The sequence below is a fragment of the Azolla caroliniana genome, unplaced genomic scaffold (assembly GCF_043228905.1).
Source record: "Azolla caroliniana isolate FFs.n. ecotype wild unplaced genomic scaffold, voAzoCaro1.0.p SCAF_22, whole genome shotgun sequence".
NCBI lineage: Eukaryota > Viridiplantae > Streptophyta > Polypodiopsida > Salviniales > Salviniaceae > Azolla > Azolla caroliniana.
In genome coordinates this window covers 2,830,513-2,974,691 of record NW_028230457.1, presented here as the reverse complement: position 1 = coordinate 2,974,691, position 144,179 = coordinate 2,830,513, and the positions used below count along the sequence as shown (strand labels likewise).

Here is a 144,179-nt window from a genome sequence, read left to right as displayed (position 1 = left end):
GGCTTCGCGCTTGCCGATTGCTAAACGTGTTGCCGTCTCTTCCGACTTACCAGTGTCTGGTTCTGTGTCGGCCTTTACTTGTTCAAATGGGTTGCTTGGCATGGGTCCATTGTATGGTTTGAGTCGGAACCCATTGACCCATTTACCCAAAACCTCGCCGGCAAGTGTCCCTAACTGGTAGGAACCGTTGAACTCACACGTGATCTAGTATGGTCCGGTCCACTAAAACCGTAGCTTCCCCGACATCTTACCCATCCGGGTCTGGAATACTAGTATCGGCTTACCGATTCCGAACATCTTTTCGTTTGCTTTCGGTGACGATCCACTAACGCTTTCCTTCACCGCTGCTCAAGTTCTAGGTGCATGATGCTGGCTAGCCGGTGTTCTTCCAATTCGCACAACGCGGCTAACCGGATCGCTTCCGATTCCTTCTCATTTAGGTGTTCCTGAATCTGTATTCGTAAGCTCGGTACCTGGAACTTGACCGGCATCACTGCCTCCAATCCGAATGCTAGGCGAAATGGTGTTGTGCGGATACTTGTCTTATATGTTGTTCGATAGGCCCAGAGTGCACTGTGTAGCTTTGTATCCCAATCCGTCTGGTTCTCATTGACGATTTTTCGGAGGATGTTCTGTAGTGTTTTATTTGTTGACTCGGCTAATGCATTGGCTTGCGGATAATAGGGAGTGCTCCGTTTGTGCACCACCGCATAGAATGTTGTCAAACTGTCCACTACTTGCCCTAAGAAGTGCCCACCTTGGTCACTTATTAGCTCTATCGGACATCCATACCGGCACCAAATGGATTCATATAAAAATTTTGTCGTGGATGCCGCGGTGTTGTCGCATAGTGCTTTGGCTTTTTGTGCAATAATCCGTAACGACAATCCCGTACCGGTTGTCGGTTCTCATTGTTGGTGGTTTGAATGGACCGACAAAGTCCAGCCCCCATTTCTGAAATGGTTCTAATGGTAGCACGGGTTGGTGAGGCATCCTGGCTTGTTCGGTTGGTTGGCCCATTCGCTGACATAGGTCGCATTCTTTAGCGTACCAGACTGCATCTTTCAATGTTGTTGGCCACCATAGTCTACTCTGCCATATTTTCCTTGTCATAGTGTCTCCGGCATAATGTCCTCCAGCTACTCCGCAGTGTGCTTCGCGCAATATATTGTCCTTTTCGTCGCTGTGCACTGCACACCGCCATATGCCATTTGCGCCTTGGTGGTACAGTGTGTCCTGTAATAGACAGAAGTGCCGGCTTTGAACAACTAAGCGTTTCCTCTCGTCTCTGTTCATCTCCTCCGGAGGTAAGCCGGTGCTCAAAAATTGGTGCATGTTGGTGAGCCACTTGTCTTCCTCTATGACCGTACCATCCGTTGCCATTTCTGCTATGACTCTAAACAGCTCTGCATCCGGGAAATAATCTAGGACGCCGTCATCGATTTCGCTGGAATCTAGCAAGCTCAAATAGTCTGCTACCACATGTTGTATGCCGGATCGGTGGAATATCTCGAACTCAAATTCTTGTAATAGTAACGTCCACCGGGCCAACTTACCGGTGAGTGATGCTTTGGACACCAAGTAGAGGCGCGCCGAATGATCTACGTGAAAGGAAAATTTCCTTCCCAACAGATAGTGTCTAAACTTGGTGACATTGTAGATCATGCCCAAGGACTCTCTTTCCGTTGTGGAATAATTATGTTCTGCTTGGGACAGCTTCCGGTAGGCATAATACACTGGCCGGTACCACTTCGGTTCTGCAAGTTGCATAAGTGTGCTCCCGATTGCGATGTCAGACGCTTCAATGAACACATGGAACTCTTTAGACCAATCCGGAGGTTGCATCAACGGCACTTGTGACAATAGTACTTTTATTGCCCGGTAAGCCTTGTCTTCTGTGTTTGTCCATTGGAACGGTGTCCGATGTACCGCGGCATGCAATGGTGTAGCCAGGTCTGCTAGATACCAGAGCATTCGGCTATGCCGCCGAATTTGTCCTAAGAACCGGCTTAATGCCTAATAGCTTTGACCTTGTCCGGATCCACTGCAATACCATCCTTGCTCACGATGTGGCCAAGTAACGCTGCGCTGGACACTCCAAACACGCATTTTGTCGGGTTCAGGCTTAGTCGGTAAACCCTACATTTCTCTAGACATAGTCGGAGGTGATGAAGGTGATCCCCTTCCCGGCTATAAACAACGAAGTCTTCTAGGAACACCTGCATGAATGCCGGAATGAATTCTCCAAAAATCTCCATGATGATCCACTGGAAGGTTGCCGACGCCGTTTTCAGTCTGAACATCATAACTACAGCAACAAAGACTCCCCATTCGGTGACAAAAGCGGTTTTCTCCTGGTTGTCGGGGTGCATCCGGATCTGATTATAGTCGTTGAAACCGTCCAGAAAACTGTACACCTCATGACCGGCGACTGCATCCAAGACTCCATTCGAGAATGGCAGTGGGAAGGCGTCCATTATCGTAGCCGCATTCAATTTCTGGTAGTCGACACAAACTCTTATCTTACCGTTCTTTTCAGTACTACGACTATCGGACTGAGCCATGTGGCTTTCTTTACCGGTCGGATGAAGCCAACCCTTAGCAACTTGTCGATTTCTTCTTTGACTTTTGCTGCGTAATTCAGGTTCATCCGGTAACGCCGTTGCGCTACTGGTTTGGCGTCTTTACTTAGATGTATCTGGTGTTGATACAACTGAGGATCGAGTCCCCGCATGTCCTCATAGGACCAGGCGAACACATCGCGAAATTCTTTTAGGAGTGTGATCATTGTCGTTTTGTTCTCCGGGGTCATTTCCTTGGCGATGTGAACCAGTCTTGTGTCCTCTGTGGTACCTAGGTTTACCTCTTCTAGTTGGGATGCTTTTACGTGTTGCGACACCGCCATTTCTCTTTCCAGTGCCTCTTGTGCTTGCCGTAACTCCCGGATCGCTTCTTTATCCGGTTCCTCGTCGGTTCCGTCTGGTTGCAGTATGTACGGTGATACTGCTTCGGCTACATCAATTTCAAACAACGGTACGATCTTCGGATTTTCTTGTAAGTATTGATCGACCTCTTCGTCCGCCAATCCTTCCAACATGTTGACACATTCCTCATATAGCGGCGTCAATTCCTTGCTAGTACTCGACCGTGGTTGAGTCGGTACTCGCACTTTCGCTTTTCCACGCCGGATCGTAATTATATTCTTCCTCCAGTTTTGCTTGATGTGTGTTGTTTTTAACCAAGGGCATCCCAACAATAGTGGGTAAGCTCCCTGAGCCTGTAGCTGGAGAACTACTGCCGAAATGCGAAATGTGTGACCCCCGATGGTCACTTCCAGATCCCATATTAATCCGGTCGGCCGTACTGAGGTTGAGTCCGCCATCTGAAGCCAAAACGAGCATGGTTCCCAATCATGGATTCCTAGAGTGTTACACGTTCGGAGGCTGATCACGTTCACGCCGGATCCTCCATCGATAATCATGCCGGGTAGCTCTTTTCCTTTCACGATGGCTGTGATTGAGGGACTACTCGTGTCTACTACCGTCGGTCCTTCCTCCGGATTTGAAAAGAAAGCCGGAGCCGGTGGTGTGTCAGTTGCCGTCCTTCCGTGAAGCGTGGTACCAGTTGCAATAGCCAGCCTAACGGCAGCATTATTTGGCATTCTTGTAACACTTGCCATGTTTGCCATGTTGGGTTTTCGGGCTGGCCTATGCCGGTGAGCTCTTCGGCATTCTCCTTTTGTTGTTCGAGCTCTACCACATTCCGCTTGTTTGCCTTTTCCACCCATTCGGTTGCCTGCTTCTGGATGGCTTCTTGAGTTTCCCACTCCGTGGCTTTGCCTTTTGATCTTGTAGCGACTTGTTGTAAGTCCGCAACTTCCGTGTCTACCATGTCCATCGTTGGTCTCTTGTCGTAGCTCTTCGCCAGACATTGGTTATTATAGTGGCCTTCTTGCCGGCAATAATAGCAATACACCTTCCGGGTGTTACTGGATTCGGCGTTTGTGCTCGGCCCCGGTTGAGGTCCTGTGGTAAGTGCCCTTTTTCGGTTGCTGTTGGCTGCTTGGAGCGCCCTTTTCCGGTTCCTGTGGATGACCCCCCTTTTTGTTGAAATGATGTTTCTTGTTGAAGTTCTTTTTGTTTCGGTGACCTTGACGGGGCTGGTCGTCATACTTGCCATAGTCGTCCCGTCGTTGGTTGTAACCAGGGGAGTGATCCCGGTTGTACCGTCCACTATAGTCCTGATATCTATCCTGTCTGTCATACCGGTCATAAGTGTCTCTTCGATCGATGTACTAGACATCTTATGCCGGCCGGTAGCACTCCTCTCGCCGCCAACGTTCTTCTTCTTCCTCCCGGTTGCTTCGTGGTTCAATTTGCCGGACTGGTGGTGCTTGCTGATTTAACAAGTTATACTCACACCGTTCCATTGTGTGACTTCTGGAGTGGCAGAGCAAGCATTGGCAACGCATGGTGCATTCCAACACCGAATGTCCGGCATTCATGCATGTCGTACATTGAATTGCTTGCCGGAAGCGGAGGTCCTCATGTGTCGGTAGTGCACGTTGAAGTGTGCCCATGGTTAGCCATGAACTTGATTTTTCCATTTCCCGAACTCGGTCGATCACTTTATCTATGCTGCTACTGCAGAAATCAATGACGGTGCACATCGTTCGTAAGGGTTCCCGGAGTGCTGCTAAGAATATGGCCTTTGTTTCTTCCTTCGGTGGTGCCCGGCTGAGTTGACTGTGTATCCGCTGGAACCAGATGCTGAACTGTTGAATGTTCTCCGTTGGTTCCTGCCAGATAATGTAAAATAGGCCTACCATTTCCCGTTGGTCCATCTCCTTGTGAAAGAAATGCAAGAATTTGGTTTTTAATGCTTCAAACGTGGGGATGGTGCTGGGATCTTGTGTTCGGTGCCATCTGGCGGCCGGTCCCTCCAGGGTCATGCCGAACTCTGCCATTTTTTAGCGTTCCTCTTCGGCCGCATTTAAGCGTTGGGACACATGGTTTGCCTCCCAGGTCTGCTGAAACACATGAACGTGGGCTTCCGCGTCCAGATCATCCCGGCATCTGGGATATTGGAACAACATATCGTCGACTGGTGTCGATACGCGGGCTGGTGGTGTCGGTGGGCTTTCCTCCTCTGTGGGCGTCGGAGGTCTTTCCCGCTCCTCTGTCAGTGTCAGAGGTCTTTCCTGCTCCTCTTTCGGTATAGGAGGCCTCTCCTCCTCGACCGAGTCGTTTTGTGGTAACCGAAGTGACTCCTTGACCACTCTCTGGATCACCTTGGAAAATGAGTGATCCACTCTGATTTCATCCGCCGCTTGCTGGAAAGCCTCTCACTTCCTCAGCCGTTTAGCAAGTCTCCTTGCTCACTCCCTAACCGGGTCGTTCGTTGGTCTAGTCATCCATTCCCGCCGTTGTTCGTTGCGATTGTGCAGGAATCGTGGTCGCCAAAAATTGTGTTATTCCTTAGGGCTGGACAATGGCCTAACACAGGGTGTCTACGGAAGACACTTCACCAAAGGGGTGCTACGGCGAGATAACTTAGACACAACGATTGATCAGACTTAATTGGTTACTTAGCAATATGGCATTAGACTTGATACACGCGTATGATAGAACAATTAGCACAGAACAGTAATCAACACTTAAAGATAAAACAAGAAGGTCTATTAATGATTTGTCAAAGTTTTACATTGTAACCAGGCCTTTATATAGGTCACCAGTGCTGAGTACAAAACGGTGCCAACCGGCACCTGTTCGGAACTGGTCTGGATCCGGATCGGCATACCGATTCCGGTCCGTCCGTTCACATTTCATAAACTACTTAATTATAATCTATTCTGAATAAACAATCCCTTTCACATTCTGGTCTTTAACTCCTTTGCCGGCCGGGTAACAACAACCAACCTAACCCAAAATCCCGGCAAAAACAACGATGATGGTGGAGGAGAGAGCTCAGTTCCCAGCCCGACAACACTTCGTCCTTTTATAGCACAAGGAGAGAGAGTCGTTTATAAACGGCTAAATCACTGTTATTCTCTGTCCTTTTAGACAGAGATCCTCTTTGATTCCCTACTTAATGAATTCGTGCAACCTAGGATAATTACATCGCCGACCTGTACTTAACTATGTATGTAAATATATCAAACATGTGCCCGTGTGTAAGGGCTGATTCACGCACACCATCCACCGTTCCTCCTTGGGAAGGTTTTCTCCACGACAACGTGTTACAATCAGGAAAACCAATATCGTATTGAGCCCTGTTGCTACCCCAATCAACCACACCACACGAATGAGCACTGGCACTGTCATCAGGACCACCACCACTCCTCCAGGGATTACGGCCACGATGCCCCACGAAATTATCGTGGCTTCTGAAATAATCGCGGTTTCCATAATTTCGGCAACCGTCGACACTTTAACAATCGTCACCGTGATAATCAACGTGACAATAACTAGCGCAACCCCCCAATGGAAGCTCGGGTAAACCCTCCACAAAGATATCCACCGCAGGGCCAGGAAGATCAACCACAACATCCACCACAAACCCACTTCGAGCACGGCGACCCTAGTACCTCGACACCCACCATCTGTTTTAACTGGAATCAACCAGGCAAATACGCTAACGAGTGCCCCACCAACAATAGGGGCAAAGCACCAGCCGTAAACATGATCACGATCGACGTGCAACAGGTGACCACACGCAGTAAGACCACGCAACAATCACAGTGGGACATCCAGGACTCTGTTCGGCAACAGGCTAAGGACTGGGTAGATACAGCCAATAATGCCAACATAGACCGTATGAAAGATCAATGGTGGGTCATGCATCAATGTGATTAGTGAAGGGACATGCAACAAGATCAACATCACTCAATGTGATTCGTGTCCATTCTGGTTACGAATGGTGGATACACGGCCAATACGCCCGATAGGCCTCATCACGAATATGCCTCAAGAGATGTCGACACGCACGACTCAACCTCAATCCGGCCAATGTGTTTTCCAAGTGACAAGTGGAGCTTTATTAGGTCACATTGTTTTAAAGAGGGTATCACTATGGACCCAAACAAAGTGCAAGCCATCTTTAATGCCCCAGCCCCCCCTACGGCCAAAGCACTCAGCCGATTTCTGAGCCAAATATGATGGCATAGTCATATGCTCCAATACCTTGCCGATTCCGCAACCCCTTTACATGCAGCAGACCATACAGTGCCTTTTCAATGGACAGAACGAGAAGGCACGACATACCAATCATTGAAAGTCCTGTTGTCACAAGCCCCAGTAGTCCAACCCCCGGATTGGACGGAGCCCTTTCACATATTCGTGGATGCATCCAATATCGCGATCGGTAGTGCTTTAATGCAGAAAACCCAACCCAATTGGTATCGTCAGTCTACTACGCCAACCGCCGACTCTCGACAGCAGAAAGGAATTACTCCACCACGGAACGAGAAGCACTCGGCATGGTATATAGCGTTACGAAATTTCGGCATTATCTGTTCGGCCAAAAGTTCACGTTCCACGTACATCATTCGGCACTACTTTACCTTGTAAATAAGCAAGCTTTGACTAGTTGGTTAGCGCGATGGATGCTCCTCCTTCAGGAGTTTGATTACAAGATTCAACACCGAACAGGAGTTCAACACGCTGTCGTGAAGATTTTCGTCCACAAGCGGAAACCCGAGCAACGAGAGGCAAAGAGCGATGTGCAACGTTGCACACGTGCATAATGTATTTGTAATAGTAATAAGGGTAAAGGGTATGGTGCTAGAAATGCCCCATAAGATCCCTAAGGTATAAAGGTGATGTGGTCTTGTGCGCACATCCACGCGAGAGAGAGAGAGAGGCACTATGCGGTACATACGTACCTAGTTGTTTGTGTGGAGGTGGGAGTTAAGGGGGCCATCAATCTCACCCTCCCCAAATCAAGGCAAATATCCCCTTTGAATGAAAGGGGATATTTTAGTCTCACTTTTGTAAACAGTCTTCCCTCCTTGTGCTATAAAAGGAGAGGGAAGGCACCATTGTGGGGGTTGCCTATTTTGAGTGTGTGAGGTATACCACATAGGTCGAGCGTTAGGGTTAGGGTTAGGGTTTCTTCATCTTTATCTTCATCTTCGTCGGTTAGGGTTTCGAGTAGTCGTTCGGTGCAGCCTATGCGGCCACCATTTTTGTAATCGTTCATTTCGTTTTAATATATCTTGTTGATCATCTTGTCTCCATCTTCCTCTTGTTCGATCTAATCTCTTGTTCATTCTTCTTCTTCTTGAGCAAAGCTTCCATTCCATGTCCGATTCCTTCTCCTCTACTCCTTAGTCCAAGACCCCCGTGGTCCCGCCCTTCTCCACGCACGCGCGTAGCAACGCGACAATGCGATAGAAGATTACCTTAGCCACTTGGAAATAGGAGAACCGTTGGACCAAGAATGCGGTGACTTGCCAGACGCCGCCCTATTCTCCATCAACACAACACCCATCCAGTCCGATCCTAATGATGCCTAGATCACTGAAATGACCCAATTCTTAAGTACGGAACTTCCCCCGGACCACCTCCCACTTGACGCTTGAAAACGGTTAGCAGTCCGAAGCCGTAATTTTTGTGTATTCATGAATACACTATATCACAAGGCCTCAGATGGCATCTGGAGGCCTGCGGTTCGACAATTCAAGAAAGACACCATACTTCGGGAATCTCACCACGGAATCGTGGGCGGGCATTATGTAGGCAAAGCCACAACCCGAAAAAACTAGCAGAGTGGACTCTGGTGGCCGACCATGAAAAAGGATGCTCACGATTTTTGTAAACAGTGTGATCTTTGTCAACGAATGGGACAACCAAATGAGCGCGACCGCATGCCTCAGCAGCCGATCCTTCCCCTAGAACCATTCCAAAAATGGGGCTTGGATTTCGTAGGCCCTTTTAAACCTCCCGCCACACCCACCGGAAACAAATATGTACTAGTAGCAACCGATTACTGTACGAAATGGGTCAAAGCAAAAGGGCTTCGAGAAAACACAGCAGCATCAACCGCAAAATTCATTTACGAAAATTTATGGTGTTGTTTCAGTTGTCCAATCGAGCTAGTAAGTGATCACGGAGGACACGTCGTCAATCGAATAATCCGTGAATTAACCTCCCACTAAGCCGTCGTACACAAGAAAAGCACCCCATACTACCCCCAAGCTAATGGTCATGCCGAATCCACAAATAAAACCCTTCAAACCATTCTTAAGAAAATCGTCAATGAGAATCGCACGGATTGGGACGATAAATTACACAATGCTTTATGGGCTTATCGCACGACCTTTAAAACCAGTATCGGCTCAACACCTTTTCGGCTAGCTTTTAGATTAGAAGCCGTAATGCCCATTGAATTCCAGGTACACAGCCTGCAAGTACAAATAGCCGAACAATTACCGGAATCAGAATCCGAACACCAACGTCTGGTCCAATTACTCGAACTCGGAGAACAACGAATTGCCAGTCTGGCTCAATTGGAGCACGGAGACAGATGAAGGAAAGCCTTTGTTGATAGACATTGTCGAATACCGGACAAAACTTGTGAAACCGGGCAGCCGGTCCTGGTTTTCCAAACAAAACTCGGGGCTATGCCCGGCAAGCTTCGATTCTGGTGGACAGGGCCTTTCTGGATCATCGAAACGTACAACGGCACCTTTCAACTTGGCACACTAGCCGACAAAGCATTGCCGCATTGGGTCAACGGGTTTCGCTTGAAACTGTACTGTGGAATGACACCACCTAAACCATTTACCAACCAATGGTAGGTGTAATAAGATCTTCCGAGGGCATCACGCCTCGATTACGGTAACAACCCTACCTATTGTGTACACGTACAATATTATTAGAAAAAGAAGAAGAGAGAGACCCACTCACTATTTAAAGACGAGGTACGATGTTCAAGAAAACCAAGTACAAACAGTTCACACGACGCGTGGCCCTCAACTCCCCGCATGGTAGGAAATATTCTGAGTCTAGGGTACAAGGGCAGGTCACAAGAACCGAGGCACCCACACAAAAACATCACCAATAGCAAAAGCCACCACACTTGCAAGAATTCCCAAGCTTTCTCTCCTTCAACACAGAACTACTCTCACTCACCTACTCTCTCTAACCAAGCTTTCTCTTGTTCTCCATCTCCACAGCCTTCTCCCTATCTACCTAACTCTCTACCTCTCGCCAAGCAGCTCGAAGTATCTAGAGAACTCCGCACCTGGATGTCCAGACACGGCCTCTCAGGATGTCCACACCTCCCCACCTCTCTTGAGGCATAATCGTAATTGCGCAAGGTGTTCCAAGTGTTGTCCATAAACAACGAAATCATCAAGGAAGAGTTGCATAAAGGCTAGAATGAAGTTCCTCGAAGATTTCGGAGATTATGCGTTGAAATGTGGCGGGGGCTGTTTTCAAGCCGAACATCATTAGCACGACTACAAATACACCCCATTCTGTTACAAAGGTTGTTTTCTCCTGATCATCCGGGTGCATGCGAATTTGGTTATAGCCACTGAAACCGTCGAGGAAGCTATAACAATCGTAGCCGGCCACCGTATCGAGGATGTTGTCGGTGAAGGGAAGTGGAAAGGCATCCGTGATCGTGACAACGTTAAGTTTCCGGTAATTCACACAAACCAGGATTTGTCCATTCTTTTTTGTGACGACCACAATAGGACTTAGCCATGTGGCCCTTTTTACCGGTCGGAGGAATCCTACACGTAGTAATTTATCTATTTCGTCTTTTACTTTCGCCACATAGTTGGGATTCATACGGTATCGTCGTTGATGAATTGGTCATGCGTCCATTTGAAGGTGTATCTAGTGTTGGTAGTACTAAGGATCTAGGCCTTTCATGTTGTTGTAGGACCATGTGAACATGTCCTGATACTCTGTAAGTAATCCTATTAAGGCGGATCTGTTGCTAGTTGCCAGGTCTTTGGCAATTTTAACGATGCGTGGCTCGGAAGGTGAGCCGAGGTTGACCTCTTCTAAGGTGGAGGCTTTTACACGCTGTCGTAGTGTAGGTTGCACACTATGTGGAAATTATAATTTTGTCCCTCCGGATAGAGAATGGAGTGCTCGGTGAGAACCGGAAGAAAACGGCATACCGGCAAGGAGGAAAACGGCATACCGGCAAGGAAGAAAACGGCATACCGGCAAGGAAGAGCCGGATAAAGAGACATAAATGTAAAAAGAAAAGGAAATACTCACTACTGCGCAGGGCGTGATTCGAACTCTGCACCTCCACGTTGACAAACCCCAACCTTACCATTACATTAACTTATCTTAAGTGTTTTAAATATAGATTTAATACGTATAAGACCTTTATTTATGCATACCTTTATTAAAAAGTAAATCGTGTATTTTTTTAATATATGAAAAAGAAAAAAAAAAAAAAAAAAAAAACACGAGACACTAAAAATAACTCATGCACATCTAGCGTGCATGAGCCCTATACTTAGGAAATAAAAAAGCATCACATGCACATTTAGTGGACATGAAAAAAAGCATGAAGCCATGCTTAGCTCTTCCTTCCTTATATAAGGAGGAGAGAAATATATAAAGGGTTGTTGATTATTTGGATTAAGTATTAATCAATACAAAAATTATTCGTGGGATTCACGATTTATACATCTACTTCTCTCTTAACACCCTAAGTACCAATTAATATAGTATACTCGTGTGATTCACGAGTTTCTTATCTTTCTCTTTGCTATTTACTCATAATTAATCTCTATCTCACGAACTTCTTTCTCCTAGTCCAAGACCTCTGTGGTTCCCACCCGACTCACGCAACGATCCGGAGCCGAAAGGCACGACACAGTTGGTGAACCCGACGTGAAGACGGGTGGCAAGGAGATGGAGGCTCAACAAGCTAACAATATGATGGCGATGTTCGAACGGATGCTTCAAGAACAACGCACGATGTCGGAGATTTCGGCATCAGTAGAGCGGCTCGTGCAACGCAACGGGCAATTTAATGGTAAGGATGTGTCGCGATATTTGCAGGACTACAAGGCGGAGATGCTCCGGTGCCGGGCTTCGGAAGGACTGCAAGTGACATCCTTTAACCAGGTGGCGACCGACGGGCTTCAAGGGAGTATCCACGGGTTGCAACAACAAAATCCGACGTGGGAAGCATTCGAAGAGGCGTTAAAGACCACGTTTGCCATCGAGGACTCCTCCAAGGCAACGCGGAGGGGATTCGAGGATTGGGTGGAAACGTCAGGTAAGGGGCTGAAGGTCCTCGAAGTGTTTTCGACATTCGAAAGTCGGTTCGGGAGGTTGTCCGCGAGAGATCAAACTATTCTTGCACCGGACAAAGTCATCATGTTTTTGCGAGCTGTGGACGTCCGGGACCGGAAAGATCTCGGAGTGCTTCTTGAGGACACGACCACCGAAAGCGGCCTCACCGAAACATGGGAAAGCGTGCGGGATATCGTCGCGCGGTACACGAAGAGGGGGCAATGGCTTGCCAACGAAGAAAAGAGGGTTTCGGAACCGATTCCGAAACCGAGAACGGGACTGGAAGACCATCAACCGAGGGCTCGGGAGATTACGGCCGAGAAGGGAGTCGACGCGTCTACGGTGGAGCAGCTGCTGAAGGAGATGGAGAATCTAAAGATTGCGATGGTGAAGAAGTCGGATGACCGCCCCACAAGCTCCAAATATACGGATCGACGGTGCATATGGTGCGATAGCGCCGAACACGATCGGAGGGATTGCGACGACCATAAGGAGGCGCTACGACGGGATCTCATCTACTACGAGGGAAACCGGATTCATTCGATGGACTCTCGGAAGCCACTCCGACCGAACTTCCGGAAAGACGGCATGAAGAAGGTGCTCGAGGAGGAGTTAGCGGCAAGAAGCAACTATGCGATAACCGCGGGAATATGTGTCGGGGAGTCATCGGGAGCGAAGGCGTCTTTCTGGCCGGAGGTGCTAGGAAACACCGAGAAAACCGACTCCAACGATATCCGAAACACCGCGGAAGGCGTCCGGGAAGCTACGGGATGGGAGTGCCCTGTCGACAAGAATAGCATATACGCCCTGTGTCAATTACATGAGGTGTATGTGGACGAGAAACGACGGCGCACGGAGGATGCGGCCGGACCATCGAAGATACCGGAAAGCTAGAACTCCGGAGGTAAGGGAAAAGAAAAGGCGACTCCGGCATTCAAGCTCGCCTCGGACATAGAACAACAAACCGACTTGAAAAGAGTGTTCGAGGAAAGAATTTTGGATAGCCGGGTAGATTTTTCGCTGCGGGAACTACTCGGAATAGCGAAGAAGGAGTTTCACGATCTTCTCGTGGATCTCGTGAAAAGGAAGAGACAAAGTACGGAGGAAAATGCTCCAAGGGTGAATGCAAATACCGTTTCAATGAACGACACCGAAGTGGAAGGCGAAATTCCGAACTCCCACTATACAAGGCCACACTGGGCACGTGCGACTACGGAGACTCCGGTCCGAATCGGCAACATCAAAGAACCCGTGCTAGCATTGATTGATCACGGATCGGAGATCAACTTGATGTCCAAGGAGTTCTACCGAAAGGGGAAGTGGCCTATAAACACCAACCATGGATGGAAGATTCGGGCAGCCACGAAAACGACAGAAGACCTATTTGCGGCTTGTCCGGATGTGACGGTAAAGATCGGGGATGTCGAAATTGACCAAAATTTCTTTGTGCAGGATGAGGTTTCACATTCTGTCATCCTCGGCCAACCCTTTATCACGGCTTCATGGATGGAGACGAAGGTGCTCGATAGTGGTGCGGCTTTTGCGCGAATTCGGAGCCAAAACGGAGGGAAATCCGTCCAATTCCTAACGGTGCCGGCAAATCACGAAAGGAACAAGAGGGAACTCTTGTCCCAAGTGAGAATGGATTTTTAAAGCGGACTGTTGCGGAGTGGGGAAGTGATAGTCCGAGAAGCCCTGATACCCCACACAGGAAGAAAACTCTCGGAGCAAAACAAGTACGAATCGGCCCGGATGGGGCATCTACGTACACGGCCGTAACCGGAGGAATGAAGAAACAATACCGACAAGTGGAGGATAAGTTACGGTCGGCATCAATAATAAAAGAAGACGAAGAAATCGTGGGAGTGATCGAGGAAGTGTTCTATGGGAATACACTACAACGGCTTGAAGAGCTTGCGGAAGATAAAAGCCAAGGGAACCGGGTAGTCCCGGTGGAATCGGTCGAGATGTACGAGATCGTTGCGAAAATGGGGCCGGATGCGCTCCGCAAAGAAGAAGCAATGGTAAGTACGAAATACAAGACCGTGGAGAAGAAGGTGAAACCGGCCGCAGGACCACTACCCGCCGATAGCGAACAAAAGAAGAAAGAAGTCTCGGGAGATCCGACACTTCGGAAGTCCGTGGATATCGGACATGCCTTCACAGATGAGACCCGGAAGAAACTTCGGATCGGTGGAGGTGGGTTCCTCTTACAAGAAGAAGAAAAACGGTTTCGAGAGATGTTGGAGCAACATGGCAAAGCATTCGCGTTCACATCGAGGGAGATCGGATGCATTGATCCAAAGATAGTGGAGCCGATGGTGATTTTCACGATTGATCATGTACCGTGGAACCTGAAGCCGATTCCGGTGCCACGGGCGCATATTCCGAAAGTCATCGACTTGCTCAAGGAGAAGGTGGCGATGGGGATTCTAGAGCCATCAAGTGCTCCGTACTCAAATCGATGGTTTACGGTTCCGAAGAAGAATGGGTCACTCCGATTCATCCAAGACTTGCAACCGGTGAACAAGGTCACGATCCGGAACTCGGGAGTCGGTCCGATAGTGGACGAATTCGCGGAAGCTTTTTCCGGACGTGCGATATACTCCATCGGGGACCTATACTCGGGGTATGACCAATTCCAACTAGCCGTGGAGAGCCGAGACATCACTACCATGCGGACACCGATAGGACTAGTTCGAATGTGCACACTACCACAAGGAGCGACAAACTCGGTTGCACATATGATGAACGCGATGAACAAGGTGCTTCGAGATTGCATCCCGGAGATAACGATGCCGTTTCTAGATGACATTCCGATGAAAGGATGCGCGGTGGAAGAAAAAGATGAGACTATGGATGATTGGGGATGCCGAAAGTTCGTGGTCGACCATATTCATGATTGCGAGAAAGTGTTGCGAAAGCTAGAAGATGTGCACCTAACACTTTCCGGGGAGAAATCGGCATTCGGGCAAGAAGAAATATTGGTGGTCGGACATCTATGTGGACCCTACGGCCGAAGACCGTCACCAACAAAGATCGATGCGATTCAAGCTATGAAGGAAGTATGTGAGTCAACATCGGAAGTCCGAAGGTTTCTGGGTGCGTGTGCATTCTATCACATATGGATTCCGCACTATGCACATATAGCGGACCCGCTCTATCACTTGTTGCGGAAAGGTAAGAAATTCGAGTGGAAACCGGAACACACTAAAGCCATGAGGAAGCTCAAGAAGACACTATGGAGGGCGGAATCACTTAAGAAGCCAAGCTACGAGCGGCCAATCATAGTAACGGTTGATACAAGTCCAACCGGTATCGGGTGGGTCATCAATCAAGCCGACTCGGATGGTTCGCGGTATCCGATCCGATTTGGAGCAAAGGTCCTCAACGAAAGGCAACGCGGATATGCACAAGTCAAAAGAGAATTGTGGGGAGTCGTGTCGGCGATAAAATCGGATCGGGATTATTTGATCGGAGCTGAAGTGGTGATCGAGACGGATTGTCTTCCGATACTCGGGATGATGCGGTGTTGTACGATACCGGATGTGGCTATGCTAAGGTGGATTGCATATGTCAAGTCACTTAATCCGGAGGTTCGACACATCTCGGGGAAGGACAACGCGGTAGCGGACATGTTATCGAGGGCGCGGTTTGAAGACGACATAACCGAATCAGATAATGAAGAAGTTTCCGAAGACTACTTCACGTCAGAACACATATGCCGAGTGAACGTGATCCGAGAATTCCGGGAAGAAGAATACGAGGGGGAAACCTTGATGATCGGGAAGATGCTACAAGAGGTCGAGGATTCAACCAATGATAAAGAAAGGAGAGCCGAGATCCGAAGGAAGAAGCTTCGGATGAAGACGGATACGAAGAATCAAGAACTTCGGCACATACCGGAGGATGTGCGGGTTTGGAGGGGGCGAGTGTCGTAGTGTAGGTTGCACACTATGTGGAAATTATATTTTTGTCCCTCCGGATAGAGAATGGAGTGCTCGGTGAGAACCGGAAGAAAACGGCATACCGGCAAGGAGGAAAACGGCATACCGGCAAGGAAGAAAACGGCATACCGGCAAGGAAGAGCCGGATAAAGAGACATAAATGTAAAAAGAAAAGGAAATACTCACTACTGCGCAGGGCGTGATTCAAACTCTGCACCTCCACATTGACAAACCCCAACCTTACCATTACATTAACTTATCTTAAGTGTTTTAAATATAGATTTAATACGTATAAGACCTTTATTTATGCATACCTTTATTAAAAGGTAAATCGTGTATTTTTTTAATATATGAAAAAGAAAAAAAAAAAAAAACACGAGACACTAAAAATAACTCATGCACATCTAGCGTGCATGAGCCCTATACTTAGGAAATAAAAAAGCATCACATGCACATTTAGTGGACATGAAAAAAAGCATGAAGCCATGCTTAGCTCTTCCTTCCTTATATAAGGAGGAGAGAAATATATAAAGGGTTGTTGATTATTTGGATTAAGTATTAATCAATACAAAAATTATTCGTGGGATTCACGATTTATACATCTACTTCTCTCTTAACACCCTAAGTACCAATTAATATAGTATACTCGTGTGATTCACGAGTTTCTTATCTTTCTCTTTGCTATTTACTCATAATTAATCTCTATCTCACGAACTTCTTTCTCCTAGTCCAAGACCTCTGTGGTTCCCACCCGACTCACGCAACGATCCGGAGCCGAAAGGCACGACAACGCTGCGATATTGCTAGTTCGCGGTCAAGTGCGTCACGGGCTTGTAGAAGTTCTTTTATTGACGCCTGGTCGGGTTCGTGGGGAACTTCGTGAAACTATCGTAGGGAGCTCATCCAGGAACGAGTTGATCTCGTCTTTTGCGAGACCATCTAACATATGGACTCCTTCGGCGTATAATGGGTTGTTGTAAGGAGGAGTCACGGTTGTCGAACCCTACATAGCCAACGCCATCGATCACGAAGTTCCCCACGAACCCGACCAGGCATCAATAAAAGAATTTCTACAAACCCGTGACGCACTTGACCGCGAATTAGCAATATCGCAGCGTGTAAAAGCCTCCACCTTAGAAGAGGTCAACCTCGGCTCACCTTCCGAGCCACGCATCGTTAAAATTGCCAAAGACCTGGCAACTAGCAACAGATCCGCCTTAATAGGATTACTTACAGAGTATCAGGACATGTTCACATGGTCCTACGACAACATGAAAGGCCTAGATCCTTAGTACTACCAACACTAGATACACCTTCAAATGGACGCACGACCAATTCATCAACGACGATACCGTATGAATCCCAACTATGTGGCAAAAGTAAAAGACGAAATAGATAAATTACTACGTGTAGGATTCCTCCGACCGGTAAAAAGGGCCACATGGCTAAGTCCTATTGTGGTCGTCACAAAAAAGAATGGACAAATCCTGGTTTGTGTGGATTACCGGAAACTTAACGTCATCACGATCACGGATGCCTTCCCACTTCCCTTCACTGACAACATCCTCGATATGGTGGCCGGCCACGATTGTTATAGCTTCCTTGACGGTTTCAGTGGCTATAACCAAATTCGCATGCACCCGGATGATCATGAGAAAACAACCTTTGTAACAGAATGGGGTGTATTTGTAGCTGTGCTAATGATGTTCGGCTTGAAAACAACCCCCGCCACATTTCAACACATAATCTCCGAAATCTTCGAGGACTTCATTCTAGCCTTTATGCAACTCTTCCTTGATGATTTCGTTGTTTATGGACAACACTTGGAACACCTTGCGCAATTACGATTATGCCTCAAGAGATGTCGGCATGCACGGCTCAGCCTCAATCCGGCCAAATGTTCTTTCCAAGTGACGAGCGAAGCTTTGTTAGGTCACATTGTTAATAAAGAGGGTATCGCTATGGACGCAGACAAAGTGCAAGCCATCTTGAATGCCCCAGCCCCCACTACGGCCAAACCACTCAGCCGATTTCTGGGCCAAATACGGTGGCATAGTCGTATGCTCTGATACCTTGCCGATTCCGCGACCCCTTTACATGCAGCAGTCCATACAGTGCCTTTTCAATGGATAGAACGAGAAGGCACGACATACCAATCACTGAAAGTCACAATGTCCCAAGCCCCAGTAGTCCAACCCCCAGATTGGACGGAGCCCTTTCACACATTCGTGGACGCATCCGATATCGCGATCGGTAGTGCTTTAATGCAGAAAACCCCACCCAATTGGTATCACCCAGTCTACTACGCCAGTAGAAAGGAATTACTCCACCACGGAATGAGAAGCACTCGGCATGATATATAGCATTACAAAATTTCGGCATTATCTGCTCAGCCGAAAATTCACGTTCCACATAGATCATTCGGCACTACTTTACCTTGTAAATAAGCAAGATCTAACTGGTTGGTTAGCACGATGGATGTTGCTCCTTCAGAAGTTCGATTTTGAGATTCAACACCGACCAAGAGTTCAACACGCGATTGTCTACTACCTTAGCCACTTGGAAACAGGAGAACCACCGGACCAGGAATGCGGTGACTTGTCAAACACCGCCCTATTCTTCATCGACACAACACTCATCGAGTCTGATCCTAATGACGCCTGGATCACCGAAATGTCCCAATTCCTAAGTACGGGACTTCCCCCATACCACCTCCCACTTGACGCTCGAAAACGGTTAGCAGAGCCGAAGCCATAATTTTTGTTTATTCACAAATACACTGTATTACAATGCCTCGGATGGCATCTGGAGGTGCACGGTTCAACAATTCGAGAAAGATGCCATACTTCGGGAATATCACCATGGAATCGCGGGCGAGCATTATGCAGGTAACACCATAACCCGGAAAAACTGGCAGAGTGGGCTCTGGTGGCCAACCACGAAAAAGGATGCTCACGATTTTTGTACTTGTAGGCCCTTTTAAACCTGCCGCCACACGCACCAGAAACAAATATATACTAGTAGCAACTGATTACTGTACGAAATGGGTCGAAGCAAAAGGTCTTCGAGATAACACGGCAGCATCAACCGAAAAATTCATTTACGAAAAATTATGGTGCCATTTCAGTTGTCTAATCGAGCTAGTAAGTGATCACGGAGGACACGTCGTCAATCGAAGAGTCCGCGAATTAACCTCTCACTACACCGTCGTACGCAAGAAAAGCACCCCGTACTACCCCCAAGCTAATGGTCATGCCAAATCCACAAATAAAACCCTTGAGACCATTCTTAAGAAAACTATCAGTGAGAATTGCACGGATTGGGACGATAAATTACACAGTGCTTTATGGGCTTATTGCACGACCTTTAAAACCAGTATCGGTTCAACGCCTTTTCGGCTAGCTTTCAGATTAGAAGCCGTAATGCCCATTGAATTCTAGGTACCCAACTTGAGAGTACAAATAGCCGAATGATTACCGGAATCAGAATCCGAACACCAGCTTCTGGTCCAATTACTCGAACTCGGAGAGCAAGGAATTGTCAGTCTGGCTCAATTGGAGCATGGACAGAAACGAAGGAAATCCTTCGTCGATAGACATTGTCGGATACCAGACAAAACTTTTGAAATCGGGCAGCCGGTCCTAGTTTTCCTAACAAAACTCGGGTCTATGACCAACAATCTTCGATTCCAGTGGATAGGGCTTTTCTGGATCATTGACACGTACAACGGCATCTTTCAACGCGGCACACTAGCTGGCGAAGCACTACTGCATTGGGTCAACGGGTTTCTCTTGAAACCGTACCGTGGAACGGCACCACCTAACCCATTTGCTATTCCGCTGCTTGAGCCGACCATTGCTTCCAACCTACAGCTAGTATTTCATCGACCTTCCTGTTTAATATCTGTCGTTGCCTCATAACTAACGCATTGATGCGTTCCTCCCGTATGTCGTACATTGTTTGAAGAACCAACATCTCGTGCTTGGCTTTTCTATGTCGAGCCATAATTTCGGCGTAAGAATTTCGCAAGATGTATTGACTGCCTTGACCCTTGCCGTTGCTTCCTCCGTTACTGTGTCGATTCGTTGGCTAAACTGTGTTTTAACCTCCTCCAGTTCTTTTATGTGTTGTTTGTGCGTCTATTCGTGTTTGTCGAGCTTGTTAAATAACCAGATGCACTCGTTTTCGGCGTCTTCGTATTTTTGCAAAAATTGACTTGAGCTTACCTACATTTCCACGAGTTCTTTGTTTAGTGAGGCGATTTGTGTGGTCGCAATGTCCTATAAGGACGTAATAGAGTCGACCGCTTTTTATTTTGTCTCCGTGACGTTAGTCATTTTTTCTTGTAGCTCCTTCGTAAGTTCGGCTTCCTTCTGCATGGCTCTCTCCTTGCTTTTGACGGCCTCCATTTGTGCGTCCTCGTAGCATTCTTTCGCTTTTTCTACAATGGCTTTGTGCAAGGCAATCTCTTCTTTGTATTGGCGAATAGTTTCACCAATATCTTCATCGGTTTGCACGGTCGTAGTCGCTAGATTGACAGGGCAAAGGAGGCATGGTCTCATCGGCCGTGTTGGTTCTTTCGCACGCATCGGGCTGGTCCGTCTATATTGTCGTGATGGTCTGTTCAGGCCAGTGTGGTAAGTTCATTTGTGTTGATTGGTCCTTGGAGGTAGAAGGGGGATGCGGTAGAGGGAGGGGGGGTGGCTGATCCCGTTTTTGAAGCTGTTGCTCTAATTCTACCCGTTGTGCTTTAGAGGTCTGCCATAGGTCTGTGACAACTTTTGCTTGTTTTCTTGCCTCCTTGTTACGGTTAGCCTTGTCTTTGGCGGCACGCGTCGCTCTGTCCAATTGCTGGTAAACTTTGACCAACGTCGTGTTGAGTTGTGGAAGCTCAATGCGTGTTCGGCGTTTCTTTGTGGCCCGTTTGCGACCAACCTTTTGAAGTCGGCTCCTCATTTGAAGCCGGCTCATTGTCTAAGGCCCTCTCTATGACTTGTTGTTCGGCGTTTTCTTGGGCCATGCGGGCCGCGACAGCTACTTGGAGATGAGCCAAAAAGTCGATGAGTTTGTATGTCGTGCCATGTTGCAAAAGTGCTCCGAGTCCAAATGCTTCCCCTGGCAGATCGCGGAAGGTTAATACTTCATCCTCCGAAAATCGTGATTGTTGACCTTGCACAATAGGTCTATTGGGATCCAGCGTGGTGGTTGTCATGATCGTGGTAGCTTCCTTCGGGATGATGACCAATTGTTTGGTGGCATCCATCGTTCCATCCTTAGTCTGTGTGGTGCTGTTAATGTTGGTGCAGCGGTGTTTTGCGGCCTGATCAGGTTCTGGGGATGCTTGTTTTTCATGCTCCTGTTGTCGTTTGGTCTCCACAAACCGTGGGACCTCTAGAACAGACATTGGTTGTTCGGCCTGTTTGGTTGGTTTCGAGGGTGGCGTCGGCCGGCGTGAGGGTATTGCCCGTGTCGTTTTATCACGACCGCGTATGGTGATGTTGTCCCCGTCTTCGGTGTTTTGCTCAGCTGGGGTTGTGGAAAGGGCCTGGTTATCTTCATCTTGCCACTCTTCATGCGACAACTGCAACGTTCGTTGTCGTTTAGCCCTAGGGGTTGGAGCAGGGAGCGCCAATGTCTGTCATGGAGGTTGTGCTTGGGGAAGGTACAACACAACAGTGTATTGTGCTAGCATGGGTCAAAATCATTTCCCCGATTAAAAAGAAGCGATGGCCGCTCGAACACCTTCCCTGCTGATGATTCCCCAATCAATTGCTCTGTCGCGGTAAGCCGTAATAAATAATCTTGCTTTTTTATCCGGCATGCCATAGGGGTTTGCGTGGATGCAGGTGTACTCGAGGAGGAAATGGGCTAGGTTCCAAAAGAACTCATTGGGACCTCCATGCATGCGATGAGCTTTTCCCGTAAGTGAATATTCTCCGAAATGTTGTTCCAAGTTTTGTCCGGTATTCGACAATGTCTATCAACAAAGGCTTTCCTTCGTCTCTCTCCGTGCTCCAATTGACCCAAACTGGCAATTCGTTGTTCTCCGAGTTCGAGTAATTGGACCAGACATTGGTGTTTAGATTCCGATTCCGGCAATCGTTCAGCTATTTGTACTCGCAAGCTGGGTACTTGGATTTCAATGGGCATTACGTCTTCTAATCCAAAACCTAGTCGAAAAGGCGTTGAGCCGATACTGGTTTTAAAGGTCGTGCGATAAGCCCATAAAGCATTGTGTAATTTATCGTCCCAATCCGTGCGATTCTCATTGATGATTTTCTTAAGAATGGTCTGAAGGGTTTTATTTGTGGATTCCGCAAGACCATTAGCTTGGGGGTAGTACGAGGTGCTTTTCTTGTGTACAACGGCGTAGTGGGAGGTTAATTCACTAATTCTTCGATTGACGACGTGTCCTTTGTGATCACTTACTAGCTCGATTGGACAACCGAAACGGCACCATAAATTTCCTTTTACGTGGTCGGCCACCAGAGCCCACTCTACCAGTTTTTTCGGGTTGTGGCTTCGCCTGCATAATGCCCGCACGCGATTCCGTGGTGAGATTCACGAAGTATGGTGTCTTTCTCAAATTGTCGAACCGTGCGCCTCGAGATGCCAACTGAGGCCTTGCGATACAGTGTATTCGTGAATACACAAAAATTACGGCTTCAGATTGTTAACCGTTTTCGAGCGTCAAGTGGGAGGTGATCCGGGGGAAGTCTCGTACTTAAGAATTGGGTCATTTCGGTGATCCAGGCGTCGTTAGGATCAGACTGGATGGGTGTTGTGTTGATGGAGAATAGGGCGGCGTCTAGCAAGTCACCACAATCTTGGTCCGGCGGTTCTCCTATTTCCAAGCGGCTAAGGTAATCGTCTATCGCGTGTTGAACTCCTATTCGGTGTTGAATCTTGTAATCAAACTCCTGAAGGAGCGGCATCCATCGCGCTAACCAACTAGTCAAAGCTTGCTTATTTACAAGGTAAAGTAGTGCCGAATGATGTACGTGGAACGTGAACTTTTGGCCGAGCAGATAATGCCGAAATTTCATAACGTTATATATCATGCCAAGTGCTTCTCGTTCCATGGTGGAGTAATTCCTTTCTGCTGTCGAGAGTCGGCGGTTGGCGTAGTAGACTGGGTGATCCCAATTGGGTGGGGTTTTCTGCATTAAAGCACTACCGATCGCGATATCGGATGCGTCCACGAATACGTGAAACGGCTCCGTCCAATCTGGGGGTTGGACTACTGGGGCTTGTGACAACATGACTTTCAATGATTGGTATGTCGTGCCTTCTTGTTCTGTCCATCGAGAAGGCATCGTATGGACTGCTGCATGTAAAGGGGTCGCAGAATCAGCAAGGTATCGGAGCATACGACTATGCCACTGTATTTGGCTCAGAAATTGGCTGAGTGCTTTGGCCGTAGGGGGCGTTGGGGCATTCAAGATGGCTTGCACTTTGTTTGGGTCCATAGCGATACCCTCTTTAAAACAATGTGACCTAATAAAGCTCCACTTGTCACTTGGAAAACACATTTGGCCGGATTGAGGCTGAGCCATGCGTGTCGACATTTCTTGAGGCATAATCGTGATGAGGCCTATTGGGCGTATCGACCGTGTATCTTGAGTGATGTCGATCTTGTTGCATGTCGCTTCACTAATCACATTGACACCTGACCCACCATCGATAATGCATCCAGGAACTTCGTGACCTCGTAAGATGAGTTGTACGGCTGTATTTTGTGAATCGATCAGAGAAGGTCCTGGTGTCGGGGCCATGAGGTTTACGGATGGATGCAACGAATCCCGATTTGTGAGTGAATGGACCGTCTCCTTGAAGCGAGGTAACACGTGGAGCAGTTTATGCAGCGGCATTGAGATTTGGGAGTCCGCAAGTGCCTGCCACCCGGGATCATTAGAGCTAGGTTGATCCGAATGTGCGGTCTGTAGTTGGCCGTGTTTCCGTTCATTGGATTCCGCTATGTCGGCTTTCATACGGTTTATGTTGGCATTATTGGTTGTATCTACCCAATCCTTAGCTTGTTGTCGGCGACGATTGTCACGTTGATTATCGCGGCGACGATTTTCAAAGTGTCGACGGTTGCCGAAATTATGGAAACCACGATTATTTCGGAAGCCACGATAATTCCGTGGGGCATCGTGGCCGTAATCCCTGGAGGAGTGGTGGTGATCCTGATGACAGTGCCAGTGCTCGTTTGTGTGGTGTGTCTGATTGGGGTAGCAACATGGCTCAGTATGATATTGGTTTCCCTTATTGTAACACATTGTCGTGGAGAAAACCGTCCCTGGGAGGAATCGGTGGATGGTGTGCGTGAACCAGACCTTACACACGGGCACATGTTTGATATATTTACATACATAGTTAAGTACAGGTCGGCGATGTAATTATCCTAGGTTGCACGAATTCATTAAGAAGGGAATCGAAGAGGATCTCTATCTGAAAGGACAAAGAATAACATTGATTTAACTGTCTGTAAACGGCTCTCTCTCCTTGTGCTATAAAATGAGAGGAAAAGGGCTTAAGTGGGGATCGCATTCTTTTTTAGGAAGAAGTGTTGTCGGACTGGGAACCGAGCTCTCTCCTCCACCATCATTGTTGTTTCTGCCGGGATTTTGGGTTAGGTTGGTTGCCTGTGTGCTTCCGATAGAGGCCCCACTGCATATTTCAGTGCGTGTGTTCGTCTGTGTTGAGTCTGTAACCGGCTTGCCGGTTGTACCATTGCAAGCTCTGTAATCTATATTGTTATTGGAATTGATTCTTTCGTTTCTATCTCTCTGTGCTTCTGCGAATCTCTATCCCTCTCGTCTCTCACGCTCCTCGGTTCAGGGCCCCCGCGGTCCCGCCTTATTTCATACGCGAGAGCATAACAACACGACATTTATTTGGTGAACCCGACGTGAAGCAAGGCGGCAGAGGAATCGAAAATGAGGGGATCGGAGCTTGTTGAAGCCATGGCAGCAGCAGTCGATCGGATAGTAAGTGCTCGCGAGGGCACTGGCGCCCTCGACAGGGCCATTGAAGTGATTGTCGGTACAATAGGCCGGTTCGATGGAAAGGACGCCACGATTTATTTGGTGGCCTACCGGGCCAAAATGGTGATAAGGGATTCCCCGGAGGAGAGGCGTCTGGCTGGGTTCCCTCAGGTAGCGACACCGGGCATCCACGCAAAGGTCCTCGAGCTGTAGGTTGGATGCCAGACCTAGTGGAATTCAAATCGCAGTTCCTCGAACAATACGGGCTTGATGACACGCTTCGGTTATCGAAGCGGGACTTTATGGATTGGGTGGAGACCCCAGGGAAGGAGAGGAATGCGCCAGCGCTCCTCCGGGATTTTGAAGAACGCTTCGCACGTCTTTCAACACTAGACAGGACTGTACTGGACACGAGCCATGTTCTCTTATTTGTCAAAGTTGTGGACGTGCGGGATCGGGAGCAAGTGGGTCTCTTGCTGGAGACGGACGATGGGCTGACGACCGACTAGGCCGTGGTAAAAGGGGTTTGCGGCCATTTCGACAAACAGCGTGAGTGGGTCGACAAGGGCTCGTTAAGGGCACAAGCGGTTGCGGCGAGAAACCTCGAGGAACCCCCACCAACGCGCAAGGAGGAAAGCTGAGATTGGCTTGATACAGGCTCGTCCAGCGTGGTCAAGGGCCCGTCCGACGGAGCGGCTCTGGAAGAACTGACGCAGTTGGTACGAGACCCCCAGATTGCACAAGCGAGGAGGGACGGCGGCGAGCAGCCTCGCGACTGAAGCCCTCCGGGTGGGCATCGGTGCTTGTGATGTGACGCAGTTGGTCACATCTAGAAGGACTGTGTGGACTTCGCAGAAGCAATTAGGGCTAATGTGGTGTACCTATGGAACAGGAGGGTGCACGCTAGCGAGACCCGAAGAGCCCTGGAGCTGAATATTGGACGGGGAGGAATGAAGAGGCTGATGGAAGAAGCGGCGGCGCGCCACGCGGAGACCATCCACTACTCGGCGTCGGCAGGGATCCGGGTCGGGAGTGACGAAGGCCGGAAGACGAAAGACTCCGAGTTCTGGCCAGTGGTGCTAGAAGGCCTCGTCGGCGTGTGATTGAGAAGGGAGGAAGCAGACTGCGTGGAGAGACGGGTCCGGGAGGTCACCAGGTGGAGCGACCCGGTCGAAGAAAAGACTAGCTTTGTGGAAGTCGTGTGCCAGAATTACGAGGTTTTGGTAGAATATAAGCATGTGGGGAAAACCGGAGGGGCCGGACCCTCATAGCGGTACAAGACCCGATCCGGGCGAAAGCAGAATGACGTTGGTGTTGCCGACACACCGGACAAAGCAAAGAAAGCCGGTTACCGGTTGAGCACTGAGATAGAAAGAATGACAGACCTGTGGAAGGTCCTTGAGGAAATAATCTTGGACAGCAAGGTGGAGTTGTCGTTGGGGGAAGTGCTCGGGATCGCCAAGAAAGAATTCCATGACTCCATCGTGGACCTAGTGAAGAGAAAAAGGCTTTCGACGGAGCCGGAGCCGGAGAAGCCAGTTGAGGTGCGAACGACGCACCTAGAAGACATGGCCCTGGAAGATGAGTTGGCGGAAAGCCACTATTCAAAGCTACACTGGGCAAGAGCCACTACGGAGACCCCGGTTAGGATCGGGGACGTTCAGGAGCCGGTGGTGGCATTGGTAGACCACGGTTCGGAGATCAACCTGATGTCTATGGACTTCTACAAGAAGGGCAAGTGGCCAATCAACACCAAGCACAGGTGGAAAATACGAGTGGCGACGCGCACCACGGAAGAGCTACATGGGGCCTGCCCGAATGTGTGGGTGAAAATCGGTGATGTCGAGATCGATCAGCACTTCTCTATGCAGGAGACATCCTCGCATCCGATGATACTCGGAGAACCGTACATTACGGCAGCACGTATGGAGACGAAAGTGCTGGATAACGGTTCAGCGTACGCACACGTGGCGTATCGAGCTCCTGTAAAAAGTGAGGGTTTTATACAGGAACTCGATACGCTGTACCGAGTTCCCCATGATAATAGACACATCTAGAAAGGAACTCGATACCCTGTATCGAGTTCTAGTGATTGAAAAACATATATTTTTTAAAAGTGTCTGTACAGTTAGGCGCTTACCTAGTATCTTGGCGCTCACTCTTCTTAGAATACATGATTGTCATGGTAAATGCTAACGGGGAGATGACAATTGGTGTTGTGTGCTCTGGGCTTTGCGTTTCAAGCAAAAATATTGGTGGAAGAATATGTATAAAGATGTAGCAAAATTCACTGAAAGTTGCGAGAAATGTCAAATTGTTGAGAGATCAAGCTCAACTTAGTTTAGTTAGTTAGTCAACCATGTAAGTTCGTAGTTACCTAGATAGAATCTAGTTAGAAGTGTTGACTATAACGCCTTAAATAGGACCTTGTACTTAAGTGGGATATTCTAGATCCTCCATCCCTAAGTACATTTAATATAGGACTTACACGGTTGTACCTATATTCTCCTCACACATGTGCACCCTTGCACATGAGATCTATATATACCTCATTGATGGTATTTTTGAATTTGATGATGATGATGATAATGCTAATTTAATATACTTACTCATCCCCCATCTTGTGTTGTTCATAAGTGTATCTCTCTCTCTCACACACACACACACACATATACACACGCATATCACGTAATCTTCCGCTTATCAACTAATCACATAATTGAGTACTAATTAATCCTTGTTTAATTACTTACCTAATTCTTAACATGGTATTAGAGCGTGTGGTTTAGAAAGACCACTAAGCCCACCCGACTCCATGATTGTGTGTTCGAGATGCCGACGACAAAATCCGGCTATCGGTTACCGTAGTGCCGCCACGTAGCACGTGTACGTGATCGAAGGAAGAAAAGCAAAAGAAGAGAAGACACTACAATCAACATGAACACACAAATGGGTAGCTCGCTCCCTAGTGAAAAGCTAGACCGGAGTAATTATTCATCTTGGGAGTACAAGATAACCCAAAACCTCGTCTGCCAAGGGTATTGGAGGTACATCAACGGCGCTCAAGAAAATCAACCCGACTCAAAGAACGCCGACTACGCAACATGGGAGCAAGCGGCTAGTCGAGTCACGTATTGCTTGGCAACATGTGTCCACGACCACATGCTTAGCCACATTCGAGACGCCAAGATGCCCAAAGAGGCATGGGCGAACTTAAAGAAAATGTTCGCCGCCAACACAACCGCCCGAAAGCTTCAACTCCGACAAGAGTTGAATAACATTCGACAAAAAGACATGTCCGTGTCGAACTACACCGCCAAGATCAAGAGCATTTGCGACTCACTTGGCTCCATCAACATAAATGTTTGTGTCCGTGTCGAACGCCTCACACTTGATCTTGAGGGGGTGTGTTGAGAGATCAAGCTCAACTTAGTTTAGTTAGTTAGTTAACCATGTAAGTTCGTAGTTACCTAGATAGAATCTAGTTAGAAGTGTTGACTATAACGCCTAAAATAGGACCTTGTACTTAAGTGGGATATTCTAGATCCTCCATCCCTAAGTACATTTAATATAGGACTTACACGGTTGTACCTATATTCTCCTCACACATGTGCACCCTTGCACATGAGATCTATATATACCTCATTGATGGTATTTTTGAATTTGATGATGATGATGATAATGCTAATTTAATATACTTACTCATCCCCCATCTTGTGTTGTTCATAAGTGTATCTCTCTCTCTCTCTCTCTCTCTCTCTCTCTCTCTCTCTCTCTCTCTCTCTCTCTCTCTCTCTCACACACACACACATATCACATAATCTTCAACTTATCAACTAATCACATAATTACGTACCAATTAATCATTGCTTAATTACTTACCTAATTTTTAACACAAATCTACTCCGGAGTTCAACATTGGCACAAATTACATCTGACATTCTCACCAACAATCAAATTTAAATGGATGGTCAACATCGTGACCCATGCCAACGGGGATTAGACAAAAGAAGTACTTGGTGCTAGCTCAGGAGGATATGTCGAACCATGTAGAAGGTCGGGCACTACGGAGGAAAACATGTTCTACAGTATGCCAATTCCTTTTGGAAGAAGTGTTCTACAGGTACAGGTGTGTAGGACAAGTGATTGCGGATCGGGGAGAACTTGACTCCAGGGAATTCTTCGCCAAACATGGAGTTCAGTTGACACTAACCACGACATACAATGCAGAAGCAAATGGGAAGATCAAACGAGGACATGGTCCAAGCGTAAAAGCACTTGCAAAAGCGTGTGATGGAAAGGTGAAGACTTGGTCATAGATGCTTCCATATGCACTATGGGCGGATCGCACAATGCATAGTTCCATAACCTGATATATGCCAACGGAACTTATGATCGGACAAGCTCCAGTAAGGCCTACGGAAACCGCAAATGCGACATGGACAGTGCTACCGTGGAAGGAAGAGATGAGCTGGGAAGAACTATTAGCGATCTGGATACAACAGCTAGAAGGAAGACCGGAAGACATAGCGGAAGCGGTGCACCGACAACAAGAAGCACAATTTCGGAACAAACGTTGATTCGATAAAAAAGCACCGACTACGACCACGGAAGATTGAAGAAGGAGATTGTGTGATAGTCTATGACAGTTGTTTTGTTCATCAACACACAACGATACGGAAATTCACTTGAAGGTGGTTCGGACCATATGAAGTTCGAAAGGTATTCAACAACGGAACTTACCGACTAAGTGAGCTAGATGGAACAATACTTCGATTGCCTATAGTGGGGAAGCGGGTGAAGATTTTCAAGAAGCAAAGTGATGACGAACCCTAAGTAATCTTAGACAAAACCGACACAGAGGAGCAATCGGACAAGGATCACGGAAGAGAGGAAAGCGAAGAAAGTGGGCCGAAATTAATAGTCGACATAGTGGGAGAATCGAATAGTGCAACGGATGAAGAAGGATAACAAGTACCCGCAATTTCGGTACATACCAGAGGATGTGCAGGTTCGGACGGGGTGAATGTTATAGTATACTTCGTATAATACGTGAAATATATACAGAGTACTTGATTAACTAAGTTTAAAGAAATAGGAGAAAATACTAAAATAATTATTTTACATGCATAGGGTAAGATTTGAACCCTTTACCTCTCTGTTAACGATTTCAAGCGTTATCATTGTACTAGCACATTATGAGTATTAAAGGTACACTAAACTTTATCCCATGTTAATATTCTAGATAAGCATGATAGAAAAAGTTATCCATGCATACACACTCGAGTTAAATGAAAAAGTATGATAGAAAAGTTAATCATGCACATGTAGTGTGCATGAACACTTTAGTTAAAGGAAAAGCATGATGGGAAAAGTTAATCATGGACATGTAGTGTGCATGAACACTAGAGTTAGAAAAAGGCATGATGCTTGCATGTGGTAAACTTAGACTCTCCCATCACTATATAAGGATGGGGGAGCAAATTGTAAAGGGGTTGTTGAAAATTTTGGGTGAATATTATACTCTAAACATTGATTAATATAATACTTGTGGGAATTCATGTGTATTCGATCTCTCTTCCAGTCTATTCCAATAAAACTAAAAAACTATACTTGTGGGATTCACAAGTTTCTATATCTCTTCCTTACAATTAACACATATTCTCATTTAGCCTTAAAACTCTCCTCTTCCTAGTCCATAACCTCAGCGGTTTCCACCCGACTCACGCAACGATTCGGCGTTGAAAAGGCCGACATCGTAAAAGGAAGGCTCGATGTAAGGTTAAACATGTGCATGTATGATGAGCGCTCAAACATTTATAAATATAAAAATAAGATTAAAAGCATCGTAACATTTGAGTGCATACAAAGGGGTGCAAGAAAGGTATGAACCTTGGACCTCCAAGATAGGAGGCAAATTAACTTACCACTAAAGCTACTACTAAGTGCTTTAGATTTTGTACATTTTCTTTGTATATTCAGTATTCCATAGGAAACAAACATATTTTAGCCCATGGTTTTTGCATGGACAGACCTATAAAAGCCTCTAGTTGGGCTTGTGTAATGGGGGAGGCAACCTATGTATTGATGAAAGAAACATTTAGTAAAAGATCTAGTTATCTTATTAGTGATGTACCTTGTCTCTCAAAATTGAAGTCAAGGGTTCAATCTCAATCTCTCTCTTTCTCTCTCTCTCTCCATCCATCTATCTATCTTAAATACTTTCTTTCTTACGCTAGTGCAAACTTCAAATCCTTCTTGTCTAGGACCCCGGTGCTCTCGCTTCATTTCACGAATACACAAGGATTTCCTCAACAACGGATGGAGTTTTGGATGCAGTAGTTGGCCACGAAATTTATAGCTTTCTGGACGGATTTAGTGGCTATAATCAAGTTCGGACGCACTCTCTCCATCCATCTATCTATCTTAAATACTTTCTCTCTTACGCTAGTCCAAACTTCAAATCCTTCTTGTCTAGGACCCCGGTGCTCTCGCTTCATTTCACGAATACACAAGGATTTCCTCAACAACGGATGGAGTTTTGGATGCAGTAGTCGGCCACGAAATTTATAGCTTTCTGGACGGATTTAGTGGCTATAATCAAGTTTGGACGCACTCTCTCCATCCATCTATCTATCTTAAATACTTTCTCTCTTACGCTAGTCCAAACTTCAAATCCTTCTTGTCTAGGACCCCGGTGCTCTCGCTTCATTTCACGAATACACAAGGATTTCCTCAACAACGGATGGAGTTTTGGATGCAGTAGTCGGCCACGAAATTTATAGCTTTCTGGACGGATTTAGTGGCTATAATCAAGTTCGGACGCACTCAGAGGATCAGGAAAAGACAACATTTGTCACTGAATGGGGAGTATTCGTAGCAGGCGTCATGATGTTCGATTTAAAAACAGCTCCGGCAATGTTTCATCGGGTGATACATGAAATTTTTATTGATTATATACTTGAATTTATGCAGGTATTCCTAGATGATTTTGCAGTCTATAGCAGAAAAGCCGATCATCTAGAACATCTTTGACTCTGTCTGGAAAGGTGTCAACAAGGACGCTTGAGTCTCAATCCTGTTAAATGTGCATTCGGGGTAACGAGTGGTACGTACCTCAGCCATATTGTCAGTTGAGAAGGCATTGCAGTCGATCCCGACAAAGTAAGAGCAATTATGGAAGCACCGGCGCCGGCTAATGCCAAAGCTCTGAGAAGATTTTTGGGCCAAATAAGATGGCATAGCCGAATGATTCGGTATTTAGCCAATGTGGCAACACCCTTACATGCGGCAGTGCATAAATTACATTTTCAATGGAAAACAATCGAGCAAGATGTGTACAACTGTCTTAAGAAGATGCTCACTTGTTGGGAATTCGGTCCCTCCGGATGGGATCCAGATGAATATCGGACAAGCCGGATCGGATGAGCCGAAGGAAGGAACCGAACAATATGGGATCCGAAAGATATCCGAAAACCGGATCGGATGGATCTGGTTGGTATCCGGCCAGACATTAGTATATGTATATGTTCAAACGTCATCGTTGAGGTCATATTTGTAAATAGTCCCAAAGTTATATAAGTATAAATATAACCAGTGTGGCTTTTGTTTGTATCGGTCGGAGAAGAGCGAAAGCGCTGCTCTGGTTGTCAGTTACGAAAGGACGAACCTTGAGAATGTTGTTTGATTGCTCCGAAGTAACAAAAGATGGAAATATGCCGATTCCTGTATCCGACCGACTTCGCTAATGGTTGCAAACCAAAGGTCTGCAAGGCTACCTCAGGATCGTAGATGTCGAGCCCCATCCCCAAGCTTCGGGAATCGTTGATCACGAATAAACAGGTACATCGATAGGATCTGCAAGGCTATCATCAAACACGTGAAGGGTTTGATGGCATGGATCCTCTCAAACCTGAGGTGCTAAAGTCATACTTCGGAGATCATTCACCATCAGCGAAAGCATATAAAACTCAGGGCGGCGATGACTAATTATTTCGAGAAGTCGCTAAGTTTTTGTTGGAAGTGGCATTCGTAAGTCCCCGGTTTTACTATATGCCCAAGCAACGGGCAGGATTCATCATCGCCACGTATGTATGAAGGGGAGACGATCGAATTGGGCGAAAGACCCCAACAATAGAGCAGGGGCAGCCACCACAACCACGGCCGACACCAATGGCCCGGAGAGAAGTACCACGAGAAGAGTGGCAAGAACCCGAGCCAACACCAACTAACAACCAATAATCCGAATCAAATCGACACCCGAGTGAGGTGCTTGGTTTACCTGAGTTACCACCGGCAGCACATGAGCTAGCGGCAATTTTTGCATTTCAGCATGTCTTATGAACTTGTGGAATGGCTTGCTCATCGATTACAATACAATACGCGTCCGACATACTGGCTTAGGAACATAAAGATTGCATAATGATTCAAAAGCCCATGTTCGGCGTAGTCCAGAGTCAAATGAACAATAGGAATTAGACGGAATCGGCCGACAATGAAGTGCTAAAAACAAGGGTGAAGCAATTCAGATGCCGCCACTTCACACGGTCTTAGTCGAAGTGCATAGAGAATACACCAGAACAAAACTGGCAGCAAAAGACATGGAAGAGGCATGCAGAAGGGCCACGGCAGCAGCGGGCGGGCCGATTACGTGAACAATATTCAAACGCTGAGAAGGACAACGTCGAAAGCCGAAGACTGCATGCAGCATTGTGACTTCGCGCGCATTCCACAAGCAATTGACCCGAGGGCCGAGGACACACACCAGGACGCAACGCGACAAACGCAGGAGCAGGGCGCGCCTAGCACCGACACCAGGACTGAGGAGGAGCCCATTTTGTTGGACATCCTCAATGAGGATGAAAGTGACGATGTCGTCGATGATGAACCTAAAGAAAACCAGGAGTGAAGAAGCACTGTCCCACGAGCATGCCAAGTGTTAGCCGGTCATAGTCGGACAAATGTGAAAGGAAGTCAGAAGGAGTAGAACAAGTATGAAAGTGTCGGAGTCGGATCCAAGGGTCGGATCGATGAGTTAGAAATTAGTAATTTTGCCAAGTAGAAAAATATATTAGAATTAGTTAGGACAGTTTTGTAATAGTTCTTGTTGAACAAGGGCAAGTGTAATCTTGAAAAGATACTCTCGGTTCACCTATAAAAGAAGGACCGAAAGCATTGTAAGTCTATCGTTCTATTTCGGAATTAATATAAATTAGTGGTTAGAGTATCTCTATGTCGACAATATCTCTGTTCATTACTGTTTTCAGTGTCGATCTCTGATTATCTGTGCTTACTAAGTAATTATATTAAGACTAGTAGTCGATCACGGTTACTTAGTACAATTTGTAATTACCCACTAGTTTGTCTATTCATTTCCTACCACAATTCTCTTGATAGAACGTTCGACCTATTGTGCGTGCCGGTTACAACTATCGGTTATCGGTAGATCAACAAGTCTCTTCGTAATCGATCCCGTGGATCTGTGCATTCCCTTTGGCAACAAACCGAGCTTTATACCTATTGACGATGTCTTCGGCATTGTGCTTCACCTTGTATATCCATCGGCATCCGATTGCCTGTTGATGGGGGTGAAGAGGGGATGAGATCCCATGTCGTGTTTCGGGAGAGGGCTTGCATCTCCTCATTCAAACTCATGTAACTTCGTGTCTCAAGCTCAAATTTTCGAGCTGAAAACTTTGTCACAATCCTTATTTAATTCCAAGTAATTCTAGATATTAGATAATTGAATGAATTCTTAAAAGATAAAGACATCCAATAAATATTCAGATTAGATACAACGAGATTAACTCGACTTTGTTACATAGAGTGGGTTTAAAGGAAGATTGATAAATGGATAGCAATGTAAGATTTGATGAAGCTTTAGGAAAACATCCTTGAGTTTCGTTGTAACGTCCCATTATATGACAGTCACATCGCCTCTTTTGTTGTTGTTGGTTGTACATGCCCTCTTCATTAGCAATCCTAAGTTCATTTATCATTTAGTGTGCAAATAAAAAAAGCAATTTTCGTTTTTAGTATGCACGTCTCGTTTTCACTTTGCATGCACCTTTATTTCTCAAGCGCTTGGTATGAGCAAAATGTTAATTTCTATGTCCATCACTTTAACATACACTTGATCTCTCGTAGTCTAGACAAGACTAAAACCCTTGACCTTTACACCTTTACGTTCGTAGAATAAGCTCTTAACAATTAAGCTATCTCTTTACATTTTTTCAATTTCTTGTTTTCTTTCTATACGTCTACCCTATCCTTCAATCCTTTATATATACTGAGTCTAAATCTTTCCTCATGTGCACTCATCACGTTATGACAACGCTTCCACCGCGATCCAAAATTCGACCCCTTAACAATGAACTCTCATCTCCCTTTTCTAGGTTTTAAGAAGTCCATTTCCAAAATAATAGGTTTCTTTTGTAACATTTGACCTCAAGATCCTATTAACGCAAAACAATATCATCGCTCTTTTATTTTTACCATATACCTTGTTGCTTACTATAGATCACCTTTCTTCGTTCATCATCCATTACGAGATGCGAATATCTTACCTTACACTCTAAGTGTAAGCTCTTGACAATCGAGTTAAGTATTTTTATTGTTTGTAATTTTGTCTCATTCCTTGACCTTCTTTTCATACTTTTTGCCTTATCCTTCAATCTTTTAAGTTTTATATACAATTTAACTTGTTTCCTCCCGTGCACTTCCCACATCATGACAATGGTTCAAGGATTCATCCATTGTTAGACTATCTATTTGAGAAGGATCGATTTGCATACCTTGTGTAGTGATTAAATGTCCAAGATAAGTATTCGCTTAGAGTTGCGTGTTGAAATTTTGTTGGATGCCTTTCATTTCCCAACAATTTTGACTAGTTAGATGTAAAAGTTAGGGGCTTTTTATGATTTTTCTTTGATGTACGACCATAAGAAAATGAAATGTTAGGATCCATATCATGGACTATCCAATGATCAAAGTTAGGAAACCCATGTAGCACGCATGCAATAAATCACTTGTCACCATCAAGATCTAATTTTGGGAACTGGATCATAACACAAAGAACATAATCTTCAATAGAGAATTTCTGTTTCAACCACTTCGTTGAAACTCCAAACTTGATCAAGGTTCTATAAGAGGTCTACATGCCACCCAAACTACAGGAACTTACCAAGGATGCCTTGGCGGAAGAAGTCACAAACCAACACCATCAGCTTGCAAAGTCAGTTACCCCAATATTCATAAGATCAAAACTACCCTAATCAGATTGTTGGTAGGGCAAAGAGATACTTATAGGGAAAAGTAAGGTAAATACTAGAAACATTCAATCTATAAAAGTTGAACTTATTTATATTATATGGCAACTTACTTAGCTCAACCAATTAATTATAAAACCACCTTATTGAACCATTGCAACCTAATATGATCAAACTTATCAATTACAATGCAACCTAATGCAAACTACAGTAATCGATTTACCATGTAGCTTCTTACAATCTAACCAATCACTTGTGATGCAATTTATTAGAATCCAACAAATCATTTACAATGCAGCATAATACAATCTGACAAATCACTCATGATACAAGTGGATACTATCCAACAAACCAATCATGATGCAACCTGATATAACCAAAAGAACCAATTATGATGCAGCAGAATTCAATCCAACCAAAACACTACAGTGCAAACTCATGAGACTATCATGATATCTAATCTAAACAATAAGCAATGATGTAAAGTCAACATCTTATTCAGGCCCCTTTTATCCTTTTGAAAATTTCCAATCACAGATCTCTTCACCATTTTGTTTCCAAACTCATATTTGATTTGCAACTGGTGGCACATGGGTTATTGCTTATCATTTTAATATGCAACATTAAATTTTCAAAGTTCCAAAATTGTCTCCAACATCAAAAACCAGAATCTATACTTCATGACTTTCTAGAAATTGCATTAGAGATAGATGCCCAACCATGAGATAGAAAAACTCTTCCATAACACTGGTAGAATCTATACTACCATCTCATTTTTTGGAGATTTTGTTACAAAATGATCTTGGTATTCTTTGAAGTATGCATGTGGGAGGGGCTCTAGGTTGCTTACAATGTGTGCACATCCTAAGCATGGATAACTCCACGAGATAAAATAAAATAAGCGTGGAGGGAATTAGACAACCGAAGTAGAGGATATAATAACCTAGCCTTTGAAATTGCTTAGGCAATTGATGACAACATTGTACATAAGAGTTATAAGATCATTTGAAATCTAGATTCTCGACTTATTTGAGGGGATGCTTAGGTCCGGACCATGTTGAGCAATAATTTTCGATTGGTGGATCTCATTGACTGCGTGCACATGTACACCTTGATTTGCACGCAGGTACCTTTAATAAAGGTTCAACTCACCACCATTAGTTCGTCTTCATTGCTCCAGCGAAACATTCATATATAGATGGTCCAAGGAATTCAGCATTGTGATTCTGCGCGGACTGCCTTAACACTTTGAAGACCATAAACAATAATAAATAAATGCCCTAGATTAGATGTTGATGCTTTTACATGCGAACTTGAGACAATTCCCTCAAATTAGCAACTGAAATATACACTGACCAGCTCATAGATGTCGTTACCAATACAAACTGCTTTGGTAAGATATAAGACTATGTTAAGAAGTGAGATAGGAAGATGTAAAAAGGATCTTAAATTTCCTGTGCACAAACTTGCCTTACACAGCCCAAAAGGGCTTCCCATTCGAATAGGGTTTTTTGCTCTTGCTATCTTCGATTGAATGATTGGTTTCAACATCACTATCCTCTTCATCCTCATCTTCTCCATACTCAACTAGTTTAATCCCTATTATAACCAATAAAAATGAACGATGTATTACAGACCTTGTTTCTACACAGCCAACAAAATAGAGTTTCAATATAAAAAGGTTGGCAAACCTGATGCCTCTGGTTTGATATCACCCGCTGTTCGGGCAGAAATCGTCTTTGATGTTGATGAGTTACATGTGCTTGTATTTATGGGTGTAAATGATTGTGTGGGAGACCTCGGTCTTGGAGGTGGCGGTGGCATGCTACTAGGAGGTGCTGAAGGTACTGTTAGAGGTGGTGGCATGTCTTGTTGTTTATATAACCGTTGTTCTCTCATATCCATAGACACTGCCTGAAAAATTATAATCATGGTATGGGGCCAAATAAATAAAGGAGAAAACGACTTAATACCCCAGAGTTTTTTCTTTCCATTTGCCAAATACCTATGTTTCCAGTACTACCCTTACTGCCCTTGGGAAAAACATTCCCCTCTTCTCAAATATATGCCCTATTTGGGCAATTCCATGGTGAAAGCGTAAGAATCAGTAGACAGTTTAAGGTAGTCACACAAAACAGAATAAAGAGAGGGACAAAAAATAAGCAATTGATTAAGAAAGAAGGACAGATTCGATTGGAGAGAACTCTCAGATACTGACAGCTGACAATAGAAAATGACAAATTAACGTCCCTAAAAGACCATACTAGCCAATTTTTATCCAATAAAAGATTACAATGTTCATGTTAACTCTTCAATACAAGTGGCAAAAGAAAAATGTCTTTCTACTCTACCTTCCAATAACTAAATGGCTTTCATCAAAAGCCAACAAACAAATGTAGTGCCTCATCATTGTAATTGAAATTGCTGCAATCTAAATCTATCCGTCATGGGGGGATCCAATATGCTAAGGTTGGTGGGACAAAGAGGGCATCTACTCATATAGATGCCACACCAAAATATTTACAGAAATCTTCAGAAGGCCTTTTGTGATTCAGATGAAAAGGTAAGTATTTAGAGGGAAAGATAGACAAGGATTCATAGAAAAGATAGGAGAGGAAAAGATGGGCAAGGATTGGCATTGTTGATGTGGCAACTGGCATGAAGTGAGGCCACTAACATAAAGTATCCCCTTTTTCTCTATTTTGTGGGTGACGAAGAGCATTTGGGTAAATGAAACCTCACGGGAGAAAATGGAGAAAAAATTGGAGATATCTCAGGATTTCTCCCATAAAATAATGAGAAACACAAATCCCAACAGAAAACCATGTTACAGTAGGATGCTCCATCAAATATTGATATTAGTGTGGTAACATACAAAGCCAGTCAACATTTGTTAGCTAGGTCTATATAGTAAAAATAAAATATTTGATAAAAAATGATGAAAGAAATAACAAATGATACACGTTGATTTATTGAAACAAAACTTCAGGAAGTAACTTTTCCGATCAAATACAACAGTCGCCAGCTTCTGGAAAGATAGAAACACATACATAATTAGGGCCATTGTGTTTTTCCCGAGTTTTTCTTTCTGATGTCCACACTAGTACACATAGTAGAGTTGTTTTTCCCTGAATGATTGACCTCTCCATGATCAAGAGGCTGCCTACGTAGAAGGATCTCCACTGCAAGCTTAATTCATCAATCAGCTGACGTAATTCCTTAAGATTCTGATTTCAGGGCTTAGATTTATATAGAGCAAAACTAAATGCAACCCAACCTTGGATGGTATATACTAACAAAAAGTACATCACAACAAATCAAAAGGTTCTAATTCTTACAATTAGAAAGCTTGAATGTTGTAACCATTATCACTTTGTCCCAAATGAATGTAACTGAAAGAATCATTAGTCGTAAGAATCTTTCTTACAATCTTAGGCTTTCACAGCATACATAGAGACTGCATACTTGAACGGCAGGTTCAGATTACTCAGTAAATCAAGTTTGGATGGATCACCATTACAATGGAAAGGCAGTCAGATTCGAAAACCCAATGTGTATATTCTTTAAAAGGCTACTCGTGGCTTACAAATTCAATATGCATAAAAGGATATGCGAGATAAAATAATAATAATAAGACAATAAAGTGGTCTATGAGATCCAATAAAGTTACATGATTCTATACTTCTGTGAAACGCTATTGAAGTAGAACAGATAGCTAACCAAAGCTTTTACCTTATGGAGGGTATGACTCCACGAGGGGATTGGTGGTCATTCTCCCAAAATGTCCATCAATCTAGGTAGCATAGTATCTGCTCACTTAACACAAATGTGAGTCCAGATTCTCTGGATCCATTAGTATCTGCATCTGAATCACCCCTACTGGGCACGTTATATTCTGATATCTACAGGCATAAGAGGGAAGAATTTTGTAAGCTACGTCTAGGTATGGCTTTTCTACAGAGGTTAGATCTTCACACTTGACAACACACATGACAAGCATGGTAATTTAAGTGCTTACATCCTTATTAATTACATACCACACTAGTGCATGATTTTGATATTAGACTATATTTATTCCATCGGTATCACGTTATTTCTTAGGAAGTTTCCCTGCACTAGAAAAATGGCTGGCCCTATTGGCATCAACCAATGTCTTGGGGATTTCCCCTCTCGTAGACAGGTGTCTCTCCACAGTCTACAAGATGAATCTGTTTTAATTGATCAGCATTTTTAGACATTTTTTAAACTAAAGTTATGAAATGGGTGAAATACAATTTGGTTTCGGCATCTAGTAAACAAATGTTATCAAAACAGTTAATGTTAATACCGGTAGAATTTCAAATCCAGAAGAAGTATATGTCTGTAGCAGAACGTTACCTGAACAATTGAAGGTTCTTTTCTCACAGCTGGCAACTCTTGAAACTTACGACGCTGCTTTTCTTGCTTCTCCTGCTTCTCCAATTGACATGTCATGATACTTGTCAAGGGTCTGGTGTATGTTTCAGATTGCAGAGGCAGAGATGAGGGTTGAACGGAAGATTGATTCACTGGCGGTCGTTGCAAAGCAAGGGCGACTTGTTGCAAAGGAGAGGCTTGAGGGTACAATCCAGTATATGCACTATAACCTACTCCAGAGGCCTGAGGATATATTCCATAACTTTGCTGTGGATAAATTTGAACAGGTCCTGTTGTATACGGTGGTGTTGACATGGCTGTATATGGTAATGGGGTAACTGTAAAAGCCTCAATATCTGGCTTTGGTTGTTGACCTACAGGCAATGTATCCGATCCAACCAAAGTTCTTTCTCCGTCAGCCAAAAGTTGTCTTGGTGGAGGCACAGCACTGTAGTTTTTGATAGATCCTAACCTGTATTTTAATGGCCGAAGTGCATGTTAATTCAGATACATCCCATATATGCTACATGGTATGTCCTTTTAAACATTTAGGTAAAAAATCCAAAATACCATTGACGTTTCCTTTATTTCCTCAAATGCACCTCATTTGGGTTTGATCCAAAGAGATGGCGGGGAAATAGAGACTAGGGGCACATGGGAAAATAAAGAAAAATGGGGGTATTCCAGAGTTTTTCTAAAGATATATTGTTGCATTCACCTATTAACACTTGTATCTATAGTAGGCAAAATTGGAATAGCTAAAGCACTTGATGATGGCACGATCGGGATGGTCGGTACACTTCCTTGCTCTAGGTTACCTCCAACTTGAAGAGATGGCTGCAAATTGCAAGACATGAGAGGTGGAAAGTAAGGAGGCCTGGAAAAAAAATGCAGATGGCCTTAGACCAGCTTCGGCAATCGAAGCAATACTGAAAGATGCACATATGTAGAGTTATAAACTAATAATAAATTGGCAGTATACAAGGTTTCTACAAACCATGTTCAAGCCAAGCCTAAGAGTTTATGTACAGTTAAAGTTTTGATAAGCTATCATTACCTAGATCCAATGAACTCGGAACGAATTGTTTCAAGCAGATGCACAGCCAGACCACGAGCATCGTCTAGACACTTGGCATTGTCAGCTGAAATGAGAAGGTGCAGAGGCTGAGGAATATCTGCATAATCAAAACATAACATACCATACAAGATCTCAATAAATAGCCATTTCTGTGGATGAATAGGTTGAACCGTGGAATATCATAACAGAATGGAATAGCATTTATACCTTCATTTGAAAGAGTTTCACAACTACCTCCTTTTACAAGAACCAATGCTCCTGTTTCATTCATGATGTGATTTATAAACTGATCCTGCAGGTATACAGAAGCCAACCCCAGGCCAGCACACAAACAAAAAAACAATTTCTCCCAAAACATGTGGAGATGTCAGGCGAAGTCATAAAGATATTAAAATTTACAGGACAAAGATAAAGCAGAACAATCTCATTACAAGTAACAATCCTCATGCAAATTCAGAAGATCCAACCAGGTTTTAGAACATTCATCTTCACATGTATATATCAGCTTGAAAAATGCTAAACGTACATTAGGTCCACGTATTCGATTGACAAGATCAAGATGTGAACCAGCTTCAAAATCCACAAAGACAACTGTGGTTAATGACGAAGCCTGTTGAAAGAAACGAATTTTAGATGAAGATGGAATACATGTAAAAAGAAAGGAACAGGTCCATAACTCACCCCTGATGTTTGGCGACCCTGCTTCAACATTTCTTCCACTAAGGCAGCAGCCTGATCAACAGCTCTGATTCTGTCAGCTGTATCTTTAAGCTGCAAAAGAATGAGCATTTCAATGAATAGCAAAATGCTAAAACTTGGAAAGTCTAATAAAAATATCGGGAAAGTAACCTCTGAAATACCCCTACATTTTTCTTAGTTCCCAATGGCCTCTAAGTTTTTGGTATTTCCTCAAATGCCCTTAGTTAACCACTGAAAGAGAAATTAATTGCCATATTTGAGCAGTTATATGTCAACTCATCATCATCTATTCAAATATATGTGTTATTTGAGCAATTATATAATCAATTCGTCCTCTTTCTCTCATTTGGTGGAGTATGGGCATTTAGGAAAATAGAAAAAATGCAGGGGCATTTGAAGAAATAAGGAAAAACTGAGGGATGCTTCAGAGTTTTCCATAAAATAATTATAGATGTTACATGAACGCCTGCTGATATGTGCAAATACAAAGGCTTCTCCTGGTCAGCAATTCCATTAGGAGGCTTGTACTTCCCTCTACAAAAGTTCAACGAAACACAACATCGTTGTCAGCAAGCAAGGTATATCAGCTGTGCCAAGTCCGTGAACAAACAAAGGGCTGCATGACATGGGAAAGAAGTTCTTATAACCACCTTGTTATGACAACTGCACCAGTTTTTGATTGGATCTGGAGGAACTAATATGTTAGCTAATCCTGTTAAAACAAAACATTGCCAAAATAGTAAGCTCAGCAAATGAAGAATAGTGCACCTCTTCTTGTGTTTGGCGTTTAGTGAGTTTGGATCGTACACTAGGTTCTGCATCATTAATAACAATTTCCCTTGCAATGAGTTCATCCTGTATCTTAGTTTGAGGCAACAGACCTTTAGTAGCCAAATCCTAGAATGGTAAATGAAGCAAAATGAGCTCTCTAAACAATTGATAATAGATGGATGTATTAATAGAGCTCCATTAAAACTGGGTATCACTATGCATGGAATAGTAAATAGTAAATCTGCAACGCTTAATAGTACATTGCTACGTCTTCCAAAGATTAAAAAAGTGGCCCTCATGAGACCTGGTTTATCTTTTGAACGATTGCCACAGCATTTTGTTGCACATTCGGTACAATTGAAGGAATTTGTACAGATGTTGTGGAGGACACCGTCGAATATACACCAACAAGTGGGAAAACTCCTGGAAGTGCAATCCCTGGCAGAGAAGGTAACAAATTTGTAGTTGATGCTGCTGCCGACAAAACAAACTCAGCAGGCTGATCCCATTTCCGCTTCTTCCTGAAAATTTCACCATAATTACAGACCTCTTTATTCTCTATTCATAGTAAGGGAAAAATTCTCAAAATACCCCTGAGTTTTTCATTATTCCAATACCAATAACTTTACATTCCACAAATACCCCTAGCTTTTCATTCCACTGGGGTCTTCATTATTTCCCTGAATTCCCTTGATCACCCCCTCAAGCAACTTTATGGACAAGTCATCCCCTTTTTCACAGTCTCTCTCTTATAGTAATCCCAAGGGCATTTCACAGTCTCTCTTATAGTAATCCAAAACACTCAATATACTTACAAGTTTCTTTATTTTCCATTAATCCAATATGTTCTAGCCTAAACTTAAGTTGCATCGTATGTAGACTAAAAATGTGAAATTTCCAAAGGCTTATGAGTTTCTTTATTCTTCATTGCTTCAATATATCTAATCTAAAAACTTAGCTCTCATTGTATGTGAACTAAAAATGTGAATTCCAACCACTTATATGTTGCTTTATTCTCAATTTCTGTTATTATCAAAATGTGTCATAACCTTAATTATTTACATATCATGGTATGTAAACCCTAAATCTGGAATTTCCAAACACTTACCAATTGCTTTATTCTCTACTTATAACGATCTAACATGTCCTAACCTTAAAACTAAAGTCCCATGGTATTTAGGCAAAAAAAAATTCCCAATCAATTACAAGTTGCTTTATTCACTATTTATATTAATCCAATATGTCCTAACTGACTACCATGTATGTCGAACTATAAACATAAATTGTAAAAATAAGAGATAAAAATAAAATTAGAATTTAGGTGACTTTCACACAAAGATCCCTAAATCTGCTTCCTAATAGACACCTGAGCCTTAAGTTATACCGCCTTCTTGTTTATACATCATACCGAAAAGACACCAACAGGAACTATAAATGCAAATTGTGAAAAATAAGAGATAATAATAAAAATAGCATTTAGGAGACTTTCATACAACGATCCTTAAATCTGCTTCCCAATAGACACCTAAGCCTTAAGGTATAGTGCCTTCTTATTTCTACTACATCATATCGAAAAAGACACCAACAGGTGTCAACTTCCTTGTTCAGGAACGATATAAATTTTGGAATGTAAAATTAAGTCTTAGTGAGTCTTAAGTCCTAAGGAGGTGTTTCTTTGTTTATGTAAGATTTCTCAAAATTTGAGAAATTTTAGCTAGACTGGTAGTTCAATCGACGTTTTACCAATACCTCTAAAAGTTCAACAAACCAGTTTCATATTCAACGTATATCCATGCATATATAAATAAACAATGCATCCATACAAGTATACATATGCATATTTGTATGTATGTGCATGCATAGTATAACATACACAAAGGTAACGCTAGAGTTACCTCCTTGCTCTACTGAGTGGTTGAAAATTTCCGCCATGGAAAAATCTATGATTACAGATTTTTGAGAATGATGCCAAAGAATTTATTTACAATCGTATCCTATATAATTGCATACATACAAAGATGAGCAAATATATGATTAAATCAAGAAATCTTGTCGACATTAAGCTGCATCCATGAATTATCAATGTATATATTTATGTGTGTAACTTTGCATGTATCCACATCAACTGATAGTACACACATGAACCAAAAGTAAAATTCCCATCTTTCTATAGTATGAGATTGAAAAACTCAGGCACGAAAACCTGTAGCATTACAGGTATTTCAAAAATTATGCCTAAAAAACTTTGACGAGCATATCCTATATGATCATACACACCAATAAATGAATTGTTCAAAGTACATTTTTGACAGAAAGCCCTCCCTTTTCTCATGAAAGACTTTCCTGTATGCTTATATCCAGATGAAACGAATAAAGATGCAAATGGTTCAACAAATCTTTTGACATAATTTAGTCCTTATAAAGTACTTTCATGTTGTGCGAATATACATACACATATAAACCAAAGAGATGTTTTTGATACGCATTAAATCATGTATGACGATGTACATAAAAGGTGAACCAGGATATGCATGGTTCAAGAAATAGTTTTGATATTAAGCTCCTCCTTATAAAATATGTTCATGGATTATTATACACATAAAACGTGAACCAATATATGAATAGTTCATCAATTTCGATAAAGAGCCCCCCCTATTCTAACCCTTAAAAAAAATGTGGCTTTTCCTGTATGACTGATTGCAAAGTTGAACCAAGGATATGAATAGTTGAAGTGATCATTGTGATATTAAGCTCCCTCTTTTCTATTCCTCATAAGACCATTTCATTTTGTATTATATACATACAATGACGATCCAAGATATAAATGGATCAAGAAATCTTACTGTTAATAAGCTCTCCCTTTTCTAATCCTGATAAAAAACCTTCAGCGTATGATTATTTACATGCAACGTGCTTAGGGACTTCCTATGCATGAGTCGATTCACAGATATTTATATATATGCATACATACATACAGAGATGAACCAAGACCTTAATGATTCCAGAAATCTTCCCCGTATTACACTCTACCTTCTCTAATCTCATAGGAAAATTCGGTATTTTTTATAAGCCTCATCTTTCTCCCATCTTTGCTTCCAGAAACGGTTGGTTGTGTATGGAATGCTAGATTACCATGACTAAATTAACCAACTTTTAACAAAGCGTTTACAGGCGCGCTGAAGGAAACGAAGAACGTACGCAATCATTTGAAACAACTCAGGAAAGCGAAGGGGAGGTGGCTTACCTTTGTCTAGTAGAGGTAGTAGAGGCGTTTGAATCTGTGTTTATCTGCACAGAAGCGGTAGCTTCCTCTGTCATGTCGCTGGAAAAGGGGGGGGGGGGGGGGGGGGGGGGAGTGAAGAAACGGGAACCAGGATATGTACGTGCAAAGGCGAACCGAAGCTCTGTGTGTCTGTCTCTGCCAAAAGGATATGGCGAAGCAGTGAAGATCAGAGAGAGAGAAAGGCAGACACAGGCACAGGCTACAGACACAGAGAGAGAGAGAGAGAGAGAGAGAGAGAATTGGCCAAAATACCCCTCGCATTTTCCGAATTGACAAATATAGCCCCACAATTTTTTTAAATTACTGAAATACCCCTCTAATTTCCAAAATTGCCAAAATGCCCCTCTCAAGCTTCCAAATTTTGCCCCCCCAAAGAAGTACCAAGGAAAAGAAGCCAACACTCCGTTTGCTTGGCGTGCCTGTGCACCCCAAGAACCCACCTGTCACTCACCTCTCCATGTCACGAGAGGCCGTAACAATCGGCAACATTTCTAAACTAAATCGTGAAACCGCAGCTTGACGGTTTAAACGGTTCGGTTCAAGTTCAGGTTTTTGTATAATGGTTGGGTTTGTGGGTTTACCAGTCCGGTTCAATTCGAGCCTTTTGATACTACGGTTCAATCAATTTAAAAATAATAATATTTGAAATATTGAAAATTTTAGAATTTTTAAAATTAAAATGTGAAATTCTGAATTTTGAACTAACTTGGAAACCAAAATCAAACCACGGTTTTAACGGTTTAAAGGTTTGAAAGTCTCCAACATTTGATTTGAGCTTGAATTTTTTGTAATGTTTTGGTTAAAAAGGTTTTGTGGTTTGGTTCAGTTCAGTTTAAGTTTCAATTTTTTTAAACGGTTCGAGTTTGAGACTCTTGAATCGAACCATTGCTAATTGTTAAGAGGATGATAAGCACAGCCTGTTTTGGTCTCACCTTGTGTCATAGAAACATTTCCCTCATCATTTTCCTCTAACAAATCATCTAAAATCCCCCAGCATTATACACCGGTTGATGTTCTTGGAACCTTGTCGAATTCTGAGGACCCCTTGTGTCACATGAATTCCCAATATCCCCATTGTTGTATCCCTCGTTTGCGTTCAATGATAGTTCTATCTATCCATTCTTTCATCTCTAGGAGTAATGTGTAATGTCGGCCCTTCGGTTCCAACTCATCCCCACTTGCAAACCATGTTACTACTACTACTTGAATTTCAAGATTTCCAAAATACCCCTCGTTTTCTTGAGATTTCACAAAATACTCTTTCCGTATTGAGGTTGTAATCCTAATGGTAAGCCACCTTCTTAAAAACGAATGCTACATAATTTGAGTTTTAGTGCATTTTCTAGACACTACTATGGAATATAGGGGTTGAGTGCACCACTTTCTTACTAAGTCACCTCCCCCAAGCAACCTTACCTATGCAACTAGACCCATCTTGGGTATTATTTATCTCTTGCTCGATCTTTCATCAAAGATGTGAAGGAGCTCACAGACCAAGCAATCTCACAAATGAGGTAGTAAATTTTCACTTCATTTCTCCACGTATAAAAAGTTTGTGTTGCTCTAGTATCATACTAAAGAACCTAGATCCCTTCATGTAAAACTTGTGCTTATTTTTTCATGATTCTCTAATGATCTTTTTCCTTCCCAATTGGAGCTCTCGTTCTCGAACCAAAATCAATGAAATGGCCATAAAAATTAAGTTGTTTTATTCTAATTGATATTGTATATTGTGGGGCACGTGGATTAATTTGCTCTCAAATACCTCATTGGGATTCTTGTCACACCATGGCATATAAGTCTTATATGACACAAGTATTAAAACTCGAGAACATATAAATATGACCAACATTGCACCCGATAAATATTCTATAATTCCAATATATCGTGTTATGTTATTGTAAGAATTGCTTGAACATTTGCAAGCACATATGCACGTCATGTTGGATTTTGTACATGGAGCACACATTTTTTGAAGATGTTAAATAATTTATACTACATGTAGCAAACATTTGATTAAAGTATTTATTGTGTTACAATGTCAATCTAAATCCAATCATTATTTTCCTATTTGCGGTGTCGTATGTGTGCATTTGCAAAATATAGTTTTCTTGACATCATGAATGAAATTGTAAGTAATATAATGCGAGGCTATCATCAAAAGAATGATAAAGATCTCACTTGATTGTAAGAATAGACTATGTATTTCCTTTTCATGTATTCTTGAGATGAACCCTCAAAGGCATTTCAAAATTTGAAAGAACAAAAGACATTCCTTATACATATTTTAAGCAAAACTAATAATAGATGCAATTTCCGATTAAGCTAATTTGGCACACATTAATAACTACACTAAGAGCTCAATATGAGCGGATTGATGGTACTAACGATGCTGCAAAACTAATGAGGCTGAATTTTCGAAAGCGATGGTGTACTACACCGATGGCCGCATCAAATGGAATGGATATAATATGGAAGTATGAAGTACCCAAATGGTTGTTCCCCCCTCCCATTAGATGAACGAGGGGCATGAAAGACATGGCATGTGGGATAGTGAATGTAGGTGATGTGCATGAAAGGATGGCTAGAGCCATATGTGAAAGTGTAAGATAAATAAGCAAGATCTCTTGTGTAGGATAGGATAGTCTTGGCTCGGCCTTCTCGAGAAAGGGATCGAGTTTGTGTATATTTTAACTAAAGGAGTATATTCTTTTTTGGAAATAATAGATGCAATTTCGGTTACAACTTACGACATATACTTTGTAATGTAGACTGTTTTCTATTAGGAAATTTCATGTTGTCACTTCTTTCTTCAACTAAAAGATGTAAGAAAACAATGTCCTTGTTATGTTTATACATAATATGGACTTCTAAATAACTTTAATGTAAGATAGTTTTCTTTCTTCAATTAAGAGACATAATTAAACAATGACCTTGTATGCAATGTGCACACATAATATAAACTACATAATGCATATGTACTAATGGTCTCATGTAAGCTTATGGTAGGCATATGGATGGCTTAAGTTTACATCATCAAGCATGGTTACATACTAAATACGTAAAGTACCATGTGTAAGATGATCACCTTGATCAAATTCCTTTTGATGTAACAATTTTACATGGTTCGTGGTTCCATAAAAAGGGTAATGCTTGACTATGCATTTTGACTATAGTTCAAGATTCACATATTGGGTTATTGTTGTTACATTAGTTTAACTTAAATCATTCATTTTGATGCAACAATTTTACATGCATAGAAAGGGCAATTCCTTGCTCTATATGTTGACTATTGCTCAAGATTCACATATTGGGTTATTATTGTTATGTTAGTTTGACTTAAACTATATTGACAATACAACATCAACAACCATATAAATACATTTATAATACGAGAACATCATTGTTCCTAACAAAAAAACAAATGCTCTCTTATGATTTATGCAAAACTTTAGCTTGCGCTCCACCATTTCAACTAACTGAGCCTAGTGAAAGCAAGAATGGCAAGTAGCCAATGAAATTTCCCGAAGGGATACACAATTGTTGATACACAATAATGAATGGAAATCTAGAAGGTGAAGTAAAGGGATTAAATGAAAATCAACCCAATGACTAGATATTGTCATCTCACTAAGTAAACACTTCCCAACAAATACAATTCTCTTATTTCCTTGTCCACAAAAAGGATTTCAAGCATTGTACAAAGATACAAAACATTCTCTACGAATCCTCGTGACACCACCATAAAGCATGTCGGGTGATTGAAGACAATTTCCCTCTTGTTATCTCATCATTTGAAGAATACTACTTCTACATATTACGTGGAACAAAATACTTGAATGCCAGTTTAGGGTTTAGCTTGTAATTATACTTTTTACTGCAATAGCTAGCTAAGCCCTTCTAATGATAGATAGTAAACCGGAAGCAAGCGTTTACTATCTAAAATCTCTTGAGTAACAAATAGTCAGAAATGGCTATGGTTGGGGATATTAAAGAAGATTTCACATTGTATCCCTATAGCAACATTTTACAGAATTCTGGTTAGTCTGTATAAAGAGGATCAAAATACACAATAGGTGTCTTGAGAAGACAATATCAAGTCCTGATGACTATGCCTAAGGGAAACGGATTCAATAAGATTTCAATTGCTAGTCAGTCTCACAAATTCAAACCGGAGAGAAAAAGCATTGTAGAATGGTTTTCAATTGGTAATAGTTATGCAAACATATACAATCTCCACCAACACCCCATGAAAAGTTTCCTTACACTTGATTCTCATAGCACATAACCTGAAAAAGCATTGTAGAATGGTTTTCAATTGGTAATCGTTATGCAAACATATACAATCTCTACCAACACCCCGTGAAAAGTTTCCTTGCACTTGATTCTCATGGCACATAACCTAAGAACTGTGTTTAGGAAGATTCAAGAAGATTCCATTTGCTCTTGCAATTGTGCTTTTATCTTCACATTCTCAAGTCCAGACCAAAGAAAAAAGCATACAGAAGTATTGAAATGCCAGCTTACATATTCTCCACACATGGAGAAGAGCATACACATATCCTTACTTTTAAGGACCAAAACAGCAAAAAGAATCCTCTAGCCAAATTTAGTGAAGAGGTTTTACTTACATCTCTTTTTATCTCTTCCTTTTCGGGGCGTTTCTCAATGTGGGGAATTGCAAAGGAACTGGCAAAACGGCCTCATAAAGTCTTTGTGCACTTTTCAAATCAACAGCCCCTCGATCAGCTTCTTTTACAGCCTTGAACTTGCAACCTATTTCCATATAATGCTTTTTCAACTCTGAGATTGACATCCTCAACTCTACTGCAAGATCATATGGATCAGCTCTATAATCATCTATCATCAAACCAAGAACAAGAATATAGCTTATGAGTAAATTCTTCTTCTCAGTTGTCTGGACCCGAGGCTCGTTGTCATTCACATCGGTAAAAAGCTTTATGAGCTTTGCAGCAACTGTATCTGGAATTTTTGCATAGCTTGTCAAATCTATGGCTTTTGAGGTTCCTCTGTCCCCATGAGAACCCAATGGATCCACTATAGACTTTATTACATGTCGTGGAAGGTTGTAAAATGCAAGGAGATGCCTTAAATATGACAATATCATGAGTCTTCTGTTCTTGGACTCATCCTGTGATTCGTGTTACAAAAAAGTAAAAGATTAGTACACATTGTTGACTATACAGAATCATGGTTTAATTTTCTATGATATATTCTATGTAATACATGATATCCAGTTACATTTTAGTGTGAAGCAGCAAAATAAAGAGCTTGACAGGTATACATGTGACTAATGGAAAATCAAGAAGGTGATCACCAAAGCATTATACAAACCTGTAAATATTTGAGTTTTTGTAGACGAACAAGAACAAATTCAGGATATGGTTTTTCTCTTTGAAGCTCCTCGATCTTTTCTTGTTTTCCAATAGCTGCTTTCAAGGAGTCTATGTCATCCAAGCAACTCTGCTCCTCGGGAGTGATGATCTTACTCAAAATATAAGCCCTTTCACAAGTTGTGGCAGTCAGATCATAAGGCGGTATATTCCTCTTGATTGCATCATTAGCTTTTTGCAACGCTTCTTCACTCGTCAGAACGGACGCATTATCACCTGCTTTCTCAAATAGTCGCCCTATCTCCTCTTTGTCTCCTAATGCATCATCTTTTACTCGTCCCCTTTCATATCTATTCAGCTATAGTGTTGCATTTTCAAACCATCAGAGATATAGCCCACTTTCAGGCTAAAAACATACTAGAAACTGATTAATCACTTACCCGAATTCGGCTCTTATGAGTACCAAATGTGGACGTTAACAAGTTTCTCTTTTGTAACATCATTTCCTTTGAGATCTCCACATCCATGGCTCCCAAATTCGATTCTATATCATAGTTCACACCCCGCACTCTTGGTTCCATTCTAAGAACCTTGAAATATTATCAAAACAAAAACCAAAAGCAAGAAGGAATTAAAAATATATATAATTATCATTTCAGTCTCATAGGCTGTTTTGGCCTCTCCCTCTCCCTCTAAATCTCAATGCAGTTGTCAATATCCTCCAAAGCTTGCTTCATGGTTGAGCATTTCTGCAAACAGAGCAACCTACCATTGAGGAAAACCAAATACATGATCGTCAAGACTAAGCAGCCAGATGTTTACCCATGCCTCAATAACAATGGTGAAGCTATAAATCCTGTGAGACTTCCCCGCCAACCATAATTGTGGCATATGCATAGAACGTTGGTTTAAAGTCAGTTGGGCAATCTTTGAATCCAAATGCAATATTGATATAGCTTTCCAAGATGGCAGACAATGATTGAACATTTCATTGCATCGGTAATCTAAATTTTTGCTATATGGGGTGGAGCCATTGGGAGGTCCCTATTCCCTTTCTAAATCAAATGGCATTGAGAAGGTACCGACAATGTTTTTGTGATGCTACATTGGGGTCAGTACGATCAAGCCATACTCCGATATGCTCCTCGAAACAGGGGTGAAACCTATCATACTAGAGGTTCTGATGAGAATTCGCAACTATAGGTGGAGTAAAGGACGTGGATTTTCATAAATCACTCAAATGAGATTACGTATTAAATAGAAAGAATTTTATATAAACTAATTCACATAACATGCATTAAAAGCACTCAAAATAGTGTGCATTCATATAAACTACTCAAAATAACATGAATCCACATAAAGTAATCAAATGATGGGAATGTGCATATGTACTCAAAATTTATGGATTTACATGAACTATTCAATAACGTGTCTACTCAAATAACATGAATTCGCTATAAACTACTCAAACAACATGATTACGTTGTATTTACCACTGAAACAATATGAATTTCGTATAAACTACTTGAACATTATGAATTCATATAAACCACTAGTGGTAAACAGCATGAATTTCCCATTAATTACTCAAATATGTCACGATGGATAAATATATGTGGCCTACCTTTGATCCAGCGATCGGCAGGAGTTGCAAGGTTTGAGTATCCTTGTTAAATACGCCAAGAGCATAATTACCCGGTTGCCAAACCGCACCTTCTCCGTAGAAATTAGAGCCAACAAAATCGACTCCACCATCAGAAGGAGTCACAACAAGCTGATGTTGCCTTGACTTATATTTTTCCGTGTTCTGATAGCCTCTCACTTGCAACCTTGTTTCTTCTTCTTCTTTTTCGTTATCAATATCATTGCCTTTCTTCTTGAAAGGGTTCTTGTTGTGATTCTTTCCTTTGTATCCATCTGGGTCGAAACCAGAAGGGAAGTAACCAACAAAGGGGCAGGAATGGCCTTCTTTGGCAGGGATGAAGTCTAGGGTAACCTCTGTCTTGTGCTTATCCTTTTTCTTCTTCTTATTCTTCTTCTTGAGGCTTTGAGGAGACTCCATGCCACCTGAAACAGAGCAGAACAGAGGAGCTGATTAGGTTTAAAGCCTTTTTTTTACAGTGGCAAACACAAGCAGAGAGGGGGTCATTTTTCTCATTTCTCAGAACCTTTGATGGGGGGGGGGGGGGGTGTCGGCAATGGTTCGGTTTCGGCTTAACCGGTTTTGGCATTGCCCAAACCAAACCGGTTTGGAAGTTTTCAAACTTGAACCAAACCGGTCTCTAAACCGGTTTAACCAAGCCCCCCCCGAGACACCCTTGCATATCAATGCCCTGCCTCGCCTCATAGGCGAAGAGTATTCTAGTGTACATCACTACATATGTACTGCCTTTACGATATTAGTTATCTTGACAGCGATAAAATCGAAGGTAATCTGAAACACAAAATTGGCCCTCAAAATTAATACACAATCAGCCAAACGTTCGATCTACACACGAATATGTAATCGATTACTTCAATTAAGTAGAAGGACAAGCGTCAAGACATAACATTGACGCTCTCAAATTATTATCATTTTTTACCTTCTACAATTTTGTTCCGTTGAACATCATATGAGCTTATATTGCTAGTTAGGGTGACGAAGACAATGCTTGTTCAATATATATTATTGTGCGACCATGATCGAGTTCTCTTAAATGACTATATCCCATTGTCATCTAACAATCGGCAATGGTGAATCAAACCAAAGCGTGAAACCACAGCGTAACGTTTTAAATTGTTTGGTTCGGTTCAAGTCTTGATTAGTTTAACGGTTTGAAACCGTGGTTCAAACGGTTTGATGGATTAGGATTGACTCTTGATAATTTTTGTAAATATTTGTCTGAACACTTTAAGCCTAATTTGTCTATTTTAAGAAAAACCTTTAAATTTCGAGAAATTATAATTTGAAATATTAAAAATATTAAAAAATTTTAAATTAAAATGCAAAATGTTGAATTTTGACCTAACTTGAAAACCAACGAACCGAACCGCGGAACTATAATTTTAACGGTTTTAAATGTTTGAAAGTCTCTAAAACCATTTGGGTTGAGCTTGAATTTTGGTTTGTAATGGTTTGATTTCAATGGTTTCGTGGTTTGGTTCGGTTTAAGTATCAAATTTTTGTAACGGTTTGGATTAAAATGCTTTGAGTTTGACACTCTCGAACCGACCGTTGCCGATTGCTAATGTCATCCCTACTTATACTACTATTGGGTTTTATTATGGGCACCTCATCGAACGATCAATGGTATGATCATCTCCTGAAACACAAGCTGAACCGAAAGCCGAGACAAAGTTATGAAGAATATGAAAATTTGTAGCCTTATAAAATAACCTAAAGGATTTGAGGTGTTCACACTTGGACCGAATGCCCGGACAAAGTTTCGAAGAATATGAAATTTTTGTAGCCTTTAAAAACCTCCGAAGGATTTGAGGTTTCTCAAAATTCCCAAATATACCCCTCGTTGACATAATTACTCCCCCCAAAAAAACTACCTGTATTCACCAAAACCGCCAAAAGCAAAAAAAACCTCTAGTGGTTTCAAAAAGCCCATGCCCAAAACCACCCAAAGGAGGGTCTTCTTCTCCTTCTGCAGGAGAGAAAGAAGAAGAAGAGGCCATTCCTACTAGTACATAGTGGGGACTTTACTGCAGAATGGCTTCTTCTGTTGCCCTGTCATCAGAGACCAAACAGATCTCTTCCATCCTATTTGTAGTCGGTAAGTCTATATCAACGTATTTCTGCATGTGGAGTGTGTGTGTATGTGTGTGTGTGTGTGAGAGAGAGAGAGAGTGTGTGTGTGTGTATGTGTGTGTGTGAGAGAGAGAGTGTGTGTGTATGTGTGTGTGTGTGTGTGTGAGAGAGAGAGAGAGAGAGAGAGAGAGAGCCGATGATCTGCGCAATTCTTTCATTTTTGATGGTAGAAATGGAGTTGAAGTTATATATTAGGACTTTGAAAGGTAATTCCTATGTGGCACTTTTAGGTATTGGAGCATGCGGGGATCATTTCCTCAAGTCTATATTCAAGTTTTCTTTATGGCTGTAGAGAATGTACCTCTATTTTATTAGAAAGGTTAAGTGGTTGTAATAGTGGTGTTTACATGCAAATAATGCAGTTGTATGCTTTACTGCAAGAGAGAGAGAGAGAGAGAGAGAGAGAGAGAGAGAGAGAGAGAGAGAGAGAGAGAGAGTGCCCATTTAATTGTAGTCAGGCTGTATAGCTTTCTGTTGGAGACTAGAAATTCATGTTGTCAACCCTGAATTTCCTCAATGACATTGAGCAAAGTAGTGCATATAGCTAGATTTGAATCCGGATACATGGGTATGTAAAACGTTGTGTACCCATAAAGGTACAGCCCTAATATGAAAGAAGAAGAAAATGATCGATTTTTGTCCTGGTGAAAAAAGGGTAGATGACGATGATGACAATGTCTGATAAATGAAAAATGGAGAAATGACAAATGACAAATGACCCAAATGACAATGATGTTATCATCACGGATAGAAAGAGGAAAGAAAGGCTATATTAATCATCTCTTTAGGGGTGAAAGTGTTGTACGAGACCCAAAAATGTTAAAGAGACATAATGTTTATGTGATATCTCACCCATTCTAAAAGAAAAGGTCATCGAGTAAATTATAAACTAAAATGGAAATTGTTATGTAAATGAATTAGTGTTACTATAAGAAAAGATGACCCTATAGTGCATTCTAATTCATCCATGTGGGCATAATCCCAAACATCTTTAGCACACACCTATGTAGAATGGCAAATATAGGCCTTCTCATCAAATGGTTGTTTTGATGGTGATCCTGGAAACAAGTGATGATGGTCTAGATGTGTCTGTAATATTCGCTCCTCAATCTCCTCCTAGGGTGGAGACCTCGTGGATCTCTCAAGAGTCACACCCGGCAAGGTTTGCATAGGCTCCTAGTATTTTTGTTGTGGGATCTGAAAATTGTAATGATGAAGCTGTAGCCACAGGTTAGAAGTAGTGTATGACTTGTAAGCCCTTGTGTCAGTTTTGGCATCTGCTCCAGCTGTCTTAAAATTCTTCTCAATAAGTACAGAGCTCTTGTTGAACACTAGTTGAAAATGACTCTAGGCTCATGTAATGAGGGTAAGTTGCCTGTGAAGAGGGTGGTAATGTATTGCTGTCATGTTCCTGGAGACTTGATACCTACATGTAAAACGTTCTTCTCTCTGCCTCACCATCACATAATAAACAAAAGGAGTTGACCAACACTTGCCCTCAATGAATGTGATCTGGCCGTTTCCATGTGATAACGTATGGAGCCGACCAATTACACACCTTATACCATATAAGAGAGGTGGTTGTGCATGTAGCTAGTTCCAACACGAAGTCATCATTCTTCAACGTTAGAAGTTTGTTTCTGTTGAAAGCCATCTTCTTCTGGAGAGGTCAAATTAGTTGCTCCCAAGTTCTGTAACTGTCCAATCTAGTGAGGTTTTGGCTAATAACACTAATCATTGCGGGCAAGTAACTGTCCAGGCCATATTGGAAGCTTGGTAATGTATGTATGCACACCAGCCCATGTCAACCATGTGATCACTTGGGAGCACAGAATTCCCGAGGTGCCAAAAGTTGTGAGGAATCAAAGACAAGTATGCTGTATCTATCTCGTGGCGTGTTCCAGGCCAGATGAATGAAACCAACTGTTGTAAAAAAAACCCAGTCTCTGTTAATGATGCATATAGGTCAGCTTGGATGGCTCTGATGTAATTGCCAACTCAAATCCAATCTCAGCTATGAATGTGTAAATTGAAAGCCTTGATTTCTTCAGCAAAAATCTAAGGTTTCTTATAGTTAAGACTTGAAGGCAAAAATGATCATATTGTCCCATAGGTGGGGCCTTCATTTTTATGTTAGGCAAATTTCTAAGAGTTGGAGGCTGGAATGCTAATCCTATGACAAGTTTGCATGGGAATTCAAACAGAAATGTCAAGGAATCCCCGAGATATGCATGCGACCATATGCGTTTGTGTACAGATTAGGGATGCCTAAAGTCAAGTCAAAGTCTAGTCTTATCACAAGTTTGTGCCAAGAGATGTGTGTGAATACTCGAATCAGGGGAGTAGTCAGGTTTGGTGCTGACGATTAAGATAAAGGTTAACCTTTTGATAAGTTCTTACTTGGTATTTGAGTAGAGATCTAGAGGAGTTCGGACAGATGACTTTGAGCATGTGTATGCGGGTGTATGTGGGTAAGGGGGTTAGGTGAGTGTTACCCCCTAAGTTCAAGATGAAAGCTGCTATTATCGCAAGTGACGAGCAGGTGGAAACATGCAACTAGGGGCCATTTGTATTATAAGATGAACCCATGATCTACTCATTGGTTGGGTTGGCATTTGCCAACGCTCTCACACAACTTTATAACAACGTCTCTTGAAAACAAAATTAGCATTCTTCCAGAACCTCAAGACAGAGAGCGTGTCACCACCATATATGATGAAATTGTTGTTTATGTATAATTTAATACGTGATAAAAATAAATGAAACATTTTGACATTCCTGGATGCCAAAACAAGGGATGGCTTGGGACATGCATTGTAGGCCTGCATGGCAAGCCTTCTGAGGGGACTTCAAGTTTGGGATATAATTGCACTCTCTCTATACATAACCTCTTTGTTGAATACTGTGTTAAGAGAGATACAGTGACCTACTAGTTCATTTCTTCTTAATACATTTTTGTGTATTTTCACCTCACACTGAGGTTTCAAACCATTAACATAATGTATTACTAAAATCAATTGTGGTTGTTGATACCCGATGTTTTCCTTTTTCTTTTTTGCAGCAATGAAGGTAGAAGCTTATCCGCTTGTGCAATCATTAAAACTCCAGCTAGATGATGGTTCCCTGTAATCTTCGACTGTCATGACTCAGTTTATTATTTATTTGGTTGTTTTCTTAACTCTTGAATATTTGTGGGGTTTGCAATAGAGTTCTGTGGGGATGTCAAAGATTGAATGATGTTGGTGTGCATATAACTAATTGATTGTTATCTTTGATGATGTGATCAAGACCTTTGTGTTCTTGTCCATATTTTTGTGCTTTGAAACTAATTTTAGAAAACAAAATAGGGGCTTTCCATTTCTTTACTTTTGACACACACACACACACACACACATACCTACAAATTTGTCTGTTTGAACTTTTCTTGGATAGTTTACAGACAATATAGACCTACATATGTATGAACGAGATTCCTTGCTATTTTCACTGTAGATTGATCTATTTTCACAAATACATAGAGACTAGTCGCGGTACCGGTGCTTAAACTTCTGAATGCATTTTAGTGCCATGATAGTGGAAAGGGTGCATTCAAGTGTAGTTTTGGCATTAAGAATTGTGAACTGTGCCATCTGCAAAGAATAAGAAAGGTGTATTAATGATAATCCAATGTTTTCATGCAACTCATGGGTTGATGATCTCAATCCTTCCTAACCCACCTTACTGATTTACAGTGGAATTTTGAAATTTCATTGATCAGGTAGTTGAGTGATCTCATTTTATTGACGGTATTGAAAATGTTTGACATTCATGGGTCAGCTCTAGCATGTGCAGTTGAGAGTCTGGGAATGTATAAGACTGAAGATAGCTGAATAGAAAAACAAACTGTAGTTGTGTTCTTGAAGCACATTGAAGTCACAAAAATTAATGATGTGGAAGGGCTATTCATGTTTCCTTACAACGAAGCCCAAATTCAACATAATCTGTGGCTATGTATGAAGTGAATCAACGATATTGGTCATTTGTTTTGCAGATTTCCTCCTGGATTTCCATGGGTGAGATATCATGGGGTGTATAACGGATTAAATATAAGTCTAGTTGTGCCAGGGAAGTGTTTGATTTTTGGTGAGTGAAGAGTTTGACGTTTCGATTAGAAAATGCACAATTCTTTGCAAGCTCATTACTTGCACCTCATTGCGATCTTGATTGCATCCCTACAGGTGTGGACAATGTTGGAACTGTACCTGCTGCCTTATTAACATATGCATCTATACAGGCTATTAAGCCTGATTTGATCATTAACATGGGAACTGCTGGTGGCTTTAAGGTGTATATTCCTCTTTTATTTTGTTGCATTATTATTTTGTTCTTTGGATATTGTTTTTTGTCTAGAGGGTGCTGTGCCTCCAATTGCTATTCTTAATTAAATGCGCTTGAAAATGCTTGGGTAGGCTAAAAGGGCAGGGTTAGGAAATGCTTTTATAGTGAAAGATTGTTATCCTCACTTAAAATTCATTTGAAAATACTTGGATAGGCTAAAGGGGCAAGGTTAGGAGATGCTTTTATAGTGACTGAGGCCGCTCATCATGATCGACGAATACCCATACCGGTCTGTAACCAACAATGTTCCTTTCTAGTTCTATTAATATTGTTGAATCTGGTGGTTGTCTGTTAATCAGAGTATCTTGTGCAGATTTTTGATAAATACGGCATTGGTGCAACTGAAGCTTTACCAACTCCAAATCTAGTAGAATCTTTGCGACTGAAGGTTACACTTGGATTATGTTCCTTGTTTAACCCTCCAAATCTTTTTGCATGGGGCTAAATGGATAAAGTCCTTCAGGTTGGCAAACTATCAACTGGAAATTCATTGGATATGCCACCTGTTGACGAAGAACTAATCAAGGCCAATGATGCTTCTCTAAAAGACATGGAGGTATGGACATATAGTAAAAACGTTTTTTTAAAGTAGGCAGGACTCTATTATAAAAGATCTGCAATGTTTCCGCATATATGTTTGAAGATGCATGACCCATTGGAGCTATCGGATATTGAATGACTAAGCAAAAAGCAAAACTAGTTTGGATTATTAGAGGGTAGACGTAATGTCACTAAAAGGACGTGGTTTCTCTATAAAAGGCATTATTCAGACTGTAAGCTAGGTCTACTAGCTACTTGATGACATGTCGAATCATCCTCATGATACAAGGATATCAGCAATTAGCAAGGGCCAAGTAATATCTCACAATTGACACATCTATTCTATTCTTGCTATGTAATATAAAGTTGCCTAATTTTGTCTGCTGGGTATCTTTATATCATAAACATGGTTGTGCGTGACTTTTCAAGATTAATGTCATTGAAAGAATTGGGCCAGAGAGAAGGAAGTGTATATGCATTTTCTGTTGAGTATCTTGTTGAATCAAAACTTTATCCTTCATAATAATTTTGATATATCCTACATGGTCAGGGTGCATCAGTGCTCTATGTATCGAGTCTTCTGTCCATACCCACAATTATACTCAAGGTTGTGACTGACATTGTGGATGGTGAAAGGCCTACTTCAGATGAGTATCTTGAAAACTTGACGTGTGCATCACTTGTGCTACATGAGACATCCCTACAAATTTTGCATTTTATTGAAGGCAAGGCTCATAGTGACTTATAGAAGAGTTCTTATGAATGGATGGGTTGACATGGGGACATAAGCTTTGTTGAGCTATATGCCTACAGATGATCAAACTGATACCATCAGTTATCAAGTCAAATTGTGTAGCAATTCATGCTGCACTTTCTCGTAGTTTCGAAAGGAAATGGAGAGGCTTTCGCATGTGGCAGGTGTGTATGGTCTTATTTTATTGACCTACTCACATTAATATCTTTGCATTTCTACACATTCAATTGATGTTGAGATATTTTTACCTATACCCATTTTCAGGGATCTATACTGTCTGTAGTTTCATGTTTCTTTGCGAAGTGCATTATTTATTGAGATGACCATTTTTAGTGATAGTTATATTTTTTTCCTTTGCTTCTTTACATGTTTTTTAGTGATAGTTATATTTTTTCCCTTTGCTTCTTTTACAACATGACAATATAATTGCGTTTACTGTTAAATGTCTAGAGATCAAAGCTGCCTTATCAATTGCATCCTCTTCATAAATCGAATATTCTTTAAAATAGTCTATTTCAAAGAAAATTATGAATATTTCCTGTCATCTTCCTTTTTATACATTTTGCCATGTTTTATGGTGTGGGAATAACTCACGTTTAGTTTGGTGGAATTCAATATAATTGATGTAATTTCCCTTCATTTTCCTAATCATATTTTTCTCCATGTTTTATGATGTGGAACTTACTCATCTTTTTACTTTGGTGCAATCCAATATAATTGTTGTAAGCATGTATTAGTATGTTCTCCTAGCATAATGCCTAATGTGCTAGTGAAAGAATGCTATGACTCTTACAGGTGAAGGAGCTTAAGATCCTCCACCCAGAGTTTGTATGATTGGGGGTTTGATCAGGATGGTGTGGAAGTATGAACTTATGAATAGGTGAGTCTGCAAATAAGATGTGATGCTATGTCTCAAATTGCATGGCAGAATTTGGCAGAAATAAAATTCGGAGAAAGCCACCTTGAACTAGCAAAATCTAATAGGATTCTCAAGTGACACACTCAAATACAAAACTTAAAACAAATCAACGAGCTCAGTCACATTGTAAAATGTGTGAAGACCAATTTCCTTCACAAAGTGGCATACTGAAATATGAAACTTAAAAACAAATCAACTAAGTCAGTTACACTAATATGTATGAAGACCAATCTAAAAAACTGAATTGAACTTGCAAAATTTTGTAGGACTCTTCAGGTTTGTTCAGCAATATTTTTGTAATATAATCAACTATGAATCTTAAAAGAAATCAACTAGGAATGCTGCATTATACTATGTCAAACACCATATAATACAACAGTGTACATAAACAGTGTTTGGATAAGCAAGGTTAGATAAGGATCAGTATTTACATCAAGCAACTGGAAACTCAAAGCTGGTCTTTTTGAAACCTCCCCAACTAAAAGTTTGCAACCTTAAATATTAAGGGTTTTCTTGATCAGAAAAACCATTTATCATTTTCAGAGGGAAAAACAATTTTGACCAGATCAAAGAGCACTACTTGAATTGCAAACCTGCACTTATCAAATACCATTGTTGCCCCCATCAATCAGGATATCCCCTAAAATATATTAAGTATTGCATGTAATGAATAATTAACACAAAAGACAGTGGTGAAGATTGCCTAACCAGGTATATCTCCAGTTTGCTTAAATAGTCTGGATACATACTTGCCCACTGAAGCTGTAACTTTAATGTACTCTCAATTGATTTTAATTTAATTGACCAGAACCATCTGCATATAGAACAATCAACAACATTGCAGTACCCGTCCACACTACTGGAAGAGTGTTAAATGAAACTGAGACCTGAAGATAACATGTCAAGATGAGTCCTATTGCAGTAGTTCCGCCTTTTACTGCGCATAGCAAGACGTACTACTCAATGCCCATTTGTCAAAGCCCAAGAATATGGGGACGTTTATGACATGTAAGGGCAGATGCAGTCTCATTTAGAAAAATTAAGAACATGCCAAACACACAAAGTAAGATAGCACAAATGCAACTCTTTAAGGATGTAATGCTTCTGTACCATTAGGAGAAAAAAAATATTGTATTAACTTTTACAAACCCATTATAGGACAGAAAATTGTTCATCCTCTTGACAATTTACACAAAGAGCATGTGTTCCTCCGAAATTCTAGTGGTTGAAAATCAATACAAAACACTGAAAAACGGAAAGATGATGAGATGGAAAACAGAAAAAAAAAGTTGTATGATTGTAGAAGTCAAAGTAACACCAATGAATATAGGAAAATTTCGCTGTTTACTTTATTCTTACCGGTCAGAAAATACACTTATGAAGGTCCCAGCATCGAGAGAGCTTCCCAAAGTTTGCTTCATAGAAACATTTCGCCAATAGCTGTTTAACACCACTACTGTTGAATAAGTTGGATCATTAAGAAGTTGACATACTCATGTTTAAAATGTATAGAAATTAATAAAAATATGCAATAAAATTACTCACCATCCATGTGTTGAAAATGCAGCATTCACAATATCAAATTGCACGAAATCGGGATCAAAGTTCAAATGAAGTCATTTTAAATTGTCCACCTGTCTCGAAGGTGCAGAAGGATATTCTGCATACTCTTAATGTATCCTGTTTTTTGTCTGCAGCATAGCAGGGTGTAAACCTGACCAACAAATTATCACGAAAACAAACTTGCTCCACATAATCTGCAGCACAAATATATGAGTTCTCAGGGAGGAAAACTGATTGTTGGTATCCACACTACAATGATTGAAATCATCAAGAATATGTTTAGCTAGCTTTCTCAGCCAATTGAAGTGTGTGACTCTTCAATCCACTAGTTATTGTTATCAATGCCTTTCAGACATCATCAATGTATCCTTTCCTCACCAGCAAGTAGCACACTTCTGCTCAGTCCATGTTGCAAGGTTTTGTAATCTTTTTGCATCCTCCCATAGATGATTGGCAGCATAAATATTTGATAGTAATATATGTGCTGTAACATTCTTAAAATCTCTTTTCATAAGGCAATAGTACGCATGTGTTCCTATTTCCATATTTCCAAACCTAGCACAAGCACCTAACAAGGTCATCCATACCTTGACATCATCTAATTGTAGAGGCGTTCCAAGAGCCAAATATCCAGCCATATTCAGCTGGCCAGCTTTGCCTAGAAGATCCACCATGCACGAATAATGCTCAGCTGTTTGCAAAAATTTACAGTTAGAATTAATGGATATGAAATAAAACTGGCCCTCTTCAAGAAGACCTGCATTACTACATGCAGAAAGGATGCTAACATAAGTTGCTTCCGCTGGTATTAGATCTAGCTTCTTCATGCTATAAAAAAATTTGAGAGCTAAATGAGATAGCCCATGGTTAGCATATCCTTCTATAATTGCAGACCAGGATACTAAATCTCGTTCATGCAATGAATCAAACATATAATGTGCACTTGCCAAGCTGCCACACTTAGAATACATGTCCACCAGAGTGTTTCCAATGAAAGTGTCAGAATCAAATCCTTGCTTTACGATTGTTGTATGGGTATGTTTACCACGGTCAAGGGATGCTAAGCTTGCACAGGCTTTCAGAACACATGCAAATGTCACCTCATTTGGATGCACACAAGCCTGTTGCATTTCCTCAAACAAGATGAGGGCTTCTTCAGCATAACCGAGGTCAGAAAATCCTGTGATAACAGCTGACCATAATACCACATCTCTCTCAACAGTCTGGTTAAACACCTCATAGGCATCTAGCAGGCATCCCAATTTTGCATACATAACTACTAGTGTTGATCTAACTGTAAATATGGACTCAAAACTCTCTTCAACAATATTGTAATGAATCAACTTCCCATACATTCGGTCTGCCAGGTTAGTGCATGCTTTCAATATACAGATATAAGAGACTTCATTCGGCTGTATGCCCTCTTGCCGCATGTTTTCAAGTAACTGGATAGTTTCAAAATCATGTCCACATTGTGTATACCCAGACATCAATACTGAATACAATATTATGTTTTTCACTTTTAATGAGTCAAATATCTTCTTAGAACAACTTAGATTACCACACTTGATAAACATTTCAAGCAAAGCACTTCCGATAACCAAGTCAGACTCTAATCCTTTCTCCACACAATCGCAATAAATCAGTCTTCCTTCCTCGAGAGCCTTTAAGCTAGAGCAAGCCTTGAGGATGGAGACCAATGTGGAATTATCTGGTTCTATTTCTTCTTTATTCATTTTGACATAGAATGTGACAGCTTCATGATGATGCCCTGTTCCTACAAGACCTGAAATCATAGTACCCCACGAAACTATGCTTCGACCCATCTGTTTCTCAAATATCTTGAATGTGGATGGTACGCAATCACATTTGGCATACAAACATATCAAGCTATTGGCAATGAATGGGTCTAGTTCAATACCCTGTTTAAGTATTGTAATATGAAACAGCATGCCATTGTCCAGATCAAGAATGTGAGCACACGCTTTCAATGCGGATACAAATGTAGTCTCGTTTGGCAGTAGATTACAATGTTGCATTTCAGTTACTAAATGCAATGCGTGGACACTTTTTCTGCAGTTAGCATAGCCCGATATAATTGCATTCCAGCAAATGAGATTCCGAACATCCAACACATCAAACACTTTTTGTGCATCTTCCATGCGGGAGCATTTGGCATACATGTCAATTATAGCACTACCAATATACGCATCAAGTTGGAACCATTTCGTAATTTCGGTATATATAAACATGCCATGGGAAACACATCCTATATTTGCGCATGCTTTGAGGGTGCACAATAACGTCACATCATCAGGTTCTGGTCTTTCTCTCCACATTTCATGAAATAAACTTATAGCTTCTTGACCTTGATCATGATTTACATAAGCAGTAATCATGGCCGACCATGCCACTACATCTCTTATATAAAGCTCATCAAAAACCCTCCGAGACTTCTTTATATCACCATGTCTAGCATATACATTGATTAACATATTTCCCACATATTGATCTCTCTCGAGACCTTCTTTAATAAGGTCATCATACACTTGATCTAAAGAACCCACATTAGAACACGCCTTAAGGACACCCATATAGGTGTGTATGTTGGGCGTAATGGATGACAACTTCATCTGTTTGTATAAACGCAACGCATTATGCGATTCACCATGTTGTGCATGTGCTAGGATGATGGCAGACCATGTATATACATTTCGCTCATTGCAAGCAAAAATCTTAGACGCTTCCAACAGGTTTCCACAGGAAGAGAATGCTTTGATGAGAAAGCATAGCAACTTAGGGTTCAAAAGGAAGCTATTTTCTTCAAGGGAGAGAGAATAGAGGAATCTAGCTGCCCCTACATCTTTCTGTCGGATGCTTTCACGTAGAAGAGAGAGGATATGGTGGATGGAGATCTGCATATGCTGCTTCTGCCTTCACCCTGGCCTTGGGAAGGCCATGGATGTGTGTGTGTGTGTGTTTGGTTTTGGGTTATTTGCGAGAATACCCCTCCATGAGCTGGTTGAGGGGTACTCTGGGAATTTTCCAATAATTTTATAGGGCTGCTTTGGAAGTTTCTAGAACCTTACATAGATGCATCATGCACCCAATGGGGAAGGACGGGGGTCTTGTTTTGGAGGGGTCTTTTGGGAATTTGCTAAAACATTATGGGGCTACTTTGGAAGTTTCTAGAACCTTACACAGATGCACCGAGTGGGGCTGGGTTGGGTCAGGTCGGGTGGCGGCAACACGGGAAAGGACAGGGGTCTTGTTTTTCTATGGGGTCTTCTGGGAATTTGCCAGAACATTATCTCGGGCTACTTTGGAAATTTCTAGGACCTTACACAGTTGCACCCAATGGGGCTATGCTAGGTCAAGTCGAGTGGCAGCAACACGAGGAAGGGTGGGGGGCTTGTTTTTTAGGGGTCTTTTGGGAATTTGCCAAAACATTATTGGGCTACTTTGGAAGTTTCTAGAACCTTACACGGATGCACTTAGTGGGGTTGGGCCGGGTGAGGTCAGGTGGTGGCAACATGGTGAACAACAAGGGTCTTGTTGTTGAGGGGTCTTCTGGGAATTTGCCAAAACATTAATCGGGGGCTACTTTAGAAGTTTTTGGAACCTTCCACTGATGGCAATCAATGGGGGTCGTGTGGTGGCAACACGAGGGTCTTGTTTTTGAGGGATCTTCTGGGAATTTGCCATAACATTATTGAGCTACATAAGATCACGTCATAGGCTCGTTGCTTGTGGCTTCATCTCTTGTTAATTTAGCATGGTTTGGACAACAATCTTTTTTTCATTGTCTTGTGCATCTTTATATCACCGTAGCGCATTAGCTTTTGTTAGTAACATGTTAGATACCATGACAAGTATATAGCAATGATTATACAATTGTTACATAGGATCATGACCTTACATAAGATCTAGGCTCATTGCATGTGGCTATGTTTTTTGTTAATTTAGCATGTCGTGATTAACCTTCTATTATCAATCTTCTTCTCATTGCCTTGTCCATCTTTATATCGCCTTCGTCACATCAATTTTTGTGATTGAGAATATGGCTCGATTAGATTCCTTAGCCCACCATACCTATTAGGATACTCTCCATGCATATTGCCTTGAATTCCCAAAGCTACACTTCCTCCATTTCGCTTGCTCTTGAGATTGCATGCACTTAATGTTATGCATGCTTATTCTTTGACATTTGGCTATTTTGATGGTGCGACATGTTCCCTTTGAAGGGTCTCTTGGCCAAAAAAATTGTGCTTAATAGTCATCCCACAACACTCATAGGTATGAAGTTTCCACGATGCAAGGTGGTTGTGAGGACATCCGAGATAGTCTATCTAGTCAAGGATGTTCTTTTCATGATATAATATCAATATATGTGCATTATTTTTTCACACTATGCATATGGACAATATCAATGTTGTTCTTAATTATGTACTATTGTAAATATTTATGCAAATGTTAATTTGTCTTCACATTGCATTGTGCCCATTTAGCCTATTAAGAAAATGATGGCACATTGCATATGTGTTTCCTCTAGATATCATGTGCTCATGTACGTGACGAAGATGTCCATAAAATGAGATTGTATACAAATTATGGTCATTATGAGACATTGTTTTACCAATGATCCAATCATATTTGTGACTCTTATAATCAATCTACTTAACCCGATACTTGAACAAAAGTTTTTCGTGGTCACTTTCTTAGATGATATTTTCATGCATAGTCTATTGGCCAAGGCACACCTAGAGGATTTACAAAAAGTTCTATATTTGCTCTGGAATGAAGGCATTGAATGGCAAAGATTTCTTTTCATTTTTCCAAAAAACACTCCTTCCATTAGTTATAAAATTTTATAGATGATGTTGGCATAAAAGATTGACTCCTTCCACTTTGTATCCTAGTGTGAACACATCCTCTATCTAGGACTTTAGTATATAAGCTCAAACCTAACATTGTAAAGAAACACTCTCAGAGTGTAAGAGTTGCAGTCTAAGATAATAAGAACCTCCTTTGAAGCTCAGAATTGTGTTTACCTTCTGACTCTCTTCCTATTTTACATATGCGTTGTTTGTTGTACATCTCTCGAAGGTCCTCATACATATTCTTCCGCATATTTGTTCGTATACTTCCATCAAGTGGTATCAGAGCAACCTCACTATCCAGCGGCAACGATAAGCAAAAAAGACTGAGAAGGGAAGCTATCTGGATGAAAGAAAAGACTAGGTCAGTAACATTTGCTTCCAGTAAAAGAATGGCGACACAATCCGACACGAGTGTGGAAATTCAAAAGTCCGATGGTAAGAACTTCGCCCTCTAGAAGGAAATGATGTAGGATGTAATCATCATTCGATGACAAGTTGAAGCTATTAGGCACACTACCAAGCCAACCTCAATGTTTATAGAAGAATGACGGTCTATGGATGAAATAGCCAGATCTACCATTCGAATGCATATGGCCGAAAACATCTATTTTAGCATGGCCAAGGAGACAATAACATTCTCTTTGTGGGAGAAGTTACAGGCGGTCTATGAGAAGAAATCCTCCTCATCAAAGTTGATATTGATTCAACAGTTATTCAACATGAAGATGAGAGAGACGGATCTAGCAACCTCCCACATCAACACCTTCAGTCGGGTGTTATCTGAATTCTCCTCCAAAGATATTAACTTCGAGAAGAAGGCAAAGCCCTTGCCCTCCTTTCGAGCTTTGTCTGCATGACCTTTGGGAGGTATTCGTCATGACCTTTGCCAATAGTTGTGCGAATCTAAATCTAGATGAGACGATCGACAAGTCCTCATTGAGGACATTAGGCGAAAATCGATGGGACTCACCATCCACGAGTTGGCAGAAGCCCACCACTCGACCGAGTCAATCAAGCGATCTAGTTGATCGAGAGAACAAGTTGGAAGAACCTGTCGGAACACCATCTGACCAAGAAAGAGGGGAGACCAACATCGGTTGAAGTCGAGGAATAGTCAATCAAGTGACTTCTGCACTCATTGCAGAAAAACTAGTCACAACAATTTTGACTGTTAGTCGATCAAGAGGAAGGAGAGTGATCGGCGATTCGAGCGGAACTTAGGACGATTTGACTCTAACTGTTCTCCAGACGACAACCAAATCAATGTTGCCGACTCCCGATTAGGAGAAATTCTCTCTCTAGAGGACTCGATTATCGGAGAAGTTCTATACATTGCGCAAGACGCACAAACGTGGCTATTGGACTCGGGTGGCACATTTCATGTGACCCTGAATATCGAATGGTTTTCTAACTATTCGATCGGCATCAGCTGCACAATCCGACTAGTCAATAAGTAGGAGTGCGCAATCGCAGGGATCGGAGAGGTCCTCATCCAATTGCCAAATGGTAATACTATCACCCTGCACAAAGTCTAGCATGTACCCATGCTGAAAAGGAGCCTGGTCTCCATCGGCATGCTAGTTGAAGCTAGGTACATAACGACTCTTAGTGAATCGACATGGATGATCAACCGAGGAAATTTGAAAATCGGGAACGTATACAAGTACAATAACTTGTACCCACTTATGGCGATCAGTCCAAAAGGGGTAGTGAACATAGCCGAATCGTGGGACTCAAACTTATGGCATGGTTGACTCGGCCATATGTCTCAAGCCGGATTGGACCAACTAATGGCAATCAGCTACATCCTGAAGCTCCAGACAAAGACGGGCTTTTGTGAGCATTGTTGTTACGGGAAACAGACCCGAAGTCCGCACTCTCTCCACTACGAGATAGTACATCATCCCCTAGAACTGGTCCACACACATATATGTGGACCGATGCCCGAAAGGTCACTAGGAGGCTCCCAATACTTCATCACATTCGTAGATGATTGTACACGAAAGGTCTGGGCCTACTCGATTAGGTCAAAAGACAAAGCGTTCAAGGTCTTCTCTCAGTGGCTAGCCGAAGTAGAGAACCGGTCAAGATACAGAGTGAAGACACTTTGATCCGACAACGGAGGGGAATACACCTCCTAGGCCTTCAAACAGTACTTGTCCGAAAAAGGGATCCGACACTAGAAGACCGTTCAATAAACACCCATGCAAAATGGTGTGGCGGAACGAATCAACCAGGAGATCTAGGAGAGGGTGACGACAATGCTCCAACACTCTGGACTGAAGCTGGAATTCTGGGTTGAGGCACTACAAACGACAGTCTCCCTGATAAATTTATCACCGTCGAAGACAGTGCGGCTCGAAGTGCGACATGCACTATGGTCAAGCAAACAACTAACCTATGACAGACTTCGTATATTCGGTTGTGAAGCCCATGCATTCATCCCCAGTGAGAAGAGGTCCAAGTTGGCACCCCATGCACTGAAGTTTATATTTCTCGCCTATGGAACCGATGGGAAATTCGACTATCGGTTGTGGGACCCATAGAACCGGAAACGGATCCGGAGTAGTGACGTAGTCTTCAATGAAGACTTGATTCTCTTTGTGCGGAACCAATAGAAAATAGTCAACAAAAAGGTTTCCTTTGAAATCCACAAAAATGTCGTAGAAGGACTGACCCACCGGGCCGAATTGGCGATTCGACAAACAATCGAAGAAAGACAAGACAACGATTACTCTATTGAACCCGAATCGGCAAGAGGTTCACTAGTTGAAATAGATTTGACTAAGAGATTGACAAGAGATGAAAGAGATAGAGTCAAAATGACCAAATCACCCAAACAAGCCAAGGCACCGAAAGGTCGCACAGAACCGACAAAGGCACCAACCAATCCTGAAGAAGGGGAGGATGACTCGACATCGTCAAAATCTTATTGCAGGGGCGAGTCATCCAACAGGACTCTTGAAGATGGTTCAACCAATACCAATCGATTGACCGATCCGATTGAAGAAATCGAACCAACAAAATAGGCACCCAGGAGATCCAGACTTTGTCAACTACACGGATGCAGGTGAACCAAGCTCTTACGAAGAAGCTATAATCGCGTCGGACGCCGACACATGGCTACAAACCATGAAATCCGAGATGGACTCTATTCATTAGAACCAAACATGGGAGCTGGTTGAACTACCAGCCGGAAGGAAGCCGCTGCCTTGCAAATGGGTCTTTAAATACAAATATGTATCTGACTCAGAGAAACCCAAATACAAAGCTCGGTTCGTCTCAAAGGGATTCAAACAAGAACATGGGGTCGACTATGACGAGATATTCTCACCACTAGTCAAGATGACCACCCTTCGGCTCCTACTTGGAGTCGTGGCGACTGAAGACCTAGAGCTCAAGTTGTTGGACGTCAAGATGACATTCCTACACGGAGATTTTGGAGAAGACATCTACATGTCTCAATCGGTAGGCTTCATGGTGACGAGAGAGGAAGGTCACCTCGTATGTCGACTGAAGAAAAGCCTTTACAGCTTAAGACAAGCACCTCAGATGTGGTACAAGAAGTTCAACTCCTACTTTAGGCAACTTGTCTACCACCGGTTAGACTCTGACCCATGTATGTATATTCGACAACTGGTCGACAATTCCTAGATCTATCTGATCCTATATGTCAATGACATGCTCGTAGCAGGGAGCAATCGAGCAGAGATCGGAAAGTTAAAGCGGAGCCTTCACAACAAGTTCGCAATGAAGGAACTAGGACAAGCCTGACACATATTGGGCATGAGGATCGAGCAAAATTGGAAGACAAGGACTCTTCGGCTCTCCCAGTTCAACTACATCTAAAAGGTGCTAAAGCACTTCAACATGGAGAATGCGAAGCCAGCATCAACTCCGCTTCCGGCATCAGTCCGACTATTGGACAGAGACTCTCCTTCGACGAATGGGGAGAGAGAGCTCAATAAGAAGATACCCTATGCATCGGCCGTAGGAATTATCATGTAAGCTATGGTGGCGACCCGACCCAACCTTACATATGTTGTAGGAGTCATCCACCGGTACATGCCAAACCTAGGACGGAAGCATTGGGAGGTCGTCAAGCACATCTTTAGGTACCTCAAAGGAACCAAGGATGCACATGTGACTTTCGGATCGGCAAATCCGACCGAAGTCGAAGGCTATACCAACTCCGACTATGCCGAAAACACGGATAATCAGAAGTCGACATCAGGCTATCTTTTCACCTATGGAGGCGGCACAATATCATGGAGATTGAAGCTTCAAGAGTACACGACCTTGTCCACCACAGAGGCTGAGTACATAGCAACATCGGAGGTAGTAAAGGAAGCCATCTGGCTACACCAACTATTAGCTGACTTTTCGGCGGCAAGACGAATCGATCATCCAGTGCCGACCATCTATTGCAACTCTCAAAGCGCAATACACCTCATTTGAAATCCAATATATCATGTGAAGACAAAACACATTGAGGTATGGTTTCATCATATCCTTGAGCTTGTAACATACAAGAAGCTCGAAATCCGAAAGATTGACACCGAGGTGAACATGGCTGATTGCCTGACGAAGCCACTCCCAGAACAATGCTTCGGAGAACTAAGGACAATGATGGGACTACAACAAGCGACCGAGCAAAAGAAAGCCGAACGAGGAGTAGAAGGTAAGCCAAATATTGGCACGATCGGACTAGCCGAAAAGGCAAAGTCAAAAGAATCGAAATGCCAAGAGGCTGCAGATGTAGCAATGCGCGAGGATGCCAACTGGGGAGGAAACAATCAAGGGACGAATGAACCTGCTGACAGATCGAGGAGCACAAGAGCAAGCAAGTGTAGAAAGTAGACGATCGACCCAAGGCCAAGAGTCAAAATCTGACATGAGCCGACTCCTTCCACTTTGTATCCATATTGTGAACACATCCTCTATCTAGGGCTTGAGTATATAAGCTCAAGCCTAACATTGTAAAGAAACACTCTCGGAGTGTAAGAGTTGCAGACTAAGAGAATAAGAACTTCCATTGAAGCTCAAAATTGTGTTTACCTTTTGACTGTCTTTTTGTTTTACATATGTGTTGTTTGCTCTACATCTCTCGAAGGTCCTCAAACATATTCTTCCGCATCTCTTCATATACTTCCATAAGATGAGAATGTTATATACAAATCCCTGTATGGACGCGATAGTTCCATCTTATGTGGATGACCACTGACTCAAGAAAGGGAGAGGACGACCATTGTATTGGCTATTTAGAGTGGCTACAACTTCACTCCATATCTCTTGCATTAACATTATTGGATATGTTGTTTGGTTGGACAAGACCCATCTACACCGTTGTTTCGATAGAGTCAAAAGAGTTATTGAGCTGACCAATTCCAACACAACTTGAGATTTGGAAGTAATAGGAGTTGAGTGGATATTGTCGATGGTGGAAAAAAAAAATATTGTGCTTTTATCACCAAAGTCACCCCCTCCGCCTGATGCTCGTACTTGTCAACTAGGGCCTACCATGATAACCAACATATATTTCCCCACTTGATTGTGCCTTGCACTTGGCATAATTGCAATAGGCGGCCAACCCCCCGCCATATTCGATGGGTTTTTGGGCATTCCTATAGAGCGTGTCAGATTGATTCTATTGCATTTGGGGACGCTACATAATTAGGAGAGCTAAGGTTCCCACGCTGCCACGCTCCAACTAGTAGTGCCTTATGTATTAATAGCCATTGGAACGTCGTAATTCGCCTCATGTGATGTTGATTCCAGATTTTCTGCCAAAACTGGGTGATAATTGTGTGAGGAACATGATATGTGTGCCAAACCATTGCAGCGGGCTCGAGTGGTTTGAGCAGTTAGAATGTGGCGATCCAATCTAGTCGCGAATTGGAAGAAAGGGATGGCTTTGCTTCCTTGACCCGCATAAGGATCGCGCCACATCCATTGCAAAGGGTCCCAACTGACCTTACGTAGCCATGCCTTCTCATTATTGCTCCTATGACGCCTATAACTAACAGATTGAAGAACAAGGGCGATTCACAACAAGGTTGTTTTGAGAATCTTAAGGGTGTTATATCCATTACTCCTCTTTTTTGCCTATTTTGTACCCCAATTGGTTATTCATGTTAGGGGCAAATGCTATAGGGGTTGTTTTAATCTAAGATGGGAGATTTATTGCCTTCGAAGTGAAAAATATGAATGCAACCTAGCAAAATATTTTATGTAAGGCATGAGTTATTTGCCATCATAAAGAATCTCTTAATGATTTATATTCAATATAAGATTGTGAGTTATATGCCATTAAACGTTATTTTACTATGATATTCTGTTTTGTTTCACCATGAAGAAATTAAGTGTTTTGTCAAACAATGGACTTGAAATGTCTTATATCTACATGGGTTGAAACACTTCTTCAATTTAATCATATACCTTATTTGAAGAGCCAATATAATGTTGTTGCCAGTGCACTCTAAGTCATATGCCTTAAGTTCATGATGTTTTATTTACTCATATTACAAGCAATCTTATTGACATATTACACAAGCATTGCAATAATGATACATTATAGAATACAATGTGGCATATTGTACAAGAGAAAAGGGCATAAGTATTTTCATTACACATAGCAATAATAATGTGCACACACTTCATTCTTCCTTTACTATACATTGTACACATGTCCTTATAGGAACATATATTGTGGAAGCATTGTGACATTGAAAATGGGTTAACTTCATAAAGCAATAGTTTGTGCCCAAATCCCAAACACTCAACACCATGTCCTTTGTGGGTGTCAAGATAACTCAACCTCGACACGTTTGGGGCGTACGAATTAATGTACGTCCACATGCATCGACAATTTGGTAGGTCATATTTGTATAAAATGGATGTTTATGAGTATCTACTCAAATGTTTGATTTGAAGTTGGATACTCAAGCTAGGTAGGTTACTATAGCCTTTGGAAATTTCATATGGCAATTGAAAAGCATTTTAATGGATTTAATTGCACATACAAGCCATGCATGTCATGAATGTATTTGGGTAATAGTGGATAAACTTAAAAATATCGGTAGTCAACATGCAAATGAATAGGGATGTATACAAATCATAACTATTGCATGGCCACATGCATGGTTTGTGCTTTCTAGCTTCATGTAGTCAATATGGGTGTAGGGTTTAGAAATATAATATTTGTTCTCTTATGTGTTGACAGATCTACATTAAACTAGGGAGACCTCAACCTTATCCATACAAGCATATACACATGATATTGTTGAGGGTCAAGTAACTCCAAATTGTGATTACGACTATTATGTGATAAGGATCTAGGGGTTATAGCTTATAAGTATGAAAACAAACATACCCAAGTAACGAAGTAATTGAAGTTCGTTCGACTTCCAACGTAACACTTAGAGAATTAGATATTGTTGATGGTCAAGTAACTCCAAATTGTGATTACGACTATTATGTGACAAGGATCTAGGGGTTATAAGTATGAAAACAAACATACCCAAGTAATGAAGTAATCGAAGTTTGTTCGACTTCCAACATAACACTTAGGGAATTACATTGTAAACATAGTTGATTTAATCTTTCTTTTTTATTATAAAGGGGTGCATTTAAGAAGAAACGCATGGCATTGAGTGGTGTTCAATGCACTTGAGGTTGTCATGTTATGGAAATAGGAATGCCAAATCATACACTGCCCATCTCATTTTGTGTGTCATTCAATTTGTATAAACTATCGCGCATTTGTTACTTTCCATGTGCATTTGGCATCAGCACAAACTTAGTAACCAGTGTTTATTGCTTTTATTTTAGCGCTAATTTCATCTCTCAACTCTCGCTCTAGGCATGCCCCTTGTCTCACAAATTTCAAGAAGCTACACTTGCAGGACAATAATAATCGTGTTATGTGGCAATCTTTTGTTTCTTTTCATCCCACGCATTGTTGGGACAACATTTCGGGATCTCGCATTTCCAACACATGCATCCTTTTCGGGCTCAATTAGCAACAAAATTTGCATATTCATTGTTATTTGATGAGGAAGTATGGCTTCCATGATTATAAAAAAACGGCCACTTCATGGAGGATGTATTTTGAAGGGCTTGTTTCGGACTCGAGCCTCGATATTTTGACTATGAATCCATAATGCATGCCAATCACTTTGTTTTATCATACTTGCATGCCCATTGAACAAAAGAAATACAAAATTGTGGAGACATTCACAAAAATTGATAGTACACCTCAATCACCTATTGCATAATTTAATGTGCCAAATGTGTCCAACTTTGTAAACCTTAGTTTTTTTTAATTGAGCAAGCTTAAAGGGGTTGGTCAATTTGCCTATGGAAAAGGTTGCATGGCTACGAAGGCCTCAAACTCGAAAGACATATGACTTTGTCACTATGGAAGAAGTTAAGCTTAGGTTAGATGGCTAAGGACCCGCACATCATTGATGTATTGCAGGAGTAGCATCAACCAACACCTCCATAGGATCCACCCATTACAAGCCTACCTATAAGTACGCGTTTTTTATGTGATTAGGGATCAAAACACTAGAGGTAGGCGTACATTCACGATTGACTCCTAAGGGGTTGGAGTTGTATCTAGGAGTTGCTAGGTCCCTATACATGCCTTCTTCATTCACACAAGTATTTGTGGGGTCTTTCCACGTGCTCCCACCTCAGCTTATTTGTGCGGCATATCACTAGGTTAAACACGTTATATAACTTAGGTTGTGTGATTGATTGAGTGCGAAGCTATGTAAAGACTCCGCGAAAGTTGTTATGATTCTCTTGGGGCTCACATCCAACATTTGCGGCAATATATTGGCAATCTATGGTTGGGCATATCAGTAGCTTCTGTTTGTGGTAGGTGGGTTGAAAAGCAACTGTCTGTCAATGGCATGGTAGATTTGAGGCAATCGGCAATGTCATGTTCAATTGTGATGCCATTTTTATTTATGGTTTAAACAAACGATATCCATGCATTAACGTAAGCACGATCCTTAAGTGATTGGCGGAGGGAACAAGCATATTGGTGGTTGAAAGTGACAAAAAATATTGCCATCCGTTGAGCACATAAGTGGAGTAGCTTTCCACGGAGTAAGAGAAACTGATGATGCCGAGCAACTTTACCTTCAGAATCTCTAATAATACAATCACCATTGTCCCTTTCAAGTATGAACCATGACCAACCAAATATTACGTACCAATTAAACTGGCGAGGCTCTCACTTGATGAAAAAAGAGAGAGCAACAGGCCTTTTCTAGGTGTAGTATAGAGTAATACTACTACTCAATCTATCCTCTATCCCATAATAGTTGCACCTCCTTGCTTCTTCACTAAAAACTGCATGGACACTAATGGAAGTAACTCGAAGTATATACGGAGTCGGGTGTTAAAACTGCATGTTCCATAGATCATAGGTGTGACGTAATTATCCGACCACAATTATTGTGGTATATCATATGCAATGGCCAATAACCCTAAAGAAAGCCATATCTAGTGCTGCTAGTGGCCCTCCCACACACACACACACACATGTACATACATACAAAAATTGCATACATATACATACATAACATACATACATTTACACACACACACACACAATATACATACAAATACATACATACATACATACATACATACATACATACATACATACATGCTTGTAGTGGCCCTCCCACACACACACACATACATGTACATACATACAAAAATTGCATACATATACATACATAACATATATACATTTACATACACACACACACACAATATACATACAAATACATACATACATACATACATACATACATACAAATACATACATACAAATACATACAAATACATATATACAAATACATACAAATTACAAATACATACATACATACAGAGAAGACATCATCATCATAATGGCAATGGCAGCAGCCTCTTCTTCTTCTTCTTCTTCTTCTTCTTCAGTCTCTTCAGAGTCTTTCTCTGTCTCTCTGTCTCTGTGTGTAGTTAATTAATAAAGAGGCACCAGTAATTTATTTATTTATTAATCCATTCATTGGGTTCTGTGTAATCCAATTCCTTCTTCTTCTTCTTCTTCTTCTTCTTCTTCATCTTCTCTGCTTTTCTGTCTGCATTTCCTCTGTTCCTTCTTCATTCTTCATCCATTCATTCGTCATTCTCCTGTTCCTTCTTCATTCATTCATTCATTCATTCATTCATTCCATTGATTTCTTTCATTCCATTCATTCGTTCATTCGTTCATTCGTTCATTCATTCTTCTCATCCCACGCCCATAACAGTCATTCTTCTTCTTCTTCTTCTTCTTCTTCTTCTTCTTCTTCACAGCATTGCCCAAACAGTTCCTTCCATTCGTCTTCTCCATACAGCCTTTACTCCCCCCCCACTGTTTCTTCTTCTGTTTCTTCCCTTCATCTTCTTCCATCCTTCCATCCTTCCTTCCATCTCCTCCTCCACACTCTCATTCTTCTCCTGATAATACCATCGCCCAGACGCTTTCTTCTTCTTCTTCTTCTTCTTCTTCTTCTTCTTCTCCTCGCACACCATTCTTTCTCTAATTCTCTTCCTTCCTTCTAGCATCTCAGATCTGCCTAATCCTTTCTTTACCTCTGCTCGCTGGCCGCTTCTTTTAAAGACTGAAAGATTTCATTCAATGTCACCATCTTTGTTTCCATGACTTCTTATGACAGCTTAGTCTAGATCAGATCAGATCAGATATCGCATACAGGGTCTTGTTTCCATGGAAGACGAGGCGCTGAAGGATTCTTGGACATGGCTAGATGAAGTTCTTAGACTCGACTCTGAAGCTCCATCAGGTAATGCCAAAACAAACGACGCAAACAAAAAAGAGGACGAAAATCTTTCCTTTTGTAGATGCTCTTCTTGTTTGAGGTGCGGGCAAAGAGGAACAAAAAAAAGCTTCCAATTTTAGGACAGGTTTTCTTGATTTAGGTTTGATGAAGCTTCATTCTTTAGCTCAATCAGGAACAATCATACAAAGAAAAGAACAAGAAGCAGACAAGAAGCCATTCCAATTGTTTGATGGCTTTTCTTCGTTTAAGTTAATGGTGGAGCTTTCATGATGCAAACAACAACAGAAAAAACAAAAAACAAAAAACAAAATCAAATCATTCCTTTTTTTTTTAGATTGTTTATATATCTTTTCTCTGTGCTTCATTCGGAAGCTTCATCAGGTGAAATGCGTATCAAAGACTGCTGCTGACCTTCTTCAGATTTCAATAATGCTGTCGTGTAAGGAGTCACATACTGTGTGATTTTCTTGAGAGCAATTTATCGTCCTGAAGCTTTCTTGAGAGCGATTTCTTCCTTCTCTTGATCTGAGGATTCATCACACTGTGGGTTGCTTAAGAAGCTTTTTTCGTCTGATATAATGTGACCAATCCTTTCCTTGTGTCTGATCTCAACGTAAAGATTGATTCCAACAGTGTGTAGCTTCCTTCTGAAGCTTCTCCATTTGAGAAATAATGAACAATCTTTCCATCTATGACATGAGCATGTAATGATTTGTAACATTGTTGTGGTAAGACTAATTCTGAAGCCTTTTTATCTGGTAAAACGTGAGCAATCTTTCCATCTCTAAGATGGCCATGTGAAGATTTAAACACTGATGCGTATGAACAGTCTTTCCATCTCTGAGATCTTGCTGTAAAAGATTCAATCACTGTGTTCTTGCTTGATATAGCTTGATTCCGAAACTTAATCGTGCAAACGGTGTTCTTGAAAACGATTGGTTTTGGAAATTTGATCAGGTATAACGAAAGCTTTTGCCGTCTCAGATGGTTATGTCAGGACTCATCACCGAGTTCTTGCTTGAAAGTCTTTTTTCTGAGAGCTGAGCATCAATCTTTCTAAGGAAAAAGAAAACCTGAGACCCATAGTTCTGTTTTTTGTATTATGATATAATGCTGTGTTGAATGTAGCCATCAATATCTGTGTATTAGTCTTATTATCTCAGGATTTCTGCTGTCTCCTGGCCATCATATTTGTTCTCTTATTCTCTCTATCTCATTCTATGTTGTTGCCCTAACACTAGCTAGAAGATTCAGGGATGTGAAATATTTTCTGCTTGAGGTAAATCTTGATCTGTTCATGTAAGGATTTGTCGATGTATGCCTCTTCCCTTGCAAGGCTTCACCAGAGAAACATTGAATATATACTGTTGAGATAGAGCTGTAGGGATTTAAGCATCTGGTTTTGATGAATTAAGGAAAGATAAAGTCATGGGCGTACAGTTTTATTCTGAACTAATGGAAGGATTGTTGCTAAATGCTATAATTTTGCAGCCATGTCAAATTCTGTGTGGGATGACGATTTTTCTCAAAGTGAAGCTGTGGTTCGAAACTTGTTTCTGACTCCTTCCTCTTCTTTGCATCTCAAAGAATCTATAAAATCAGGTAACGCTGTCGAGAAACAATTTGTTTAACTACTGACATTCATCTAGAAGCTACAATGTTGGAATAAGCTTTGTGATATTAAATCCACGGGTCTCCATACATGTTTCTCTAAGGTTTTGATGTTATTCTTAGTTTCACTGTTTGAGTAATTTTTGTATTTTGTACATTCTAATCTGTGGGTACCGTTTGATCAATTATCATAATTATATAGATTATATTGTATGGATTGATGATTCTTCCTTATACTGTTCGATCGATTATCATATTCCAAAGATTAACTGTTGAGTACAGTGGTTGATATCTTCCACTTGTACGGTTCGATATCTTATACTTAACAGTGTTTTATTAATTGTTTGTATTTTCTAGATTCTGCTCAACAGACCCCTTCTTCTTCATCCTGGGAGATCATGCCTGACTGCAACCCATCTCCTTTGAAGAGGAGACGTATTATGCAGTCTAATAGAGATGATATCATTGATATGAGCTCCCTTCTGATTGAACATCATGAGGTAAGCATTACTGTTTTTTGATGCGTTTTTGTAAGGTGTCCCATTTTCCTCTTTATCAGGATGTATATTTTCTTTCTGAATGGTTTCTTGAGGCCGGCCAAATTATAAATGTATCGAATCTTTCAGTAATTAATTTAGATTAGTTGGAAAATATATATCGTTACCTACTGTATGAAGAACCTACATTTCATTTTCTTTGTGAGTTTTCTGTAGGGATAAGGCATTGTAAATATCTGATGACTTTTTATGTTCTAGATATTACTAGTTATTGCAGATCATATCAGAAAGAAGCTTTTGAGTGATTTCGTTTGTCGGATAATTATGTTGGATTGCGCCTTGAGACTTTAGTTTAACATGAAAATTTATCTCATTATTGACCTTATCAGGAATTCATGTATGATATCTTTTGTTGGATTTTATAAGTTGGTTTGTGTCTTGAGACCTTACATGGGTAAACATCTGATGAATCTTTTAAGTAATTTTATGGCTTATGTGGATATTCTAGGAATTCTTTCTATTATTCTCTAAGTATAGCAAAGAAAATTGATGTGAATTCATCAGGATCGCACCAACTCCTTAATTGAGGAATGTAACAATTTCCAAGCCATTGGTGTGTCTTCTACATGGCTCATGTCTACTGGTGAGGCTCAAACTTTGACATAGCTTTCAACCTTCTCTTTCTTGCTGTTTGCTGTATATATGTTGCAGTGCATTCTTTTGCTAATTTATTTGTATGTTATGAACATGTTCATATATCCAGAGGAGTCACTTAGTTCCATTGAAGATACAGTAGATCATTCTACAGGGAGTAAGATGGAAGGATGCTTTAGTGAGAGTGAGACGAGTGATGTTCAAGAACTGTTCCATGATCATATTCGCCATCCTTTGTGAGTTGAAAGTTTACATTCCAATTGTATGTTTTCTCAATTATCTGAACCTACATCACTAGTTCCTTACAAAGATAGAAGCCATGGGAACTTAGAATTGATTCACTTGTGATGGTCCAGGAAACTTTCAGCTTCCAAGTCCTTACTGACAAGAGTAAAAGGTATTTATTTCATCGAGTTTCAATAGTAGAAGACTTCCATGAACTACTGATTGTTACAATCTTTATTTTTGTGCTTGTAGAAACAAAGAAAGAAAACTGCCATAAAAAATTCACCAACAAAACACATGAGAATTGCTGAATTCCAAACATCTTACATGTTTTCTCTATTGTGGGGTGTAGGTGATATTTTGAAGAAAAAGCCAGAAACAGGTGGGGCTGTTTCTTTAACAATGTTGACACACAAATCATCAAACACTTCTGGTTCGTACATGCGTTCTCTCACTTCGATAGATACCCATTACACTCTAATTTGCTTGCCCAATAAACTGTTCTAATTTAATTACAGGGAAGCTGATTGTAGAACCCTCTGAACTTGGGCAAAGGCATGTTCTAAAAGAAAGTTACAATCCAGTGTTAGCTTATCCATTTGCATTGCTAAAACCGAGTGCAATACAAGGAGATCTTACTCGACATGATATTAATAAGCGAATAAACAGGGAACCATTGACATCAAGAACTACTTCTAGAGAGTACAAAAGCACTTTGCCTTCTCCTTTGTCAGGAAAATCGGTGCTTGCTCTAACAAGGATCTATACAGAGGGCAAAGGTACCATCACTATAATGAAAACTAGAGGCGAAACAAAACAAGAAAAGGTCATAACTTTATGAGAAGCTCATAATGAAATATTAAGGGTTCTCAGATTCTTATACTTTAATGGAAATCAACTGTTATATCTCCATGCCATAGCTTATGACATTAACAACATAAAGCTTTATTGCCATTGTCATCTTGCCCTTCAAACTGAATTCTTATTTCTCTTGCAAGAATCACATGGGCATTATACCCTTAAGAGTGAGTATATCTCTCAAGTTTTTCTTTCTTTCTTGGAAGTGGCGAGAACTTGTTTTTTACATGCTTTTTTTTCACCTTTGAAGCATCCCTTGCTTCCTGAGTAGATGTTCCCCAAAAAGCAAATTTTCTTTTTTATGTTTCCTTTTGTAAAAAGCTTAGGAATGACGAGAAATCAAGGATTTTTTTTTGCTGGCAAATTCGTACCAAGATTCAATGAATGGTGTTGTTTATAATCAGATTCATGGGTGGAAGCTGATGAATGAGGTGGTTAATAAAATGACTTAAAACGGGTGCGTTTGTGTTCTAACAAAGTAAGTTTGGAAGCTATTGCGACTACAAACTATTAGTTGAGATATCCAGTAAGTTGCTTTGTATCACGAGCAGTTATTTTGTTTTAAACAGAATGTTTCCTGGCATGATGGAGATTGGGCTTGTTAGATTGAGGCCATTAAGTTATGGCCTAATATGATTGATTTGCTACTTCTTCTGAGGAATGAGAAAAGGCCTCATCGAATGAGTGGTTGGCTATTTGGATGAATTGGAGTTTGAATATTGCCTTCCAACCATAATCATCTTCGGGAGAATTGCTACTCCGCAGACGTCACATATGGAGGAGACTTTTGCTAGAAAAAAGTTGCGACTTCTGTGAGATTGACGACCTAAGACATTCCAGGGACTCGAGAATTTCCGATGGCTATTGATATATATACATACCACAAAATTAGCTCAAATGGATCATTTTATGAAGACCTGCAACTGTCTTTAGTACAGCATGTGATGCCTGACATGTGCTACCTTATTGCATTGTTAGTCTTTATCATACAAAAAATGTATGTGTTCCGTTGTTAGGCCATCATGCAAAAACTGTATAGCTTCCACATCTTTCCATATGCTAAAGCAAGTGTGTGTATATTTCTGAATGAATATAAGTACATCCATTGGGATGCATGATCATTAGCACATGATTTGGGAATCATGTGAAAATCTGAACTCAGTCTGTGGTGATTTTGCAAGTGTGGGTGATGGATCTGCAAAAAAATGGGAACAGAACATTTGAAAAGATAGGACCATTTCATTTCAGCAATTCAGCTAGAATTTTGAAAATGATTTGGGAGGGGGCTTATGCATAGAGTAGTGTAGATATTTTAGTAACCCTAAAATGCCAGTCACATACATACTCCTTGCCTCAAAGACACTATCAAGAAATGCAATGGCTCCATGGGAGAATGAAGTTGAGAGCTGTTTGAGTTATCAATATGGCATCGACAAAACTCAAAAGGGTTCAGATAGGCCCTGCTAGCTCAATGATAACAACAAAATGACATTCAAAACTTGACATTACATATTCAAGCACAATGCAAGAGAATTTGTTTTGCACGTGAAAGAAATTATTGCTTATGGAATCACGATCTTATGTTGTTAAACTCTTTATATGTAAATGTACATATAAACAAGAAGGCCTTTGGGTTAGCATTGTTCAATACAACATTGTTAAGGTTGTGGGTTTTCGAGCATTGTTACAATGGTCCATCACATGTTTAGTTCTACAACCCAAGGGTTCCTAAAACAGATCACATTGACTACAGTCATCCCATTCTCGCAAGGTGCAACATAAATCTGTGAATTGTAAGAGTTTGATTGTGTATCGATAAAGCTCCTCTTATGCAATGTTAATTAAGGTTATGGGCTCATTCTCAAACAATGGATTTGGACGGCTCATTATGAAAAAAATCTTCACATTTATAGCTTGAGATAATTCACACCAACAATTTGCTATAGCCTATTAGTATATGGCTTTACAAAATCACATTTCAAAACCCAAGGGTTAAATATGTTATTGTCTTGTCTTGTAAGAGGTCAAATATGAGCCATCAGACCAAAGAGAATGAGAGATAATGTGAGAGATTACTATCATGATATATTATCGTCCTCGGGAGGCTAGTGACATGGCCTATATAGCCTATGGGACCTAAAAACAGTGTTCCAAAGACAAAGAGAAAATGACTTACTATCATGTCTAAACATTTCCAGAAAAACTCTTGTCTTGTCAAATAGTGGGCCCCATCAAGTGCCCCCTTCCCATGCTCTAAAACTCTCTTTTAGGCATGAGTGAGCTCCACCACATGTGCCATCCCGATATTTTGCAAACAGAGAGATTGCTTGCTCTTGGGCATGATTTATGTTATGTGGGTTTCAAGTGTCTTAGGGCTCGAGCAAATAATATACTTGCAATGAAAATCCTCGAATAACTCTTTCATTGGCGTAGTGCACCCCATCAAGTGTTCCCTTCCCACACCTAACTCAAGATTATTTGTCTCCAAAGAACTTCATTTACAATGTTTGAGAGCATGTGAATAGCATAATGGCGCACATAAGTTTGAAATAGCTTTTATGGTAGCTAAATGGGCAACCTTGCACAATTGCACAAGCAATATGATTCACCCAAAAAAACAAAAGAATAGAAGGATGCTATAAATAACATACATTCTATGATCTATCCAAATATGCATAAGTGAAAATGCGAATAATTGTGGTGGATGTTCGCAATTGTACAATATCGCGCTTGTGTGGGGTTTTCACAAAATTGTTTCACATTGATATAGGTAAAAATCATTTCTGAAAAGATTTTCTTGAAGGAATGGAATATCGCAAGCGTACTTACAAACAACCTTCTTTTAAGCCTATTCATGTTCTAGATGTGTGAAGAAGTTGAACTTGTAAAAAGCAAATTTGAGTTGTATGTGAAATCAACTACTACACATGTAGTTGTGTGTGTGTGTTTGTATTTCTCCAAGATGGTATAATGCTCCATAGCATCTACATGTGTGGTCTTTCAGGCACTCAATATCATCATTAACATTGTGTTACTAAGAGAAAAAGTGGTACTTTGAAGGCCAAACAATTGGCATTGTGTCTATTGATGTTGAGACATCTTTTGAATTTACACTTGGAGTGATGATCCTTACATTTGTTGGGCAACCAAACTTTTAAATTAGTGTTAGCTTATAACATAGTAAGAGAGCCCAAGCGATTTTAGCTCAAACATGCATCCCGCATTTGGCCCCTACATTCCGTAGTGGCGCATAAGTAGGGTACATAGGTTAATGCTAGGTGTAGCCTTAATAAAAAGAAAATAGTGAATAGAAGAGAGTCCATTAACTACTATTAAGATGCATATGTAATGGTCTAAAGGTGGGACAATGGTCTAATGTAATAGTAGATACACTTGACCAATGAACAAGGGTTCATGATGTACATTTAGGGTGCTATTGGAGCTATATATCCTTGTAGAACATCACTATGCAATGACATGATTAGAAGAAGACAATGCATAATGTCAATCTACGGATGAATAAGATATAAAAAGACTCTATTCAAACAAATTGGGCGAGTTTGTGGAATGTTGCAATTGTCCTAGGGGCACTAAACATCTTCCACGCACCTTTTACATTTTGTATCTATAACACCCACATTCTTCACTTGTTATAAATTATGAATCTTCATTTGCATATGCAAACCCAAGTACATCCTACTTTAAAGTTTTTGCTAGCACTCTTGTTTAGTGATCGAAAACACATATGGTCCTAACTCCTAACAGTTTAAGGGCATTGACAAGCTTCTCCATAGAAACAACTAAAACATGAAAAGCATTGGTGAACATTTGCATCAAGTATGTGGAGTAAAAAGAAATGTATGAAAATTGTCTTGCATGTGTTGCATAAAATGTTTCTTTGGTTGGGGAAAATTTTGTATTTATAAGAAATCAAATGAGAGAGGTATAATTAACACCGTTTCTTGTCATGTGTTCCTCTAGTGCAACATGGTAATTATCATGTGGAAAAAAGAGGTTGCGTAGACAAATAACCAACAAAGACAAAACAATAGAGAAGATAGTGACTTATATGTTATAGGAAAGCATTGAATTGTGAATACAACACATGATTCAATACAAGTGGGAGTTCTACCTCGGTCCTTCTAAAAGAGCAAACACCAGTACAACCTAATTGTCGAGTGGAGTCCTAACTCTAGAACTCGCTTCACGTTGTTTTAATACAGTAGGTTATTCTTACTCTTAACGACGAGCCCATCTACCACACTAAATGTCACGTGGATGGGCTTGCTCTAAGAATATAAATTAACGTTAACCAAAATTAAGGAGAAAATAAGAAAAAAAGGGCATTAAACCGCATGACCACTCTCTAGTGAAGGTGAGAGATGGATTTGAGTGCTATGCCGATGCACCATACCATAAAGTTCAGACATGGATTATACCTTGGATTTGAAGGAGGCAAGCGAAAGGGCATTAAACCACATGCCACCCTCTACTAGAAGTGAGGGATGGATCTAAGTCCCTTGTTGATGCCCCATACCACCGAGTTTGGACATAGATTGTACCTTGGATCCGAAGAAGGAGGCACACATGTTTGAAGCAAGAGCTTTACCACATTGTGAGAGTCTTTATCCAAATAATAAAGATGATCCCTTCCATGAAGTGCTCAAACCCTAGGCCCTTCTTTCACACTTGTTTGCTTTATTATAAGTGGTCAAGTGATGAAAAACTTTAAAGTTATCTCCTACCATAGGATTGAGTTAGAGAACTATAGTTACGATTATACTCATAATATACTTCCCTCTCCAAAAAATTGCACTCTTGCAATGAAAAATTAGGGAAGTTAATTTTAAGAGAATATTCTTGCTCTTAGGTAGCATCTTCAAATAGAACCATCCCTCCATTTAAATTTAAACTATTGAATATTATTGGATGAAAAACATTAAGTTTTAGAATAGAAAATTCTTTCTAGCATGCGTTGCATGCCCAATAACGGCACCGAGTGCACTGTTTGTTGTTGCCTTGCAAAGCGGGTTGCCTTGTGGGATTGACAATCTTTACAACAGCCTAAAATATAAAATGAATATGACAAACAATAAAATGTCCGCGATGAGACGGGCGAAGGGGCAAGGTGGTTGCCATGGCGAAGGACCCTAAACGGGGTATCATGTTGTTGGTAATGGCACATCACCCATGTTCAATAGGAGACAAAAACGTCACATTAACACACACCAACATATACAATTATCCACACTTAATGTAACATTTACACATAGGGCCAACACCATATGTAGTTAAGGGAAAAGAAAGAAAAAATCTTTACATCCTTGAAAATAAAACAAAACAAAAGAGAAACAGGGAATATCAAAGCTCTTTAGTTGCATGCTCCTAGATTGAGAAAACACATTAGTTTCTTTAGGATTAAGAAATACATTAAAAAGGAAGCAAACACAAGAAACCATTATTCATGTTTTGATACCAAATGTGAGAATCTCAATTAATGTTAAGCAAAATTAAGGAGAAAATAAGGTAGAAAGGACGTTAGACAGATCCGAGTCCCAATTAGTGTTTGATACAACCAAGTTTGGACATGGATTGTACCTTGTGTTTGAAGAAGAATGAATCACATGTGTATGAAGCTAGAGCTTTACCACATTATTAGAGTTTTTATCCAAGTAATAAAGATGATCACTTTTATGAAGGTATCTACCCCTCTTATATAGACTAAAACTCTAGCCTTTGTCCATTTCACAATCGATTGCTTTATTATAAATGGCCAAGTGTAGAAAGACGCTAAAGTTATCTCTCCCATTGTAGGCTTGAGAATAACTCAATCCTTACCCTTTGCTCCCTATGAATTAACCTACACCTAACCATAAGATTAGAGAAATGTGATTAAGGTTATGCTTATAATACTTTCTAATACCAACAATGGTCCCTTTTTCTACTAGTATGTGTATTTATCCATATACCCATCAACATTGCTTTTAGTCTTCTTGATACCCCCTTCGTGTCGACAAACTTCTTGTTTAGTCAATCCAACTAAGTTTGAGGTTTAGTTATGTGAAATATTTTCTACCTTGGATCCCATCATTGCCTTTTTCACAAAGTGGGCTCGTTATTGCCTTCAAGGATATCCACTATGAGTACAAAGTTAGCAACTTGATCCATCACACATTTCGGTTTTGCTTGCTTCTCCATGGTTCTCAAACTCTTCTTACGTATTGTTCAAAACTTAGATAGTTTGCATGCTTTCATATATGTGGCCGATGCCTTCTTACTTAAATATATTTGCATCCAAGCTCTTTCATTTGACAACACACTAAGTCATCTCAACAATTAGTTTGATTTTGATGTTTCACCACTTTGTTTTGTTGAAGAAAATGTGGAGTCATCTCACAACTTCTTTTGAGGGTACAAAATTTTAAAACTTAGTTGAAAGAAAATATCATCCTCAATCAATTTGTTGTCATTTTATCTTTATGTTCAACTCCTTTACAAGCCCATATTTCTTTATAAACCAACCTTTGTGGAGCCTCAACTTCTCCTTGAACTTTGTCTTTAAGGAAACACACTCACTCAATCTTACTATAATAATATAAGACAACAAAGAAGTGGGATTTGTTAGGAAACAAGTCCCTCTGGATGGGAAGGAGAGCACGAGCCGGATTGGAGTTTGAGGAACTAGCTTTGAATGAAGGAAAGCGAGCTAGATTAGTTGGATCCGAGGAAAAAGAGAGACTGGATCCGGAAAGGGACATATTAGCAAATATGTTTATGTGCGCCTTAAAGTTGTATTATCCACGTTAAAAATACTTGTCTCTGTATTTTCATTTTTTGTCTTCTATTTGTCTATGTACTGTCGTCTTGATCTTTGCACGCCACAATACACACGTGATAACTGGTTGTGGCCAGTCGAATTCTAATCAAAGTGGTATCAGAGTGTGTTGGGAATTCGGTCCCTCCAGATGAGACCCGGAAACCGGATTGAGTGAATCCGGATGGATCCGGTGCAAACTATTGAGGCTATATTTGTAAATAGCCCAAAAGTCATATAAGTATAAATATGACTTAGGGCAATCACTTTATAGTGAGTTGTTGTATCATCGTTGTACAACAAACGTGAGAAAGAGAAAGAGAATGAGATACATAATTAGTTTCTGTTGTAACCGTCGGTTGGCGAAGACATAGAGCTCGAGGTCGTTGCCTTTGAGTCTCTTGTTGTACCTCCTTCCTCATATAGTGATAGTTGGAGCTTGTGGGCTCCCGTGGTTTTTTCCATGTTAGGGTTTTCCACGTAAACATCCTGTGTCGTCTCTTCAGTGTAAGTGTATGAACTTCCATTTTTGTTTTTTGTTCTTTCGTAAAGTGTTTGAGTCTCGGTTGTGGCCGAATGCTATTCCTCACAAATTGGTATCAGAGCGAACAAGAAAATGGAAGAGTCATTTAGAAGCATGTTCAAGCTCACTGGCTCCAACTACCTAGTATGGAAGTCGAAGATGAGGGACATGCTCATGGTCAAAGATCTCTGGCTGCCGGTACAATTCGGGGACAAGAAACTGGACAAGATCGATGCCACGACATGGGAGGTGATGCACATGAAGACACGGCATACATCGGTTGCTTCATCGACATGAGCTTGTACAACAACTTCAATGAAGAAAGCAAGGCTCATGAATTCTGGGAGAAGGTAGGCATCATGTTCCAAAACAAGAATGCCGTGAATCGTGTCTCGGTTTTCCGGAAGCTGGTGAGACTCAGATATCAAGACGGCTCAAGTATGGCGGAGCACATGAATGCCTTCCAGAGGCTCATAAATCAAGCCACCTCGTTGGAAGTACCTCTGGCCGATGAGGTACTTGCGTTGTTATTGCTTAGTTCCCTCCCGGGTAGCTGGGAGACGCTAGTTGTCACTTTGGGCAACGTCGGGCTAGAAGGAAAGCAATTATCCCTAGCAAGAGTGAAGTCGAGCTTGCTAGATGAAGAGGCGCGTTGGAAAGACAAGGAAGTGATCTCCGACTCAAAATCTCTGATTTCTGAATCCGACATACAACGAGGGAGAAACCGGAACCGGAAAAGTCGGGGACAAGGTCGAAGTAAAGGGGGAGGCCTACTTGCTTCTATTGTGGGAAGCCATGGCACTTCAAGAAGAACTTTCGGCATTTCCGGAAAGAGAAAGGAACCGACAATGCCGATTTGAAGAAGAATTTGGACCAAAAAGGCTCGGATCGGAAGGGAACGTTGGCAATCGCGACAAGTGAAGAAGAATTGCTGCTCATCACCAAGGAGAATGAGTTAAACCTTGTCGGTGACGAGACAACGTGGGTTGTTAATTCCTGTTACTCATGGGCCAGACTAGCCACTAACATAGGGTGTCCTTCCAGATCACTTCACCAAAGGGGTGGTTGCGGTAAGGATTTCCGACTCCAATAGGCTTCCACCGGTTAACGTCTGGTTGAGATCCGATTCACAACACACGCATAAGATCAATACATTAAACACAGGACGAAATAAAGATAAGATAGACAATAATAACAAGCTCTTATATTTATGTTATGTCGTTCATACAATGATATCCGGATCCTTTTATAAGCATCCGGTCTGTGCTACAAAACGGTGCCTAACCGGCAACAGGCTATGAATCGGTCTAGATCCGAATCGGCATACCTCTTCTAGATCTGTTTGTTCTTAACATAATTCTTAGTTATTTAATTATATCTCTAGGAACTAACTCGTCTCTTCCTCCTTCCATACTTGGCCGCCACTGGCCAACACATGGCATGCCCATGGGACAATACATTGTACGTCGAACCCATGGGTTAGCTCCACTATTCTTCATCAAGTATGTCTAGAATGCTCTGATCAAGAGGTTCGAGGGGTTCCTCGCTTTGCCGCTCTTGCTCTGGCTGCTATAGCTGCTACTTCCCTGCTCTGGCAGTTGCATCTTCTCTGGCTTCATCTGCTCTCAGCTTCTCTCTTTCTGCTTCCCGTTGCTCCTGTTCAACTTCTGCTGGCTGTTCCGATACGGTCTCTCCCGGTTGATCCATTCTGGCTACATCCGGTTGCCTTCCTGTGGCTCCGACTGCATTCGATGGCTGCCCTGGAGATTGCTCTCCATCACTTATGTTGATCGCCGCTGTCCTTCGTGACGCCTCCGACCATCTACGCTCACCCTGTGTTAGTGGCTAGTCCGGCCAAGGAGTAATGTTACCGGCCGGCAAAGGAGTCCAGAGTGTGAAACGGGGAGTTATTTAAGTAGTAGGAATGTGGTTGTAATTAAGCTATGAGTGAGGACGGACGGACCGGAATCGGTATGCCGTTCCGGATTCGGACCGATCCCGAACAGGTGCGGATGGCACCGTTTTGTAATACAGACCGGAAACCTATTTAAAGGCCCGGATACAATGTAATGAACAACGGTTAATTAATAAAGCTTAGTGTTGTTATCTCTCTGTGTTAATTGCCGTTCTGCCTTAATTGTTATATCTTACGCGTGTGATTATGAAGACGATCATGCTAAGTAACTTAATTAAGTCGGATTAATCGTTGAGTCTAATCCTGTTGCCATAACACCCTTTGGTGAAGTGTCTTCCGTAGACACCCTGTGTTAGGCCATTGTCCGGCCCTAAGAGTTAACAAGTAACACAGTTTTGGCGACCACGATAGGCTTCAACCGGTTAACGTCTGGTTGAGATCCGATTCACAACACACAGTGTTACATGCATAAGATCAATACATTAAACACAGGACGGAATAAAGATCAGATAGACAATAACAACATGCTCTTATATTAATGTTATGTCGTTCATACAATTATATCCGGATCCTTTTATAAGCATCCGATCTGTGCTACAAAATGGTGCCTAACCTGCAATTAGCTATGAATAAGTCTGGATCCGAATTGGCATACCTCTTCCGGATCCGTCTGTTCCTAACATAATTCTTATTTATTTAATTATATCTCTAGGAACTAGCTCGCCTCTTCCTCCTTCCATACTTGGCCGCCACTGACCAACAATTCTGGAGTGTCGTTCCACCTGACACCGGACCAGAGATACTTCTCATCCTACACAACCGGAGATCACGGTTGTGTCCGGGTGGGGAATGAAGGGACCTGCCGAATCATCGGCATAGGAGATATGTTGTTGACAACATCAGCCGGATGCTAGTTGTTGCTAAAAGATGTCCGACACGTTCCGGAGGTTCGGTTAAACCTAATATAAGACGGTCAGCTAGATGATGAAGGCTACACGGGTAGCATCTAGAATGGAGTCATGACGTTTAGCAAGAGAAGCCTAATTGTGGCGCGAGCTTGGAAGATCAACACGCTGTACCTGATGCACGCCCGGATATGCCGGGAAGTAGTGAACGTAGCATCCGACAATGCCGGTGAGCTGTGGCACAAGAGACTGTGTCATATGAGCCAGAAGGGGATGAGAAGACTTGCTGAAGATAACCTCATTCCGGAGGTTAAAGCCGTGCATCGTGAGAAGTGCACTGATTGCTTGGACGGCAAACAAAATCGAACCTCCTTTTGGTCAAGACCACTGATGAGACGGAATGCACCACTGGCGCTGGTGCATACCGATGTGTGTCAAGTAGACACAGAGTCATATGCTGGATCGCAATACTTCGTGACGTTCATAGAAGATCATAGCTGGAAGTTGTGGGTCTCACCGTTGAAGATGAAGGATCAGGTGTTGTCCGTCTTCAAGGAGCTCCATGCGAGAGTGGAAAGGGAAACCGGCCGAAAGCTAAAGGCAGGTTGAGCAGATAACGGAGGTGAATACCTGGGGTAGTTCGAGGAGTACTACCGGTCGAAGGGAATCCGACTTGAATTGACTGCGCCGAAGATGCCAAAATTGAACGACCTGGCTGAAAGGATGAACCGAACCATAATGGAGAGAGTCCGAAGCATGCTAGCACATGCAAAGTTATCCAAGACGTTTTGGGCTGAGGTGCTGATGACGTCGACGTACATGATTAACAGATCACCCTCAACACCCTTGGAAGGAGACACACCACAAAGAGTATGGACCGGTAAAGATGCGTCTTACTGGCATCTGAAGATGTTCGGGTGTCTTGTATATGTGCATGTCGCAAAGGACAAGAGAGCAAAGTTGGATCCGAAGTCCTGGTCATGCATATTCCTTGGATACGACGACGATGAGTTCGGTTACCGAGTGTGGGATCTAGTTGACAAGAAGGTGTTCTAGAGTTAGGACATAGTCTTCATAGAATACAAGACCATTGCCGACTAGGAGTCGGAGAAGAAGAAGATGGACTCCGGATCAACCAATGAAAACCGGTTTGATGACACAAGGAATTACTCGGTTGAAAACCGAAAGTTAGTTAGTAACCGGATGATACTCGATGAACCGACCGGATTTGGACAAGAAACTGAACCGACTGAAGACGAAGAAGTAGAAGACACCGGAACTGGACAAGACCTCGAATCGGATTCGGATTCGGAGGAAACGGAGGAATCGTTGGTTAGAAATCCAGAATGGAGATATCCTCTAAGAGAGAGAAAAGCCCCCCCAGAGATTTCCAGATGCAGAGCATGTGCTGTTAACCGATGAAGGGGAGCCGGAAAGCTTCGAAGAAGCAAAGAAAGACACCCACATCCGCAAGTGGTTGAGTGCCATGTAGGATGAAATGGATTCCCTGCATGAGAACCATACATATGAGCTGATGGAGTTGTTGAAAGGAAAGAGGGCACTCCGGAACAAGTGGGTGTACAAGCTGAAACCAGGAGATGCCAGAAATCCACCAAGGTACAAAGCCCAGATCGTGGTGAAGGGGTTTCAGCAGAAGAAAGGTGTGGATTTCGATGAGATCTTCGCCCCGGTTGTAAAGATGACATCAATCCGAACGGTATTGAGCATAGCAGCAAGCATGGACCTCGAGGTCGAGCAGCTGGATGTCAAGACGATGTTCCTTCATGGTGAACTTGAGGAAGAAATCTACATGTAGCAACCGGAATGATTTGAGAAGAAAGGGAAGGAGCACCTGGTGTGCCGGCTGAAGAAGAGCTTATTGTTACTCCATACGAGATGTACGGAGAGTCAAGTGTGATGAGTGAGGGTCGAATGTTATCATGATGTTGTGTATGTGTAGGGGGCATAAATGTAGTTGTGAGTCTATACATTGTCGCGAAGATGCGCGTGCGAGCGTGCTTCGCTTGAGCGGGACCACCGGGGTCTTGGACCAAGGAGGATGTCCGTCAAGGTATTGAGAAGAGGACGATGTGAATGTAAGATTGGAAGAAGACCTATTACACTTGAGAAGATTGAAGATTGTACACTTTCAGAAGTAGATAAATAATTACAAGATAGATGCGAAGAAGAAGAAATAGAAGCTTATATTATTGATGGTGATGATGATGGTCATATCATATTGAGCCCCCCCTTACACAAGCCGTACTAGGGGTTTTATAGGTTTTTCCATGCACAAAACCATGGGCTTGGAGCCATGGTTTTTGTGCACATAGTTTTGCTTTGTGACATGCAGGAAACCATGGGCTTAAAACCGTGGTTTTGTGTACACGGTTTTGTTCATTTGTTTCCTACGGAATACTGAATATGAGAAAGAAATATAGAACATCTAAAGCACTTAGTAGTAGCTTTAGTGGTAAGGTAATTGCCTCTTACCTTAGAGGTGCAAGGTTCAAATCCTACTTGCAACCCTCTACATGCACTCAATGCCATTGTGACCTAGGTTTATTTATTTTCATTTTTACAAGTATTCGTGAAATGTGTGTGGATCCTCAATTTTTGAGTTTTTCTCGCACTAGACATGCCACATCACGACAACGTATGTGAACACATGCACACGTGCGTGCATGTGGATGGATACGAGGAGGTGTGAGTGAGTGTCCAGTATGAATGCTCGAGGGGGCTTACACCCCTATGTATCTACCCTCTCTTGTACTATTTAACCCCTTATAGGGAATGAATGAAACATGAATGAACATTTCTCTCTTAATCTCTCTCTCTCTCTTGTAATCTCTCTCTCCGTCTCTCTCTCCCCTTTAATGTTGAACCCGTTGAGAGGGGGGTGGAGCCATTTTAGGCACCACCCCCCACCCTGCAATGCTTCTCTATATGATCTCTCTCACCATCATACTCTCCATCACCATGTCTATCTTCATTACCAATCATCATAGTTATCATTCATCATCATCATCGTCCTTAACCCTAACCCTAAAACCTACAATACTTATACGGATTGAAGCAAGCTCCCTGGCAATGGTACCGGAAGTTCGACTCCTTCATGACCGACCAAAGGTACCACAAGACGCAAGCTGATCACTACGTATTTGTGAAGAACTTCGATGGAGGAGACTTCCAAATACTCATTCTGTATGTGGATGAGATCATTGGATGAGACCAAATCCAGATTCGAATGCTAAAGAAGGCCCTGAACTAGACCTTCTCAATGATAACGAATAGAGGCTGGATAACGACCATACAGAGAACCTCCGATTGAGAAAGAGAAAAACGACCACCATCCGGACATGGCCGTTGATTATGCCGGCCGCATGGACGACAGCTAAACAGATATGCAGAAGTAGACGGACAGAGAACCGACTTAGAGCGACAGAGAAGGTGAAGGAATAATTGAGATGAGGAAAATGGAATAGAAGAAGTAGAAAGAGGAGGAAGAGGAAGTTAAAAGCTGAGGCAAACGACTAAGAAGGAACGACAAGAATGAGAGAGCATAAGAAGAAACAGAACCAGGAGAGAAAGAGAAGAAAAGTAGATAGAAAACAGAAAAAAGAGGGCAAAATGAAGATAAGGGCATCTGAAGAATTTTGAAAAATGTGATGGTATTGTCAAAATTTTAATAATCTAAGGGCATAACAAGCAAATTTCATAAATATAAGGGTACAAATTTAAACTTTTTTTTTTGAAAGGGCACCTACGAAATTTCGAAAACTCATCCACCTAAAGAAATGGACGTGATCGACCACATACAACTCAAAACAAAGGAAGAACATACATACACACGACATGATTTTGGACCCATGATGAAGTTCGTAAGCTGATAGAACGAGAATGTTAGGGAGCCGGAAAGCTTCGAAGAAGCTAAGAAAGACACCCACAACCGCAAGTGGTTAAGTGCCATGCAAGATGAGATGGGTTCCTTGCATGAGAACCACACATATAAATTAATGGAGCTACCGAAAGGAAAGAGAGCATTCTAGAACAAGTGGGTATACAAGCTGAAACCAGGAGACGCCAGAAATCCACCGAGATACAAAGCCCGGATCGTGGTGAAGGGTTTTCAACAGAAGAAAGGAGTGGATTTCGACGAGATCTTTGCCCTAGTAGTCAAGATGACATCCATTCGGAAAATGCTGAGCATAGCGGCAAGCATGGACCTCGAGGTTGAGCAACTAGATGTCAAGAGAACGTTTCTACATGGTGATCTCGAGGAAGAGATCTACATGCAACATCCAGAAGGATTCCTCAAGAAAGGGAAGGAGAACCTAGTGTGACGGTTGAAGAAGAGCCTGTACGGACCGAAGCAAGCCCCCCAAGAATGGTACCGGATGTTCGACTTCTTCATGACCGATCAAGGATACCACAAGACGCTGGCCGACTAATGCGTATTCGTGAAGATGTTTGACGGAGGAGAGTTCCTGATACTATTGATGTACATGGACGACATGCATAGCTCGACAAATGGCCTCTGTAAGAGACTTTGGATCTTCGTGGAAAGTAAGAAGAAGATCTTTGACATCGTTACGCAAACCCTGACGGAATTGATCCATTAAGGCTGCCTCATCCCAAGGGATGTCACATGCCAAGAGACGGAAATCTGCTGCGTAGGCTGAAGCGGGACGATCTCCTTGTCGGAGTCTTCGAATCTTGTTTATTGCCGTTCTAGTGCTATCGGTGTCTCCAAAACTAGCTTGAAACTCTTTAACGAATGCCTCAAAATCCTCCAACAATGGTGATTTCTTCTCTAGAAGTGGTGCAAACCATGCTAATGCGGTACCGCTTAGCAAGGTTCCTATTAATCCCACATGAGCAACATCAATTGGGTACAGATTGGGATGTAACTGAATCACCAAACGGACTTGATTCAGGAAACCTCGAAACAAAGATCGGGTACCATCAAACTTGGCAGGGAGGCTAATCTTTGGTTCCCTTGGGGAGTTTTGAACCCCCATTGCTTGTTCTCGTAATGTTAATATAGTAGACTCGAGTTGATGAACCCATTGTGATAACTCCTCATATTGATGAGCTTTATCGGTTCCTACTTGTTGTAAATCCCCGAGTAGCCTATGATTTTCTTGCTCTAATGCCACAAACTTAGTCGTGAGCATGTCGAGCTCAGAAAGGACACGCATATACTCTTGCTTGCTGACGGATTCCATAACCGAGGGAGAAAAAGAAAGAAGGGAAAAGAAGAAAGCTTGCTAGGGTTATTGGAAAAGGAAACAGAAATATTCGGTTCAAACTGTCGAGACTTGTGGGTAGAAGATAGAGCGAGAGCGAAAGAGAGAGGGGGTGTGTGTGTGTGTGCGAGAGAGAGAGAGAGAGAGAGAGAGAGAGAGAGAGATAAGACTTGAAATAGAAATGAGATTATATTATGATGAAACAAGATTACAATGAGTAGGCTAAGGCCTAAAGACTGGTGTTGAACCGAATGAGTTGAAATGAATGTATGGATAGTTATTTATAGGTCCTTATGGAGTATTCTAGAATGCTCTAGAATATTTTAGATTTTATGATAAGAAATATAATCATGAAATATTAAAGGATGTTCTAGAAGAATCTAGAATGTTCTAGAATAATCTAGAATATTCTAATATATTGTAATAACTAGAAACATAATTGTTATAATCATACAACATATATGTTATTACAATGGTTAAGGGTTCAACACATAGACCAAGAAGTCGTGGGTTCGATTCTTGATAACCAAAATGTTGTGTTCATGACAGAAACCTTCTCTTCCTAACAGACGTTGTTCTCAGTGTCTTGCCCGTGTCTGCGTCTATGCACGACTCTCTTACCCTCTCTTGTTCGCTGGCCTTACCTGTTTTCCCCGTGGTCTCGAGGCCTACGTGATCCTCAAACTCCTCCCTCCTCGTTTTCTCGATTCCTTGGTTCGATACCTTTGTGGTCCTGCCCGACTTCTACGCATCTGTGAGGATTTCCTCGACATATTTGGTGAACCCGACGTGAAAAAGGGCGGCAAAGGAATTTGGAGATGAGAGGAAGCGAACTTGTAGAAGCAATGGTGGTGGCGGTAGACCGACTGGTTAGTGCTCGCGAGGGCATGAGTGCCCTCGACCGGGCCATAGAAGCAACGATCGGCAGGATAGGCCGGTTAGGCGGAAAGGACGCCACGAGTTACTTAGAGGCCTACAAATATGAAATGCAGATGAGGAACATACCCGAAGATAGACGGCTAACGGGGTTTCCCCGGATCATAACACCACACATCCATACAGAGATGGTCGAGATACAAGCAGGCTGTCGCGACTGGGTGGAATTCGCAGAGGAAGTTCTCGAGAGGTACAACTATGATGACTCACTCCAGCTATCAAGAAAGGATTTTGTGGACTGGGTCAACAGCCCCGACAAGGGTCAGAACGCTTTGGCGCTCCTCTAGGAGTTCGAATCACGGTTCGCCCGACTTTCTAGATTGGACCGAACTGTGCTCGAAACAAGCAAAGTCCTATTTTTCGTGACATCTTTCGATTCGCGTGTCCGGGAAAGCATGGGTCTTCTTCTAGAAACCAACCGAGGTCTCACGATTGACTGGGCGACCGTCAAAGAAGTATGCAACAGGATTGACTGGGTGACTGAGACTAGAGAGAAAAGGGATCCTCGTCGGTCGGATCGGATGTTGAGATCAAGGCCGAACCGATGCCGACCCGAATGGAAGAAACGAGGAGGTGGTGGAGCTAGGCCCAACCCCGACGAACATAGTCGCAGGACCGGCGGGTGGAGCAGGGCTAGAAGAACTAACAAGGATGGTACGCGACCTCTAGATCGCCCAAGCCTGCCGAAGCGACGAGGGTCAGCCGCGCGACTGGCGACTGCCAACCAATCAGAGGTGCGTATGGTGCGACGCTACCGGACATGCCCGGAGAGAATGTGCTAACTTCGGAGAAGCACTCAGGAGTAATGTAGTCTACCTTTCGAACAGCCGGGTACATGCGAGCGACACGCGAAGACTGCTCGACACGAATTTCGGACGAGATGGCATGAAGAGGCTAATGGAAGAGGCTGCGGCCCGACACGTCGAAACCATCCACTATTCGGCTTTGGCCGGCATCAGAGTAGGGGAAAAGGCGGCCAAACCTGATTCAAACCCTGGGTTCTGGCCGACTATTCTTGAGACGTTGACTGGAGGAAGGTTGCAGAAGGGAGAAGCGGAGCGCGCAGAAGAACGTGTGCGAGAAGTTAATGGGTGGAGCAACCCCGTTGAAGAAAGCATCGACTTTGTAGAAGCCGCGTGCAGGAACTACGAGGCCCTGATCGACAAAAGACGAGCGGGGAAAACCGGGGGAGTGGGCCCTTCGGGGAGGTATGACACTCGAAGCACGCCCAAAAAGAACGATGCCGCTCCGACCGAGTCCCAGGAGAAGGAGAAGGGCAGGATTCTGAGCTTCCGCATAAGCTCGGAAATCGAGAAAACAACGAACCTATAAAAGGTTCTAGAGGAGCGAGTTTTTGACAGCCGCATAGAACTCACGCTTAGGGAAGTGCTCAATATAGCAAGAAGGGAGTTCCACGACAACATCGTGGACCTCGTGAAGAGAAAGCGTCTCGCGACGGAACCGGAGCCCGAGAAGCCGGTTGAGGTGAGGGCAACACTCCTCGACGAGATTGCCATGGAAGACGAGCTCGCGGAAAGCCAGTACGCCAAGCCGCACTAGGAAAGAGCTACTACAGAGACCCCGGTTCGAATCGGGAATGTCAAGGAACCAGTGGTGGCATTAATCGACCACGGGTCGGAAATTAACCTAATGTCCATGGACTTCTACAAAAAGGGAAATTGGCCGATCAACACCAAGCATGGGTGGAAAATATGCGCGGCAACAAGAGCCACGAAAGAGCTACACGGGGCCTGCCTGAATGTTAGGGTGAGCGTCGGAGACGTCAACATAAACCAACACTTTTTTGTGCAAGAAACGTTCTCCCACCCGGTCATCCTCGGGGAACCATACATCACGACGGCTATAATGAAGACGAGGAGAAGGAATATGTCCTCCCCCCCCCCAACCCCCCTTGAGAAGATTTCTAGAGAAGGAATATGTCCTATTAATCGACGAGGAGGAGCCAGAAAGCTTCGAGGAAGAAAAAAGGGAAACTCACAACAAGGAGTGGCTAACTGCCATGTAGGACGAAATGGACTCCCTACATGAGAACCACACATATGAGTTGATGGAGTTACCGAAAGGAAAGTGGGCGGAAATACACAAAGGTATAAAGCTCGCATTGTGGTGAAGGGCTTCCAATAGAAGAAGGGAGTGGATTTCGATGAGATTTTTGCCCCGGTGGTTAAGATAAAATCCATCCGGATTGTACTGAGCATAGTAGCCAACATGGACCTTGAAGTCGAGCAATTGGATGTCAAGATGGACTTTCTGCATTGTGATATTGAAGAGGAGATATATATGTAGCAACCAAAAGGATTCGTCGAAAAGGGGAAGGAGAACCTCGTATGCTCGTTGAAGAAGAGTCTTTATGGACAAAAGCAGGCGCCCCGACAATGGTACCGGAAGTTCGAATCCTTCATGGCCGACCAAGGATACCACAAGATGTAGGCCGATTACTGCGTATTTGTGAAGAAGTTCGATGGAGGAGACTTCCTTGTCCTCCTCCTATACGTGGACGACATGTTGATTGTCGGACGAGACCATATGAAAATCAGAATGCTAAAGAAGGCCTTGAGCAAGTCGTTCTCAATGAAGGATATGGGTATGGCAAGATAGATCCTGGGAATGCACATTGACCGGGACCGAACAAAGAGGTTATTGTGTTTTTCAAAGAAAAAGTACATGACAAATGTGCTCCAGAGGTTCAACATGGAAAGCGCAAAGCCGGTCGGCTCGACGCTACCGACTAACAACAAGCTATCGAGTAGGCAATGTCTGAAGACGAAGATAGAGAATGCTGAGATGAGTAATTGTATGTACACATAACGTAGGGTAGGGTAGGTCACTAATATTTACATAACTGAAGGGTATGTTCACTAACGTTAAAAAGGGGACTAATGTGATTGGATAGAAGGAATGATAGGTGCATGGACTATCATGATTTGGACAACCAATGAATGGAAAGCCTTTTAGAAAGGCACATCTATTCAAGGGGCCTAGGAAAAGGTATAAATATGAGGCTTAGCTACCCTCATAAGCACATTACGTCAGAAGGCTGTGTTGTCTTAGACACCGGTGGTGCGGGCTAGGCTTTCGTCTCGACGATCGTGTTTATCTCTTCCAAGGTATTAGTCATCCTAATATCCGGCGGTATGGGACGTTGGTGGTAGGTTGGATATGTCTAGATCATAGCTCGTGGGTGGTCGGGTGGAACGGGTTCTTCTATCCAATCTATTTTCCTTATTTTAGTTTAGTTTGGTCTATTGATTAGTAATAGACTCTTAACAGTGGTATCAAAGCATTTACTAACAATTTTTCTTTTTGTTTTGATGTTTTTTGTGTGTGAGCAATGGGGATATAACAAGGCTCATCATCCTCTTCACAGGATCAAAACAACATTCTTAACCCGATATTCTTCTTTCTCGATCTCTCTCTCCTTTTCTATGATGCGTTCTTCTTGGTCGAATCAAATTTGTATTACGTTTTCTTTTCTTTCTTTCTTCTTTCTACCATGCCACGATTTTAATTATTATTGTGCATCGGACCGTACGTGTTTGCACTAATCGCACACGCTCAACTCATGGCCCTTTTGCATATTCTGATGTATATCCTACTCTCCCCTCTCTTGAGCCATATGTTAGGATAATAATCATTCTTGTGCATCGGTGTCGCATTGTTACGCGCGTAAGTGTAGAAAGGGGCGGGACCACGGGGGTCTCGGACTGAGGAGCGAGAGAGAGAGAGACAGAGAGAGAGATTCACCGACACGTAGAAGCGAGAAAGAGAGATATAGAACGTAACACTTAATTATAATGGCAAGAGATTACAAACTCCGACAGTTACAACCGACAAAGCGGCGACGGACCCGACACGGGGACCCTACTCACGCACACCGACGACAGTAACACGACTCAAAGAAACAAAAGGGGAAAGGGAGCGACTCTGCTTGAAGCACACGGGCTGTCCACGAAGCAGAGGTAGCAACCTCCCGACACCCGTAGAGAGCGACGATCCGCGACCAAGAGAGAGAGCTCTCTCTTCCGTTCTGCAGCCCCCGCTTTTCTTCCTCCTCGTGCGCGATACCCGTTTTCCCTTGTCCTCCTCCCTTTATTCCCTGTCCCTCTCACCGGGATACGCACAATCCCCCCCTAATAAATGCGTGTGGCTTAGTATTTACATCCACCGGTTCGTGTACAAAATATCAAGTCACGTGTCCATCTGTGTAAGGGCCGGTTTACGCGCTTTCTCTCCGATTCCGCCTATGGCCGGTTTTCTTCACAACATCCACCCCCACCAAATTGCGCATCCACCGGTATGCGCCAGAGACGGGTAGATATCGAAGAAACCCGGCCTCACTCGTTGCTCTCCGATTCTCCGCCGGACCCGAACTGATCGTTGTTGTCGCTCCCGCTCGCAGGCTCCGACTCGTCTTCGAGTTGCTTTTTGTAAGCTTTGATCCGCTTCCCGGCCACCGGCACCGCTAACCGTGTCCGATCGAGTTCCGCGAGGTGGTACGTGTCGTTGCCGTTCGCGCTCGTCACCATGTAGGGCCCGAACCATCTCCTAGCAAACTTTCGCACCGCCTTGTGCTGATTGTCGAGGCTGTTGTCGTATACCAAGATCCAGTCGCCTTCCTCGATCTTCTTTGGTCGCAACCGGTGTGTCCGGTTGAACCGGGTATTGTTCCGCTCCCTCGCTGCTCGCAGCTTTTCCTTCGCCTGTGTCACGTCCTCCAGCCTCCGCTCGAGTTGCCGAATCCGCGCCGCCAGCAACTCCTCCCGGCTCATTTCGTCCTTCCAATCTACCGCCACCCACGAGGAAACCGTCCGTTCCACCGGCATGATCGGCGTTTGTCCGTACATTAGCTCCGCCGGCATAAACCCTGTCACTGAACTATGCGTAGTCCGGTCCGCCCATAGAGCGTAAGGAAGGAGTTGCGGCCAATTCCTGACCTGCCCACCGCATGCACGACCAACGCCTTTACAATCGGTCCGTGCCCACGTTCCACCTTTCCGTTCGCCTCCGGATTGTACGCTGTGGTGAGGGAGAGTTTGACGCCTAGCCGGTCGAACAGCTCCTCGGCCTCTCGCGCATCCAGCTCTCCCCGGTCCGCCACGATCCTCCCGACGCACCCGTACCGACACACTACTTCTTCGATCAGGAACCGGCATACCGCCGCGGTTGTCTTGCTTTGCAGTGCACGACCTTCCACCTGGTTCGTTAAGTCTTCCCGTGCACGCACCGGGTATCACATCTGTCCTACCCCCATTGGCATCGTCACCAAGTCCACCATCCACTTGAAATGGACCGCAGGCGGGTAGGTCGGGTATAGCTCGTCCCGGTGTCGGACTACGGAGTGCACCTGACAGCTTTCGCAAGTCGTTACGAACCGATGCACGTCCTGGCATAGCCCCGACCACCAGTACTTCTCCTTCAGCTTCTCGAACGTGGCCCACGTTCCGCGGTGTCCGACCCATGGGCTCTTGTGGAATGCCGCCAGTAGTTTCCCCTGTTCTTCTTTCTTTGCCACTACTCGGAGTGGGATGCCGCTCCTCTTCTTTGGGTGTTTCCATATGCACCCGTCCTGCAGGAGGAATCAGTACGCCTTCCTCTGTATCCGGCTCGCCTCCTCTCTCGCCCATGCTGCGTCCGGCGTCATCATCCGTAGGAACCTGCCGATTTGGAGCCACTCCCCATCGTACCTACTTTCGTCAAATTCGTTAAGCGCCGGAGTGTTCCCTTTCCTTCTTGTCGTTACGTTAGCCGACCCGAAGAAGTCCTCGCCGACTTCTTCGTCTTCCGAAACCATGCCGTCTTCGTCGTTGAACCTGGCCCTCGAAAGCATGTCGGCCATGGTGTTATCCTTTCCGGAGATGTGCCGTATCTCCGGGTTCAGGGACTTAATGTACGCTATCCACCGGACCATTGCTAGGTCCGGCGTCGCGCATCCAGAAACCATGCCGAGTATCGTCAGGCAGTCCGTCTCGATAATCACCTCCGTCCCGATCAGATAATCCTTGTCGACCTTGACTGCCGAAATGACACCCCAAAGTTCGTGCTTAACTTGGGCGTACCCTCGCTGCCGCTCGCTCAATACCTTCGCCCCGAACCGGATCAGGAATCGTACGCCGCCCTTGTCCTCCTGACTGATTACCCACCCGATCCCGGTCGGGTTGGTGTCCACCGTTACGCAGATGGGAACATCCTTGTTGTAAACCTCTTTACGGAGAGCCGGCGCGGCCGTAAGTGCCTCCTTTAGTCTCCGAACTGACTCCGTGTGCTCCGTCCTCCACTCAAAGCTACGCCCCTTTTTCAATAGTCCGTAGAGGGGTTCCGCGACATGTGCATAGTGCGGGATTCAGATGTGGTAGAACACGCATGCCCCCAAGAAAATGCGGACCTCCGTGACCGACCCGCAAACGTTCCTCATCACGGAGATAGCCTCTACCTTTGCCGGAGACGGTTTCCTACCGTAAGGCCCGCACAGGTGTCCGACCCCTAAGATCTCCAACTGTCCGAAGGCCTACTTTTCCCCGGAGAAGGTGAGCCTCGTGCGCTCTAGTCTCTGCAGCACCTTCTCGCAGTCATCGATGTGGGACGCCACGAAATTCCGACATCTGTCCGGCCCGATTGCCTCGTCCCTTTTCTCCACCGGGCATCCCTTGATCGGGATGTCATCTAAGAACGACATGGTGATGTCCAGGATACAATCCCTGAGCACTCTGTTCATCGCGTTCACCATGTGAGCCACTAGGCCGAGAGGAGTCCGCATCGTCGTAATGTCTTTGCTCTACACGGCTAGTTGGAACTGATCGTACCCCGAGTACACATCACTGACAGATTCGTACCCCGAGTACACATCACAGAGGAGTCCGCATCGTCATAATGTCTTTGCTCTCCACGGCTAGTTGGAACTGATCGTACCCCGAGTACACATCACAGAGGAGTCCGCATCGTCGTAATGTCTTTGCTCTCTACGGCTAGTTGGAACTGATCGTACCCCGAGTACACATCACCCCGAGTACACATCACCACCGGGCATCCCTTGATCGGGATGTCATCTAAGAACGACATGGTGATGTCCGGGATACAATCCCTGAGCACTTTGTTCATCGCGTTCACCATTGGAGCCACTGAGTTCGTCCCTCCTTGTGGCAGGGTACACATCCGCACTAGGCCGAGAGGAGTCCGCATCGTCGTAATGTCTTTGCTCTCCACGGCTAGTTGGAACTGATCGTACCCCGAGTACACATCACCGACAGAATAGATCGACCTTCCAGCGAAGGCCTCTGCGAACTCGTCTATGGTCGGTCCGATCCATGCATTACGGATGGTCACCTTGTTGACCGGTTGAAGGTCCTGGATGAAGCGCAACGTGCCGTTCTTCGGCACCGTAAACCACCGATTCGAGTACGGGGCACTCGACGGTTCGAGGATGCCCATCTCCACCTTTTGCTTTAGGAGCTCCATCAACTTCGAGATGTGAGCTCTTGGCACCGGAATCGGCTTGAGATTCCACGGTACATGCGGTACCGTGACGATCACCATCGGTTCGACAACAGTAAGGTCTACGCACCCGATCTCCTCCGGTGAGAATGCGAAAGCCTTCCTGTGCCTCCCGAGCATTCTCCGAAACCGGTCCTCCTCCGCCGGTAGTAGGAAGCCGCCCCCATCGACCTTGAGCTCCCATAGCGTTATGTCGGTGAACCGGTGCCCTATGCCAGCCGGATTTCGTAAACTTGGGTCCGACGCGACCCCTTTTATCCGCTCCTCGCTGCCCTCCGGCAAGGGTGCCGTGACTGGCCTCACCTTCCGGTCCACAGTCTTGTATTTCGTATCCACGCGGGCCGTCCGATCCGACCCGATCCTTTCCCCGAAGTCTGCGATGACTTCGTACCGCAGTCCTTCCGAATGTGACCGATCGCGTCACACCACATGCACCGCTGCCTAGCCGGCGGCCTCCGGTCGCGAGATTGTTCACCGCTGTCTCTTCGGGCCTATGCGATCTGCAGGTCGCGCACCATCTGTGTTAGCTCCTCCAGAGCCGCTCCTCCGAATGGGCCTCTGACCACGTCGTTCGATGCCGACCCCGACTCCAGCCAGATTCGGGTCTCTTCCTTCCTCCCAGCCGGCACCGAAACTGGCTCCTCGAGCCTCCTCCCTGGTACCGGCCCCGACCCTGACGTGCTTCCGTCACTCCAATCGCGCCGTTTGTCGAAACGGCTGCAGACCCGTTGTCATGAAGATCTGTCACTACGCGCGGATCGTGAGGCGGAACCGCCGGGGTTCTGGACCGGAAGGATTCAAAGTCGGTACAAGCTTTGGCGAGAAAGTACTTAAGATAGATTGGGAAAGAGAGAAGTTGAGATTAAACGATTGAGAGAGATTGATTGAACTTTTATCTTTGGATTTAAGAAACAAGTTACACCATCAATTTGATAACGAATTTCTTCTTCTTAATTTCATAATAAAAAAAACGTGTTTTTTCTCCTCCCCCTTCTTTTATAGATGCTCTCATGCATATGATGCATGTGAGGGTACAAGACATGCATAAATTGCATGTTTGCCATTTGGTGCTTATGTATTACATGTGGTGCATGATAACCATGTCACTCATTTTAGCTCTCATGTATGAGAATTTACATGTAAAAGTACAATGATAGAAATATAATTTCAACTGAATAGCATGGCTTAATGGTAAGCCAATTGATCCCTAACTTGGAGGTGCAAGGTTCGAATCCTTCCTTGCCCTCCTTGTATATGTATATATATTTATATATTTATTTATCTAGTCGCCGGATGCCGGTTCGTCGGTTACCGGTGCCTCGCCGGATTGCCGTCGGATGCCGGTGTCTCACCGGTGCCGGATTGCCGTCGGATCACCGTCGCCGGATTGCCGTCAAATGCCGCGGATCACCGGCTCCATCGCCGGTCCGGTTTTGGTTGGCCAAAACCCATTACGAGTAGCTAGCCCACCTCCACTCTTAGTTCAAGTTACCTTAAACTCTCTATGCTCCACACATAGACACAAAAATAATATCTTTTGCTCCACCTTATATATGATGAGAGCCGTATTTGTCGTGCCTATGTGGGATATCTCACAATTTTCTCTTTTCCTTTCACAAACTTTATACCCTCATATCTTGACATTTAGTTGTCCGTTTCTCGTGTAATAAAGTGCATTCAAAAACTCCATCATTTTGTACTTAGATATTAAATTTATTTAAAATGTTATCTTCATAATTATTGTATTATGTGATTTATACTCGATTTTGTACGTTTTATGGGATTTTCACACTATTGCCGAAAATCTTCACGACACCGTTTTACCACGGCCCAATCCGTCGTGAGCGCTTCGTCCGTTTCTAATAGGGGCCCCACCTTTTCCCTGTCGAGCGCATCCACCGACTTGACAAACAACAGTACTCGACTTGTTTCGAGCACCGTCCGGTCCAGCGTCGACAGCCGCGCGAACCGTTTTTCGAACTCATGGAGGAGCACCGACGTGTTCCTCCCTTTTCCGGGGCTTTCCACCCACGCCATGAAGTCCCACCTCGACAGCCGGAGCGAGTGGTCAAACCCGTACTTCTCGAGGAGCTGCAACTCGAACTCCTCCCAAGTCTGGCATCCGGCTAGCACCTCGAGCACCTCCGCATGGATGCCCAGCGTCACCACCCGAGGGAATCCGAACAACTGGCTGTCCATCGGGATATCCCTCATGATCATTTCGGCCTGGTAAGACTCCAAATAACTTGTGGCATCTTTCCCTCTGAAACGGCGTATAGAGCCGACAATCGATTCAATGGCTCTGTCGAGGGTACCCGTTCCCTCACGAGCGCTCACCAACCGGTCGACGGCCACCGCCATTGCCTCTGTTAGCTCCGATCCCCTCATCTTTCGACTCCTTTGCCGCCCTTTCACGTCGGGTTCAACAATGATGTCGCGTTGTTATGCGTGTACGTGTAGAAAGGGGCGGGACCACGAGGGTCTCGGACCGAGGAGTGAGAGAGAGAGAGACAGAGAGAGAGATTCACCGACACATAGAAGCGAGAAAGAGAGATATAGAATGTAACACTTAATTATAATGGCAAGAGATTACAAACTCCGACAGTTACAACCGACAAAGCGGCGACGGACCCGACACGGGGACCCTACTCACGCACAACGACGACAGTCACACGATTCAAAGAAACAAAAGGGGAAAGGGAGCGACTCTGCTGGAAGCACACGGGCTGTCCACAAAGCAGAGGCGGCGACCTCCCGACACCCACAGAGAGCGACGATCCTCGACCAAGAGAGAGAGCTCTCTCTTCCGTTCTGCAGCCCCCGCTTTTCTTCCTCCTCATGCACGATACCCGTTTTCCCTTGTCCTCCTCCCTTTATTCCCTATCCCTCTCACCGGGATACGCACAATCCCCCCCTAATAAATGCGTGCGGCTTAGTATTTACATCCACCGGTTCGTGTACAAAATATCAAGTCACGTGTCCATTCGTGTAAGGGCCGGTTTACGCGCTTTCTCTCTGATTCCGCCTATGGCCGGTTTTCTTCACGACATCGGGTCGAGCGTGTTTTCCCTAATCACACATGCTCACCTCATGGCCCTTTTGCTTATGATGTTGAGTATGCCACCCTTCACTTTATTGAGCCATCACTTCACCAATTCTATGGGATGTTGTGGCCTTGACGAGGTGTATGTTGCTTACCTATGCCACTATACTCTCTATTGAGCCATCACTTGGCCGATTCTATGGGATGTGGTGGTCTTGAGGAGTTGCATGTCGATTACCCTAGGGTTTCTTACCTTATGGCATGCTTAATGTTTCATACACCTAATTGATTATTGTTCTACCTATTTTCTAATTACACAAGTTATCTTCCTGCTTTCTTAAGATTTTCTTGTGATTGTAATCTACCCACTCACACTTCACTCTCTTTTTTTTACCCTTACTTTTCATGTTTAAAGTATTTACGTGCGTTTACCTATGATGTAACGCTTCCATGTAGACTATTTTTTCATATTGAGTGGGCATCATGCCTTTTTTTGAATGATTTTTTCCAACGGGCCATCTAGGTTTAACTCATATTATCGAGCCCCTATTGATGTTTTACTCATAGATTTGAGTACTACATCTTTGCACACAACACCACCACCACTTGTATCAATTTGTGGCTTATGTCACAATTGTGCAAATTACAACCACCATATTGGGATGGATATGTGCATACCTCGCACCATCCATTTATTTGTTGTATTTTTGTTTAGTACACAACGCATGGTTTTTTAACCTTGTTTACAACTTATTTGTCTCTTTTTTTCATAACATTTGCTTGCTACTTGCAAGACTAGAATATTACTTGCGTGTGCACTTGTTTTTGCACGTAATACACTTTCTCGACCATATCAATACATGTTGAGTTGGCATTTTAATATAAGGGTAACTTGGAAATTACATTGATGCTAGAACCATGGTCCAACCTCGGGGAGCCGCAATGATTATTCAAGATAGAGATCTGAGAAATAGATCTTTGCTATGTTTTCCCCCATGGTTTTTAAAACACCAGTGTTACCATAGTTATCGGATCTCGAATCACATCTCATATGTCTAGAGGGGTAAAGACGTGAGATTAGTTGTGTTCGATTTAAAGATCAATCACTAGAGCAGGTGATTGACAAAGCACTCACAATGGATAAACCACAAACAAGTAATAGTATGTCTATGGCATCTTTGGAGGTGATTCAACTAGATGTCAAAATGACATTCCTCCATGGTGACCTAGAGGAGGAAATTTATATGGAGCAGCCGAAAGGCTTCGTGGTATCCGGCCAAGAACACCTAGACTATCGACTCAGAAAGAGTCTTTACAGCCTGAAATAGGCACTGAAGCAGTGGTACAAGAAGTTTGACAACTTCATCCAATTAGTCGGCTTCTCCAAGAGTGATGAGGATCACTACCTCTTCACCAAAACAACTCAAGATGGATCACCCATCTTCCTCGTCATTTACGTGGACGACATGCTACTCGCTAGTTCGCATGCTGGAGAGCTCACTGAACTTGTTTGGCAACTACGATTGAAGTTTTCCATGAAGGACCTCAATCCAGCAATACACATTCTGTCACGGACAAGTATATAGCGGAGCGAAGACAAGACTAGAAAGCAAGAGAGAGGATGCGGTCAACCTCGTACTCCTCATCTGTCAATAATTCCACGGGCGGCAACAACGGAGGTTGTCGTCTCGGAATGCGAGAAGGATGGTAGAGTGCGAGGAGAGAGACGTGGAAAACATTATGAAGCCGAAATGTGGGAGGAAGTGCTGGGTGGTTGTCATGTGGCGACGTAGCAGCCAAACCATGTCATCGACTGTGAAGGTCGGCACGACCAAGCGATGTCGGTCAACGTGAGCTTTATACTCTTTGCTAGCGGCATGGAGCTCGAGGGAGAGGTCATAATGGACATCTTGTAAGGTGTGGGCATGCCTCTCGGCCGACGGATTGACAAAAATATCTGGAATGGAAATGCTGAAACGAGGGTGGAAACCGTAGTTTGCAAAGAATGGGGAAACCTTAGTTGAGGCATGGATACTATTATTGCAGGCAAATTCCGCCATAGCAAGGAAGTCCACCCAATCGTCTTGTTGGTAGCGGACTATACTCTAGAGGTATTGTTCAAGGATTTGGTTGACTCGTTCGGTTTGGCCATCAGTTTGAGGGTGGTGCGTGCTTGACAAGTTCACAAAAGTCCCGATCATCGTGCCAAGTTGGTAGTACTTGGATGCGACATGTGCTAGCTTGTACGTAAAGGAGGTGGTTACGATAGAGTAGCCCATCATGAGTTGTAAAGTGACTGAGATCCGAGCTTTGCATTTCTTGGGATGGGTTGTTGAGGTGCACCATGATGTTAGTAGCGAAAGGGTCCGATTTGGTTGCTTGGGCGATCTCGTTGAGCAAGGAATCATCATGCAACATATAGGTTATGAACATGTGGAGTTGATCAGGCCGTAATAAACTGTAATGTGATTGCTGAGAATATGTGTCGTCACCTGGGCGTAGTGCAAAGTCGGGTCGCCGAAAGAGAGCATCTGCTTTCCCATGTTGAACGCCAGGTCCAAACAAGATTTTGAAGTCGTAGTCGGCGAGAAAAGATGACCAGCGAGCCTGCCTCCGATTCAACGTATGAGTGGTGGTGAAGTAGATGAGATTCTTGTGGTCAGTAAGCACCTATATATGATGTTGGGCCCCAGCTAGATAGGGTTGCTATTCGGCGAAGGCCGAGATGATAGCGGCAAGCTCCTTGTCATAGACCGGATAATTGATTTCCGGGGCTATAAATTTCCAAGAGTAGAAGGCGACCAGATGCATGGTGCCATCATCGTCGGGCTGGGACAAGACCGCACCTATGGCAATGTCGTAAGCATCGGTTTCAACTTGGAAAGGGCGGGTGGGGTCAGGGTGGACTAACACGGGGGCGGAGAGAAAAGCTACTTTGAGGGCATTAAAAGCATTGTGTGCCGCGGGGGTCCAAAGAAATGGAGTATCTTTCCGAGTAAGCTAGATGAGAGGTTGGACGAGGGAAGAGAACTCGTCTATAAATTGTCTATAAAAATTTGTAAAAACAAGAAAAGATTGTACCTCTTTCAACCAAGTCGGGAGAGGCCAATCCGTGATTTCCGCTACCTTGTGTTCATTCATTGTGATCCTGGTAGGTGAGATGATGTAACCCAGGAATTCGACAGAGGTACGATAGAATTCACATTTCTCACTTTTGGCGAAGAGCCCATATTCCTGGAGTTTGGTGAGAACCAACTAGATGTGGTGTGTGTGCTCCTCCCCGTTGGAAGAAAAAACTAGGATGTTGTCAAGGTAGATGACCACAAAATGATCGAGATACTCTCGAGAAATATCATTCATCATGTGTTGGAAGACAGCCAGAGTGGCATCACTTTGTACTCGAAATGGCATCACTTTGTACTCGAAATGTCCATAGCGCGTCCGAAAAGCCGTTTTCCACTCGTCCCCAGGCTTGATGCGCACCAAATTGTAGGCACCTTGAAGGTCGATTTTGGAGAAGATATGCCCATGTTACCCGGACAAGTGGGGAAGTGTCGGAGTTGGAAATGAAGAAGGTTCAGAGTCGGAGTCGGATTCGGATCGGTATAGAGGATCGATGAGTTAGCATTTGGCCGAAGTAAATTAAAACTGAAATTATAAGTTAGTTAAAGATTTTGTAGTTCTTGCCATGTTTGGCAATATGTTTTCTTGATGAGAAAGTCCTTCCGGTTGCCTATAAAAGGAACCGAAGGCAGTGTAAAGAGCTATCGTTTTATTTAGATAATATAAAGTTAGTTTAGGAAATCTCTGTGTACGAAACGCTCTATCAATCTATTTCCTTTCTGTCATAACTTATTACGTAAATAACGATCTCGATGCCTGCTTAACATCGATAAGGTTACAACCATTTTAGTATCTATTCGTCTAAACCACAATTCATTGGTAGAACGTTCGGTGAGCAATGTTCGACATATACTGTGTCGGCAATAGTTATTGTCAACCAAACAACATCCCAGTTCATAGTCGATCAAGGAGCATTGGAATTAAGGGTAGGGGGTAACGATTACGTACTATAACTTTGTTGAGACCCCGATAATCCACACATAAGCATAAGGAGCCGTCCTTCTTTTTGACTAATAAGATTGGTGGTGGCCAGTGATTTGGAGGGTTGAATGAAGCCCTTCGCGAGATTCTCAGCTAGATATGTGCGGAGAGCCTCAAGTTTGGGTTTAGATAACCCATAGATAGGACCGAATGGGGGATGCTCGCTAACTTGGAGATCAATTGGGCAATCGTAGGGAAGATGAGCCAGTAACCGATCGGGATTCCGCTTTTTGAAGATGTCAGAAAAGTCGCTATATCAGACGGGTAAATTGTTGACAAGAACGGTGACATCCCTTGACACAACGGCCAGTGTAGCGACCAAACCGGCCTCGACTGCAACAGAATCAAGGGAGTGTCGTGACCTAGCAAGAATTGGCCTTATTGGAAAAGTGATGGAGCGGTTACACCAATGCACCGTCGGATTGTGTGTCTCCAACCAAGATAGCCCCAACACAATAAGATGTCGGGGGGTTGCAATGAGGTAGAATGTGAGTTCCTCCTGATGCGCCCCAACTTGAAGTACCAACGGGATAGTGGCTTTGGTAACCGCCCCCGAAGAGAGAACCTGACCTCGATCACCGAGCAACGAATATGGGTTGTGATGTGCGCGGACAAACTATTTATTGATAAATCAAGTAGATGCTCCGGAATCGAACAATAAAAAAGACTTTTTTGCAAAGAGAACCCTCCTAATGGCGGAGCGGACTTGTAGGAGCATGGAGAAGGTGAGTAACGGGAATCGTCCAACGGCATGGCTCCTACTGCAACCGGACTTGGTTGTTTTCCTGTTGTCGAGGAACCTCCGTAAGACGTGCACGATGGAATTGGTGCCGCGGCCCCCGCACTGGGCAGTGGCGGATGACATGGCCGGGGTTGCCACAATAGAGGCAAAGTCCATTGTCCCGACAATGTTGGCATTGGGGTTCAATTAGTGGTTGGAACCGAGCGTGGTCGATCTCCATCGGGGTATGGAAATCGACCTCCGTTGCGGTATGGGTATCACTGGGTGATGGTAAGGTTGGCGTGAAAGACAAGTAGGGCCTGGTGATTGATGCGTTTCGGGAAGAAGCATGAGACCCGCGAGTCCCCCGTTCTTCTTGACAATTTTTGAAGAGACGATTGTCACACTGGATAGCTTGGGAGATTACTTGAGACAACGATGTGGGCTCCAAGAAGTTGAAGAGAAGAGTCTTGACGTCGTTTCGGAGACCGTGACGGAAATGGTCGCATAGGGCTTGGTCATCCCAACTGACATCGTACGCAATCTGACGAAACTTTGAGGCGTAGACCGAGGCTGGACGTGAGCCTTGTTGGAAAGAATAAAACTTTGTGAGTGTCGTTCGTCGTCGGTCTGTCTCGCCAAATGTGGCATCGAGGTCCTCAATGAAAGCGGTGAAGTTTTCTAACAGAGGAGATGAGGTCTCGATCAAGGGTGCAAACCAAGCTTGCGCCAACCCGGAGAGAAGCGTGCCGACAAGCCCAACCCGAGAAAAGTTGCTAGCATACTGTTGGGATTTTAACCGGATGATAAGCCGAATTTGGTTGATGAAGCCGCGAAGATACGCCCTCGTGCCGTTGAATTTATCCAGAAGGTTGATGGTTGGTTCGAGGACATATGGATGGGAAGAGGATGTGGTTGGGCTAGGTGCCGACGGTGGTTATGACTCGGCGGGTGGTGGATTTCTTGAAGTGCTGGATTGCAACTCTCGTAATAATTCCTAAAGGATTTCATTCTCTAGCTGAAGTTATTGCAAGGCTGCCATGACTTGGTTTAGGTTGTTGACGGAGCTAGACATGGTAGAAAGAAGAGGGGAAGGTGAACAAACTGTCACGGACAAGTATAATAGAGCAGAGTGAAGACAAGACTAGAAAATAAGAGAGAGGAAAAGAACAATAACTTAACTTATAGAATCCGTAACTAGTGTTGTTCACCTTGATTAGAATCACGATGCTCATGACTATTTTTGCAAGAAGGTAGGGCTATGTAAGGCAACTAGAAATAGAGTATGCATGAGGATGCATGCAATAGAGAATGCATGAGAATGTGTGCAAGCTAGAAATGAGGATGCGTGCAAGCTAGGAACTTCCAATGTAAAATCTACATTACATGAAGTTGGATTTGGTAGAGACCATGAGGTCTTGGGTTCAATCCTCACCTTCCTTCATGGCATATGTCTATGACACATTCTAGGGATGAAGATAAGTCGGATTCGAACTCGACGACAACTGTTTCTGTCTCAAGCCAACTATATTGATGTTGGATGTGTCTTAGAATGCTTCAACATGCAATTGGTCAAATCTGCTTTGACCCCACTCCCTATTAGTCTTTGGCTGTCTTAGCGAGATTGTTTGACATCCGGTCCGGAGGGGGAAGTTATGAAGTCAGTATTGTATGCACCGATAGTCGGCTCCTTGATGTATGCAATGGTCGCGACACGGCCTGACATTGCTCATGCCGTAGGAGTCGTCAACAGATTTATGCACAATCCTGCCGATTGCATTGGAAAACAATAAAGCATGTGTTCAGTTATCTAGTGGGCACAAAAGACTATGGCATCCTATTCGACCCGAACAACACTTCAAGCGTAGTCGGTTATATCGACTCGGACTTTGCCGGCTGTAAAGACAGTCAAAGTCAACAACCGGATATTTCTTTAAATTCGGCAATGGGGCAATCCCGTGGATGTCAAAACTTCAAGAGTGCATTGCCACGTCTACAACTTAGGCCGAATATGTTGTCGCATTTGATGCGGCATTCGGCCCAAACGACACTTCAGGCATAGTCGGTTATACTGACTCGGACTTCGCCGGCTGCAAAGACAGTCGAAAGTCGAGAATAAGATATTTCTTTAAATTCGGCAATGGAGCAATCTCGTGGAAGTCAAAACTTCAAGAGTGCATTGCCATGTCTACAACTTAGGCCGAATATGTTGTCGCATTTGATGCGGCAAAAGAGGCCTTATGGCTCAGTCGGCTAACTCACATGTTTCGACGAGTTGATTTCGACTAGGCTCCAGTTGTCTATAGTGACAGTGAGGGTGTTGTTGCTTTGTCATGAAATCCGGTTCAGCACAATGCCTCGAAGCATATAGAAGTGAGATATCACTTTGTTCGGGAGTACGTCATTTCAGGGAAAATCGGCCTTGAGAAGATACCTACAGCTCATAATGTCGCAAATGGGACGACCAAGTGTCTTTCGGCGGATCTAATCTAATCCCTTCGACACTAGATGGGCGTAACGAAGAATCAGTCTGATTGAGTAGAACATTCATGATGGTTTTGGACAATCATCATCGACAGTTCAAGGTTCAGCTTCAGTCCTTCCGATTTGGCCTTCTACTCTCAGAGTTTGCCAACTCGAACACAAACTGATTTGTTTGACAACCTTGTATAAATCTATATTTTTGGTTCACTTCTTTTATTACAAATTGTTTGTTGTATACGCCCATTTTGGGGGTGTGTCGAATATAGGTCTCTAATGGACATATTCACATTGTCCCATTGGACATACTGGGTTTAGGCCATTTCTGTAAATAGTAGAAAGGGCAGTCGCCCTAAGTTAGTTAGTATTTAAACTAACTCTTGTAACCTAGTGTTAAGGTTGTTCACTTTGTACATTGTGCTATTTTAACTTTTGAAAATAATACAATTACATCTTGTTTGTGCCTACTCTACAATCCATCTTCTCCTTGTTTTCTTGTTGATCTTGTCTTATGTTCTAGTTGTCTATTGTTCTTAATCTGTTTCTCTCCATTCTTTGACGATCTTCATCACAAAGAGATGTTGAGATTGTTCCGCACCTGACGGCTGCTTCCAACACTATGTACTAGCTAGAGCTGACACGGCAGGACCTCAAGTTGAGCTTGAGGGGGAGTGTTGAGAGACAAGTAACAATCGGCAACAGTTCGGTTCGAGAGGGTCAAACCGAACCGAACCACGAAACCATTAAACCAAACCATTAAAAAAATTCAAACCGTTAAGCCGGTTCGATTTCGATTTTCAGCTTAGGTCAAAATTTAAAATATTTCATTATTAAAATTTTCAAAATTTTAAAGATTTTCCTAAAATGTGAGAATAAGGCATAAAAATGAAAAGATTGTTAAAAAAATAAAAAATTTAATTAAAAAAAACCCGTTAAACCGTGATTTCTAACTGTTGAAACTGAACAGAAACTGAACTAAACCATTAAAAAAAACCTGAACCAAACTGAACCATTGCCGATTGTTAGAGACAAGCTCAACATGGGCTAAATCGGCTAAGGAAGTCGAGAGCCAGATTGAATGGAAACCGATCGGCTAGGCTTGAATCGGCTAAATAAGTCGAATTCCAAACCGGTTGGTCTATACAGGCCTATATTTCTATTTTAGTAAATAGGAATATCATAGGCAGAGGTAGTGTTAGGCTTAGTTAATGAGCATTCAAGTACTTGTCAGTACTTGTGTCAACTCACTCGTCAGGGCTTGTATATAAAGTGCTCTCTGAGCACATTCGTTGTAACTGAGTACACAAAGAACATTTTGCTAGAACAAAAGATTGTTGTTGTTTGCTCTCTCTCTCTCTCTCTCTCTCTCTCTCTCCCACTCTATGTTTACATAACTGACGTATTTCCGAATAACCGACTATACTCTGTGTCTTACACATACGCTTCCGCACACGTATTCTTTTACATCATTGTATCCAGAGCAATCGAAGCAGAAGAAACACCGAACAACCGACTTTCTCTTAGGAGAAGCTCTTTACACAAAAGCCCTTCACCTCCACAACCCCAACCACAGACGAAATAATCAACATGCCTATCGAAGTTTCTTCTGTGCTCTGCACTTGGCTGAAAAGGAATGGCCTGGGGGGCTATCTCAAAGTGATGGATGTGCCTCCCCACCCCAAAGAAATGGAGGTTGACCTGCGGGTCCGTGCCGAGTACGTCACCAATAGCATAAGGGCGACAATCAACAAAGGCTTATGCTGCACATTTCTGTCTACTCGCCTTCGATATCCCCTGGGATGATCAAGCATTGATGGAGAAATTTCGATATGGCCTACGAAATGATGTCAAAGACTTCTAACTTTCCCCGAAGAACCAAAATCATTCACAGAGGCAATCAATCGAGTGGTACGATGCGATAACCGGTTTTTTGAACGATGTTTGGAATGCCAGTCTTAAGCCTCCTAGTTGTTCTTGTATCTTTCTCCTTATAATATATATATCTTCTATTGCCATCATCTCTCTCTCTCTCTCTCTCACACACACACACACACACACACACATACACACACACACACACACACACACACACACACACACACTCTCTCTCTCTCTCTCTCTCTCGCTCGTGAGTTCCACATCATCTTTTCATCTTAAGTACTCGTAGTACTCATCCTCCTCTACCTCTAGTACTAATTCCCCCTCCGTCTTTAGTACTATTCCTAACAGCAACGTACTGTGGTCGCTCAGTGGCTCTTGTGGTCCACTCAATCTAGTTGAGATGGGACACTCCTTTGGCATGAGGCTTAGTTGATCATCGTCCTCCGAGTCTATATCAAAATTGGTTTCGATTGGATCAGATGGAGCTAAGTCGACTGTGTACCAGGATGCCGATTCGTTGAATATGACATCCCTACTCACTCACACCTTGATGGAGGGGTTGAAGCACTTATACCTCTTTTGTTCAAGCGCGTACCCCACGAGGATACACTTCTCTGATTTTGGATCGAGCTTTTTCAGCTTTTTCAGCTTTTTCAGCTTTTCATCGGGAATATGTACGAATGCGATAGACTCGAATATCCTGATGTGGGATAAGTCCGGCTTCCTTCCATAGAACTTCTCGTGGGGGATACTCCGGATGTTCTGCATCGATTCATTAGATAGACAACCGTGTTCGCCGCTTCAACCCAGTATGATTTTGGTAGATGTTTCTCATTCATCATTGCCCTTGCCACCTCGAGTATATGTTGGTTCTTTCGTTCCGCCACTTAATTCTACTGAGGTGTGTGTCGGCCGGTGAACTCCCGCCGAATAGCTCTATGTCGGTGTTGGCTTTATGGCCCTTGGCAAACATTGCTGATTTTATCTCGTGAGAATCAAGAATGAACATTCGGCCTTCTCTTCGTTCGTGAGCAATAATTCGGCCTCCCTTTTCGATGAAGCAACCTCCTTTGTTGAACCAAACTTGCATGCCTTATTCCACAATATGGCCGACCGAGACCATATTCTTCATTATCGTTGGAACATGCAAGATGTTCTTGTTGGGATAAAACGCCGACTCCTTCCACTTTGTATCCTAGTGTGAACACATCCAAATAGTTAGGGCTTAGTATATAAGCTCTAACCTAACACTGTAACAATACCTCTTGAATCTTTGAGTGTAGAGTTACAGAGAGAGAACAAAATAACAAAGCTTCCATTAAAGCTTAAGAGCGTGTCCATCTTTTGTTCATCTTCTTGCCTTCGTTCTTTCTGTGTTGTTTACTGAGCATAATCCATAGGTCCTCATACTCCCTTTCGCATATCTGTTTGTACACTCTCCAACCATTCTTGATGTAGGTTTGGTTGCCCTCTTCTCTGAAAGAGACGTTACTAACATGTTGAATGGGGTGAATTGTGGCATCCCCTATTCCCACATAGTTGGGTCGTTCGGGCTTTCTTAGTTCTCGAAACCAATCTTCATGAGACGTCATGTGATTGGATGCACCCGAGACGACAAACCATACATTCCGCCACGATCGTCGTAATCAAAATTTTAGACGTAGTTGGTAAGTTGTCGGCTTGTGAAGGTGAACTCACTTTTCTTTTTCCGACACTCTAACTCGTAGTGGCCAAATTTGCCATAGTATCCACATTGGACAGAGTTGTTTTGTCGGCTAGGTCCGGCATGATTGCTCCCCCTTCCTGAGGTTCCACCTTCCGTGTTTGCAACGTCTTGCCGGTAGTAGAAGTTCTGCTCGTGGGGTTGTTCTTGGTTGTGACAGCCTTGGTCGAATCGGCCTCTTCTTCCACGACTTTGCCCCCTTCCTCCATATGAATTCGAATAGAGCATGTGTTCTCCTTGCACATTGCTCCTCGTTCGAACGTGATTTTCTTCGACCAATAGCATCAATTGGAGATCAAAAAATAAGGGGCGATTCTCCCTTGCGAGGATGGTTGACCTTATTGCGCCGAACCGAGGTGCTAAGCCGTTGAGGCATATCTGCACCATTTCATCATCGTCAATATTAGAGATCTAAGTACTAAAGTAAGCTTAAGATAAGGATAAACAAATGATAGATAGAAAGGAGAAAGAGAAAGAAGGGTGCCGATCCACCCGACCACCCCCGAGCGAAGGGATCGAGACGGACTCGAGTCCGATCGGCGTCCCATACCACCGCCGTGGCGTCGAGTCGTACCTGGTGCTGGCGCGCTCACTACAAGAGTTGACCCACCACAAGAGCAGAGTCTTGATGTAGTAAAAAAGATGATCAAATGAGGGTAGCTAGGCCTCTTATTTATAGCGATACCCAAGGCCCCTAGGCAAGTTCACACTTGACCTAATGGGTTGTCTCAATCCCGAGGATTAAAAGTAATCCTCCCCTTCTTTACACTCTCGTTTAACCCTCACACTTATCCACGTGTATAGAATACTACGGTAAATTCTCACCACGGGATATTAAATGGTCATGCCCGTAACATACTCCCCCTCTTTAAAACATTGCGCTCTTGCAATGGAAAGTTAGGAAAATTAGTTCTAAGAGTATTTTCGCGTTCCCATGTGGCATCTTTTATTGATTTATCCATCCATTTTATTTTAAATTCTCGGATTTCTTTAGTACGTAATTTTTTTGTTTTAACATCGAGAATTCTTTCTGGTACATGTGGTTTAGAAGATAATTCTTCAGAAGTAACCAGAGTTTCAGTTGGAATTGTATTGTCGCCAGAACCTAGAAGTTCTTTTAGACGACTCACATGGAAGACTGGATGAATTCCAACACCATCGGGAAGAGCAAGAAGATAGGCTGATGACCCAATGCGTTTGAGGACTGTAAAAGGTCCACAAAACCGTGGGGCTAACTTAGCGCACTTACCCGTAGACAAGGTCTTAGAATTGTGAGGTACACGTAGAAATACCTTCTGTCTAGGGTTCAATACACGAGGTTGCCTATGATGGTCGGCATAAAAACGCGCTCTATCTTGAGCTGTTTTTATATTATCTCGTGCAATATGCAACATATCTTGCATATCCCGAAGAAAGTTTTGCGTACTTCGCAACTCATCATGATGTATATTAACATCAATCGGGGTCGTGGCTGAAAACCATACATCAACATAAAAGGACTATATCCCGTCGACGTATGCTTGGAGTTGTTATAAGCAAACTCCAAAATTGGGAGATAACGTTCCCATTTTGTTGGTTTTGCACCAACGTATGCTCGAAGCATGTCCTCAATAATTTGATTTACTCGTTCTGTTTTTCCATCAGATTGAGGATGATCCGTGGAGCTCATGCTCGTAACTTCGATATCATTTTTTCATGCCCCATGAGTGAGGATTTATATAATAGAAGATCTTTACAAAAAGCCGAATGGACGTAGGTACACCTACTTACCTCACCTAACACTCACACATTCACATTTCATATTACACCTCACACACCACCTTCCACATTACACCTAACCCTCCCGTACACTTATACGGGTAACAACCACCCCCGAGCGAAGGGATCGAGATGGACTCGAGCCTCGATCGGCGTCCCATACCACCGTCGTGGTGTCGAGTCGTACCTGGTGCTGGCGCGCTCGCTACAAGAGTTGACCCACCACAAGAGCAGAGTCTCGATGTAGTCAAAAAGATGATCAAATGAGGGTAGCTAGGCCTCTTATTTATAGCGATACCCAAGGCCCCCAGGCAAGTTCACACTTGACCTAATGGGTTGTCTCAATCCCGAGGATTAAAAGTAATCCTCCCCTTCTTTACACTCTCGTTTAACCCTCACACTTATCCACGTGTATAGAATACTACGGTAAATTCTCACCACGGGATATTAAATGGTCATGCCCGTAACAGTCAATGTTGACATTGATCGACCCGAGGGAGTCGCACAACACCTTGATCTTCAAGGTGTAGCTACCGATTGACATATCCCTCTGTTGTTTGTCGTTCAACTCTTGACAGAGTTGAAGCTTTATGCGGTTGTGTTGGCCACGAATATCTTTTCGAGGTTCCCCCACGCCTCTTTTGGCGTTTTGGCCTCTCAGATATAGTCGAGCATATGATCATGAATGCATGATGCAAGGCAATACAACACGTGACTCGTTGCTTGCTCACATGCTAGGTGATCGGCATGTGCTAGGTTGGGTTGATTTTCTTGTGCTCCCTCGATATAACCCCAATAGCCTTGCCCGACAAGGTATTGGTCCATCTTGTATTCCCAAGATGCGAAATTGTTTCTGTCGAGTTTCTCAGTGGGAAGAGCACTTACCATTTGAGTATACATGTTGATCGATTTGTATGGAGCGAGTTTTCTTCTTCTTCTTCTTCTGTTGATACAAGCTATGCAGGTTGCTGCTACAACGATCAACCGGTTCTTTGTGAACGTGGTCTTAGACACAACACACGGGGATGAAATTGGATCAAGCTACCAACTGCTTTGATACCATGTAAAGAATGGAGAGCGATTCTATGCAATGGAAGGTGTGTGTATGTCTGAATGTAGGGGAGAGAGAGAGAGAGAGAGAGAGAGAGAGAGAGAGAGAGAGAGAGAGAGCACAGAGTTATACAGAAAATTGTATTAACAAGAGAATAAGACAACCAACATTACAAAGAAGAGGAGAAGGTTCTTATGTAGTCACATTCTCTCCATGTTCTCACACTATAACCACCACTAACAAAAGAGGTCGAGACTTAACTATCTACTAAATATGTGTCATAGAACCTTAAAGTTCTATCACACACTAGTTACTATACTAGGAGGTGGGGTGCTCACACACTTGAGTATACTAAGGTGTTTTCCCACACTAGGGAAGTTGGGTTTGATTCTCAACATGCAACTTCTGGGTTGTGGTGCTTGCGACGAAGATCTTCTTCAAATTCCCCTAAGCTTCCTTCGCCAACTTCGCATCCTTGATGTAGCTTAGCATCTGGTCGTGGACACAAGATGTCATGCAGTACAAGACGTGGCTTGTTGCCTGCTCCCAAGCTGGGAAATCTCTATTCGTCAGCTCTAGAGCTACATCGTTTGCACCTTCAACATAACTCCAATACTCGTGACTAAGTAGGTACCAGTGCATCTTGTACTCCCAGGATGTGTAGTTGTTCATGTCGAGCTTTTTGGTCGGCAAGGAACTCCCCATAATTTTATCCATGTTCCCGTCTCTTCTCTTGTCCGAAAGATTAAAGGCTCTATCTATTCAAGGTTTCGCTTGTCGACTATAAAGGATCTTGTCAACCCTCTAGCTCTGATACCATGTGAAGAATTGAAGTATGCAGAAGCTTTTAGACATTGACTAAGCCAGCAATCAGGTAAACACGGAGTATGTAAGTATGAAGGTAAGGACATAAAGAGAGATTGAGTGACTGAGTCGAATAGACAACAAGAAAACTTCTATTACAAAATGCTCAGTTCAGTACACACTACATTACAATGTGCTCAATGAGCACCTTTTTATACAAGCCCCTGACAATGGGTTGACTCAAGTACTGGCAAGTATTTTAATGCTCATAAGTGAGCATGTGACACTAACCGCCTATAATATTCCTATTACTAAGAATAGGAATATTGGCCCTAACGGCCCGTCGGCTTCTTCGGTTGATTCTCCTCAATCGATTTGGTTATTGGCTTTTTCAGCCAATTCAGCCCATGTTGAGCTTGTCACTCAACGTACCTGATCTCAAAAAGAGTCTTCTTCATCGGCATGTTAGCCGAAGATTGTCATATATATATATGTCAAGTCAAGATGGGTTTCAAACCCACGACTTTGTCTATGTAATTGTTAAGAATTAGGTAATTAAATACGGGTTAATTAGTACCTAATTATGTGATTAAGCTAAGCGGTGTCGCATCGATCTCGGCGTACGAGAGCAAACGAAAAGAAAATCGTGAATCCAAGAAGTAAGCACCGGGCTTCTTGTCAAAGAAAGAGGAGAAACAGAAATAACTTGTATTGATATTTGAAGATGATTACAAAATATTCTTGTACAATAATATAGCTTGTCCCTCCTATTACAATAATATTCTTCGTCTCATGTTCCCCCCTCACCCTTTTCCCATTCCCTCTTTAAATAGGTGCCCCCATGCATATGATGCATGTGATGCATGATCGCCATTTGGCGTTCATGCATTACATGTGATGCATGATAGACATCCCACTCATTTGAGCTTTCATGTATGAAAATATACATGGCATAAGTACAAACATTAAAATATAGCTTTAAAAGAACAAATGACCTAGCCTAAGCTCATATAAATTGGTAGAGGTTATTTTCTCATCGTGGCATGGAAACGTCACGACATCCTCCCCCTCTAGACCTGCGCATCCTCTGGTATGCGCCAATGAATGCCGCCATCTTCAGCTTCATGGATGTCATCTTCGATGAGGAAGTTAGTGCTTTGATCTTCCCTTCTCTTGAATAGCTTAATTCGCTTTCCTGCAATTGGTAACTTTAAAGCAACTCCATCCATTTCAGTTAGGAAATAAGTTGCATTTTTATTCACTTATTTGCGAGTCAGCCCATAGTGCATACGGTAACAGATGAGGCCAGTTAGCTATCTAGCCATCACAAGCTTTCACCAAAACTTTTACTATAGGGCTATGTCCATGCTCAGCCTTCCCATTAGCTTCAGGGTTATACGTCGTAGTTAAGGACAGTCGAATTCCCATTCTTGAAAAAAATTGTTCAGCATCATTAGAATCTAGTTCTCCTCTGTCTACAACAATCTTCCTAATGCACTTGTACCTACATATCACATCTTCAAGTAGAAACTTACAAACAACTGAAGTGGTTTTTTGGCATAGGACTCGGCCTTCCACTTGATTTGTCAAATCTTCTCTTGCCAATACAAGATATCTCATTTGCCAAACTCCTACAACCATCATTACAATATCCACAACCCATTTATAATGTAGAGATAAAGAATAAGTAGGTTGCAACCCATCACGATGCCGAATATTCGAATACATTTAGCAATTCTCACATGATTGTACATAATCTGCAACATCGTTGTACATTCCAACCCACCAAAACTTCTCTTTTAATTTCGAATAGGTGGCCCGAACTCCACAATGACCTGCCCATAAAGTATCATGAAATTCATATATTAGTTTCTGTTGCTCTTTCCTTCTTCCAACCACTCTTTGCGGAATCCCTTTCACAACTTTTGGATGTCTCCAAAGATATCCCTCATGAAGAAAAAATTTATAAGCTTTCTTTCTTATTTTATGAAATAGCTCCCTTGACCATGTTCCATCTTTCTCATGAGCACTCAAGTATTTTCCAATTTGTAACATCTCCCCCTCGTACTCAGATTCACGAAGAATAACATGAACACCCAAATCACATGACCCCTTCAAGTTAGAATTTATGGAAAAGAAATCAAAACTCTCATCTTCTTCATCGGTCATTACCATAGTATTTTTACCTTTAAACCTCGCTCTTGAGAGCATATCGGCAACTGGGTTATCCGTTCCTGCAATGTGCTTGATTTCAGGACATAGTGATTTTATGTAAGCTATCCATCTAAGCATAGGTATATCAGATGTTTCACAACTTGAAATCATTCCTAGCAATGGATGACAATCTATTTCAACCACAACTTCAACATCAATTAAGTATTCACGATCTATTTTAATAGTTGTTAACATACCCCATAACTCTCTTTTAATTTGTGGGTAAGCTCTTTGGCGTTCTGTTAAAAAATTTGTACCAAATCGAACTACATATCTCAACCCATCCTTCTCTTCTTGGCTAACAGCCCAACCGATCCCGATTGGACTTGTATCCATAGTAACAAAGATGGGGTGTTCACTATCATACCTAGCCTTCCGTAAAATAGGGGCATTCAACAACATTTCCTTTAGTTGGCAAATTGCATCTGTATGTACATTAGTCCAAAGGAAACTTGAATTCTTCTTAAGCAACCCATAAAGCAGAGCAGCCATATGTGTGAAATGTGGAATCCAAATTCAGTAAAACACACAAGCACCCAAAAACCTATGCACTTTTGTTAGAGATTTACAATCATCCTTTAGATTTTGAATTGCATTTACCTTAATTGGGGATGGCTTTCTTCTATAGGGTCCACACATGTGCCCTACAATCAGAACTTCGAGAACCCCAAACATAGATTTTTGACCTGAAAATGTAAGACCTCTTCTAACCTTGAAAGGATTCTTTCACAAGCATCAATGTGGTCTACAACAAACTTTCTACCTCCGTTCGGCATGAGTTTTTCATCCTTCTTATTCATCGAGCATCCTTTAATTGGAACATCATCTAGAAAAGGCATAGTTATTTTTGACAAACAATCTCTTAAAATTTTATTCATAGCATTCACCATATGTGCTACAAAATTTGTAGCACCTTGAGGCAATGTACACATTCGCATCAATCCAATTCGTGTTCTGTTACGGGCATGACCATATAATATCCCGTGGTAAAAATTTACCATAGTATTCTATACACGTGGATAAGTGTGAGGGTTAAACGAGAGTGTAAAGAAGGGGAGGATTACTTTTAATCCTCGGAATTGAGACAACCCATTAGGCCAAGTGTGAACTTGCCTGGGGGCCTTGGGTATCGCAATAAATATGAGGCCTAGCTACCCTCATTTCATCATATCTTGACTACGCCGATATATGGCCCATGGTGGGTCAACTCTTGTAGCGAGCGCGCCAGCACCAGGTACAACTCGACGTCACGACAGTGCTATGGGACGTCGATCGAGGCTCGAGTCCATCTCAATCCCTTCGCTCAGGGGTGGTAAGGTGGGTCGGCACCCTTCTTTCTCTCTCTTCTTTCTATCTATCTATCTTTTATCCTTATCATATGCTTACTCTAGATCATAACTCTAACAGTTGGTATCAAAGCTTATGTTTCTAATGTTTCCTTTGTTTGTTTTTGTCTTCTTGATGGATGGTGATCGATCGATGTGCAGTCGACCTTGATCCAGATAGCGATCGACAAAGGAATTTCGATAACTCTTTCTTGTTTTTTTTTTGTATTTTTTCTTCTCCCATCTAATCATGTATATGGTCAATATGAATTATTTTTTTCATTGACTCAATGATGTTGTAGTGGTAATTAATTGGTTGTATAAAACGTTTACATATATGTATGAGTTCAATACCTCATTTGACATATATTTAATATGTGATTAGTGTCGTATGCGTACGAGGTTAATACCTCAATTGCGTATTACGTTCACATACATATGTTACGTATGTGTATGAGGTCAATACCTCGATTTTTTGTAAATGATATGTGTTTGGTGTCGTATGCGTAAGAGGTCAATAACTCAATTGCATATTGCCATTAACCCTTAATTTTGGATTTTTCGTGTGCGTAGAGGCTATATGCCTTGATTACATGTCTCGATTTCATCATAGGTTGGCTATTTGATGTTACGATTTTTTAATATATGCATATGTGGTCTCGTGTATACGTATTTGATCGTATATATCTGATAAATAAACATATTTGTATATTTGATATTGTGTGATCTTTATATCGAATGTTGTCCTTTTCGGGGAAAGGATCTTGGTGGTCGTCCTCACATTTTTTTGAGAATGGCTTAGTCACCATCCTTTTTTCAACAATCTTTTTTGTTGACATCCCCGTTGGTCACTTTGATTTCGTTACATAACGAAACGACGATAGCCACAATGATGGTGAGAACGTAGGGCTTGACCCACTTCATGTGAGGTCGCTCCTATGACACACATATTCAACATCCCTCCCTCATTACATGGATACGATGCCACCTTGAGATCATTCTTACGAAAGGCATTCGTAATGACGTAACCATGTGATGGGCCACGTGGGCTTACTACAAAAAGAGGGCTCATTTGGCTTGAGCATTAGGTTGCACTTTGGCGTATGCCATCGTAATTATGAGACTTGAGGTTAGGTAACGTACCAACATAGTTTGTGGTAAACGAGAGGGAAATAAGGACTCTTGACATATATGTTTCTTTTAAAAAAACATATATGGGCAAATGCCTCGCATATCTCTGATACGCATAAAACATTCAACATTCAACACAAGCAACCTATTTGGTTAGTTCAAGTGTTCAATGCATTTGTTCTCGACGTCTCGAGTTCAAATATGACCAAGACCATACAACATTGTTGATACATGATAGATATAGTAAACACTAGAAGCGAACGATGCAGCAGGTGCAGCAGGCAGAAAGTGAGCAGGTCGCGTGTGGCACAAACAGTGCCGCCATAGTGCAAGCTGGTTCCACCACGAGCAGGAGGTCGACGGCGGATGAGACACAGGTTCCATCTGTGGCTGGACCATACATGCGTACAGGGGAGTCCAATGTAACCCCCCAACTTTTGCCTCATCTTTGTGATGAGCAAGTCGACCTACTGTTGTCGGAGGAGGATAAAATCACAGTCTTGGGAGAGGTACAACGTTTACAGGTTTCTTTGGTAGTGTAGGTACAGGGTGCGAGATTGAATAGATCAAAGCTTCGATATACTTTGTACGTTGCCTTTTCGGAGGAAACAGATAACATTGTCGACATTCAATTCATGTCTCGAGGATGCTATCATGTGGAGTTTGTCGATGAGGAATCCGTCACAAAGCTATTGGCAATTAAGGAGGCTGGAGTGGAAGGTGCGTGGTTCTTTTTTCATAAATGGTCGCATAATATTAAGGTAGATGACATATTGCAAGATCAAGTTTCTACTATGGTTTTTACGGCAATATTTCCTGGATTGAGAAAGGAATGGAGGAATGTTCTTCCTCGTATTGGGGCGATGTTCGGTAAGGTTATTGCTATGCGTAACGGACAAGATTATGGAGTAGATAGAGCGGGTGGGGCCCCTGCAGTTAGGATAATCGCACCAAGATCTATACGTTTGCCAACAACTATTTCTTTACCTAATCTACTTATAAATAAACCACCGGTTATACAAAAGGTATATTATCAAGGTTTGCCCGATCAATGTTTTGTGTGTCGACAGTTTGGGCATTTAGGTCAAGATTGTCAAAAGAGACACTCGAATGTCAATGTTGATGCTCATCCAACTACTCGACAACATGTTAGTAAAGACGGCTAGTCTATAGTGTCTAATAAACATGTTTTTAAACCGACTAATAAGGTAATTAATCCACTATTACTACTAGAGGCTAATCCTTATCAATCTTTATAGACACTTGAAAAAGAAGCAGGGAGTAGTAAAGTGGATGGTGGTTTGTCCATCCCAGTTGGCACAATGGAGCATCAGCTGGATCATAATACAAATATGGTGCAAATGGTAGAATCTTTTTCTAGGGTTAATAATCAATCAAGTAAGGACAAACAATTGGTTTTACATAAAGAACAACAAGATAATAGGTCCATAGTATTGAATGAGCTTACAACAAAGGAAGTGGTCAAGGTAGACACATCACATACGGATATGGATTGTGGCAATATAGCGGCTTTTACAGCTGCTAAGTCTTCCGATAGGGTCTCTATAGCAAATAAACATTTGTCAGTGCGTGCCCATAAGTTTTCCGGAAAAGACATTTGGTCAAATAGGAGACAATTAAGGGCCGTGGAGGATGGAAGGAAAGGTAGAGAAGGTGCACTAGCCGAAAGAAGAGTAGGAGGGCAAAACAGGAATGATGGATAGGTTAAATCTTATTTCATGGAATGTAAGGGGTTTAGGAGGTAAACATTGTTGTAAGGTAAGGAGTGTTTTCCATCGTCAGGTAAGGAAATGTTTGATAGGTAGGATTGATGTTTTGCTTATTCAAAAGCATCATTTAAATGAACAAAGAATTCAAAAATATGGAAATTTGTTACCAGGCCAGTGGAAACAATTCCGGATGCCTGCAACTCGGGATAATAGTTTGAAAGCAGTTCTTTGCATAGCAATAAGCGATATTTGGTGGTCTCCTTTCTCGCATTATGGAGTTTTGGCTTGTGGTAGAGGACAGTATATAATTCTTCAAATCGGTTCAAAGACGTGGGGTTTGTTGAATATATATGCACCAAATCATGCAAGAGATAGAATGGCATTATGGAAGAGCATAATGCCATAGTTACCAGTTGTTGAACATTGGGCAATTGCGGGTGACTTTAATATGTTGGAGGATGCGTGTGATAGGTTAGGAGGCACATTTCAACCATTATTTGGTTCAGAATTATATGAATGTGGACAGTTGATCTTTTCTTTAGGTTTAATGGACTTGTGGCATGTGTCTTCCTTTGAACGCATGCAAGATTCCTTAGCTTATTCACATTGGGATAGAAAACAATCACATCCCAATTTGTCTAGGTTAGATAGAGTTTATGCGGATAAATTTTTGTGGGACAAAGGAGGTTCAATTGGAAATTTACCTTCCTTTTCCTTTTCCGATCATGCACCACTTCGGTTAGTTATAGTCTTGCAAGAGCAATATAGAAATTCTAGGTTTAGAATTCCGAATCATGTGTTTCTTAGACAAGATTATGCTCCTAGTGTGCATAATATTTGGAACAAATATGACTATTCATATGATTATGCATTATCTAGTGTTCAAAAGGCTCTTAGTGAAACACAACAATTTTTTCATTGTAAAGCTAAACAAGTATTTTATGAGTCTTGTACTAAAATAGGAAGACTTCGTAGGCGGTTGAAATCTTTGCAACACCTACAAGAGAGAAGACCATATTCGAGGTATATAAATTCCCGTGTGATACAAGTAGGGAACCAGATATTGGAATTACAAAAGATTTCAGCGGATTTTAATTATCATAATATATCGTCTTCATGGGCAGAATCGGGAGATAAAGTAAATAAATTGTTTTTTGTAGTGCATAATCATCATAAGACAACTGTTAGGATTTCTTGGTTAAAATGTTAGGACGGCTCTTATACCACGGATTCTAGTCAGATGAGGGAAATACCCTCAGATTATTATGAGACTTTGTTGAAATCCAGATCATTTTCTAAGGATGATTTGATTAAAAGGGACATCATATGGTCAAAGATTCAGAATAGGGTATCTGGACAACTGATAGATTGTCTTTTACAACCGCTAAATTCCCAAGAGGTTTTTAAAGCTACTAAAGCCCTAACTAAATATGTTTGTCTTGGCTTGGATGGGTTGGGAGTCCATTGGTATATCCAATATTGGGATTTGATAGGTGATGGATTGACCAAAGCCTACCAAAAGATATTAGATTCGGGAAATATGCCACAAGAATGGAAGGAGGGTTTAATTTATATGATCCCTAAATCAAGTGGACAATTAGAAGAACTTCAACATTGGAGACCAATTACCTTGTTGAATGTTATTTATAAAATATTAGCAAAAACGTTAGCTAGAAGGCTACAGCCTTATCTGTCGGAACTGATTCATGATTCTCAGACTGGTTTCATACAAGAGAGAAGTATTTTTTATAACATTATTCTCTTTTGGAAAATGGTTGCCTTTGCGGAATTGCGTGACCAAGACTTAGTGGTGTTATTTCTAGAGTTTGAAAAGGCTTATGACAAAGTGGACTGGGATTTTATGGAGGGAACATTGGTTAGGATGGGTTTCCCAAATGAGAGGATGAGTGACGATGGTGTGGGGGTTGAAGCAAATATATGAGGGGATGAGGAAACATTTTATAATCACTTTGTTATTATGTATATAGGAATTTGGTGGTAATCGACGAGATGGTTGATGTGGACTTAAGAAGCAAAATTGTTTTGAGGGATAAGGATGAGAGAAGACGGTGTGGGGGGTGATGCAGAATATTATGAGTAGGTACAGGAATGGAACGTATGGTAGTCTCTAACGGTAGTCTCTGCTAGATTGCTACATGCATTGGAATACTTTGTGCCCTGGTAATTGGGCTTCCAGTACAAACTGTTCCTGGCTGTTGGAGGAATTGATTTTGGATATCCATCTAGCCTGCTGCAGTGCTCTTAGTTGGGATGGAGTTCTGTTCTAAGAGCCCGAAATGGTCAATTGGAGCAACCATGTTTGTTTTGCAACAACTCTCTGGAATCAATGTTGTGTTTTATTTCTCCCCAACAGTATTCAGAAATGCTGGAATCAGTTCTGATTTGTTCGCAAGTGTTTATGTTGGGATTGTGAATCTTCTTCCAGATCCAGACCTCACATATATGATTGGGAAGACAGAGGACATGGAATATCATGTGAAAGACAAGTTTTCTGAGGAGGTGTTATTATGTGGCTCATTTGGTGACATTGTCACCTGCTCTCCTTCAAAGATGTTGGTCTTTGTGTGATTGAACCATCGAAAATGCTAGATATTCGTAGATGTTGTTTATATGTGGGGTATGGTCTTCAGTACATTTGAAACAAAAGGCGAACATGAAGTACACATCCTGACCTGACATATATGATTGGGAAGATAGAGGACATGGAATATCATGTAAAAGACAAGTTTTCTGAGGAGGTGTTATTATGTGGTTCATTTGGTGACATGGTCACCCTCTCCTTCAAAGATGTTGGTCTTTCTGGGATTGAACCATCGAAAAAGCTGGATACTCGTGGATGTTGTTTATATGTTGGTTATGGTCTTCAGTACATACGAAACAAAAGGCGAACAAGAAGTTTTCAAACTACCAGCCAGGGTGGACAACTAGGTTGGAGATTGTTTTCGTTTTTAAATGTGGTCTTCTACCTAGTAAAGGTGTTAGTGACAAGGTTGAGAGTTATATTCATGGATTATAATTAGCAGTATCTTGATAAATGCCAAAGCTTATATTTGGTTTTGTTTTTTGATAATATATATTTGTGGAGATGAAACAATATTATGTACTATTTGTATACTGCCTCCGGGCCTTTTATTAATACCAATGGAGCATATATTTTATGGTAAAAAAACATTGTTGATACATATGACTATAATACATGTTTAGACTTTAGGTCTAAGTGCACTTCGGGGTCCTCGTAATAGGACTTAAAGAGTCGAAACCACATACGTGAGCACAGAAACATAGTTTATTATTAACATTTTTTTCGTGTATAAACTATTCATGACGCGAACATACATGGTTGAACCTCGGGGAGCCGCCATGAAAAAAATCGATATAGAGATCAGGGAAAGACATTCATTTGTCACCCCCATGGTTTTTAAAACACCTTTGTATTACCATAATAACCTGATCTTGAACCTCATCTCATACGTCTAGAGGGGTATTGACATGAGATCATGATATTGATTAATGTTGGCCCATGATATGTTTACATCACGACTTGATGTTATGACTATTTGTCTGACCTTATCCTATTTCTTTGCCAGAAATAATCGTTCAATGGCTCAGAATAATGACCCGATGTCATCCGCTCAAGGGGAAGGAACTCAAGGAGATCCTCTTGGAGCAATCTCCATTGAGTCGTATTTCTTACAAATACAAAATTTCCTTAGTTAAACCACTCATCAAATGTCCGAACTTCGGCAATCTCAAAGTGCTCTCGAGGCACGTGTCATTACTTTACAACGTGACACTGATGTAATACTAGGTTATCCCTGGTTTTATAATAAAAACTCTTCTTTGTCTATTGATTGGGTTTGTCATTCCATTTCCTTTGTACTAAACGATTGTACTCATTTTATTCAATGTGTAAATAAACAATCCCTTTCGATTGTTTCCTCTCCATCAATATCTGAGTTGTCTTGTTCTTCTTTATTTTATTGTGTACTTGATCCGAACATTTACATTTATAATATTGATAACGTCTCGGGTCAATTGACATATTTTGAACAACAACTCAATAAAATCTTAAATGATTTTCATGATTTTTTTCTAAGTGAACTACCACATGGGTACCTCCTAAACGTAATATAGACCATCGTATAGATATTGTACCTTGCGTTGCACCAATAAGTATACCTCCTTATCGCTTAAGTCGATCCGAAGAGGATGAGGTATCTAAGCAACTCAAGGACTATTTATGAATGGGTTATATACATTATAGTAAATCTGCATGGGGTGCACATGTTCTCTTGGTAAAAAAGAAAGAGGGCATATGGTGTATGTGTATTAATTACTGACGCTTGAATAAAGTGAAGATTAAGAATTCATATCCATTGCCTCAGGCTGACAATCTAATTGACCGTCTCTAGGGAGCTCGGTATTTTACGAAACTTGATCTCCGTACAGGCTACCATCAAATTCGTATAAGTGAGGATGATGTTCCTAAAATGGCATTTTGTACGTGCTATGGCCATTATGAGTTTTTGGTTATGCCTTTTGGTTAGACCAATGCTCTGGCCACATTTCAACAAGAAATGAATGATATTTTCCAAGAACAACTTGCAAAATTTGTCGTTATTTTCGTGGATGATATTTTACTTTATAGTCATACATTAGAAGAACATGTTAAACATGTCTGCGTTGTTTTACAAACATTGCGTGACAAGCAATTCTACGCGAAGATCTCAAAATGCGAGTTCTTCAAGAAATCAATTACTTATCTTGGACATCTCATAACCAAACGAGGAGTTGAAATTTACCTGATCCTTCAAAACCTTTTGAGGTTGAAACCGATGCAAGCAATTATGCTATAGGTGTTGTCTTATATCAAGATGGTAAACCAACAGCATTCGAGAGTAAGAAAGTTGATTCTGCTCAATGTCGGTATACCGTTCAAGAAAAGCAATTATTTGCAGTTATACATGCGCTCAAAACATGGCGTCATTATCTTTATGGAAATAGTTTTGTGGTAACTACGGACCACGAGACCTTCAAATATTTTTGTGATCAACAAGACCTGAAAGGTCGTAAGGCACGATGGGTTGATCTCATCTAGGACTTTGATTTTTCCATACGATATCGTAAAGGTTCCATGAACATTGTTGTTGATGCACTAAGTCGCATACGTGAAGTTAACATGCTTAGCTTCATTGAAATAACATCATATCTTTATGATCACCTTCAAGGAAAGTATCCTAATGGAACTTATTTTGTGAAATAATGGGCAAGAGTTGAGTTTGGAACAGACACCACCACATCCTCGAAGGAATCCTTCCACATTGCTAACGGTCTGCGCTACCGTAATGGGAAGGTCTATGTTCCAGATTTGCATGAGGTCAAAAAGAGAATTCTTTTTTAATGCCATGATGCACCCTCAACAGGGCACCCTGGAATACATCGTACACTCATTCTCATCTCCACTCAATTCTATTGGCCTAAGATGCGTCCTGAATACATAGCTATGTGACTAAATGTCACCAATGTCAGGTTAACAACGACGAGCGACTTAAAGCCACGGGACTTTTACATCCCTTGGACATTCCCAATAATAAGTGAGAAAGTATATCCATAGATTTTATTGTTAGCCTTCCTCGCACCCAAAAAGGCCATGATGCCATCTAGGTAGTGGTTGATAGACTAACTAAAATGGTCAGGTTTATTGCTACTAAAACCACAGTAACAACTCCTGAATTGGGTTACCAATTCGTTGACAAGTTACTTCGTTTTTATGGGTTACCGATGGATATTGTGAGTGATCGAGATCCAAAGTTTACTAGCGACGTCTAGATGCAAGTCTTTAAGAAGTTAGAAACTATGTTGAGCATGAGCTCCACGGATCATCCTCAATCCTATGGACAGACAGAACGAGTAAATCAAATTATTGAGGACATGCTTCGAGCATATGTTGGTGCAAAACCAACAAAATGGGAACGTTATCTCCCAATTTTGGAGTTTGCTTATAACAGCTCCAAGCATACGTCGACGGGATATAGTCCTTGTTGAGAATCAAGCTCAACATAGCACAGCATGTGAACACACCTTTTGAGAATCTATGATTACGCAAAGGTCAAGAATCACACCACTACTCTCTACACATTAACTATGTGTCATAGAATCATATTCTATGACACATAACTAATGAGTTACATATTCCCCATCACTATGAGTCTTCACATTCCCCAAGAGAGAGAGTGGTTGTTGTAAGTTAATGAAGAGAGAGGGTGACTCTATATAAAGCACCCTCCTCATACTTCATACTAAGTCAGTTGTGACTCCTTATTATACTACATTTTGTAATTCTTATTCTACTTGTGAAATATACACCTTCTTCTTGAGTATTCCTTTTTCTACCTATCTTGTGTTCTCTCATCTCTCCTCTAATTCCTCTCACACATACACATAACACACATCTCTTCCGCTACACAAGAATCATACCTAATTCTTTAGAGTCCTTTTATGTTTACGTATGGTTTTCAGCCACGAGCCCCGATTGATGTTAATATACATCATGATGAGTTGCGAAGTACGCAAAACTTTCTTCAGGATATGCAAGATATGTTGCATATTACACGAGATAATATAAAAACAGCTCAAGATAGAGCGCGTTGTCGTGAAGAAAACCGCCCACAAGAGGAATCGGAGGAACAAGGCGTGGGAAACGGCTCTACACACACACGCGCGCCAAGAAGTACCTAAGGACGAAGTAGGTACATACGAGGATCCTAGGTGGGCAGATTCGGTTGGTATGCAGTTAATGCCAAACGGCCTCTTGACGGGCTATAAAAGGAAGAGGAAGAATAGAAGTCGGACATCTCCCGCGGAGAGGACGAAGTGCTGCCGAACCGATTTCGGAGCTTCTCTCTCTCTCCCGCTCTCTCTGTCTTCTGCTCCATCGCGTACCTGTGCAGGTTTCGAGGAGGCTTGCGCTGTTCCGTGGAACGCCCGAGTGCGTCCTGCAGCACCTCCGACCTGTTTCCCCTTTCTGTGCGTCGCGACATACAGGGGTCGGCATCTGTTCGCCGCCCTGTTCGTTTTCGTTAGTATCTATTTCGTGCCCCACTGAGGGTTGTAGTACTTTAGTCTGTTATTTTCTTGCATTCATAAGTACATATCTTTCGTTGTTGCGTCCATCTGCGTCGGCGTTTATTTGTGTTCTCTGTTTGTTGGGCCGTGTCCCTGTGTAATCGTCGGTTCTGCGCAATCGGAACTTCGGTTCTGTGTAATCGGGGTCTCTCTCTCTTATCTCTCTCTCTCTTGTTCTTCGGTTCAAGACCCCCGTGGTCCCTCCTCCTTTCTACACGCAAGGGCGTAGCAACCCCGACATCTTGGTGAACCCGACGTGAAAGAGGCGGCAGAAGAGCAGAAGATGAGGGGGTCGGATCTCGCAGAGGCCATGGCTTCGGCCGTGGATCGGATCGTAAACGCGCGCGAGGGTACCGGTGCCCTCGACAGAGCTATTGAGGCGGTCGTCGGCACGATCGGCCGGTTCGATGGGAGGGATGCCACGAAGTATCTGGCGTCCTACGGTGCAGAAATGTTGATGCGGGACATTCCGGAAGAAAGGCGTCTTGCCGGTTTTCCCCGAGTGGCAATGCCGAGCATCCATGCGGAGGTGCTCGAGGTGCGGGCGGAGAGCCGTACCTGGGAGGAGTTCGAAGGTCGGCTCCTAGAGAAATACGGGCTGGACGACGCGCTCCGGCTTTCGAAGCGAAGGTTCATGGAATGGGTGGAGTCCCCGGGGAAGGGAAGAAACGCGTCGGCACTCCTCCGGGAGTTCGAGGAAAACTTTGCGCGCCTTTCGGCGCTCGACCGAACCATCCTGGACACGAGCCGGGTCTTGCTGTTTGTCAAGTCGGTCGACGAGCGGGATCGGGAGCAAGTGGGCCTCTTGCTGGAAACCGAAGACGGGCTCACTACCGACTGGGCGGCTGTCAGGAAGGTCTGTGGCCGTTTCGACAAACGGCGAGAATGGGCGGATAACGGGGCGACCGGGTCGGGCTCGGTCGCAGCAAGGAAGCTCGAACCAGCGCCACAGGTGCGAAGGGAAGAGACTCGGGAGTGGCTGGAATCCGGTTCAGCTCCGACCGGCGTGATCAGAGGCTCGACTGGAGGAGCTGCGTTGGAGGAACTGACGAGGGCGATAAAAGACCTCCAAATCGCACAGGCCCGCAGAGAAGACGGAGGACCTGCTCGTGACCGACGGCCGGCGGCAGGGAACAGGTGCATGTGGTGCGACGGGGTCGGCCACATCCGAAAAGACTGCGGCGATTTCGCAGAGGCGCTGAGGAACCGGGTGGTGTACCTATGGGAAGGCCGGGTTCACGCCAACGACACGAGAAGGGCCCTAAACCGAAACGACGGGCGAGGCGGAATGAAGAGGTTGATGGAAGAGGCGGCGGCCCGACATGCGGAAACCGTCCACTACTCGGCGTCGGCCGGTATTCGAGTCGGGGGCGGCGAGGCCCGAAAGGAAAGCAAAGCCGGATTCTGGCCGACGATGCTGGGAGGCCTTGCCGGTGCAGGGCTTAAAAGGGAGGAATCGGACCGTGCGGAGAAACGGGTACGGGAGATGACCGGGTGGAGCGACCCGGTCGAGGAAAAGACGGGCTTCGTGGAAGCCGCTTGCCGGAACTACGAGGCTCTGGTAGAAGAGAAGCGGGTGGGGAAACCCGGGACGACCGGGCCCTCACAACGATACGAGACCCGGTCCGGGCCACGACGGGACGAAGCCGGCGGGGCCGGTACGCAAGATAAACCCCAGAAGGGCGGGTACCGTCTGGGGACGGAGATAGAAAGAACCACGGACTTACGAAAGGTCCTGGAGGAACGGATCCTCGACAGCAAGGTGGAGTTGTCGCTACGGGAGGTGCTGGGAATCGCCAAGAAGGAGTTCCACGACTCCATCGTGGACTTGGTGAAACGGAAGAGGCTGTCAACGGAGACAGAACCGGAAAGACCGGTAGAGGTGCGGACGACGCACCTGGACGACATGGCGCTGAAAGACGAGTGGGCGGAGAGCCACTATTCGCGGCCACACTGGGCCCGAGCGACCACGGAAACCCCGGTAAAGATCGGCGATGTCCAGGAACCGGTAGTAGCTTTGGTGGACCACGGATCGGAAATCAACCTGATGTCCATGGACTTCTATAAGAAGGGCAAATGGCCGATCAACACCAAGCACGGGTGGAAGATAAGGGCGGCGACGCGCGCCACCGAGGAACTTCACGGGGCCTGCCCGAATGTACGGGTCAAGATCGGCGATGTCGAGATAGACCAGCACTTCTTCGTGCAGGAGTCGTCATCGCACCCCGTCATACTGGGAGAGCCGTACATCACGGCGGCTCGAATGGAGACCAAGGTGCTGGACAACGGTTCGGCCTATGCGCGGGTCAAGAGCCAGGACGGGCGCCATTCGGTCCAGTTTTTGACGGTTAGGCCGAACCACGAGCGTAACCGCGACTCCCTCGGTTCCGATAACCGAGAGGATTTTTAGAGAGGGCTGCCAAGGCGTGGGGCCGCGACAGTCCGGACACCCCGGGAAAACCCCACACCTGTACGATAAAACCGAAGAAACCTTGTACCATAGGTAGGGAATCTTTGTTCTCCGACAGCGGAGCGTGTACGATAGTCGGCATCGGCGGCCGAGAGAAGACAAAGGCGGAGGGGAGACTTCGAGCGTGCGGAGTTCTCGGCCCTGACGAGGAAATCAACGGAGCCGTGGAGGCGGTCTCATTCGACGACACCTTGGGAATGCTGGGAAAGGTAGTCGAAGAAGGCCTTAACGAAGACCGGACGATACCGGTGTGTTCCGAGGAGATGTACGAAGTCATCGCGGACTTCGGTCGAGGGCTCGGGTCAGTTCGGACGGCCCACGTAAGCACCAAGTACAAGACTGTGGACCGGAAGGTAAGGCCAGTCGCGGCACCCTTACCGGAGGACAGCGCGTCGAGAATCAAAGGGGTTGCATCGGACCCTAGTCTACGAGATCCGGCCTGCATAGGGCACACCTTCACCGACGAGACGCTCCGAGAGCTCAAAATCGGTGGGGGCGGGTTCCTACTGCCGGCGGAGGAAGACCGGTTTCGGAGAATGCTCGGAAGGCACGGGAAAGCCTTCGCATTCTCGCCGGAGGAAATCGGGTGCGTTGACCCGACGATCGTGGAGCCGATGGTGATTTTCACGGTACCGCATGTACCATGGAATCTCAAGCCAATCCCGGTTCCGAGAGCTCACATCCCGAAGTTGATGGAGTTGCTGAGGCAGAAAGTTGATATGGGAATTCTCGAGCCGTCGAGCGCCCCATATTCGAATCGATGGTTTACCGTACCGAAGAAAAACGGTTCGTTGCGCTTCATCCAGGACCTGCAGCCGGTCAATCGAGTGACCATTCGGAACGCAGGGATCGGGCCGACCATAGACGAGTTCGCGGAGGCCTTCGCCGGAAGGTCAATTTACTCGGTCGGGGATCTATACTCAGGGTACGACCAGTTCCAGCTTGCCGTGGAGAGCAGAGACATTACGACGATGCGAACTCCCCTCGGCCTAGTTCGGATGTGTACACTGCCGCAAGGAGGGACCAACTCGGTGGCCCACATGGTGAATGCGATGAACAAGGTTCTGAGGGACTGCATCCCGGACATCACCATGCCATTTCTGGACGACATCCCGATCAAGGGATGCCCGGTGGAAGAAAAGGACGAGACGATCGGGCCGGACGGATGCCGGCGATTCGTGGCGACGCACATCGACGACTGCGAGAAGGTACTGCAAAGGCTAGAGGATGCGAGACTCACCTTCTCCGGGGAGAAGTCGGCCTTCGGGCAGTCAGAAATCATGGTGGTCGGACACCTGTGCGGACCATATGGCCGGAAACCGTCTCCGGCAAAGGTAGAAGCCATCTCCGCGATGAAGCCCGACTGCAGCTCGGTCACGGAAGTACGGAGATTCCTGGGGGCATGCGCGTTCTATCACATATGGATCCCGCATTACGCACACGTCGCGGAGCCACTGTACGGGTTGCTGAAAAAGGGGCGAAGGTTCGAATGGCTAGACGAGCACGCGGAATCGGTCCGGAAGCTGAAAGAGGCCCTTGCAGCGGCACCGGCACTCCGGAAGGCGGTATACGGGAAGGGTACCCCGGTATTCATAACGGTGGATACCAGTCCGACCGGGATCGGATGGGTCGTGAACCAGGAAGACGAGGACGGCAATCGGTTTCCGATCCGATTCGGCGCGAAAGTCCTCAGTGAACGGCAGCGAGGATACGCCCAGGTTAAACGCGAACTCTGGGGTATTGTTTCGGCGGTTAAGGCCGACAAAGACTACCTGATAGGGACGGAAGTGATCATCGAGACGGATTGCCTGCCGATTCTCGGTATGGTTTCCGGATGCGCGACTCCGGACCTGGCGATGCTCAGGTGGGTAGCGTACATCAAGTCCCTGGACCCGGAAATACGACACATTTCCGGGAAAGACAACGCCATGGCCGACATGCTTTCGAGGGCGAGGTTCGACGACGAGGGCGGCATGGTTTCGGAAGACGAAGAAGTCGGCGTGGATTTCTTCGAGGCGGCATACATAACGACCGACGGGATGAGCACTCCGGCGCTTAACGAGTTCGACGCGAGCAAGTACGACGGGGAGTGGCTGCAGATCGGCGGGTTTTTGAAGACAATGACGCCCGATGCGTCATGGACGAAGGACGAGGCCAACCGGATCCGGAAGAAAGCATATCGATTCCTTCTCCGAGATGGGCATTTGTGGAAGCACCCGAAGAAGAGGAACGGCGTCCCGCTCCGGGTGGTGGCGATGAAGGAAGAACAGGAGGAGCTACTGGCGGCCTACCACGACAGCCCTTGGGCTGGACACCGTGGAACGTGGGCGACGTTTGAGAAGCTGAAGGGGAAGTACTGGTGGCCGGGATTGTACCGGGACGTGCATCGGTTCGTGTCAACTTGCGAGAGTTGTCAGATGCACTCGATAGTCCGACACCGGGACGGGCTTCACCCTACGTACCCTCCGACTATCCACTTCAAATGGATGGTAGATCTGGTGACGATGCCGATGGGGGTAGGACAGATGCGGTATCTGGTCCTAGCGCGGGAAGACCTGACGAACCAGGTGGAAGGCCGAGCCCTTCAGAACAAGACGACCGCGGCCGTGTGTCGGTTCCTAGTCGAGGACGTGATATGCCGGTACGGGTGCGTCGGGAAGATCGTGGCTGACCGAGGGGAGTTGGACGCCGAAGAGGCCGCGGAGCTGTTCGACCGGCTTGGAGTCAAGCTCTCGCTCACCACTGCGTACAATCCGGAGGCGAATGGCAAGGTGGAGCGCGGACACGGACCGATCGTCAAGGCGTTGATTCGGGCATGCGGGGGCCGAGTCGGTAACTGGCCGCGGTTGCTACCTTATGCTTTGTGGGCAGACCGGACCACGCACAGTTCGGTAACCGGGTACATGCCGACGGAGCTCATGTTCGGCCAGAAGCCGATCATGCCGATTGAACGGACGATCTCCTCGTGGGCAACGGTCGACTGGAGGGACGAGATGAGCCGGGAGGAGTTGTTGGCCGCACGTATACGACAGCTCGAGCGGAGACCGGAGGACGTGGCACTGGCTACGGAGAAGCTCCGGGTGGCGAGGACAAAGAACAAAGCCCGGTTCGACCGAACGCACCGGCTACGACCGAAGAAAATCGACGAAGGTGACTGGGTGCTCGTCTA

At 43.1% G+C, this 144,179-nt stretch overlaps 5 protein-coding genes across 6 annotated transcripts; 2 read left to right on the top strand and 3 right to left on the bottom strand.

Moving 5' to 3' along the window:
- Window positions 1-37,732: 37,732 nt before the first annotated feature.
- RIK (RS2-interacting KH protein) lies at window positions 37,733-46,897 on the bottom strand. The gene is made up of 13 exons (XM_087336946.1): window positions 46,667-46,897; window positions 43,727-43,943; window positions 43,420-43,548; window positions 43,302-43,336; window positions 43,110-43,185; window positions 42,634-42,723; window positions 42,479-42,562; window positions 42,160-42,244; window positions 41,932-42,049; window positions 41,593-41,751; window positions 40,857-41,346; window positions 38,171-38,393; window positions 37,733-38,078 (listed from the first exon to the last, which is right to left on the bottom strand). Exons 1-13 carry the CDS (start codon window positions 46,738-46,740, stop codon window positions 37,951-37,953), a joined length of 1,908 nt encoding a protein of 635 aa, XP_087193072.1. The 5' UTR covers window positions 46,741-46,897; the 3' UTR covers window positions 37,733-37,950.
- Window positions 46,898-51,188: 4,291 nt separating this feature from the next.
- LOC147849792 (DNA binding / DNA-directed RNA polymerase) lies at window positions 51,189-54,163 on the bottom strand. Its single transcript, XM_087336981.1, has 4 exons — window positions 53,684-54,163; window positions 52,500-52,649; window positions 52,061-52,417; window positions 51,189-51,857 (listed from the first exon to the last, which is right to left on the bottom strand). The coding sequence occupies exons 1-4, from the start codon at window positions 54,119-54,121 to the stop codon at window positions 51,345-51,347; spliced, it is 1,458 nt and encodes a 485-aa protein (XP_087193107.1). The 5' UTR covers window positions 54,122-54,163; the 3' UTR covers window positions 51,189-51,344.
- Window positions 54,164-55,688: 1,525 nt separating this feature from the next.
- Window positions 55,689-61,775, top strand: LOC147849791 (5'-methylthioadenosine nucleosidase-like). 2 transcript variants are annotated; one of them, XM_087336983.1, is made up of 8 exons: window positions 55,689-55,820; window positions 58,917-58,980; window positions 59,886-59,977; window positions 60,073-60,179; window positions 60,387-60,461; window positions 60,546-60,620; window positions 60,696-60,788; window positions 61,323-61,775. In XM_087336983.1, exons 1-8 carry the CDS (start codon window positions 55,757-55,759, stop codon window positions 61,518-61,520), a joined length of 768 nt encoding a protein of 255 aa, XP_087193109.1. In that variant the 5' UTR covers window positions 55,689-55,756; the 3' UTR covers window positions 61,521-61,775. The 2 variants fall into 2 exon arrangements, with proteins under 2 accessions (XP_087193109.1, XP_087193110.1); XM_087336984.1 differs by lacking the exon at window positions 60,387-60,461.
- A 2,607-nt stretch (window positions 61,776-64,382) lies between these two features.
- LOC147849790 (pentatricopeptide repeat-containing protein At3g09040, mitochondrial-like) lies at window positions 64,383-66,962 on the bottom strand. Its single transcript, XM_087337277.1, has one exon. It carries the CDS (start codon window positions 66,927-66,929, stop codon window positions 64,383-64,385), a length of 2,547 nt encoding a protein of 848 aa, XP_087193403.1. The 5' UTR covers window positions 66,930-66,962.
- A 12,613-nt stretch (window positions 66,963-79,575) lies between these two features.
- LOC147849789 (uncharacterized) lies at window positions 79,576-83,941 on the top strand. Its single transcript, XM_087337225.1, has 8 exons — window positions 79,576-79,735; window positions 81,224-81,334; window positions 81,701-81,843; window positions 82,405-82,483; window positions 82,604-82,730; window positions 82,851-82,891; window positions 83,072-83,152; window positions 83,238-83,941. The coding sequence occupies exons 1-8, from the start codon at window positions 79,660-79,662 to the stop codon at window positions 83,558-83,560; spliced, it is 981 nt and encodes a 326-aa protein (XP_087193351.1). The 5' UTR covers window positions 79,576-79,659; the 3' UTR covers window positions 83,561-83,941.
- Window positions 83,942-144,179: the final 60,238 nt, after the last annotated feature.

Excerpts from the sequence above, each read along its gene's own strand:
- RIK (XM_087336946.1), bottom strand. The coding sequence starts at position 46,740 with ATGACAGAGGAAGCTACCGCTTCTGTGCAGATAAACACAGATTCAAAC. Across the intron at positions 43,944-46,666 it reads ACTACCTCTACTAGACAAAG|GAAGAAGCGGAAATGGGATC; the intron begins GTAAGCCACCTC and ends TGAAATTTTCAG. Across the intron at positions 42,050-42,159 it reads TGAAACTCTTTCAAATGAAG|ATATTCCTCAGCCTCTGCAC; the intron begins GTATAAATGCTA and ends TTGATTATGCAG.
- LOC147849792 (XM_087336981.1), bottom strand. The coding sequence starts at position 54,121 with ATGGAGTCTCCTCAAAGCCTCAAGAAGAAGAATAAGAAGAAGAAAAAG. Across the intron at positions 52,650-53,683 it reads TGCCGATCGCTGGATCAAAG|GTTCTTAGAATGGAACCAAG; the intron begins GTAGGCCACATA and ends TAATATTTCAAG. Across the intron at positions 51,858-52,060 it reads AAAAACTCAAATATTTACAG|GATGAGTCCAAGAACAGAAG; the intron begins GTTTGTATAATG and ends CACGAATCACAG.
- LOC147849791 (XM_087336983.1), top strand. The coding sequence starts at position 55,757 with ATGGCTTCTTCTGTTGCCCTGTCATCAGAGACCAAACAGATCTCTTCC. Across the intron at positions 55,821-58,916 it reads TTCCATCCTATTTGTAGTCG|CAATGAAGGTAGAAGCTTAT; the intron begins GTAAGTCTATAT and ends TCTTTTTTGCAG. Across the intron at positions 59,978-60,072 it reads AGGGAAGTGTTTGATTTTTG|GTGTGGACAATGTTGGAACT; the intron begins GTGAGTGAAGAG and ends GCATCCCTACAG.
- LOC147849790 (XM_087337277.1), bottom strand. The coding sequence starts at position 66,929 with ATGCAGATCTCCATCCACCATATCCTCTCTCTTCTACGTGAAAGCATC.
- LOC147849789 (XM_087337225.1), top strand. The coding sequence starts at position 79,660 with ATGGAAGACGAGGCGCTGAAGGATTCTTGGACATGGCTAGATGAAGTT. Across the intron at positions 82,731-82,850 it reads GATCATATTCGCCATCCTTT|GAAACTTTCAGCTTCCAAGT; the intron begins GTGAGTTGAAAG and ends GTGATGGTCCAG. Across the intron at positions 83,153-83,237 it reads CAAATCATCAAACACTTCTG|GGAAGCTGATTGTAGAACCC; the intron begins GTTCGTACATGC and ends ATTTAATTACAG.